Here is a 144,179-nt window from a genome sequence, read left to right as displayed (position 1 = left end):
ACAATTATGGACGGGCTGCCGAGTGCCGACACAGAGGTAGCCACAGCCGTGAACTACCGCACTGTACTGTGTCTGCTGCTAATATATAGACTGGTTGATAAAGAGATAGTATACTCGTAACTAGTATGTATGTATAAAGAAAGAAAAAAAAACCACGGTTAGGTGGTATATACAATTATGGACGGGCTGCCGAGTGCCGACACAGAGGTAGCCACAGCCGTGAACTACCGCACTGTACTGTGTCTGCTGCTAATATAGACTGGTTGATAAAGAGATAGTATACTACTAATATTATATACTGGTGGTCAGGTCACTGGTCACTAGTCACACTGGCAGTGGCACTCCTGCAGCAAAAGTGTGCACTGTTTAATTTTAATATAATATTATGTACTCCTGGCTCCTGCTATAACCTATAACTGGCACTGCAGTAGTGCTCCCCAGTCTCCCCCACAATTATAAGCTGTGTGAGCTGAGCAGTCAGACAGATATATAATATATATAGATGATGCAGCACACTGGCCTGAGCCTGAGCAGTGCACACAGATATGGTATGTGACTGACTGAGTCACTGTGTGTATCGCTTTTTTCAGGCAGAGAACGGATATATTAAATAAACTGCACTGTGTGTCTGGTGGTCACTCACTATATAATATATTATGTACTCCTGGCTCCTGCTATAACCTATAACTGGCACTGCAGTAGTGCTCCCCAGTCTCCCCCACAATTATAAGCTGTGTGAGCTGAGCAGTCAGACAGATATATATAATATTATATATAGATAATAGATGATGCAGCACACTGGCCTGAGCCTGAGCAGTGCACACAGATATGGTATGTGACTGAGTCACTGTGTGCTGTGTATCGCTTTTTTCAGGCAGAGAACGGATTATATTATGTACTCCTGGCTCCTGCTATAACCTATAACTGGCACTGCAGTAGTGCTCCCCAGTCTCCCCCACAATTATAAGCTGTGTGAGCTGAGCAGTCAGACAGATATATATAATATTATATATAGATAATAGATGATGCAGCACACTGGCCTGAGCCTGAGCAGTGCACACAGATATGGTATGTGACTGAGTCACTGTGTGCTGTGTATCGCTTTTTTCAGGCAGAGAACGGATTATAAATAAAAGTGGTGGTCACTGGTCACTATCAGCAAAACTCTGCACTGTACACTACTGAGTACTCCTAATGCTCCCCAAAATTAGTAAATCAAGTGTCTCTCTAATCTATTCTAATTCTAAACGGAGAGGACGCCAGCCACGTCCTCTCCCTATCAATCTCAATGCACGTGTGAAAATGGCGGCGACGCGCGGCTCCTTATATAGAATCCGAGTCTCGCGATAGAATCCGAGCCTCGCGAGAATCCGACAGCGTCATGATGACGTTCGGGCGCGCTCGGGTTAACCGAGCAAGGCGGGAAGATCCGAGTCGCTCGGACCCGTGAAAAAAAACATGAAGTTCTGGCGGGTTCGGATTCAGAGAAACCGAACCCGCTCATCTCTAATAATAATTATTGCAAATACACATACCAGCAGGCATTGCACCTGTTTTTGCCAATAAAAAATAAAAAGCTACAGCCAAGGCAAGATGGAAAATGCAGTTTCTAAACACAAACACACCTTAAGGGTGCATAGGCCTGCAATACATGACCAACAATTTTTGCATCCTTTAACCTTTAAAAAAAACAACATTATCATTTTGAGGACATTTTACAATATTTAACAAATATCCAACTCACCATCCTGCGTGGGTCGGTCCGAATCCCGGACATGAGTTGCAGACACCACTTCTGCAGGAATCAGTGCCCGCACAGGCTCCTCCCACTCCCGATAGGTTGCCCGGAAAGGGGGGCCACCTCCGGTTTTGCGGGCAGATTTTGCCTCTTTGGCCATCTTGGCCTTGACACGCCGCTTTATGTCATAGAACCTCTTGCGACACGTGTCCTCAGTCCGCCTCACCACACCCTCACTATTGACGGCAACTATTACTTGCCCCCACAGGACAGACTTCCTGCGGGAGGACACCTTGCCAGCATCCTGACCAAACAATTGGCGATGGTGCTTCATCAGCTCACGCACCAACGCCATGTTTTCAGCATAGCTGAACTTAATATTCCTGCCAGTCTTGGTAGTGGTGCGTGGCTGCGGAGCCACAACACCATCACTATCACTGGAGAATGCAGCAACAGGCACCCCCTCCTCCTCCTCCTCACTAACCTCCTCCCTCTCACTAACCCCCTCCACCTCACTAACAGCCTCCACCTCACTAACAGCCTCCACCTCACTACCAGCCTCCACCTCACTAACCTCCGCCACCACACTGACCTCTGAGTCTGACATGAGGACAAACGACACAAAACACAGAAAAATCAATACAAAAAACACACTCCTCCACTACTACTACTACTACACACCACACAGCCAACACACACGCTCACTCACTCACTCACAAACAATGACAAAAGACTATAAAAAAAAACAAGGACAAAAAAGTTGACAAACTGTGAAAAAACAATACTACAAATATGACAAGACTACTTACACACACAGTACAGCACTCAACAATCACAAAACTCCTCTCCAAATCCACCAAAAACACCACCAAACTCACCAACTCCAAATACACCTTCCTCTCTCCTCTCCACTAGCTAAACCCACGAGGTGCGGTGTGTTTGGGGCGGTTTTATAGTAATATGCACAGACACTCCTCCTTCACGAATACAACCAATCACGGACGCGTGACAAAAACGAAACTTAGGACTAAAAACGCGGCCGCAATATCAAAATCACTGCCGTAACAGACATGTGACGCAGTCGTAAAAAAAACCCACAAACACGGCCGCAAAACAACAAAATCGGCCGCATTCTACAGCTGAAAACCACGAATGACATCGACATCGGAACAAAAGAAAAACCCGAATACGACAGCTTAGTAAATTAGTCGTAATCAATTCAAAAAGTTGCAGTTTTACACTTTCGATGTCATTCGTGATTGAACTTTGACCTGAAACGGGAAAATACGAATCTTAGTAAATTTACCCCATAGAGTACGGGGGGGGGGGGGGGGGATGGGAAGGGAAGGAATGGTAACTCGTAGGAGGGTGGTCAAAAAAAAAAAAAAAAAAATATTAAAAAATTTTAAATAAATTTGACTATAAAAATATTAGTCCTTATTGGCAAATAGTCCAATTGATCAGCTCAGTGCTGTGGTGTGACAATGATGAAGTCCAAAGTCAATAAGTGGCAATTAGTCAATATTCCCTACTTATATCCTTTTAGTATATTGATATGTGGTTGCGGACATGCAGAAATAGTTTTCAGGTAAAAGACTTACCCTTTTAGTGGTGTGCAATGTTATATTGTATGCTCCACAGGTAGTTGGTCCTTGCTGAGAGGGATGTTTTGCTGGCAAAACTGAGTGTCCAGGGATCATGCAGGTGTCCTGGGTACCCAATCTTCTCTTCACTACGTATTTTGCCTATGGCTTCTTCAGGGTCTTTATAGAACCCTGAAGAAGCCATAGATGAAACATTGTGGCAGCCATTTTGAATACAGAAACTTAAATAAGCCTAAAAATAGCTCCTAGAAAACTTAACTGTTCTTTAATTACTTTGTTTTTCTGTTTAATTTGAATTAAAGTTGAACTGTCCTGTTTTTTGTTACAAAGGTATTTTTGAAACAGATGAGACATCGGATGAACAAAATAAAATAGGCATAACCTTGAGGAAATAAATAAGTTAAAGGCTCTCTATATATACTACAGGCTTTGATGAAATGGAGCACCACAAACATAGTGAACTTAGTAGAAACTGTTTATTTTATGTGGAATTCGTGCAGTTTTAAGATTAAAATGCCTATTATTCTACTGTCTCTGAAATATATATCCTCAAAAGAGTCATATATCTGTCAAACATTGCAATCCGGTTTGGTCTTATGTACTAAAAATAAAGCAAGAAACAGAATAATTTCACATTTTTAATATATCTGAGCACTTCGGGAAGAATGCAGGTTTGTAGATTGAATAAATGCTCAAACTACACACATAAAGAAATTTACGACAGAATAGATATTGACATTTGTGTTTTAATATATCTTTTTGAAAAGGCCTTGAGTGTTGTGCTTTCTTCATTGGAAATTTACTGTCTTTCAAATTACTTTTCATCGCTGTTTTGTGAACAAATTGCTCACTCGAGTAGCAATTTTTGGTTTAAAAATAATAATAAAAAAAAAAAGAATTGTATTGTTGTATATTACAGATGCCCTTCAAGTGTTAAGCAGCTTACACCTACTCTCCTCCCATACTCCTCAGGACGGTCTCTCTGTATGAGTGCTATAAAAAGATACATTAAATATATTCACGTTGGCAGTGGCAAACAGTAATTACCAGGTACAGCAAGAAACAAATGAGATAAATAAACACTGTGTTAAAAATGTTTTGTTCTAAGTTATTGCTGTTTATATACCACAATGCTAGAGGCTGCAGAAGGAATATTCATTTTAGTTCACTCTGCTATTTTAAGAATGAGCAGCGTGCATCATATTACTGAACATCAGCTGCTCATGAAACGCATAGCCCATCATTTTCACCAGCAGTGGAGATGATGAGTAGTGTATTCTATTTCTAGTGACAATTATTGTCTACTTTTGCATGTGATAATCTGAGGGACTGATTCAGAGCTATGCTTGATTTCAGTTTGCATACAGCGCTTGCAAGTTTTCTTTGAGCATCAGGGCCGGATTAAGGCTGCAGTGGGCCCAGGGGCAACGAAGTTGTGGGGGCCCCCACTAATTAAAGTGATGGCAAATCATGAGCACTCCCCGTGTACCATTCCGAAAACCAAAAACTGTCAAATTTGGCTCAGTTTCTGACAAAAGCACTCGGATCGGCGGCTATTCTACCAATCCATGTGCTTTCCGACAAGTCGAATTTCCCGACTTGTCGGAAAACTGAGGGGGGGATTGAATAGGTAGGAACCCCTTCCAACCTTAAAAAGTTGAAAACTGACGTCTTTTTGACAAGACGGCAGTTTCGACTGTAAATGAATATACCCCTATGTTTATGAGTATGTTTAATTCATTCTGTACCTGGATTTATTTGCAATCATCGCTCCTGACCCTTTTTACTCTTCCAGTGTATGCGTTCAGTGGGTCTAATTCAGACCTGATCGCCAGGCTGCTTTTTCTCCCAGCCTGCGATCAGATCTGAACTGCGCATGCACTGCAATGCACAAGCACGATGGACCGCAGCATCGGGGATTGCGATCAGCGACGGGATGGTCCAAAAATTCAGAACACACCGGCTATCGCAAGGAGATTGACAGGAAGAGGGCAAATGTGGGTGGCAACTGACCGTTTTCCGCAGTCGTGTCCAAGCGTTGGAAGGGAGGGTGTCTGACGTCAAATCCGGTCCCGGACAGGCTGAAGTGATCGTAGCGGCTGAGTAAGTTCTGGGCTGAGCAGAGACTGCACAAAATCAGTTTGTGCAGCTCTGCTACATTTGTGAGCGCACACTTGCACAGCTAAAATACACTATCTGATCGCAGGGCTACAAAAATCGATGTCCAGTGACAGGGCCGGTTCTGGCGCTCTGTGCACCCCGGGCGGCAATAGGGGGCGTGGCTTTGTACAGGGGGCGTGGTCATATACGCCCCTTGTACAGACTGAAATGATGTAGCGTCTAGTTCCCTTCGTAGAGAGGACCTTTGCTGTGCGGTGTGCGATGACGTCATCGCGCACCACACAGTAAAGGACCTCTCCACGAAGGGAAACTAGACGCGTACGCGTCTAGTTTCCCTTCACAGCGGCAGCGGGGGGGGGGGGGGCAGCGGCCAGCGGCAGCAGGGGGGCAGCGGGGGGCACACAGCAGCAGCGGATCTTGCCCTGGTGCGGCGCCCTCAGGATGGCACCCTGCGCCCTCCGGAAGGCGACGCCCCAGGAAAAAGTCCTGCTTGCCAGTGATCAGGTCTGAATTAGGCCCTGTGTCGGTTTGTGATTTGCACAAATGTTTAACTATGCCTCAATGCTGATTCCCCTGACCTCTTGTTTTTCATGCTGCCTGCATCTCTAGCTGGGATTTTGTTCCTTGACTCTTGATATTACCTGACTGTGGACTGTGAATCTGCACCCATGTTCTGGATCTTATATTTGAGATGCTCAGAAAATAATCCAACTGGATTGAAATTTGATTGAATTTCACTAGGCCTATAAATCTTCAATAATCTGAGGGGTATTCCGTGCATACATCATATAAATGACACTTTCATAAGTAAACCATACTATAAATAAAGACTCCAAGACATGGATTTGGCAGTAAAAAATTGTTAAACTACTGTATTTATCTAAGACATATTGAGAATATTAGGCTGCAAAGCCTCTGGCTGCAAAGTCGCTTATCTGTGAAGTATGTTAGTGTAAAGTATGAGGGTAATATTAATATGTACATCGGAGATATTTGGAGATGCATCAGCTGATGTGACCCCTATCTTCTCTTTGTCTTCCTCAGGTAACTGCAACTTTATCTCCGACTCCTGCAACAATCTCCCACGCCTGCAACTTTTACATGCATTTATGAAATCTCTTAGGTTACTGCAACTTTATCTCTCACTCCTGCAACAAACTCTCACTCCTGCAACTTTTACATGCATATATGAAATGTCTTAGGTAACTCCGACTGCTGCCCTCTCCTATGGAGTCCTCTCCTTCACCCACCCGGTCAGACATGATGACCACCAGCAGGGCCGTAACTAAGGGGGGCTAGGGGGTCACGCGCCCCGGGCGCTGGAATGTGGGGGCGCTAGGGAGGCTGTTTCTGCAGCCAAAATCTCTGGTTGCCGCGGAGGTGAGGGAGAGAGGATGGAGACAGTAGTCTGGCCGGCGCGGTTGAGCAGAGCCGAGCCTGGGACTGATGAGAGCACACTGGCTGGCGGCTGCAGTCAGTCAGTGACAGTGAATGAGTCACTGTCACTGACGCTGCAGCATTCCGCACTGGACTATGCAGGCTCCTCTGACAGGGGAGCTTTCACGGAGACAGCATGTCTCCAGCAGCCCTGAGCCCACAGCCCTCCCCCATGCCTGGGAACAGGGGGAGGCACACAACGCAGCAGCGTGGACTGTGAACGAGGGGCAGCTGTGACAGAGAGAGATTTATTATGAGGTATGTTTCTCTACCTGGCAGACAGCTCCCCCTCTACAATGTGCATGTGTTTGTGTGTGTGTCATTGTTCCTCTGGTCCCTATACAGTGTGTGTGTGTGTGTGTGTGTGTGTGTGTGTGTGTGTGTGTGTCAGTGTTCCTGTGGTCCCTATACAGTGTGTGTGTGTTAGTGTGCGTCTGATCCCTATACAGTGTGTGTGTGTGTGTGTGTGTGTGTGTGCGTGTGTCAGTGTTCCTGTGGTCCCCATACAGTGTGTGTGTGTGTGTGTTGTGTCAGTGTGTATCTGGTCCCTACACATTTTGTGTGTGTCAGTGTACATCTTGTCCCTATACAGTGTGTGTCAGTGTGCGTCTAGTCCCTATACAGTGTGTGTGTGTGTGTGTGTGTGTGTTGTGTGTGTGTGTGTGTGTGTGTGTCAGTGTGCATCTTGTCCCTATACAGTGTGTCAGTGTGCATCTGGTCCCTATACAGTGTGTGTGTGTGTGTGTGTGTGTGTGTGTGTGTGTGTGTACATCTGGTCCCTATATATTTTGTGTGTGTGTCAGTGTACATCTGGTCCCTATACCGTGTGTGTGTCAATGTGGTCATATACAATCTGTTTTTGTGTCAGGGTGCCCCTGGTCTGTGTGTTGGTGTCAGAGTTCCCCTGGGACCTGCACCATATGTGTGATAGTGTGCCCCCTATATAATCTATCTAATGTGTATACGCAGCTCCTCTGTGGTGTAACGTGCATAAGCGGCTGTAGTGTGGCAGAGGCTCCTCTGTGGTGTAACGTGTGGGATTTTATATATATATATATATATATATATATATAGAGTCACAGATGGTGGCACTCGCAGGACTTATTTCCAAGAATAAACGACACAGCGGTCAGGAATATTCAATCAACGTTTCGTTAATTTAATAACGTCATCAGGATACAAATAAAGCATAAGACAAACAATATATAGCCACTTACCCCACCTCGTGTGTCCCTGTATGCGCAGTCAGCGGCGGGTCCTGCGACAACACCCACCGGCGCTACGCACTTCCTGTGCGCCCGGCCGCGTCTGGCGGTTGCTAGGGAACGAAAAAACAACAACAACAGTGACAGTATGAGTGAATGTCATGCATCGGAGCTCTAACTTGTACTTCTCCCCTCCTAATGTTAAATAACTAGCATGATATACAGTAGTCCAGATGTGGAAAAGTGTCCGTAACTAAACTACAAGAATTAAATCTGAAAACAAGGATATGCAATCACAATACAATTAAGTACATCTAGTAACACGCAGCAACGTTGGTAAAACAAGCTATTTCTGAGTATTACAGAATGATGCACACTGTTATAATAATATGAAGTCGAAGATGTAATAATTTACAGAAAGCAATTCAAAGGGAGGTGCTCGTTGAGGCCTTTAGGAGTAATCGTACTTAAACGAAAAATCCAGCGGGCCTCTTTCTGCAGCAGAGCCCTGCCCCTATCCCCCCCACGAAGGTTCTTGGGGACAGTGTCAATGATTTTATATCTCAGGGTTGCGAGACCATGATTAGATGCCTTGAAGTGTCTCGCTACAGGCTGGTTCAACCCACTTTTACCACCCTCCAGTGCCTGTCGAATGGCAGACCTATGCAACGCCATGCGTTCTTTAAATTGTCTTGTGGTTTTCCCCACATATAGGAGACCACACGGGCAGCGAATGATGTATATAACAAAAGTACTGCTACAAGACAAAATATGGCGTATGGCGATACGTTCCCCTGAATGCGGATGGGCGAACGAGTCCCCATACTCCATAAAACTGCAGGTGGTGCAGCCCGTGCAGCGGTAACACCCTGGTTTCCTAGACAGAAAGGTATGTGGGCCACCCATTGGTATGGATGAAACATCATTTTTCACTAGCCAGTCTTTAAAGTTTCTATTTCTTGTGTAACTTGGTAACAATCTGGTTTTGCTCAGCATCTTCAGATCCGGATCCGAAGTTACAATTGGCCACAGGTTTTTAGCGGCCTTCGTAATCAATGGACTGGCAGTGTTGTATTGCTGGACAAATGGGATAATGTCCATACCGGTGGCTTTCTTCTTAGACTTCGTTGAAATCAGGGTGTGTGGTCGTGGAATTTCCAGGACCCTCTTCTTGGCCTCTAATAAATCATCGAGATTGAGCAAAACCAGATTGTTACCAAGTTACACAAGAAATAGAAACTTTAAAGACTGGCTAGTGAAAAATGATGTTTCATCCATACCAATGGGTGGCCCACATACCTTTCTGTCTAGGAAACCAGGGTGTTACCGCTGCACGGGCTGCACCACCTGCAGTTTTATGGAGTATGGGGACTCGTTCGCCCATCCGCATTCAGGGGAACGTATCGCCATACGCCATATTTTGTCTTGTAGCAGTACTTTTGTTATATACATCATTCGCTGCCCGTGTGGTCTCCTATATGTGGGGAAAACCACAAGACAATTTAAAGAACGCATGGCGTTGCATAGGTCTGCCATTCGACAGGCACTGGAGGGTGGTAAAAGTGGGTTGAACCAGCCTGTAGCGAGACACTTCAAGGCATCTAATCATGGTCTCGCAACCCTGAGATATAAAATCACTGACACTGTCCCCAAGAACCTTCTTGGGGGGGATAGGGGCAGGGCTCTGCTGCAGAAAGAGGCCCGCTGGATTTTTCGTTTAAGTACGATTACTCCTAAAGGCCTCAACGAGCACCTCCCTTTGAATTGCTTTCTGTAAATTATTACATCTTCGACTTCATATTATTATAACAGTGTGCATCATTCTGTAATACTCAGAAATAGCTTGTTTTACCCACGTTGCCCCGTGTTACTAGATGTACTTAATTGTATTGTGATTGCATATCCTTGTTTTCAGATTTAATTCTTGTAGTTTAGTTACGGACACTTTTCCACATCTGGACTACTGTATATCATGCTAGTTATTTAACATTAGGAGGGGAGAAGTACAAGTTAGAGCTCCGATGCATGACATTCACTCATACTGTCACTGTTGTTGTTGTTTTTTCGTTCCCTAGCAACCGCCAGACGCGGCCGGGCGCACAGGAAGTGCGTAGCGCCGGTGGGTGTTGTCGCAGGACCCGCCGCTGACGGCGCATACAGGGACACACGAGGTGGGGTAAGTGGCTATATATTGTTTGTCTTATGCTTTATTTGTATCCTGAATACGTTATTAAATTAACGAAACGTTGATTGAATATTCCTGACCGCTGTGTCGTTTATTCTTGGAAATAAGTCCTGCGAGTGCCACCATCTGTGACTCTGTATTTGGTTGCCAAACCATTCTGGAAGGCACCCAGGCATATTCATATCTAAGGAGAGAGTGCCGGCCGTTTGCTACATATATATATATATATATATATAAAATTGTATTTTAATTATACTTTTTTTTTACTTTGCGGGGGGGCGCAAATTTACTATCTTGCCCCGGGTGAGAGCAACCCTAGTTTCGGCCCTGCCACCAGGGTGGAGGTGTGGGCATCATTCTATCCCCAAACTGCACCTTTTGTGTCATTCCAGCTGAGCCCTCCCTCACCTTCTCCACCTCTGAGGTACACACTATCCGCCTCTTCTACCCCATTCACCTCCTTGTGGCAGTTATCTACCGCCCCCCTGGCCGCTCTTCATCTTTCCTTGACAACTTTGCTGCCCACTCTCTCTCCTCCGACCTCCCCTCTATCATACTCGGTGACTTTAACATCCCTATTGACATCACTAATGCTGCTTCCACTAATCATCTTGCCCTTTCCATCTCCTTTGGACTTTCTCAATGTACCTCCACCCCTACACACAATCTCAGCCACTCCCTCGACCTTGTCTTAACCCACCGTTGTGATCTCTCTGATTTCTCAAATTTTTCCTTCCCTCTCTCTGACCACAATCTGCTTTCTTTCACCCTCTCATCTTCCCTTCTCCTCTCCACGCCCAGACCCACCATCGCCAGACGCAATCTCGGGTCTCTCGACCCCGCTATCCAATCCTCTCTCTCTCTCTCGAGACATTCCTCTCTCCTCTTTCTACTATGACTTGTCCCAAACAGGCAGCATCCTTCTATAACTCTTCCCTAACCGCTGCTCTGTGGTCCCCCTCTCCTCTGTCCTCCTCCGCCACTCCAAGCCCCAACCCTGGCACACCAAACTAACACGATTCTTGCAAAAATGTTCATGCGCCGTTGAACGCTCCTGGAGTAAATCTCACTCTCTGGTGGACTTCCTCCATTTCAAATTTATTCTCTCCTCTTACAGCTCTGCTCTTTCCCTCGCCAAGCAATCCTTTTTCCAAGTACTCATCTCTTCTCAGTCCTCCAGTCCACGCCATCTCTTTGAAACTTTCAACACACTCCTTCGCTGCCCTCCTCCTCCACTCCCATCCTCCCTCACTGCCACTGACTTTGCCTCCTTCTTCATATCCAAAATTGAGGATATTCGACACGACATCTCCTCCCATCACCCCTCTGCTGACCCCTGCCCCATCATCCTTCCCCTCCATCTATCATCTTCCACTACAGATAAGGAAGTGAACTCCCTCATCTTATCCCACCCCCTTCAACCTTCCCCCTGGACTACCTTGCCTCCCGTCTTCTCCAATCCCTCTCCCCCACTGCCTGCTCCCACCTTGCACACCTATTTAACCTATCGCTCTATACCGGCATCTTTCCTTCACCATTCAAACATGCTCTAGTCTAACCTATTCTAAAAAACAACAACTTTGACCCTTCATCACCCACTATCTACTGCCCAACCTCTCTTCTCCCACTCTCCTCCAAACTACTTGAATGACTGGTCTACAGCTGTCTCACAAGCTACCTCTCTGACAACTCCATCCTTGATCCACTACAATCTGGCTTTTGCCCACTCTACTCCATTGAGACTGCCCTGGTGAAATTCACCAATGACCTGCTTTCAGCTAAATCCAGGGGCCACTTCTCTCTGCTCATCCTTCTGGACTTCTCTGATGCCTTTGACACAGTGTATCACCCTCTGCCCCTCCGCACACTCCAAAACATTGGCCTCTCTAGCACTGTCCTTGACTGGTTTGCCTCTTATCTCACTAACCGTTCCTTCTCTGTGTCTGCCTCCAGCACCACCTCACACCCTTCCTGTTGGTGTCCCCCAGGGTTCTGTCCTAGGCCCCCTTCTGTTCTCCGTGTACACCTCTTCCCTGAGTGTGCTCATTAACTCCTTTGGCCTTTAATAGCACCTCTATGATGATGACACACAACTCTACCACTGCTCTCCTGATCTGTCCCCCTCTGTCCTCTCTCAAGTTTCCAGCTGCCTCTCCGCCATCTCCTCCTGGATGTCTGAACGCTCTCTGAAGCTCAACATGGACAAAACTGAACTCATTTTCTTTCCCCCAGCCAAAGTAACACCCCCTATCAATATCTCTATCACTGTTGACAACACCATCATCTCCCCCGTTCCCCAACTCCGCTGCTTGGGTGTCGCTCTTGACTCCTCCCTCTCCTTTGCACCCCACATCCAAGCTCTGGCACAACCCTATCGGTTCCAGCTATGCAACATTGCTCGCATCAGGCCATTTCTCTCCCAGAATGCAAATAAACTTTTCATCCACTCACTGGACTCGACTACTGCAATGTTCTCCTCACTGGCCTCACTTGCTCCCATATTGCTCCCCTCCAAACTGTCCTCAACTACGCAGCTAGGCTTATCTTCCTCTCCCGCCGCACCACATCTTCCACTCCCCTTCGACAAAATCTGCACTGGCTACCATTCCCCTACAGAATCCTCTTCAAATTCCTCACCCTCACATACCAGGCCATCTCTAATTCCACTACTCCCTAAATCTCCAACCTCCTCTCCCTTCATACTCCCTCCCGCCCTGACAATGCTAAATTCCTTTGTCGTATAAACAACCCTTAATGAAGTCTAAGAACACTGTACGCTGCTTACTTAAGAAATACCGTAAGGGTACGCTATTTGCGTAACGATCGCTCCGCCGTAGGCGAGACGCTCAAGCGTCACGTTCGCTCACGGCCCAGTGATCACAGGACACGTTATAGGTTATGACTAGAGTAATGATTCGCTATGGCGTAGCATACGCTCGAGACCACGAGGAGGTCACCAGCGGCGCAGACGCTCACAACGCTATACCTTAATGTTTAAACCTTATACCAATGAAATACACTGAATAACTTAATGTGAATAAAGGGTGTAAGTGCAACCTTGTGTAACCTGACTAACTACAAAGCTGCTTGAGCGTCACCGACGCTCAAGTGAACACTTAACACTATAGAAAATACACAGATACCTGTTTAGGGTCCAAAGCCTATTAACTGTATTATATCTAATATACTTGTAAAAAGGGGATAACAGTACAAATGATACACTACAATATAACAGAGACTTCCTAACCAAAATACAATACTATCTAATACAATTCAATACTAGTCTAGGGGAGATGTGAGAGAAAGAGAAGGAAGGGAGAGAGAGAGAGAGAGACAGAGAGACGGAGAGAGAGATTGGCTCACAGTAAGACAATGATTACGGAGAGAAAACTTACGCACAAAGGGAAACGATCGCATGCGCCTGGACATCCAGCACCCGATTTTCAGCAATGAGAACCGTTGAAGAGTGAGAGCTGGATGTGGTCGGCCTGCCTATTTATGCCCCACACACAATGCAATCTCATAGTCCCTACAATCCCATTGTCCATTGGACGTCGGAATTCGGCCCCGTATCATAACAAAAGGTCATAGGGTGATTCATACAGGTGGGCTGTGACGATTTCAAACAGCTCAGGTGGGTGGGAAACTAGGTTTCCCGCCGCATACCTGAGTATGAGTAAATAATAGAAATGGACATAAACTTCTTATGTCCATAACTATTCGCACGAGCGATTAATACGCTCCAAACCAACACCGGAATATTGCTAATTAAATACTCTTCCGATGGGTACCAAACACTGCTGTATGATTCCTATCAGACCCTTCGTACAATACAAAGAGGGATTCCTCAGCTCAGGGACATTCTATATTAACCAAACTTTCAGAATCTATCAAAGGGATCATGATCTATAAACTACATTAATTGTGACAATATGTAACGAATGAGTCGCACGCTACGACTACATAAACTCTACCGTAAATACGCATACCGCGCCTGCGAGTGCACGCTATTGCGGGTATGCGCCTTCACGGGAGAGCGTACGCATGCGCAGCGCGGACCAGTGTGCGGTGCAAATATGGCAACGTGCATAGAGATATTTTTCTGACTTTGACAGCCCCCTACAGTCGTCCAGTGACCATCACCTCTCCCCTACCCTGGTCACTGCTTCCCATGCGTTAGTTCAAGATTTTGCCCGTGCTGCCCCCCTTCAGTGGAACGTGCTCCCCCGCTCCATTAGACTCTCCCTGACCTTGCAAAGCTTCAAACAGGCACTGAAAATCCTCCTATTCATCAAAGCGTACCCTTTCGATGCATAACTTTGTCCTGAGGCTGCTCCTCCATCCCCCTGCCTCATGCCTTGAACATCTATGCTTTGCTTACATACTGCCATCAGGCTACCTCCCTCTTACCTGCACCTCATGTCATCTGTCTGTCACCTCTTCCCACTAGATTATTAGCACTTCAGAGCAGGGCCCTCTTTCCTCTTGTTGTCAAAGCCCTCTTCTCGACACATTTCACTCACAGCTCTCTCCTACTCAGCGACCATCTTTACCTGCTTTTTCTACTACTGGTAAAGGCTCATCTCTATCTATGGCCGCCAGCACCAAGTAGTGCGATGACTACTCCCTCGCTACTTACATCTTAGCTGTATTATGTTTTGAGAATTGTGGTGCTCTTTGTTACCTGTACTCTATGTTTGTTATTTATTTACTGTAAAGCTAAGTTTTGTCTCCCTGTACTGTCCTTTGTACAGTGCTGCAAAACACTTGTGGCGACTTATAAATAAAATGTAGTAATAATAATAATATTTAAAATGTTTAAATAAACTAGAGCACAGGTTCTCAAACTTGGTCCACAGGACCCCACGCGATCCATGTTTTGCAGGTCACCTGTAGATTTTTAAAATGTGACAGTTGGTGATATAAAGTGCAGCTGCTGGGTGACATGGAAAACGTGAACCGTGTGGGGTCCTGAGGACTGAGTTTGGAACCACTGAACTAGAGTATGGTTGCAAAGATAGGATGACTAAAATCAGTACACTCCAACAATGCACTAAATATCTAACAACATGCAATACTGACTGATACCACCAAAAGGTACACACAAACTAAAAATCTCAACAGCTACTCAAAATAGGTATACACTCAACCTTCTAACATGACTACCCACCTGGTAGGGTGATAACTCAGCCCCTATCAGGGTGGTACAAACAAACAAGTCAATTAAGTTAAGGGCACCCATAACTGATAAAATTAATCAACTTAACCAAATTTGTACCCAAAACGGCAAACTTCAATTAATTTCTGCCAAAGTGAAAGTCTTTCTACAGAACCCTGGTCCCACTACCATACAGCTACAGATGTGTCTTCAAACATCTTTTCTGCAATCACCCCAAACAGCCCCTCTTGGCATGCCAGGTCACATGAGAATCTTCGAGTGTCAGGTGTCTTTTTTGCCGACAATGCTTCGTATTCGCAGCAACTAGGGCGCACGAGGAGACTGTGGTAATATATGACACTTGTATATCTGTGTGCGACTGAGTCTCTGAATTTGTACACAAAGTGCTAAAATGTAGCAGACACAGCATTTTTTGTTCTGCTCTGCTCCGTATACAGACTCAGTCACACAAAATTTACAAGTGTCATATTTCAAATTAATCAACACAGTCTTCTCATGCGTCCTAGCCTCATTGTGTTGCGAATAAGACACATTTTCAGTGAAAAAGGGTGCCTAACGATAGCAGAGTTGCAAGGTACCAGTTGGGTCACTCACGCCAGTCATCGCGCGCTGCATAATGTATTGAGACTAGATGTACGAGGACACATCTGTATTACAGCACCAAAGCAAAAACCTGAAACAGATCCTCGACAAAAAGCAAAAGTCCCTCTTCAGACAAATAGACCCCATTGTACCTATACAAATAAGCACATCGATGACTTATTCTAGAACATAGGTCTGCAAACTCAGTCCTCATTACCCCACACAGTTCATGTTTTCAGGTCTCCTCACAGAATCACAAGTGAAATAATTAACTCCACCCGCGGACCTTTTAAAATGTGTCTGTGAGTAATTAATACATCTGTGCACCTGCTGGGTTACCTGCAAAACATGCACTGTGTGGGGTAATGAGTATCGAGTTTGCAGACCTATGTTCTAGAATGTCCAACCACACTACCACCAATGGACAATACAAATTTCACCTTCTTCCTGGATTCATCAATTACCTTGTGATCATAGCTACCATGCCAAATAAGCCTCAGCATGATAAATGACCAAATGATTTTACAGGAGGGCCGAGCTGATAAAATACTGGCAAAATATCATGCACTTAGGAGGTCCTCAATTCTGTGGAGGATAAACCAGGAAACACAAGTAATAACTCAACAAGAGATAAAACTAAATCCTGATGATGGACTGTCAAATTGCATTTTATATATCTGATTTACCGAGTTAAATCCATCAGTTCAGGCAAAAAGGCTAATCCCTTATGACCCCCATTGTCATAAACAATGAGTAGCTAATCCCTGAGTAGTGAAAACAAGACACCAGACAGCGAAAAACAAAACAATAAGATCCATGAAAAAACACAACAGCAGTAACCAATGATCAATTGAAAGGCCGAATGTAGATTTAGATTTGGGTGGGGTGTGCTCAAACTGTAATCTAAACTGCAGTGTAAACATAGAAAAGGCAGTATTTAGTTTACCCTGCACAGAAACAATATAACCCACTTAAATCTAACTCTCTCTGCACGTTACGTCTGCCTTTCATCAGTGCAACATGATTTTGCCCAGTTGTTTTATAATTTGCTTTACTTACAAACATGAATCTGATCCTTTGTACATTATTCATGGAGACATCTGATTGTTCTTACTGTACATCTAAAAGTAAGGGTGCAAAATGATAATACTTTACAGAGGTGCACTCAGGTGGGACTTCCTGTTGCCCATAACCTCTCCCTTTAACACCCCACCCCACCCTACCCCCAAAGGTGACCCAAACAGACAAGCAGGTTTGCAGATTTTTGCAATTTGCTCCAGTTACAGGGCAAATACAGTATGATACTGTTTGGCATCCATGAGTATGAACAAGGATGGCAACTTGAAGTCATTGATTCTTGTTGAATGATTTCAGAATCGCAGACACAGCTGACAACATTGCTGTCATTAAGTACACCCTTAGCTGCTGATTGAGTGATTTGCAGCAGTTTTACAGAATGGAGTGAAGCGTTCTGACAAGTATGCTTGAGCTTGTATACAGTCATTCACACATGTCTGCATCTGTCCAGCTGAGCAATTGTCCACTAACAGTGATCGTTAAACAATAATGTCCTCTTGCTACATTTGATTTCAGGCTTATTATGGAGAAATATGTTGCACCTCATTCCTTAAACTGTTCTTTTTTCTCTTTTGCAAACTAATAAATTGAGCCTTAATGGACTGTGATTGTGGATGGTGTCTGATCTGTTGTATTACCCTGCATGTATAGTATGTGTCCTCTCAGTATATTATACATGGTGTAATTATCATCATGTGATGTGTTTATCACAAGACAACTTTCATTCCATTGACTAAAAACAAAACATTCCACTAAGGCTTTTTTGTAACAATTTAATATATAAGCAACAAAAATCAAGCTCACTTCTGAATTTCAGTGTAATAACAACACTGTCCAGTGCTTGCAAAATTGGTCATATTTTTCACCTGAATTGTAAAAATTGAGGGGGGTTGAGTGATAATCTGTTAAATGATATTTGTGTAGTACGGGCAGTATGGATGGTGTACTGGTTAGCATTACCGCCTAACTGTGTGGAGTTTGTATATTCTCCCGGTACTTGCCGGGTACTCCGGTTTCCTCCCACAATCCAAAAATATACTGGTAGGTTAATTGGCTCCCAACTAAATTAACCCTAGCATGAATGTGTCTGTGTGTACATGTGATAGGGAATATGGATTGTAAGCTCCACTGGGGCAGGGACTGATGTGAAAGGGCAAAAAATTATCCGTAAAGCGCTGCGGAATATGTGTGCGCTATATAAATAAAATGTAATAATAATAATAATAGTTCAAAAAATATCCTTATTGCAAGGTCTGGTTTGGCATTGTCCTAATCAATAATACTGACAATTGTCTTTGTTATCTGTAAATTAATCAACACAGATGTATAAATAAATGTTTTGTTTCTTTGCGCAGGATGTACAAAGAAGGCAGAATGCATTCTGCAACAATTCACATTGATACTAATCGCATACAGTATGTACTAACATATGCAATTAATATCACAACGCGATAAAAGTTGCCCTTTGTGAAGCCTATGCCACTGGATGAGAGGGTGTGCGTGGGTCTCCTCTACCTCCTAGCCCTGGGCGGTGATGTCTGCAGGGACAGAAGAACAGCTGGCTGTGTTGCGGGAGGACAGGGGGTCTGGGATCCGGGAGTGCGCTGGGACGCTGCAGCACACGGATGAGGGGGGCCGGAGTGAGCGGTGTTGTGCAGCTAGGCAGCGGTATGCAGAAAAAATCCAATAGGCTTCTGTGGCATTACCCTCCGCATATTAAGAGGGCGGCCGGACCTTGCTACATAAGCCTTTTAGGAGCACCTACCCTTCGCCACCTTGACTGCTCACATCTACTGTATAGTATGTCCAGACACAGACCAAGAACATGCATGCAATGCCGCACATACCTTTATCAGTTGGTCAGATAGGGAGTACTTTAAGGGGGTCATTCCGAGTTGTTCGCTAGCTGTTTTTGGTCACAGCGCAGCGTTCAGGCAAAAAAGCGGCACTTCAGCGCATGCGTATGCGGCGCAATGTGCACGCGCAATGTACTTTCACAACAGCCTAAGTAGTTTCACACAGGCTCTAGCGAAGCTTTTCAGTCGCACTGCTGGCCGCAGAGTGATTGACATAAGGTGGGCGTTTCTGGGTGTGAACTGACCGTTTTCAGGGAGTGATCGTAAAAATGCAGGCATGGCTGGAAAAATGAAGGTGTAGCTGGCCGAACTCAGGGCGTGTTTGTGACGTCAAAACAGGAACTGAATGGTCTGAAGTGATCGCAAGCGCTGAGTAGGTCTGGAGCTACTTTGAAACTGCTCAAAATATTTTGCAGCCGCTCTGCGGTCCTTTCGTTCGCACTTCTGCTAAGCTAAGATACACTCCCAGAGGGCGGTGGCTTAGCGTTTGCACGGCTGCTAAAAACAGCTAGCGAGCAAACAATTCAGAATGACCACCTAAGTGTTTTAAATCAAGATGTATGTCTCTTGATTGGCCTGGAGGAGCTCTCTTGCATGCAATGGATGTGCTATGTGATGTTATTGGTCTGTGTGCTGACGCACTCCCGGATCCCCAGACCCCTTTCTCCTCCACAACATAGCCAGCCATAAGAAAATGGGTTGCCATTGGAGGAAGATTTCAAGTTTGTGGGCCAGAATAATACACACTGCAGAGGCTGAAGGTGTGAAATCACAAGAATAATAGTGTCTGATTTTGTACAGGCTGCAAAAATAAGTGTCTGATAAATATTTTGTAAATGATTCTATTCATGCTTACACTTCTCTTCTTGTCTCACACAAATATGAAAGTGAAGAACATCCGTCCTATACACATTTGAGGGCCTTGTTGCCAAAATATGCCTATATGCAACATGTTAAAGCCAAATGTCAAATCAAGTTAAATAGAAAATGGGTGCAAATTCTAGTAACACATGCAACATCCATATTTATCTCCTATATAATAGCCCAGATCTGTGACTTTGTGACTCATTTGCTAACGCTGGGCAGAGTCACAACACTGGTCGGAGTTAGTCAAATGAGTCACAGATCTGGCCAAATCTATAGGAGACTAGGAGCAGAAGCAGATAGTATGGGCATGGCACAGGTAGGGGTGCATATCTCCCAGCTTTCTTCAGGAAGATAGAGGGACACACACGTGGCGAAAAGGGGGTGTGGTCAACAAAAAGGGGGCATGGCTTCACGGGAGGGCCCCCATTTTTATCAGTGAGGGGGCATGCCCAGCGCTCTGTGAGCTGCTGGCATGCCCCCAGGGGCTGATTATGAGTCCGGGGGGCCCAGGGCACTTGAGACAGGGGAGCCCTATCTCATTGCTGTGCCTGCTGTGGGGTTGGGGGCGTGGCCTAATCGCGGGATGCGAGGCCACGCCCCCTTATACAAATTCCAGGATTTTTTTTTTATGGAATATTGGCCCCTCAGCTAGGGCTAAATCCAGAGGAGGTTGTCGCTCCCCCCCTACACACTAGAGATGTGCACCAGAAATTTTTTGGGTTTTGTGTTTTGGTTTTGGGTTCGGTTCCGCGGCCGTGTTTTGGGTTCGAACGCGTTTTGGCAAATCCTCACCGAATTTTTTTTGTCGGATTCGGGTGTGTTTTGGATTCGGGTGTTTTTTTAAAAAAACCCTAAAAAACAGCTTAAATCATAGAATTTGGGGGTCATTTTGATCCCAAAGTATTATTAACCTCAATAACCATAATTTCCACTCATTGTCAGTCTATTCTGAACACCTCACAATATTATTTTTAGTCCTAAAATTTGCACCGAGGTCGCTGGATGACTAAGCTCAGCGACCCAAGTGGCCGACACAAACACCTGGCCCATCTAGGAGTGGCACTGCAGTGTCACGCAGGATGGCCCTTCCAAAAAACACTCCCCAAACAGCACATGACGCAAAGAAAAAAAGAGGCGCAATGAGGTAGCTGTGTGACTAAGCTCAGCGACCCAAGTGGCCGACACAAACACCTGGCCCATCTAGGAGTGGCACTGCAGTGTCAGGCAGGATGGCCCTTCCAAAAAATACTCCCCAAACAGCACATGACGCAAAGAAGAAAAAAAAGAGGCGCAATGAGGTAGCTGTGTGACTAAGCTCAGCGACCCTAGTGGCCGACACAAACACCTTGCCCATCTAGGAGTGGCACTGCAGTGTCAGGCAGGATGGCCCTTCCAAAAAACACTCCCCAAACAGCACATGACGCAAAGAAAAAAAGAGGCGCAATGAGGTAGCTGTGTGAGTAAGCTCAGCGACCCTAGTGGCCGACACAAACACCTGGCCCATCTAGGAGTGGCACTGCAGTGTCACGCAGGATGGCCCTTCAAAAAAACACTCCCCAAACAGCACATGACGCAAAGAAAAAAAGAGGCGCAATGAGGTAGCTGTGTGACTAAGCTCAGCGACCCAAGTGGCCGACACAAACACCTGGCCCATCTAGGAGTGGCACTGCAGTGTCAGGCAGGATGGCCCTTCCAAAAAATACTCCCCAAACAGCACATGACGCAAAGAAGAAAAAAAGAGGCGCAATGAGGTAGCTGTGTGAGTAAGCTCAGCTACCCTAGTGGCCGACACAAACACCTGGCCCATCTAGGAGTGGCACTGCAGTGTCACGCAGGATGGCCCTTCAAAAAAACACTCCCCAAACAGCACATGATGCAAAGAAAAAAAGAGGCGCAATGAGGTAGCTGTGTGACTAAGCTCAGCGACCCAAGTGGCCGACACAAACACCTGGCCCATCTAGGAGTGGCACTGCAGTGTCAGGCAGGATGGCCCTTCCAAAAAATACTCCCCAAACAGCACATGACGCAAAGAAGAAAAAAAGAGGCGCAATGAGGTAGCTGTGTGACTAAGCTCAGCGACCCTAGTGGCCGACACAAACACCTGGCCCATCTAGGAGTGGCACTGCAGTGTCAGGCAGGATGGCCCTTCCAAAAAACACTCCCCAAACAGCACATGACGCAAAGAAAAAAAGAGGTGCAATGAGGTAGCTGTGTGAGTAAGCTCAGTGACCCTAGTGGCCGACACAAACACCTGGCCCATCTAGGAGTGGCACTGCAGTGTCACGCAGGATGGCCCTTCAAAAAAACACTCCCCAAACAGCACATGACGCAAAGAAAAAAAGAGGCGCAATGAGGTAGCTGTGTGAGTAAGCTAAGCGACCCTAGTGGCCGACACAAACACCTGGCCCATCTAGGAGTGGCACTGCAGTGTCACGTAGGATGGCCCTTCAAAAAAACACTCCCCAAACAGCACATGACGCAAAGAAAAAAAGAGGCGCAATGAGGTAGCTGTGTGACTAAGCTCAGCGACCCAAGTGGCCGACACAAACACCTGGCCCATCTAGGAGTGTCACTGCAGTGTCACGCAGGATGGCCCTTCAAAAAAACACTCCCCAAACAGCACATGACGCAAAGAAAAAAAGAGGCGCAATGAGGTAGCTGTGTGAGTAAGCTAAGCGACCCTAGTGGCCGACACAAACACCTGGCCCATCTAGGAGTGGCACTGCAGTGTCACGTAGGATGGCCCTTCAAAAAAACACTCCCCAAACAGCACATGACGCAAAGAAAAAAAGAGGCGCAATGAGGTAGCTGTGTGACTAAGCTCAGCGACCCAAGTGGCCGACACAAACACCTGGCCCATCTAGGAGTGGCACTGCAGTGTCACGCAGGCTGGCCCTTCCAAAAAACACTCCCCAAACAGCACATGACGCAAAGAAAAATGAAAGTAAAAAGAGGTGCAAGATGGAATTGTCCTTGGGCCCTCCCACCCACCCTTATGTTGTATAAACAGGACATGCACACTTTAACCAACCCATCATTTCAGTGACAGGGTCTGCAACACGACTGTGACTGAAATGACGGGTTGGTTTGGACCCCCACCAAAAAAGAAGCAATTAATCTCTCCTTGCACAAACTGGCTCTACAGAGGCAAGATGTCCACCTCATCATCATCCTCCGATTCATCACCGTGTACATCCCCCTCCTCACAGATTATCAATTCGTCCCCACTGGAATCCACCATCACAGCTCCCTGTGTACTTTGTGGAGGCAATTGCTGCTGGTGAATGTCTCCATGGAGGAATTGATTATAATTCATTTTAATGACATCATCTTCTCCACATTTTCTGGAAGTAACCTCGTACGCCGATTGCTGACAAGGTGAGCGGCGGCACTAAACACTCTTTCGGAGTACACACTTGTGGGAGGGCAACTTAGGTAGAATAAAGCCAGTTTGTGCAAGGGCCTCCAAATTGCCTCTTTTTCCTGCCAGTATACGTACGGACTGTCTGACGTGCCTACTTGGATGCGGTCACTCATATAATCCTCCACCATTCTTTCAATGGGGAGAGAATCATATGCAGTGACTGTAGACGACATGTCCGTAATCGTTGGCAGGTCCTTCAGTCCGGACCAGATGTCAGCATCAGCAGTCGCTCCAGACTGCCCTGCATCACCGCCAGCGGGTGGGCTCGGAATTCTGAGCCTTTTCCTCGCACCCCCAGTTGCGGGAGAATGTGAAGGAGGAGATGTTGACAGGTCGCGTTCCGCTTGACTTGACAATTTTCTCACCAGAAGTTCTTTGAACCCCTGCAGACTTGTGTCTGCCGGAAAGAGAGATCCAAGGTAGGTTTTAAATCTAGGATCGAGCACGGTGGCCAAAATGTAGTGCTCTGATTTCAACAGATTGACCACCCGTGAATCCTTGTTAAGCGAATTAAGGGCTCCATCCACAAGTCCCACATGCCTAGCGGAATCGCTCTGTGTTAGCTCCTCCTTCAATGTCTCCAGCTTCTTCTGCAAAAGCCTGATGAGGGGAATGACCTGACTCAGGCTGGCAGTGTCTGAACTGACTTCACGTGTGGCAAGTTCAAAAGGTTGCAGAACCTTGCACAACGTTGAAATCATTCTCCACTGCGCTTGAGACAGGTGCATTCCACCTCCTATATCGTGCTCAGTTGTATAGGCTTGAATGGCCTTTTGCTGCTCCTCCAACCTCTGAAGCATATAGAGGGTTGAATTCCACCTCGTTACCACTTCTTGCTTCAGATGATGGCAGGGCAGGTTCAGGCGTTTTTGGTGTTGCTCCAGTCTTCTGTACGTGGTGCCTGTACGCCGAAAGTGGCCCGCAATTCTTCTGGCCACCGACAGCATCTCTTGCACGCCCCTCTCGTTTTTTAAATAATTCTGCACCACCAAATTCAAGGTATGTGCAAAACATGGGACGTGCTGGAATTTGCCCATATTTAATGCACACACAATATTGCTGGCGTTGTCCGATGCCACAAATCCACAGGAGAGTCCAATTGGGGTAAGCCATTCTGCGATGATCTTCCTCAGTTGCCATAAGAGGTTTTTAGCTGTGTGCGTATTCTGGAAAGCGGTGATACAAAGCGTAGCCTGCCTAGGAAAGAGTTGGCGTTTGCGAGATGCTGCTACTGGTGCCGCCGCTGCTGCTCTTGCGGCGGGAGTCCATACATCTACCCAGTGGGCTGTCACAGTCATATAGTCCTCAGTCTGCCCTGCTCCACTTGTCCACATGTCCGTGGTTAAGTGGACATTGGGTACAACTGCATTTTTTAGGACACTGGTGAGTCTTTTTCTGAGGTCTGTGTACATTTTCGGTATCGCCTGCCTAGAGAAATGGAACCTAGATGGTATTTGGTACCGGGGACACAGTACCTCAAACAAGTCTATAGTTGGCTCTGCAGTAATGATGGATACCGGAACCACGTTTCTCACCGCCCAGGATGCCAAGGCCTCAGTTATCCGCTTTGCAGCAGGATGACTGCTGTGATATGTCATCTTCCTCGCAAAGGACTGTTGGACAGTCAATTGCTTGGTGGAAGTAGTAAAAGTGGTCTTACGACTTCCCCTCTGGGATGACCATCGACTCCCAGCAGCAACAACAGCAGCGCCAGCAGCAGTAGGCGTTACACGCAAGGATGCATCGGAGGAATCCCAGGCAGGAGAGGACTCGTCAGAATTGCCAGTGACATGGCCTGCAGGACTATTGGCATTCCTGGGGAAGGAGGAAATTGACACTGAGGGAGTTGGTGGGGTGGTTTGCGTGAGCTTGGTTACAAGAGGAAGGGATTTACTGGTCAGTGGACTGCTTCCGCTATCGCCCAAAGTTTTTGAACTTGTCACTGACTTATGATGAATGCGCTGCAGGTGACGTATAAGGGAGGATGTTCCGAGGTGGTTAACGTCCTTACCCCTACTTATTACAGCTTGACAAAGGCAACACACGGCTTGACAAATGTTGTCCGCATTTCTGTTGAAATACTTCCACACCGAAGAGCTGATCTTTTTGGTATTTTCACCAGGCATGTCAATGGCCATATTCCTCCCACGGACAACAGGTGTCTCCCCGGGTGCCTGACTTAAACAAACCACCTCACCATCAGAATCCTCCTGGTCAATTTCCTCCCCAGCGCCAGCAACACCCATATCCTCCTCATCCTGGTGTACTTCAACAGTGACATCTTCAATCTGACTATTAGGAACTGGACTGCGGGTGCTCCTTCCAGCACTTGCAGGGGGCGTGCAAATGTTGGAAGGCGCATGCTCTTCACGTCCAGTGTTGGGAAGGTCAGGCATCGCAACCGACACAATTGGACTCTCCTTGTGGATTTGTGATTTGGAAGAACGCACAGTTCTTTGCTGTGCTTTTGCCAGCTTAAGTCTTTTCATTTTTCTAGCGAGAGGCTGAGTGCTTCCATCCTCATGTGAAGCTGAACCACTAGCCATGAACATAGGCCAGGGCCTCAGCCGTTCCTTGCCACTCCGTGTGGTAAATGGCATATTGGCAAGTTTACGCTTCTCCTCCGACGATTTTATTTTAGATTTTTGAGTCCTTTTTTTAATGATATTTGGTGTTTTGGATTTTACATGCTCTGTACTATGACATTGGGCATCAGCCTTGGCAGACGACGTTGATGGCATTTCATCGTCTCGGCCATGACTAGTGGCAACAGCTTCAGCACGAGGTGGAAGTCGATCTTGATCTTTCCCTATTTATGGAACCTCAACATTTTTGTTCTCCATATTTTAATAGGCACAACTAAAAGGCACCTCAGGTAAACAATGGAGATGGATGGATACTAGTATACTTATGGATGACGAGTGATTGCTGACACAGAGGTAGCTACAGCCGTGGACTACCGTACTGCGTCTGCTAGGATAGACTGGATGATAATTATATAAAAAATATATATATATATATCACTACTGCAGGACAGGTATATATTATATAATGACGGACCTGCTGGACACTGTCAGCAGCAGACTCCTAAACTACTAGTATGAAGAAGATAGAAAAAAAAAACCACCACAGGTAGGTATACAATTATGGACGAGCACTGCCGACACAGAGGTAGCTACAGCCGTGGACTACCGTACTGCCTCTGCTAGTATAGACTGGATGATAATGATATAAAAAATATATATATATCACTACTGCAGGACAGGTATATATTATATAATGACGGACCTGCTGAACACTGTCAGCAGCAGACTCCTAAACTACTAGTATGAAGAAGATAGAAAAAAAAAACCCCACCACAGGTAGGTATACAATTATGGACGAGCACTGCCGACACAGAGGTAGCTACAGCCGTGGACTACCGTACTGCGTCTGCTAGTATAGACTGGATGATAATGATATAAAGAATATATATATATCACTACTGCAGGACAGGTATATATTATATAATGACGGACCTGCTGGACACTGTCAGCAGCAGACTCCTAAACTACTAGTATGAAGAAGATAGAAAAAAAAAACCCCACCACAGGTAGGTATACAATTATGGACGAGCACTGCCGACACAGAGGTAGCTACAGCCGTGGACTACCGTACTGCATCTGCTAGTATAGACTGGATGATAATGATATAAAAAATATATATATATCACTACTGCAGGACAGGTATATATTATATAATGACGGACCTGCTGGACACTGTCAGCAGCAGACTCCTAAACTACTAGTATGAAGAAGATAGAAAAAAAAACCCACCACAGGTAGGTATACAATTATGGACAAGCACTGCCGACACAGAGGTAGCTACAGCCGTGGACTACCGTACTGCGTCTGCTAGTATAGACTGGATGATAATGATATAAAAAATATATATATATCACTACTGCAGGACAGGTATATATTATATAATGACGGACCTGCTGGACACTGTCAGCAGCAGACTCCTAAACTACTAGTATGAAGAAGATAGAAGAAAAAAAAACCACCACAGGTAGGTATACAATTATGGACGAGCACTGCCGACACAGAGGTAGCTACAGCCGTGGACTACCGTACTGCGTCTGCTAGTATAGACTGGATGATAATGATATAAAAAATATATATATATCACTACTGCAGGTATATATTATAATATAATGAATGACGGACCTGCTGGACACTGTCTGTCAGCAGAATGCGTTTATAGAATAAAAAAAAAAAACACCACACGAGTGTTTAACTTTTTCAGGCAGACAATATACTGGTGGTCACTGGTCAGTCACACTGGCAGCAAAAGTGTGCACTGTTATGTACTCCTGCTATAACTGCTCCCAATTCTCCCCCACAATTAAGCTGTGTGAGCAGTGAGCACTCAGCACAGTCAGATATACATAGATGATATTATCATGCAGCACACTGAGGCTGAGCACAGATATGGTATGTGACTGTGTATCGTTTTTTTTCAGGCAGAGAACGGATTTTAAATAATAAATAAAACTGGTGGTCACTAGTATAACTATCAGCAAAACTCTGCACTCTCTGAGTACTCCTAATGCTCCCCAAAATTACTAAAATTAAATTACTAGTAAATCAAGTGTCTCACTCTCTATCTAAACGGAGAGGATGCCAGCCACGTCCTCTCCCTATCAATCTCAATGCACGTGTGAAAATGGCGGCGACGCGCGGCTCCTTATATAGAATCCGAGTCTCGCGATAGAATACGAGCCTCGCGAGAATCCGACAGCGGGATGATGACGTTCGGGCGCGCTCGGGTTAGCCGAGCAAGGCGGGAAGATTCGAGTCTGCCTCGGACCCGTGTAAAAAGGCTGAAGTTCGGGGGGGTTCGGATTCCGGGGAACCGAACCCGCTCATCTCTACTACACACCCGCACAGGCAGAAGAAAGCAGGGAGACTGCTGCCTCCCTGCAACACCACAGACCTGCCAATACGCAGCAGCGTGTGCTGACTGTAGCACAATGCTGCCGCTGTTGCTGGCAGGACGGGGGAGCTTCTGAGATGGGACAGAGCTACTCCAGCCAGGGGCCCCCTAAAACTGTGGGGCCAATGGTACGTACCCCCTGCCCCCCCCTTAATCCGGCTCTGCTGCTGGAACCCCCCCTTAATCCGTACCCCCTGATGCCCCCTCTCCCTCTGTCTCCACTATTCACCGCTGCTCTGCTAAGCAGAACAGCGAGTACAGGAGCTTTCCAACTGCCCCCCCCCCACCGTGGGACACTGCGACTCACGGGTGGGACAGCGGGACAGACCCCTAAAAATGGGACTGTCCCGCGAAAATCGGGACAGTTGGGAGGTATGGGGGTGTGTGAGGGGGTATGCCGTACAGACAGACGGGCACCGGCTCACTGTGTGCTTGACCCCCCACATCAGCATACTCAGCAGGGGCTCTCTGGCGTGGAGGAGCGTCACTTTCTGGCACACTCCACGCTTCTTAGCTGCAGTTTTGTGGGGCACCTGCCGCTGTGCAGGTTCCGTACTGCCTCTGTTATCTCCAGCCCCGGCAACCCCACCGCTAGCTGCAGCGCTGCCACCCGCAGTGAGGTGCGCCCAGCTCCTTCACACACTTTAGCCGGTGGATAGCGTTGTAGAAGTCTGAGCTGCTTGCAGGCTCCGACCCCCTCCTTCCTCCAGCCGCAGCGTCTCCTGGGAGATAACCAGTCACTCCCAGTCTCCCCTTACCACAGTGCCCAGCAGCCGCGAGGTCCACGCCGCGTGCATGCTATGACCCCTCCTCCCTCCAGCCGCAGCGTCTCCTGGGGGCTAACCAGTCACTCCCAGTCTCCCCTTACCACAGTGCCCAGCAGCTGCACGAGGTCTGCGGTGTGTGACTGAGGAGGGGGGGAGGGATGCGGACGGGCAGAGGAAGCAGGACTCCAGCCTAAGAGAGTCAGCCATGCCAAGTCTCCACCAGCAGCAGAACCCAACAGCTGGAGTGGAACAGCAGCAGCCAGCAGCAGTGACTCCGGTAAGACACATCTGTCTGTCACCACTGTTTTGTCTCTAATACCAATCTTTCCCGTGCCCTGTGTTCTGTCATGTCCCTGTCACCCCTGGCCTTGCCCTGTCACCCTTATCCTGGCCCTTTCACCCATAGCCTGGCCCTTTCACCCTTATCCTGGCCCTGTCACCCTTATGCTGGCCCTGTTACCCCTATCCTGGCCCTGTCACCCCTGTGCTTGTCCTGTCAACCCTATACTGGCCCTGTCACCCCTATCCTGTCCCTGTCATTTCTGTCCTGGCCCTGTCGCCCCTGTCCTGGCCCCGTCACCCCTGTCCTGGCCCCGTCACCCCTGTTCTGACCCTGTCACCCCTGACCTGGCCCCGTCACCCCTTTTATAACCCTGTCACCCCTGTCCTGGCCCTGTTACTGCATACCCTCCAACTACCTTTTTGGCAGGTACAGTACCCGCAGCGCCTCCAGATCCCTCCCCAATGCACCACACCTCCGCACCTTCCCCTCCACCACATGCGGCACTCCACCCCTCCACCACACGCTGTGCCTCCAGACCCCCTACACCATCCACAGCTCACACTCCTCTGCCCCTTCACCACCCACAGCACCTCCAAACCCCCTACACCATCCACCCCCCATATATGTCTCCCCCCACACCTGCCCCCCTCCACCCGCAGCATCTGCAGACACCCTCCTCCATCCACGGTCCCCCCTTCACCCACCCCTCCCATGGCCCCCCCGCACCTGCCCCTCCACCACCTGCAGCACCTCCAGACCTCCTTCCCCATCCTCCGCACCACCCGTACCTGCCCCTCCCCTACCCACGGCGCCTGTGGACCCCTACCCCACCCCCGGCACCCCCGCCCCTTCCCATCCCACAGCACCTCCGGAACCCTTCACCCATCTGCAACATCCCCACACCTGCCCCTCTCCCACCCGTGGCACCCCTGCCCCTCCCACACCTGCAGTGCCTCCGGACCCCTCCCCCATCTGCAGCCCCCAATCCACTGCCCCTCCCCCACCCGTAGCACCTCCCGACCCTTCCCCATCCGTGTCCCCCGCTTCCGCCCCCCTCCACCCGCAACATCTACAGACACCCTCCCCCATCCGCAGTCCCCCCGCACCCGCTACATTCTGTACATCGTGCCCTGCAGGTGCTGTTCACTCCATCGCAAGGGGCTGCGCCTCCTTCACCATCGCATGCCCTTTCATTGTGCAATATTTAACCACTAACAAAGGGATGCAGGTAATACTCCATATAATACAAATATTGAACCCCAGAAAGGCATGCAAGGGTTAAGGGGGCGTAGCCCCTTGCGACGGTGTGAAGAACGCCCGTAGGGCGCGATGAAGCACCTAGTATTAATATATAAACCAAATGAATGTTTAGAAACAAAAATGTATTATGAGTATGTTCACTAAAACAAATGTCCTTTCTATTCACGCATATCCTAAAAACAAATAGCAAAGAAATAGAAAGTTGGGACAATAATTTGACAATAGAATATCCTTATTTAAATTTTTAGTCGAAAGTAGATTTGTTTCTGTACTCCTGGCTCTGAGAGGCTAATTCACTAGGAGAATGGAAGTGCAGAGACAGGTGGGTAAAGCCTCTGTTGCCCGACTTCCTGAGGACAGATTTGGGGACAAGGTCTGGGTCCATGGTAACTACCTTTTGAGAAAAGCTGCATAGGTCATCAAATCCCCTTTGTAAAGCTGTTCATGATTGCCTGATGCTCCTTTATCTTCTGGAGGGCACAGTTGATGTTTTCCATGTTAGTATTGATGTTTTCCAGCTTCTCCTATAAAGTATATAGCGTGTGTTATCTCTTGTTACCTCCAGGAATTACGTATACAGCTAGAGATTAGTGATGAGCACCGGAAATTTTTCGGGTTTTGTGTTTTGGTTTTGGGTTCGGTTCCGCGGCCGTGTTTTGGGTTCGAACGCATTTTGGCAAAACCTCACCGAATTTTTTTTGTCGGATTCGGGTGTGTTTTGGATTCGGGTTTTTTTTTCAAAAAACCCTAAAAAACAGCTTAAATCATAGAATTTGGGGGTCATTTTGATCCCAAAGTATTATTAAATTCAATAACCATAATTTCCACTAATTTTCAGTCTATTCTGAACACCTCACACCTCACAATATTATTTTTAGTCCTAAAATTTGCACGAGGTCGCTGGATGGCTAAGCTAAGCGACCCAAGTGGCCGACACAAACACCTGGCCCATCTAGGAGTGGCACTGCAGTGTCACGCAGGATGGCCCTTCCAAAAAACACTCCCCAAACAGCACATGACGCAAAGAAAAAAAGAGGCGCAATGAGGTAGCTGTGTGAGTAAGCTAAGCGACCCTAGTGGCCGACACAAACACCTGGCCCATCTAGGAGTGGCACTGCAGTGTCACGCAGGATGGCCCTTCCAAAACACACTCCCCAAACAGCACATGATGCAAAGAAAAAAAGAGGCGCAATGAGGTAGCTGTGTGAGTAAGCTAAGCGACCCTAGTGGCCGACACAAACACCTGGCCCATCTAGGAGTGGCACTGCAGTGTCACGCAGGATGGCCCTTCCAAAAAACACTCCCCAAACAGCACATGACGCAAAGAAAAAAAGAGGCGCAATGAGGTAGCTGTGTGAGTAAGCTAAGCGACCCTAGTGGCCGACACAAACACCTGGCCCATCTAGGAGTGGCACTGCAGTGTCACGCAGGATGGCCCTTCCAAAAAACACCCCCCAAACAGCACATGACGCAAAGAAAAATGAAAGAAAAAAGAGGTGCAAGATGGAATTGTCCTTGGGCCCTCCCACCCACCCTTATGTTGTATAAACAGGACATGCACACTTTAACCAACCCATCATTTCAGTGACAGGGTCTGCCACACTACTGTGACTAAAATGACGGGTTGGTTTGGACCCCCACCAAAAAAGAAGCAATTAATCTCTCCTTGCACAAACTGGCTCTACAGAGGCAAGATGTCCACCTCATCATCATCCTCCGATATATCACCGTGTACATCCCCCTCCTCACAGATTATCAATTCGTCCCCACTGGAATCCACCATCTCAGCTCCCTGTGTACTTTGTGGAGGCAATTGCTGCTGGTGAATGTCTCCACGGAGGAATTGATTATAATTCATTTTAATGAACATCATCTTCTCCACATTTTCTGGATGTAACCTCGTACGCCGATTGCTGACAAGGTGAGCGGCGGCACTAAACACTCTTTCGGAGTACACACTTGTGGGAGGGCAACTTAGGTAGAATAAAGCCAGTTTGTGCAAGGGCCTCCAAATTGCCTCTTTTTCCTGCCAGTATAAGTACGGACTGTCTGACGTGCCTACTTGGATGCGGTCACTCATATAATCCTCCACCATTCTTTCAATGGGGAGAGAATCATATGCAGTGACAGTAGACGACATGTCCGTAATCGTTGTCAGGTCCTTCAGTCCGGACCAGATGTCAGCATCAGCAGTCGCTCCAGACTGCCCTGCATCACCGCCAGCGGGTGGGCTCGGAATTCTGAGCCTTTTCCTCGCACCCCCAGTTGCGGGAGAATGTGAAGGAGGAGATGTTGACAGGTCGCGTTCCGCTTGACTTGACAATTTTGTCACCAGCAGTTCTTTGAACCCCAGCAGACTTGTGTCTGCCGGAAAAAGAGATCCAAGGTAGGTTTTAAATCTAGGATCGAGCACGGTGGCCAAAATGTAGTGCTCTGATTTCAACAGATTGACCACCCGTGAATCCTTGTTAAGCGAATCGCTCTGTGTTAGCTCCTCCTTCAATGTCTCCAGCTTCTTCTGCAAAAGCCTGATGAGGGGAATGACCTGACTCAGGCTGGCAGTGTCTGAACTGACTTCACGTGTGGCAAGTTCAAAAGGTTGCAGAACCTTGCACAACGTTGAAATCATTCTCCACTGCGCTTGAGACAGGTGCATTCCACCTCCTATATCGTGCTCAGTTGTATAGGCTTGAATGGCCTTTTGCTGCTCCTCCAACCTCTGAAGCATATAGAGGGTTGAATTCCACCTCATTACCACTTCTTGCTTCAGATGATGGCAGGGCAGGGTCAGGCGTTTTTGGTGGTGCTCCAGTCTTCTGTACGTGGTGCCTGTACGCCGAAAGTGTCCCGCAATTCTTCGGGCCACCGACAGCATCTCTTGCACGCCCCTCTCGTTTTTTAAATAATTCTGCACCACCAAATTCAAGGTATGTGCAAAACATGGGACGTGCTGGAATTTGCCCAGATTTAATGCACACACAATATTGCTGGCGTTGTCCGATGCCACAAATCCACAGCAGAGTCCAATTGGGGTAAGCCATTCTGCGATGATCTTCCTCAGTTGCCGTAAGAGGTTTTTAGCTGTGTGCGTATTCTGGAAAGCGGTGATACAAAGCGTAGCCTGCCTAGGAAAGAGTTGGTGTTTGCGAGATGCTGCTACTGGTGCCGCCGCTGCTGTTCTTGCGGCGGGAGTCCATACATCTACCCAGTGGGCTGTCACAGTCATATAGTCCTGAGCCTGCCCTGCTCCACTTGTCCACATGTCCGTGGTTAAGTGGACATTGGGTACAACTGCATTTTTTAGGACATTGGTGAGTCTTTTTCTGAGGTCTGTGTACATTTTCGGTATCGCCTGCCTAGAGAAATGGAACCTAGATGGTATTTGGTACCGGGGACACAGTACCTCCAACAAGTCTCTAGTTGGCTCTGCAGTAATGATGGATACCGGAACCACGTTTCTCACCGCCCAGGATGCCAAGGCCTCAGTTATCCGCTTTGCAGTAGGATGACTGCTGTGATATTTCATCTTCCTCGCAAAGGACTGTTGGACAGTCAATTGCTTGGTGGAAGTAGTAAAAGTGGTCTTACGAGTACGACTTCCCCTCTGGGATGACCATCGACTCCCAGCAGCAACAACAGCAGCGCCAGCAGCAGTAGGCGTTACACGCAAGGATGCATCGGAGGAATCCCAGGCAGGAGAGGACTCGTCAGAATTGCCAGTGACATGGCCTGCAGGACTATTGGCATTCCTAGGGAAGGAGGAAATTGACACTGAGGGAGTTGGTGGGGTGGTTTGCGTGAGCTTGGTTACAAGAGGAAGGGATTTACTGGTCAGTGGACTGCTTCCGCTGTCGTCCAAAGTTTTTGAACTTGTCACTGACTTATGATGAATGCGCTGCAGGTGACGTATAAGGGAGGATGTTCCGAGGTGGTTAACGTCCTTACCCCTACTTATTACAGCTTGACAAAGGCAACACACGGCTTGACAAATGTTGTCCGCATTTCTGTTGAAATACTTCCACACCGAAGAGCTGATTTTTTTGGTATTTTCACCAGGCATGTCAATGGCCCTATTCCTCCCATGGACAACAGGTGTCTCCCCGGGTGCCTGACTTAAACAAACCACCTCACCATCAGAATCATCCTGGTCAATTTCCTCCCCAGCGCCAGCAACACCCATATCCTCCTCATCCTGGTGTACTTCAACACTGACATCTTCAATCTGACTATCAGGAACTGGACTGCGGGTGCTCCTTCCAGCACTTGCAGGGGGCGTGCAAATGGTGGAAGGCGCATGCTCTTCACGTCCAGTGTTGGGAAGGTCAGGCATCGCAAACGACACAATTGGACTCTCCTTGTGGATTTGTGATTTCGAAGAACGCACAGTTCTTTGATGTGCTTTTGCCAGCTTGAGTCTTTTCATTTTTCTAGCGAGAGGCTGAGTGCTTCCATCCTCATGTGAAGCTGAACCACTAGCCATGAACATAGGCCAGGGCCTCAGCCATTCCTTGCCACTCCGTGTGGTAAATGGCATATTGGCAAGTTTACGCTTCTCCTCTGACAATTTTATTTTAGATTTTTGAGTCCTTTTTTTACTGATATTTGGTGTTTTGGATTTTACATGCTCTGTACTATGACATTGGGCATCGGCCTTGGCAGACGACGTTGCTGGCATTTCATCGTCTCGGCCATGACTAGTGGCAGCAGCTTCAGCACGAGGTGGAAGTCGATCTTGATCTTTCCCTATTTTTGGAACCTCAACATTTTTGTTCTCCATATTTTAATAGGCACAATTAAAAGGCACCTCAGGTAAACAATGGAGATGGATGGATACTAGTATACTTATAGATGGACGAGCGACTGCCGACACAGAGGTAGCTACAGCCGTGGACTACCGTACTGCGTCTGCTGCTAATATAGACTGGATGATAATGATATAAAAAATATATATATATATCACTACTGCAGCCGGACAGGTATATATTATATAATGACGGACCTGCTGGACACTGTCAGCACTGCAGACTCCTAAAGTAAGCTACTAGTATCAAGAAGATAGAAAAAAAAAAAACACCACAGGTAGGTGGTATACAATTATGGCTGGACGAGCGACTGCCGACACAGAGGTAGCTACAGCCGTGGACTACCGTACTGCGTCTGCTGCTAATATAGACTGGATGATAATGATATAAAAAATATATATATATCACTACTGCAGCCGGACAGGTATATATTATATAATGACGGACCTGCTGGACACTGTCAGCTCAGCACTGCAGACTCCTAAAGTAAGCTACTAGTATCAAGAAGATAGAAAAAAAAAAAACACCACAGGTAGGTGGTATACAATTATGGATGGACGAGCGACTGCCGACACATAGGTAGCTACAGCCGTGGACTACCGTACTGCGTCTGCTGCTAATATAGACTGGATGATAATGAGATATAAAATATATATATATATCACTACTGCAGCCGGACAGGTATATATTATATAATGACGGACCTGCTGGACACTGTCAGCTCAGCACTGCAGACTCCTAAAGTAAGCTACTAGTAGTATCAAGAAGATAGAAAAAAAAAAAAAAACACCACAGGTAGGTGGTATACAATTATGGATGGACGAGCGACTGCCGACACAGAGGTAGCTACAGCCGTGGACTACCGTACTGCGTCTGCTGCTAATATAGACTGGATGATAATGATATAAAAAATATATATATATATATCACTACTGCAGCCGGACAGGTATATATTATATAATGACGGACCTGCTGGACACTGTCAGTTCAGCACTGCAGACTCCTAAAGTAAGCTACTAGTTTTAAGAATATAGAAAAAAAAAATCCACCACGGGTAGGTGGTATACAATTATCGATGGACGAGCGACTGCCGACACAGAGGTAGCTACAGCCGTGGACTACCGTACTGCGTCTGCTGCTAATATAGACTGGATGATAATGAGATATAATATATATATATATCACTACTGCAGCCGGACAGGTATATATTATATAATGACGGACCTGCTGGACACTGTCAGCTCAGCACTGCAGACTCCTAAAGTAAGCTACTAGTATCATGAAGATAGAAGAAAAAAAAAACACCACGGGTAGGTGGTATACAATTATGGATGGACGAGCGACTGCCGACACAGAGGTAGCTACAGCCGTGGACTACCGTACTGCATCTGCTGCTAATATAGACTGGATGATAATGATATAAAATATATATATATATATATCACTACTGCAGCCGGACAGGTATATATTATATAATGACGGACCTGCTGGACACTGTCAGCTCAGCACTGCAGACTCCTAAAGTAAGCTACTAGTATCAAGAAGATAGAAAAAAAAAAAAACACCACGGGTAGGTGGTATACAATTATGGATGGACGAGCGACTGCCGACACAGGGGTAGCTACAGCCGTGGACTACCATACTGCGTCTGCTGCTAATATAGACTGGATCATAATGAGATATAAAATATATATATATCACTACTGCAGCCGGACAGGTATATATTATATAATGACGGACCTGCTGGACACTGTCAGCTCAGCACTGCAGACTCCTAAAGTAAGCTACTAGTAGTATCAAGAAGATAGAAAAAAAAAACACCACAGGTAGGTGGTATACAATTATGGATGGACGAGCGACTGCCGACACAGAAGTAGCTACAGCCGTGGACTACCGTACTGCGTCTGCTGCTAATATAGACTGGATGATAATGATATAAAAAATATATATATATCACTACTGCAGCCGGACAGGTATATATTATATAATGACGGACCTGCTGGACACTGTCAGCTCAGCACTGCAGACTCCTAAAGTAAGCTACTAGTATCAAGAAGATAGAAAGAAAAAAAACACCACAGGTAGGTGGTATACTATTATGGATGGACGAGCGACTGCCGACACAGAGGTAGCTACAGCCGTGGACTACCGTACTGCGTCTGCTGCTAATATAGACTGGATGATAATGAGATATAAAATATATATATATCACTACTGCAGCCGGACAGGTATATATTATATAATGACGGACCTGCTGGACACTGTCAGCTCAGCACTGCAGACTCCTAAAGTAAGCTACTAGTATCAAGAAGATAGAAGAAAAAAAAAACACCACGGGTAGGTGGTATACAATTATGGATGGACGAGCGACTGCCGACACAGAGGTAGCTACAGCCGTGGACTACCGTACTGCGTCTGCTGCTAATATAGACTGGATGATAATGATATAAAAAATATATATATATATCACTACTGCAGCCGGACAGGTATATATTATATAATGACGGACCTGCTGGACACTGTCAGCTCAGCACTGCAGACTCCTAAAGTAAGCTACTAGTATCAAGAAGATAGAAAAAAAAAAAAACACCACGGGTAGGTGGTATACAATTATGGATGGACGAGCGACTGCCGACACAGAGGTAGCTACAGCCGTGGACTACCGTACTGCGTCTGCTGCAGGCTTAATATAGACTGGATGATAATGATATAAAAAATATATATATATATATCACTACTGCAGCCGGACAGGTATATATTATATAATGACGGACCTGCTGGACACTGTCAGCAGAATGCGTTTATAGAATAAAAACACCACACGACGAGTGTTTAACTTTTTCAGGCAGACAATCACAATATACTGGTGGTCAGTGGTCACTGGTCAGTCACACTGGCAGTGGCACTCTGGCAGCAAAAGTGTGCACTGTTAAAATATGTACTCCTGCTATAACTGCTCCCCAGTCTCCCCCACAATTAAGCTGTGTGAGCAGTGAGCACTCAGCACAGTCAGATATACAGTATTACATAGATGATGCAGCACACTGAGGCTGAGCACAGATATGGTATGTGACTGTGTCACACTGTGTATCGTTTTTTTTCAGGCAGAGAACGGATTAATTAAACTGGTGGTCACTGGTCACACTATCAGCAAGTAGTACTCCTAATATGCTCCCCAAAATTAGTAAATCAAGTGTCTCTACTACTCTCTAGTCTACTCTAAATGGAGACGCCAGCCACGTCCTCTCCCTATCAATCTCAATGCACGTGTGAAAATGGCGGCGACGCGCGGCTCCTTATATAGAATCCGAGTCTCGCGATAGAATCCGAGCCTCGCGAGAATCCGACAGCGGGATGATGACGTTCGGGCGCGCTCGGGTTAACCGAGCAAGGCGGGAAGATCCGAGTCTGCCTCGGACCCGTGTAAAAAGCGTCAAGTTCGGGGGGGTTCGGTTTCCGAGAAACCGAACCCGCTCATCACTACTAGAGATGTTGCCAGAACAGTAGATAGTGAGGAGGAAGCTCTTGTTCTACAGACACCAGTTGTATTACAGTATGTACTTAATGTTGCTAGGCTGCTTTTCTACAGTATGCTGAGTGCTTCATCCACATTTAAGAGAAGAAAAATTATGTAAAAGTGTCACATGTCTCTCTAAAGCATTCTTTCCTCAGTCCAATATTTTTACTTCCTTGATTACATTACAGTTAGAGATGAGCGGGTTCGGTTTCTCTGAATCCGAACCCGCCAGAACTTCATGTTTTTTTTCACGGGTCCGAGCGACTCGGATCTTCCCGCCTTGCTCGGTTAACCCGAGCGCGCCCGAACGTCATCATGACGCTGTCGGATTCTCGCGAGGCTCGGATTCTATCGCGAGACTCGGATTCTATATAAGGAGCCGCGCGTCGCCGCCATTTTCACACGTGCATTGAGATTGATAGGGAGAGGACGTGGCTGGCGTCCTCTCCATTTAGATTATAAGAGACTGAGAGAGATTTACTGGAGCTGACTAGGAGGAGTACTGTTACTGTAGAAGTGTAGAGACTGAGTGGAGAGAGTTTACTAGTGAGGACAGTGCAGTTTACTTTATAATCCGTTCTCTGCCTGAAAAAAGCGATACACAGCACACAGTGACTCAGTCACATACCATATCTGTGTGCACTGCTCAGGCTCAGGCCAGTGTGCTGCATCATCTATTATCTATATATAATATTATATATATCTGTCTGACTGCTCAGCTCACACAGCTTATAATTGTGGGGGAGACTGGGGAGCACTACTGCAGTGCCAGTTATAGGTTATAGCAGGAGCCAGGAGTACATAATATATTATATAGTGAGTAACCACCAGACACACAGTGCAGTTTATTTAATATATCCGTTCTCTGCCTGAAAAAAGCGATACACACAGTGACTCAGTCAGTCACATACCATATCTGTGTGCACTGCTCAGGCTCAGGCCAGTGTGCTGCATCATCTATTATCTATATATAATATTATATATATCTGTCTGACTGCTCAGCTCACACAGCTTATAATTGTGGGGGAGACTGGGGAGCACTACTGCAGTGCCAGTTATAGGTTATAGCAGGAGCCAGGAGTACATAATATATTATATAGTGAGTGACCACCAGACACACAGTGCAGTTTATTTAATATATCCGTTCTCTGCCTGAAAAAAGCGATACACACAGTGACTCAGTCAGTCACATACCATATCTGTGTGCACTGCTCAGGCTCAGGCCAGTGTGCTGCATCATCTATTATCTATATATAATATTATATATATCTGTCTGACTGCTCAGCTCACACAGCTTATAATTGTGGGGGAGACTGGGGAGCACTACTGCAGTGCCAGTTATAGGTTATAGCAGGAGCCAGGAGTACATAATATATTATATAGTGAGTGACCACCAGACACACAGTGCAGTTTATTTAATATATCCGTTCTCTGCCTGAAAAAAGCGATACACACAGTGACTCAGTCAGTCACATACCATATCTGTGTGCACTGCTCAGGCTCAGGCCAGTGTGCTGCATCATCTATATATATTATATATCTGTCTGACTGCTCAGCTCACACAGCTTATAATTGTGGGGGAGACTGGGGAGCACTACTGCAGTGCCAGTTATAGGTCATAGCAGGAGCCAGGAGTACATATTATATTAAAATTAAACAGTGCACACTTTTGCTGCAGGAGTGCCACTGCCAGTGTGACTGACCAGTGACCTGACCACACTGACCACCAGTATAGTTAGTAGTATACTTATATTGTGATTGCCTGAAAAAGTTAAACACTCGTCGTGTGACTTCACTTGTGTGTTTTTTTTTTTTTATTCTATAAAAATAAAACTCATTCTGCTGACAGACAGTGTCCAGCAGGTCCGTCATTATATAATATATAATATATACCTGTCCGGCTGCAGTAGTGATATATATATATTTTTTATATCATTTATCATCCAGTCGCAGCAGACACAGTACGGTAGTTCATGGCTGTGGCTACCTCTGTGTCTCTGCACTCGGCAGGCAGTCCGTCCATAATTGTAATACCACCTAACCGTGGATTTTTTTCATTCTTCTTTATACATACATAGTTACATAGACATCTTCTCTTTATCAACCAGTCTATATTAGCTGCAGACACAGTACAGTACGGTAGTTCACGGCTGTGGCTACCTCTGTGTCTGCACTCGGCAGGCAGTCCGTCCATAATTGTATACCACCTAACCGTGGATTTTTTTCAGTCTTCTTTATACATACATAGTTACATAGACATCTTCTCTTTATCAACCAGTCTATATTAGCTGCAGACACAGTACAGTACGGTAGTTCAGGCCTGTGGCTACCTCTGTGTCTGCAGTCGGCAGGCAGTCCATAATTGTATACTAGTATCCATCTCCATTGTTTACCTGAGGTGCCTTTTAGTTGTGCCTATTAAAATATGGAGAACAAAAATGTTGAGGTTCCAAAATTAGGGAAAGATCAAGATCCACTTCCACCTCGTGCTGAAGCTGCTGCCACTAGTCATGGCCGAGACGATGAAATGCCAGCAACGTCGTCTGCCAAGGCCGATGCCCAATGTCATAGTACAGAGCATGTCAAATCCAAAACACCAAATATCAGAAAAAAAAGGACTCCAAAACCTAAAATAAAATTGTCGGAGGAGAAGCGTAAACTTGCCAATATGCCATTTACCACACGGAGTGGCAAGGAACGGCTGAGGCCCTGGCCTATGTTCATGGCTAGTGGTTCAGCTTCACATGAGGATGGAAGCACTCAGCCTCTCGCTAGAAAAATGAAAAGACTCAAGCTGGCAAAAGCAGCACAGCAAAGAACTGTGCATTCTTCGAAATCCCAAATCCACAAGGAGAGTCCAATTGTGTCGGTTGCGATGCCTGACCTTCCCAACACTGGACGTGAAGAGCATGCGCCTTCCACCATTTGCACGCCCCCTGCAAGTGCTGGAAGGAGCACCCGCAGTCCAGTTCCTGATAGTCAGATTGAAGATGTCAGTGTTGAAGTACACCAGGATGAGGAGGATATGGGTGTTGCTGGCGCTGGGGAGGAAATTGACCAGGAGGATTCTGATGGTGAGGTGGTTTGTTTAAGTCAGGCACCCGGGGAGACACCTGTTGTCCGTGGGAGGAATATGGCCGTTGACATGCCAGGTGAAAATACCAAAAAAATCAGCTCTTCGGTGTGGAGGTATTTCACCAGAAATGCGGACAACAGGTGTCAAGCCGTGTGTTCCCTTTGTCAAGCTGTAATAAGTAGGGGTAAGGACATTAACCACCTCGGAACATCCTCCCTTATACGCGTCACCTGCAGCGCATTCATAATAAGTCAGTGACAAGTTCAAAAACTTTGGGTGACAGCGGAAGCAGTCCACTGACCAGTAAATCCCTTCCTCTTGTAACCAAGCTCACGCAAACCACCCCACCAACTCCCTCAGTGTCAATTTCCTCCTTCCCCAGGAATGCCAATAGTCCTGCAGGCCATGTCACTGGCAATTCTGACGAGTCCTCTCCTGCCTGGGATTCCTCCGATGCATCCTTGCGTGTAACGCCTACTGCTGCTGGCGCTGCTGTTGTTGCCGCTGGGAGTCGATGGTCATCCCAGAGGGGAAGTTCGTAAGCCCACTTGTACTACTTCCAGTAAGCAATTGACTGTTCAACAGTCCTTTGCGAGGAAGATGAAATATCACAGCAGTCATCCTACTGCAAAGCGGATAACTGAGGCCTTGACAACTATGTTGGTGTTAGACGTGCGTCCGGTATCCGCCGTTAGTTCACAGGGAACTAGACAATTTATTGAGGCAGTGTGCCCCCGTTACCAAATACCATCTAGGTTCCACTTCTCTAGGCAGGCGATACCGAGAATGTACACGGACGTCAGAAAAAGACTCACCAGTGTCCTAAAAAATGCAGTTGTACCCAATGTCCACTTAACCACGGACATGTGGACAAGTGGAGCAGGGCAGGGTCAGGACTATATGACTGTGACAGCCCACTGGGTAGATGTATGGACTCCCGCCGCAAGAACAGCAGCGGCGGCACCAGTAGCAGCATCTCGCAAACGCCAACTCTTTCCTAGGCAGGCTACGCTTTGTATCACCGCTTTCCAGAATACGCACACAGCTGAAAACTTCTTACGGCAACTGAGGAAGATCATCGCGGAATGGCTTACCCCAATTGGACTCTCCTGTGGATTTGTGGCATCGGACAACGCCAGCAATATTGTGTGTGCATTAAATATGGGCAAATTCCAGCACGTCCCATGTTTTGCAACATACCTTGAATTGGTGGTGCAGAATTTTTTAAAAAACGACAGGGGCGTGCAAGAGATGCTGTCGGTGGCCAGAAGAATTGCGGGACACTTTCGGCGTACAGGCACCACGTACAGAAGACTGGAGCACCACACAAAAAACTACTGAACCTGCCCCTGCCATCATCTGAAGCAAGAAGTGGTAACGAGGTGGAATTCAACCCTCTATATGCTTCAGAGGTTGGAGGAGCAGCAAAAGGCCATTCAAGCCTATACAATTGAGCACGATATAGGAGGTGGAATGCACCTGTCTCAAGTGCAGTGGAGAATGATTTCAACGTTGTGCAAGGTTCTGATGCCCTTTGAACTTGCCACACGTGAAGTCAGTTCAGACACTGCCAGCCTGAGTCAGGTCATTCCCCTCATCAGGCTTTTGCAGAAGAAGCTGGAGGCATTGAAGAAGGAGCTAAAAGGGAGCGATTCCGCTAGGCATGTGGGACTTGTGGATGCAGCCCTTAATTCGCTTAACAAGGATTCACGGGTGGTCAATCTGTTGAAATCAGAGCACTACATTTTGGCCACCGGTGCTCGATCCTAGATTTAAAGCCTACCTTGGATCTCTCTTTCCGGCAGACACAAGTCTGCTGGGGTTGAAAGACCTGCTGGTGACAAAATTGTCAAGTCAAGCGGAACGCGACCTGTCAACATCTCCTCCTTCACATTCTCCCGCAACTGGGGGTGCGAGGAAAAGGCTCAGAATTCCGAGCCCACCCGCTGGCGGTGATGCAGGGCAGTCTGGAGCGACTGCTGATGCTGACATCTGGTCCGGACTGAAGGACCCTGACAACGATTACGGACATGTCGTCTACTGTCACTGCATATGATTCTCTCAACATTGATAGAATGGTGGAGGATTATATGAGTGACCGCATCCAAGTAGGCACGTCACACAGTCCGTACTTATACTGGCAGGAAAAAGAGGCAATTTGGAGGCCCTTGCACAAACTGGCTTTATTCTACCTAAGTTGCCCTCCCACAAGTGTGTACTCCGAAAGAGTGTTTAGTGCCGCCGCTCACCTTGTCAGCAATCGGCGTACGAGGTTACATCCAGAAAATGTGGAGAAGATGATGTTCATTAAAATGAATTATAATCAATTCCTCCGCGGAGACATTGACCAGCAGCAATTGCCTCCACAAAGTACACAGGGAGCTGAGATGGTGGATTCCAGTGGGGACGAATTGATAATCTGTGAGGAGGGGGATGTACACGGTGATATATCGGAGGGTGAAGATGAGGTGGACATCTTGCCTCTGTAGAGCCAGTTTGTGCAAGGAGAGATTAATTGCTTCTTTTTTGGGGGGGGTCCAAACCAACCCGTCATATCAGTCACAGTCGTGTGGCAGACCCTGTCACTGAAATGATGGGTTGGTTAAAGTGTGCATGTCCTGTTTTGTTTATACAACATAAGGGTGGGTGGGAGGGCCCAAGGACAATTCCATCTTGCACCTCTTTTTTCTTTTCTTTTTCTTTGCATCATGTGCTGATTGGGGAGGGTTTTTTGGAAGGGACATCCTGCGTGACACTGCAGTGCCACTCCTAGATGGGCCCGGTGTTTGTGTCGGCCACTAGGGTCGCTAATCTTACTCACACAGTCAGCTACCTCATTGCGCCTCTTTTTTTCTTTGCGTCATGTGCTGTTTGGGGAGGGTTTTTTGGAAGGGACATCCTGCGTGACACTGCAGTGCCACTCCTAGATGGGCCCGGTGTTTGTGTCGGCCACTAGGGTCGCTTATCTTACTCACACAGCTACCTCATTGCGCCTCTTTTTTTCTTTGCGTCATGTGCTGTTTGGGGAGGGTTTTTTGGAAGGGACATCCTGCGTGACACTGCAGTGCCACTCCTAGATGGGCCCGGTGTTTGTGTCGGCCACTAGGGTCGCTAATCTTACTCACACAGCTACCTCATTGCGCCTCTTTTTTTCTTTGCGTCATGTGCTGTTTGGGGAGGGTTTTTTGGAAGGGACATCCTGCGTGACACTGCAGTGCCACTCCTAGATGGGCCCGGTGTTTGTGTCGGCCACTAGGGTCGCTAATCTTACTCACACAGCTACCTCATTGCGCCTCTTTTTTTCTTTGCTTCATGTGCTGTTTGGGGAGGGTTTTTTGGAAGGGACATCCTGTGTGACACTGCAGTGCCACTCCTAGATGGGCCCGGTGTTTGTGTCGGCCACTAGGGTCGCTTATCTTACTCACACAGCGACCTCGGTGCAAATTTTAGGACTAAAAATAATATTGTGAGGTGTGAGGTATTCAGAATAGACTGAAAATGAGTGTAAATCATGGTTTTTGAGGTTAATAATACTTTGGGATCAAAATGACCCCCAAATTCTATGATTTAAGCTGTTTTTTAGTGTTTTTTTAAAAAAACACCCGAATCCAAAACATACCCGAATCCGACAAAAAAAATTCGGTGAGGTTTTGCCAAAACGCGTTCGAACCCAAAACACGGCCGCGGAACCGAACCCAAAACCAAAACACAAAACCCGAAAAATTTCAGGCGCTCATCTCTAATTACAGTATCATGTTTTTGTTTATTGCAAGGAAAATGTTATTTGTATGAACATTGGCCCTCATTCTGAGTTGTTCGCTTGCAAGCTGCTTTTAGCAGCATTGCACACGCTAAGCCGCCGCCTACTGGGAGTGAATCTTAGCTTAGCAAAATTGCGAACGAATGATTCTCAAAATTGCGAATAGAAATTTCTAAGCAGTTTCTGAGTAGCTCAACACTTACTCTGCCACTGCGATCAGTTCAGTCAGTTTCGTTCCTGGTTTGACGTCACAAACACACCCAGCGTTCGTCCAGACACTCCCCCGTTTCTCCAGCCATTCCCGCGTTTTTCCCAGAAACGGCAGCGTTTTTTTACACACACCCATAAAACGGCCAGTTTCCGCCCAGAAACACCCACTTCCTGTCAATCACACAACGATCACCAGAACGAAGTAAAAACCTTGTAATGCCGTGAGTAAAATACCAAACTTCTTAGCAAATTTACTTGGCGCAGTCGCAGTGCAAACATTGCGCATGCACAGTTTGCGGAAAATCGCTGCGATGCGATGAAAAGAATGAGCGAACAACTCGGAATGAGGCTTTTTCGAAGGGATGGAGGCTGCGCTCACATTGAAAGGGGTACCAAAATGTGCTGCTAAACCTGAAGGCGTCCTACCTCCTATAGTGGAATAATAATCGGAAAGGTTAGCGCGCTGATTGGTTAGGAAAGGTGAATATAATGGAGTGTTATGAATGTAGTGAAATCTGTAGGTATGTGGCTGTACTTTGTGTTTAGCCGTGAAAGTGTATGTGAGGTAATGATCACTCTGGGAGGATGGGTAATATATATTTTATTCGTGTATATGATACCCAAAAGGCAATGTGTCAGTTGTCCTTTATTAGCAACCTCTTTGAGGTGTATAATGATTCCTTATGTTAGTTGTTCACCGCTGTCAGGTGTGTCCTGCAGACTACCCTTTGCAAGGTATACCTTCCTAATGGTATACAGGTTGGACTCCAGCTCAGGTAAATGTCGGGTGTACCCTGCGGGTCACCTTTACCATAGGGGTGGTGAGTGCCTATGTCCCCTCTGAGACTGGGTGTCAGATGGTGCTGATAATGTATGATCAGTGCGGCGTCCCGCCTGTCATCATTTCTCTACGTGTAGTGCTGAGGTATGGGGCCATGGGCTACGTGTCTTTAGACTTACCGCCGGGGGCGGGTGCTTGCCTGCCGCCTGTGAGCCGCGTCTCCTCTTCTCCGACCTCAGGCTACCAGTCCTCGGTGTCCTCTGCTTCCTTCGGTCCACGCGCTGTCCAGCGGCCGCCGGTCTCCTCCGTCTCCTCCTCGCCTGTGTCTCGTCCTGTTACTTCCGGGTTTGCGCGTCACGTTCCGTGTCACGTGAGCGCTATGTTTCTATGCAGTGAAAAAGTGCTGTGTTCCCTTCTCCGGCCGGAGAGGGGAGTCTGTGGAGTCTGTGAATGAATCAATGAGTCCCAACGCGTTTCAGCATGAATGCCTTTGTCTAGGGTTACATGCATGAGCTCCTACAGCCATTATATGCTTTAATGGCTGTGGTGATTGGTCAGTTCTGATTTTCCTTATTGCCACCCTCCAATGTGATTGGAGGTGGCTCTAAATCCGCTTGTCAATCACTTACATCGAGTCCATTATGTCCATCTGTGTGTGCTGCCTCTTATTAGTCCTGCAGACCTCAGTATTATTAGATGATTAAATGATTTGTTGTTGATTTTGGTTTTACTGTCACTACCCATAATTCTTCAGATTGGCTGTGAAAATGCAGGATTGAGTGTAACCAGCTGATTGTGCCTATGATCGGCAGTTTGTGAATGACTGCTGTTATTATGGATGGTGCTGATTGTTGCTTGGAGATGAGCCTATGGTACAATACAGCAGGGGATAGATGCGGATGAGGCTGTATTGTCAATAAAGGGGGGGGGGATGATTAGATGAGTGATTGATTTGTAGGACCCGCATGGACCTGAATGTCATAATTGGGAATGGGGGGGGCAATTGTTGATATGTGGGGGGATATACTATCCCGACGAATTTCTTGTTCCTATCTAACTAATCTGATTGAGGGGCTGTAATAACGGGAATGGGGGGGGGGGGGGAGATATAATGTCTAATTGGGGGGATGTCCTCTCCCGGCGAATGTATTTTTCTATCTATTTAAAACGGCAGTTACAGTCATTACTGAATGAAGGCCTATCGCTAGGGATCATTAACAAGAAAGAATTTGACTTTCTCACCCCATCAAATCCTGTGATACCAGTATTTTATTACCTCCCGAAGATACATAAAGACTTGGAACACCCACCAGGGAGACCCATAATTTCAGGGATCAATTCACTTACATCTAATCTCTCCAGATACATAGACTCCTTTCTCCAACAATATGTAGTCAAACAGAAATCCCATTTAAGAGACACTACTCACATACTTCAACTATTACAGGACATTACATGGACAGAGGATATGATTTTAGTGACTAGCGATGTAACATCCCTGTACACAATCATAGAACATAAACAAGGGACTGATAGCGCAAGACACTTTCTCTCACAAGACAACACACTACAACCTCTACAGACAGATTTCATAATAAAGGCCATCACATTCATACTGGAACATAATTACACGTGGTTTGACAACGAGTACTACAAACAGCGGACAGGGACAGCTATGGGGACCAGGTTCGCCCCGAGTTACGCTAACCTGTTCATGAGCAAGTGGGAGGAGGATTACATCTGGATGGGGCACGACTTCGGAGCGAACCTGGTCCTTTGGCACAGATACATAGATGATATCATATTCATATGGAAGGGGACAGAGAACGAATTGCAGACATTTCTACGATACATTAGTGACAATGACAGGAATTTACAGTTCACAACACAATACAGCAAAGAACAAGTAGTATTCCTAGATTTAGATATCCACATTGTGAACAATAAGATTCAAACGCGCACGCATCACAAACAGGTGGACGTTAATAGTTACATTCTATCGACCAGCAGCCATCACCCTAACTGGCTTCAAAGCATTCCGACAGGGCAATTCACACGACTTAGAAGAAATTGCACACAGATAGAAGACTACCACCAACAAGGACAAGAATTGGAACAGAGATTCATAGATAGAAGATATGACAAAGACATTGTACATAAAGCATACAAGAAACTGGAGGACACAGATAGACAGGATTTACTGAAATACAAGGAGAGGAATGAGAAACAACGTAACAATGACATTTACTTTGTAACACAATACAACACTGGAGCAGGCAGGATGAAACAGAGCATAATGAAACATTGGGCTATTTTAAAGCAGGATGAGACACTAGCAAAAATATTACCCCCACAACCAAAAGTGGTGTACAGAAAGGCCCCAGATCTAAGGGAGAAACTAGTACACAATCACATCCCACCGTCAAGAATACAGCAGACCACATTAGATGGCACCAGGAGAAGACGGTGATTCCACCATTGTGGGTCATGTTTAGGGTGCAGAACAACAAATTCCAGAACAACACAGAACACCACAGAGTTTTGCTCGAACACTACTGGACAAAAATATGAAATTAGGGAAGAACTCACATGTCACACAAAAGGGGTGATATACCTCATCACATGCCCGTGTGGACTCCAATATGTTGGACGTACCATCAGAACACTGAAGATTAGGATCTCTGAACATATACAGAACATTAAGAAGGGATACGAGAAACACAGTGTATCACAACATTTTAAGGAGACTCACATGCAGGACCCGTCCAAAATACAATTCATGGCCATAAAACAGGTAACCAATAACTGGCGAGGGGGAGATTACCTGAAAAAAATCAACAGGGAAGAATTAAGATGGATCTTCAATTTGAAGACCCTCACACCTAGGGGACTCAACATAGACTACAACATTGTCGCAGCTCTTTAAATAGATATAAAAATACATTCGCCGGGAGAGTACATCCCCCCAATTAGACATTATATCTCCCCCCCCCCCATTCCCGTTATTACAGCCCCTCAATCAGATTAGTTAGATAGGAACAAGAAATTCGTCGGGATAGTATATCCCCCCACATATCAACAATTCCCCCCCCCCATTCCCAATTATGACATTCAGGTCCATGCGGGTCCTACAAATCAATCACTCATCTAATCATCCCCCCCCTTTATTGACAATACAGCCTCATCCGCATCTATCCCCTGCTGTATTGTACCATAGGCTCATCTCCAAGCAACAATCAGCACCATCCATAATAACAGCAGTCATTCACAAACTGCCGATCATAGGCACAATCAGCTGGTTACACTCAATCCTGCATTTTCACAGCCAATCTGAAGAATTATGGGTAGTGACAGTAAAACCAAAATCAACAACAAATCATTTAATCATCTAATAATACTGAGGTCTGCAGGACTAATAAGAGGCAGCACACACAGATGGACATAATGGACACGATGTAAGTGATTGACAAGCGGATTTAGAGCCACCTCCAATCACATTGGAGGGTGGCAATAAGGAAAATCAGAACTGACCAATCACCACAGCCATTAAAGCATATAATGGCTGTAGGAGCTCATGCATGTAACCCTAGACAAAGGCATTCGTGCTGAAACGCGTTGGGACTCATTGATTCATTCACAGACTCCACAGACTCCCCTCTCCGGCCGGAGAAGGGAACACGGCACTTTTTCACTGCATAGAAACATAGCGCTCACGTGACACGGAACGTGACGCGCAAACCCGGAAGTAACAGGACGAGACACAGACGAGGAGGAGACGGAGGAGACCGGCGGCCGCTGGACAGCGCGTGGACCGAAGGAAGCAGAGGACACCGAGGACTGGTAGCCTGAGGTCGGGGAAGAGGAGACGCGGCTCACAGGCGGCAGGCAAGCACCCGCCCCCGGCGGTAAGTCTAAAGACACGTAGCCCACGGCCCCATACCTCAGCACTACACGTAGAGAAATGATGACAGGCGGGACGCCGCACTGATCATACATTATCAGCACCATCTGACACCCAGTCTCAGAGGGGACATAGGCACTCACCACCCCTATGGTAAAGGTGACCCGCAGGGTACACCCGACATTTACCTGAGCTGGAGTCCAACCTGTATACCATTAGGAAGGTATACCTTGCAAAGGGTAGTCTGCAGGACACACCTGACAGCGGTGAACAACTAACATAAGGAATCATTATACACCTCAAAGAGGTTGCTAATAAAGGACAACTGACACATTGCCTTTTGGGTATCATATACACGAATAAAATATATATTACCCATCCTCCCAGAGTGATCATTACCTCACATACACTTTCACGGCTAAACACAAAGTACAGCCACATACCTACAGATTTCACTACATTCATAACACTCCATTATATTCACCTTTCCTAACCAATCAGCGCGCTAACCTTTCCGATTATAACTCGGAATGAGGGCCATTATTATACTGATATAAGAGTTAATATGGACATTCAATGAGTAAATGTTTCAGAAAATTGCCCAACACTAGATTTTTGTAATTTCATAGTTTTTGGGAGTGGTGATGATTACCAGAGTTTGGCTGGTGAGAAAATTCAGGATAGCCTTCATTACTGTATATGTGATCAAATATTCAACCTCCCGGTGATCAGTACAGGTTAATGTTGTCTGCTTAAGAGTTGTCCAATCCAAAGGACAGGGCCAACCACCAATCTCCTTGGCAGGACAGTGGTGCTCTCATAGTTTGTCTTTCTGTTTACTTGATATGCTTCCACCTACCAACACCTATGTCTATACTAATATAACAAAGATAACCCTATTTTTGTTGAAGACAACTTTAGTGTCACACATACTGTATTGAACATACTGTAATACGTTTTATTAGTTGAAAAAAAAGATGGCTATATATAACTCTACTTGACCTCATTGATGTTATGGGAGATATGGTCTTCTGTGTTGACCTGATGGACAATGCACTCCCATATTCTATGTTTGTCTAAGGAAATGTTTCCATCCTAAACTGCATCAGCACCTCAACTTCTTTAAAACTGTATGTGGACTGTCCGTGCTTTGTGAAAACCTGGCTGGGCCAACAGCCTGATCTTATCTTCAGTCTTGGACATTTAGGTTTGATCTTCAGTCTTGGACATTTGTTATTTTAGTAATAATCTTGTGCTCCATAATTTGGTTCAAATTTACTTAACATGTTGGTACTTAGCATGTTGGAATACACTTTTTTTATTGCTTGTATGGATATATGATTTCTATTGTACTTTATGGGAATTTTCACTTAAGAGTGCATAAAAACATTGGCTAGCGCTATCTTACCAAATCTAGTACCAGTGTGTTATTCACACTGGGTGTATGCAGTTTACTCTGGTGGGCTCAGTCCGTTCTGGTCCCACATTTTCTTTTACACTGCTGAAGATTTAAAGTAGCAGGTGCCAGGTGGTGATGTCATCCTGGAGCCAAATTTTACTAAACCCCAATGCCATAATCACCATGCTTACTCTGAGAACTGATCTGAATATTAAGTTGTGTGTTCATATCTCCAGTATTTCATTATTTGTGTACAGAGCCCTGATCCATTTTGTCTCTGAATCTTTGCCTCTCACTCACTTTTACCTGTCCTGTATCCTTACCTGTGACACTGACCTTGCTGTTTCTGTACCAGTGTCTGTGCCTCTTACCTCTGGCTCCTTCTCTTGGATCAAGTTTATTTACCAAGCTCATACTACACCTTCATATCCCAGCTGGTTATGTTAATGATGTAGTTAAATAGCTTCATCTTGCAGGCGTCTGGTTGTGAAGCTTATACTACCTTGCAATGGTTCTTGGTGAAGACCAGGAACTCTGTTAAACTATGTCGCTTGATGGTCCCAACAACTAACTGGCTGCAAACAGCCTACTACAACATCTACAAAGTCAGAGAGGCTTTGCAGAATTCCTTATGAGACATATCTCACTATGCATGCATTACTGCTGGTTGTGCATGTGTATATTGCCTGGACACTGCCTAACACTGCTGACAATGGTGAGAAAGCTTCCACATAGATTCATAAATTGGCAGTTAAAACCATCCCAGCAATATGCGATATGGAATGTCATTGCGCATGGGGATATCACAAATTTTAATAAATATACCCCAAAATGTTGCTGGTTATTTCTGCCACCCAGTGTGCAAAAATGTCTATCTATCTGAATAAATCTGTGACGTTTGAAGAATACTTATATTAATGATCACCACTGTTTATCTATAGTGTATGATAAAAAACAAAACAAATCTCCATTGTAAACAAGGCAGACTTCTCCAGAGAAATTCCCAGTGCAGAATGAGTTGATTTCAATGAGCCTGCCTACTTGATCAATGGAAATTGAAAAAAAAGGAGGGGGCTCCACATTAGATCACTCCCCTACCGCCCAATCAAGACACAGGTAGACTGAAAGGAAAGTGTGGGGAGAACAAAGGGAGTTATTCTGACCTGATCACTCGCGCAGTTCTTTGCAGCGCAGCGATCAGGTCAGAGCTGCACATGCGCCGGCGCCGCAGTGTGCCAGCGCATGGCTGACAGCCGCCAGCTGTCATTGACTAGCGATTGCCTCTGCCTGATTGACAGGCAGAGGCGGTCGCTGGGTGAGAGGGGGCGGCACGGCGCCGTTTGGCCACTATTTTGCGGGTGAGGTCCGGCCAATGCAGGCGTGGCTGGACCGTGCGGGGGGCAGGTCGCAGCAGCTGCGTGACGTCACACACAGCCGCAGCGACCTGGGCAGCGACGAGTAGCTCCCGGACAGCATGCAAAAGCTGTTTTGGCCGGTAGTTACTCCTGAAGTGCAAAAGCATCACCGATGTGCGATGCTTTTGTACTTCTGCGACGGAGCAGGGACTGACATGCGGGGCGGGCTAGCCCTGGCTGGGCGTCCCCCCGCATGTCTGTGTTCCTGATCGTAGCTGTGCTAAATTTATCACAGGTACGATCAAGTCGGAATCACCTCCAAAGTGTTTTAGTACTTAAACATCAAAATGAACCAACTTCCAACATGGATTTGCTGGACCCCACAAAGGAGGATATCCTTAATTATATGGGTTGGTGCTGCTCCCCAGTCAAAATTACAGACTGATGCCACTGGAGAAAAAGAAGACACTTTTAAAACACTTTTAAAACACACAGATATACGAGAACTTGGTTGGGGATGCGGTCAATATCCCGCTGGACGGGATCCCGGCGGTCGAAATCCCGACGCCGCAATCCCGACCGCCGCAATCCCGACATATTCTCCCTCCGTGGGTGTCCACAACACCCATAGAGGGAGGATAAAATAGTGTGCCGAGCGTAGCGAGGCACCGTGCCCGCAGCGCGGCGAGCGAACCCGCAAGGGGCTGCGCTCCGCTCGCCACCCATGTCGGGATTCCGGCATCGGTATTTCGACCGCCGGAATCGTCCAGCGGGATTTAGTACTGATCCCCTTGGTTGTACATGTGTATATGTGTGTTTTAATTTTAACAAGCAGTCTCATCAAGACTTCTCTCTTACCCTTTGTAACATATACCTAATAAAAGTTACATTTTACTTACTAATTAGACAAATATATTAATTTAAAGAGTGCACCCAATAAAGAGTCTTCTTTTTCTCCAGTGGCAGCACTATATAATAAATGGGAAGCGAATCAGGAATCCTCTCTCATCGCTGACAGATTCTTAGTTTTTCAATTTACAAAGGGATATGTTGCACCAGCTGCTTGCCAATTGAATATGCCATGGGGTAAGCAGCAATGTGCAGTAATCCGCAGTAGGTAACTGTGAGATATCTACAGTATTTCAAGTGACAAAACGAAAGCAAATTGCTGCTAAAGATCACTATACATTTGCACTTACTTACTTAACAATCCCCAGTGTTTAATCATTACTTCTTCACACAACAATGAATACTGCTAATATTTTTCTTTAGCTTTTGAAAGTAAGGAGCCAGAAGGAATGTTTCAGTATAATTCCATTCTTCAGTGGTTAAAATGAGGATTTGTAGCCAGACCTCTAGGGAAAGACTATACATGTTTTATTTGTACAACTCTGCAATAAGCATTGTTTTCATAAAAGGGTATCTGCCAAACCACACGCTGGGTTTGTTCCTTCAAATCTGTTGGGATAGCAGTTCTTTGAGATTGCTTCTCCCAAGTGGAATTGGTTGTTTGAAATATTCCAAAGGGAACAGCTACATCATAAGTGTTAGTTTAATGTATGTCTCTATTAATGACAACATATCTTTAAATACTATTGGTCAAACTTACAATTTAATTATATGTTCAGATAGATATACACAGTGTACATATATATATATATATATATATATATATATAAATGTATATATACGTATATCTACGAACATTTTCTCTCCCCTCCCGATAGATATATATATATATACAGGTTGAGTATCCCTTATCCAAAATGCTTGGGACCAGAGGTATTTTGGATATCGGATTTTTCAGTATTTTGGAATAATTGCATACCATAATGAGATATCAAGGTGATGGGACCCAAATCTAAGCACAGAATGCATTTGTGTCTCATATATACCTTATACACACAGCCTGAAGGTCATTTTGTCCAATATTTTTAATAACTTTGTGCATTAAACAAAGTGTGTGTACATTCACACAATTCATTTATGTTTCATATACACCTTATACACACAGCCTGAAGGTCATTTAATACAATATTTTTAATAACTTTGTGTTTTAAACAAAGTTTGAGTACATTGAGCCATCAAAAAACAAAGATTTCACTATGTCACTCTCACTCAAAAAAGTCCGTATTTCGGAATATTCCGTATTTCGGAATATTTGGATATGGGATACTCAACCTGTATATATATATATATACTGTATATATATATATATATATATATAAAAACAAATATAGAAAACCACAGCACTCGCCACCCCAGAAGCGGGGTGCAGTGTCTGCACTCACCACTCATAGGGTGGGGTGCATGCAGCCCATGCACGGAAGCCTGCAAACCGCTCGCCAAGGTACCCCACCTTCATGCAGGTCCTACACTATCACAAAGCCTTATAAATTAAAACCTGGCAACTGTATCACACATAATATAACTGCAAATATGCCCACTAGGTTTAATGTATGCCTGCCAATGGGTACCTTGGCGAGCGGTTTGCAGGCATCCGTGCATGGGCCAATTCACTATCTAAACCCCCATCATTTATTTATTGATGTTGTGAGGACAAGTGAGCTTGCTATGGTGAGTGCTGAATTTTATATATATATATATATATATATATATATATGTATATCTCCAACAGCTGTCCGGCACTCGTAGACGGGAGTAAGTACGTGCTGGGGTGCCCTCCTTGTGGGGTATAATCCACTATGCAGAGAAGAGGGTAGATCGGGCGGCACTCACCAGACTCCAAACAAAAGGTTTTTAAATGCGTGTCATATTTATTGACATCTGACCAACATGTTTCAGAGGATAACCCTGAGGACGGAGGTTATTCTCCGAAACATGTTGGTCAGATGTCAATAAATATGACATGCATTTAAACCTTTCGTTTGGAGTCTGCTGAGTGCCGCCCGATCTACCCTCTTCTATATATTTATATCTATATCTACAATCATCTTCTCTCCCTCCCTGCAGACATGTAAAAGCATTGCATGGCGGTGATGCTTTCACATGGTTCGAGTAGTCCTCTGCCTACATAGCCTAGATGAGAAAGCAGACAACTACCCACCATATTTTGGGTCGCAATGGCTGCATGTGACACCAAGCAGCCGCCGTGACTCACCCTTAGCAACGGTCTGGACACGCCTGCGTTGTCCGGACTGCGCCCCTTAAACAGAGCGTTGACACCCACAAAACCCAAAGCACCCCTTAAACAGAGTGTTGATGCCCGGTTCCTGTCCCCCTCCATGTCTTAAACTGCGTCCACCCCCTCCAGGTCTTAAACTAGCGTACGTGCATGTGCACATGTGGAAAAATATCTTCATAACAATTTATGCACACATGCCACAGGGTCTGAATTAGGCCCAGTGTTTGTACATAGGCCCTCATTCCGAGTTCTTCACACGCAAGCTGCTTTTAGCAGTTTTGCACACTCTAAGCCGCCGCCTACTGGGAGTGAATCTTAGCTTATCAAAATTGCAAACGAAAGATTCTCAAAATTTCGAAAAGACTTCTCTGTGCAGTTTCTGAGTAGCTTGAGACTTACTCTTCCACTGCGATCAGTTCAGTGCTTGTCGTTCCTGGTTTGACGTCAAACACACCCAGCGTTCGCCCAGACACTCCTCCGTTTCTCCAGCCACTCCCGCGTTTTTCCCAGAAACGGTAGCGTTTTTTCACACACACCCATAAAACGTCCAGTTTCCGCCCAGAAACACCCACTTCCTGTCAATCACATTACGATCACCAGAACGAAGAAAAAACCTTGTAATGCCGTGAGTAAAATTCCTAACTGCATAGCAAATTTACTTGGCGCAGTCGCAGTGCGAACATTCCGCATGCGCAATAAGCGGAAAATCGCTGCGATGCGAAGAAAATTACAGAGCGAACAACTCGGAATGACCACCATAGTAATTTTTTTTATGAACTATGGAGAATTAAAAAAAATATATCAAAATTTTCGTCTGTTTGTTCCAGCATTACGTAAAAACTATTGGATGAATGTGGATCCCCTTTTTACTTTTGTATACAGAGGCAAAACTGTGGGAGGCAACGAAGTCAGCTGCCGCCGAGCTCCTGCTCTGTAGGATGGGACCCCTCCTCCCGTGACACCATTCAATCAATTAAATTACTTGACAGCCGCTGCTATCTTTTCTGTGGCCGACTCCTCTCCCTCACTAGTCCATGCACCTAGCAAATTACGCCCTCTTTATTATAGATGCACATTTTAAAAGTGTCATACTCTGGATTAGAAACCACAGCCTATTACACTGGAAGCAGGCAAGCAGGCACCTTACAGATGGATCTATTTGCTCCTGTATAGGAAGCATGAGAATTCTAACTATGTGAAGATACTTCTCTGACAATTACACGTAACTTTATATAGTTAGAATTCTCATGTGTCCTAATCAGGAGAAATTGCTCCATCAGTAAGAAGCCTGCTTCCAGTGTAATAGGTCATGGGTTCTAATCTTGGGTATGACACTTGTGATTGACTGAGCAGATCTATGTAGTGTGTGGCTGCACACTACATAGATCTCCCTAGTTACAATAGTTTTCAATTGACAATTGTAGCTTCATATAATTGAAGGATTGCTATGCAGGAGCATATAGCTTGATAAGTAAGGTGTCTGTCTTCAGTGTTAACAGGTCATGGGTTCTAATCCTGTATATAACTGATAAGAAATGTGTGTTTTAAAGTAAATGACAATGAAATGTAAATATATGTATATATATATACATTTTATGTATATATATATATATATATATATATATTAGTGATGAGCGGGTTCGGTTTCCGAGAAACCGAACCCCCCCGAACTTCACCCTTTTTACACGGGTCCGAGCCATACTCGGATTCTCCCGTATGGCTCGGTTAACCCCAGCGCGCCCGAACGTCATCATCCCGCTGTCGGATTCTCGCGAGATTCGGATTCTATATAAGCAGCCGCGCGTCGCCGCCATTTTCACACGTGCATTGAGATTGATAGGGAGAGGACGTGGCTGGCGTCCTCTCCGTTTATAATTGTAGAAGAGACAGTTGATTGCTTGTTTTATTACTAATTGTGGGGAGCATTGGGGAGCAGCTGTTAGGACTCGGAGTAGAGTGCAGAGTTTTGCTGATAGTGACCACCAGTTTTTTTTTATCCGTTCTCTGCCTGAAAAAAACGCTCCATACCATATCTGTGCTCAGTGTGCTGCATGATATATCTGTGCTGAGTGCTCACACTGCTTAATTGTGGGGACTGGGGAGCAGCTATAGCAGGAGTACAGTGCAGAGTTTTGCTGACAGTGACCACCAGTATACGTTTGTCTGCCTGAAAAACACTCCTGTGGTGGCTTTTTTTTATACTAGTTTAGCAGTCTGCTGACAGTGTCCACCAGGTCCATTTATTATACTGTATATAGCAGTACGGTAGGCCACTGCTGTACCTACCTCTGTGTCGTCACTCGTCGTCCATAAGTATACTATCCATCCATCTACATTGTATACCTGTGGTGCCTTTTTTTCTTTATACTAGTTTAGCAGTTTGCTGACAGTGTCCACCAGGTCCATTTATTATACTGTATATAGCAGTACGGTAGGCCACTGCTGTACCTACCTCTGTGTCGTCACTCGTCGTCCATAAGTATACTATCCATCCATCTACATTGTATACTTGTGGTGCCTTTTTTTCTTTATACTAGTAGTACTAGTTTAGCAGTTTGCTGACAGTGTCCACCAGGTCCATTATACTGTATATAGCAGTACGGTAGGCCACTGCTGTACCTACCTCTGTGTCGTCAGTCACTCGTCATCCATTAATAATAATAAGTATACTATCCATCCATCTACATTGTATACCTGTGGTGGCTTTTTTTCTTTATACTAGTTTAGCAGTTTGCTGACAGTGTCCACCAGGTCCATTTATTATACTGTATATAGCAGTACGGTAGGCCACTGCTGTACCTACCTCTGTGTCGTCACTCGTCGCCCATAAGTATACTATCCATCCATCTACATTGTATACCTGTGGTGGCTTTTTTTCTTTATACTAGTAGTACTAGTTTAGCAGTCTGCTGACAGTGTCCAGCAGGTCCATTATACTGTATATAGCAGTACGGTAGGCCACTGCTGTACCTACCTCTGTGTCGTCAGTCACTCGTCATCCATTAATAATAATAAGTATACTATCCATCCATCTACATTGTATACCTGTGGTGGCTTTTTTTCTTTATACTAGTTTAGAAGTTTGCTGACAGTGTCCACCAGGTCCATTTATTATACTGTATATAGCAGTACGGTAGGCCTCTGCTGTACCTACCTCTGTGTCGTCACTCGTCGTCCATAAGTATACTATCCATCCATCTACATTGTATACCTGTGGTGCCTTTTTTTCTTTATACTAGTTTAGCAGTTTGCTGACAGTGTCCACCAGGTCCATTTATTATACTGTATATAGCAGTACGGTAGGCCACTGCTGTACCTACCTCTGTGTCGTCACTCGTCGTCCATAAGTATACTATCCATCCATCTACATTGTATACCTGTGGTGGCTTTTTTTCTTTATACTAGTAGTACTAGTTTAGCAGTCTGCTGACAGTGTCCACCAGGTCCATTATACTGTATATAGCAGTACGGTAGGCCACTGCTGTACCTACCTCTGTGTCGTCACTCGTCGTCCATAAGTATACTATCCATCCATCTACATTGTATACCTGTGGTGGCTTTTTTTTTTATACTAGTAGTACTAGTTCAGCAGTCTGCTGACAGTGTCCACCTGGTCCATTATACTGTATATAGCAGTACGGTAAGCCACTGCTGTACCTACCTCTGTGTCGTCAGTCACTCGTCATCCATTAATAATAAGTATACTATCCATCCATCTACATTGTATACCTGTTGTGGCTTTTTTTCTTTATACTAGTGTAGCAGTTTGCTGACAGTGTCCACCAGGTCCATTATACTATATATAGCAGTACGGTAGGCCACTGCTGTACCTACCTCTGTGTCGTCACTCGTCGTCCATAAGTATACTATCCATCCATCTACATTGTATACCTGTGGTGCCTTTTAGTTGTGCGCATTAAAATATGGAGAACAAAAATGTGGAGGTTAATAAAATAGGGAAAGATCAAGATCCACTTCCACCTCGTGCTGAAGCTGCTGCCACTAGTCATGGCCGAGATGATGAAATGCCATCAACGTCGTCTGCCAAGGCCGATGCCCAATGTCATAGTACAGAGCATGTAAAATCCAAAACACAAAAGATCAGTAAAATGACCCAAAAATCAAAATTAAAAGCGTCTGAGGAGAAGCGTAAACTTGCCAATATGCCATTTACGACACGGAGTGGCAAGGAACGGCTGAGGCCCTGGCCTATGTTCATGGCTAGTGGTTCAGCTTCACATGAGGATGGAAGCACTCATCCTCTCGCTAGAAAAAAGAAAAGACTTAAGCTGGCAAAAGCACAGCAAAGAACTGTGCGTTCTTTGAAATCACAAATCCCCAAGGAGAGTCCAATTGTGTCGGTTGCGATGCCTGACCTTCCCAACACTGGACGGGAAGAGCTTGCACCTTCCACCATTTGCACGCCCCTGCAAGTGCTGGAAGGAGCACCCGCAGTCCAGTTCCTGATAGTCAAATTGAAGATGTCAGTGTTGAAGTACACCAGGATGAGGATATGGGTGTTGCTGGCGCTGGGGAGGAAATTGACAAGGAGGATTCTGATGGTGAGGTGGTTTGTTTAAGTCAGGCACCCGGGGAGACGCCTGTTGTCCGTGGGAGGAATATGGCCATTGACATGCCTGGTCAAAATACAAAAAAAAACAGCTCTTCGGTGTGGAATTATTTCAACACAAATGCGGACAACAGGTGTCAAGCCGTGTGTTACCTTTGTCAAGCTGTAATAAGTAGGGGTAAGGATGTTAACCACCTCGGAACATCCTCCCTTATACGTCACCTGCAGCGCATTCATCATAAGTCAGTGACAAGTTCAAAAACTTTGGGTGACAGCGGAAGCAGTCCACTGACCACTAAATACCTTCCTCTTGTAACCAAGCTCCTGCAAACCACACCACCAACTCCCTCAGTGTCAATTTCCTCCTTACCAAGGAAAGCCAATAGTCCTGCAGGCCATGTCACTGGCAAGTCTGACGAGTCCTCTCCTGCCTGGGATTCCTCCGATGCATCCTTGAGTGTAACGCCTACTGCTGCTGGTGCTGCTGTTGTTGCTGCTGGGAGTCGATCGTCATCCCAGAGGGGAAGTCGGAAGACCACTTGTACTACTTCCAGTAAGCAATTGACTGTCCAACAGTCCTTTGCGAGGAAGATGAAATATCACAGCAGTCATCCTGCTGCAAAGCGGATAACTGAGGCCTTGGCAGCCTGGGCGGTGAGAAACGTGGTTCCGGTATCCACCGTTAATTCAGAGCCAACTATAGACTTGATTGAGGTACTGTGTCCCCGGTACCAAATACCATCTAGGTTCCATTTCTCTAGGCAGGCGATACCGAAAATGTACACAGACCTCAGAAAAAGACTCACCAGTGTCCTAAAAAATGCAGTTGTACCCAATGTCCACTTAACCACGGACATGTGGACAAGTGGAGCAGGGCAGACTCAGGACTATATGACTGTGACAGCCCACTGGGTAGATGTATTGCCTCCCGCTGCAAGAACAGCAGCGGCGGCACCAGTAGCAGCATCTCGCAAATGCCAACTCATTCCTAGGCAGGCTACTCTTTGTAACACCGCTTTCCAGAATACGCACACAGCTGAAAACCTCTTACGGCAACTGAGGAAGATCATCGCAGAATGGCTTACCCCAATTGGACTCTCCTGGGGATTTGTGACATCGGACAACGCCAGCAATATTGTGCGTGCATTACATCTGGGCAAATTCCAGCACGTCCCATGTTTTGCACATACCTTGAATTTGGTTGTGCAGAATTATTTAAAAAACGACAGGGGCGTGCAAGAGATGCTTTCGGTGGCCCGAAGAATTGCGGGCCACTTTCGGCGTTCAGGCACCGCGTACAGAAGACTGGAGCACCACCAAAAATACCTGAACCTGCCCTGCCATCATCTGAAGCAAGAGGTGGTAACGAGGTGGAATTCAACCCTCTATATGCTTCAGAGGATGGAGGAGCAGCAAAAGGCCATTCAAGCCTATACATCTGGCCACGATATAGGCAAAGGAGGTGGAATGCACCTGTCTAAAGCGCAGTGGAGAATGATTTCAACGTTGTGCAAGGTTCTGCAACCCTTTGAACTTGCCACACGTGAAGTCAGTTCAGACACTGCCAGCCTGAGTCAGGTCATTCCCCTCATCAGGCTTTTGCAGAAGAAGCTGGAGACATTGAAGGAGCAGCTAAAACAGAGCGATTCCGCTAGGCATGTGGGACTTGTGGATGGAGCCCTTCATTCGCTTAACCAGGATTCACGGGTGGTCAATCTGTTGAAATCAGAGCACTACATTTTGGCCACCGTGCTCGATCCTAGATTTAAAACCTACGTTGTATCTCTCTTTCCGGCAGACACAAGTCTGCAGGGGTTCAAAGACCTGCTGGTGAGAAAATTGTCAAGTCAAGCGGAACGTGACCCGTCAACAGCTCCTCCTTCACATTCTCCTGCAACTGGGGGTGCGAGGAAAAGGCTAAGAATTCCGAGCCCACCCGCTGGCGGTGATGCAGGGCAGTCTGGAGCGAGTGCTGACATCTGGTCCGGACTGAAGGACATGGCAACGATTACTGACATGTCGTCTACTGTCACTGCATATGATTCTCTCACCATTGAAAGAATGGTGGAGGATTATGTGAGTGACCGCATCCAAAAGAGGCAATTTGAAGGCCCTTGCAGAAACTGGCTTTATTCTACCTAAGTTGCCCTCCCTCCAGTGTGTACTCCGAAAGAGTGTTTAGTGCAGCCGCTCACCTTGTCAGCAATCGGCGTACGAGGTTACTTCCAGAAAATGTGGAGAAGATGATGTTCATTAAAATGAATTATAATCAATTCCTCCGTGGAGACATTCACCAGCAGCAATTGCCTCCAGAAAGTACACGGGGACCTGAGATGGTGGATTCCAGTGGGGACGAATTAATAATCTGTGAGGAGGGGGATGCACACAGTGAAAGGGGTGATGAATCGGAGGATGAGGAGGAGGTGGACATCTTGCCTCTGTTTGTGCAAGGAGAGATTGATTGCTTCTTTTTTGGTGGGGGCCCAAACCAACCAGTCATTTCAGTCACAGTCGTTTGGCAGACCCTGTCACTGAAATGATGGGTTCGTTAAAGTGTGCATGTCCTGTTTATACAACATAAGGGTGGGTGGGAGGGCCCAAGGACAATTCCATCTTGCACCTCTTTTTTCTTTCATTTTTTCTTTGCATCATGTGCTGTTTGGGGAGTATTTTTTTGAAGGGCCATCCTGCATGACACTGCAGTGCCACTCCTAGATGGGCCAGATGTTTGTGTCGGCCACTTGGGTCGCTTATCTTAGTCACACAGCTACCTCATTGCGCCTCTTTTTTTCTTTGCATCATGTGCTGTTTGGGGAGTATTTTTTTGAAGGGCCATCCTGCGTGACACTGCAGTGCCACTCCTAGATGGGCCAGGTGTTTGTGTCGGCCACTTGTGTCGCTTAGCTTAGTCACACAACGACCTTGGTGCGCCTCTTTTTTTCTTTGCATCATGTGCTGTTTGGGGAGTATTTTTTTGAAGTGCCATCCCGTCTGACACTGCAGTTCCACTCCTAGATGGGCCAGGTGTTTGTGTCGGCCACTTGGGTCGCTTAGCTTAGTCACACAGCTACCTCATTGCGCCTCTTTTTTTTTTGCATCATGTGCTGTTTGGGGACAATTTTTTTGAAGGGCCATCCTGTCTGACACTGCAGTGCCACTCCTAGATGGGCCAGGTGTTTGTGTCGGCCACTTGGGTCGCTTAGCTTAGCCATCCAGCGATCTCGGTGCAAATTTTAGGACTAAAAATAATATTGTGAGATGTGAGGTGTTCAGAATAGACTGAAAATGAGTGGAAATTATGGTTATTGAGGTTAATAATACTTTGGGATCAAAATGACCCCCAAATTCTATGATTTAAGCTGTTTTTGAGGGTTGTTTAAAAAAAACACCCTAATCCAAAACACACCCAAATCCGACAAAAATTTTTCGGTGAGGTTTTGCCAAAACGCTTCCGAATCCAAAACACGGCCGCGGAACCGAACCCAAAACCAAAACACAAAACCCGAAAAATTTCCGGTGCACATCAGTAATATATATATATATATATATATATATATAGTAGTGGGAGTATGGCGCCACAGGTGTATGTGAGTACATTAAATATTAGAGTTATTAAATACTACAATACAGACACTCCTTTAATAATATAAGGTGTCAGCTAACCCCTAAATATTCGGCAGGGATAAGTTGCCTTTAAATTTAGATATGGGTAGAGAGGGATAGGGGTAACAACGACCGACAGTGTCTGGTTAATTATATAAATATGAAGAATCTACAGGATACGTGTTATGAAAAAGATAACAATATATTTATTTATACAGATTAAAAAAATAATTAAAAATTAGGGTGGGCTATAATATGGAGGATATAAGATGTTACTAAAACTAGATAAAATAAAGCTAGAACACTAAACTATATAAATTCAGTAAAAGCAATTACATGAAAAACTTTTAAGATAAGAAAGTGCTGCTTATCTTAAAAACGGAGAGTCAATTGAGGTACACCCAACACGTTTCGTCCATCAGACTTCATCAAGGGGCAAAGGACTACTGAGCAGAATCTCTTTTTATAGCAGATGTAATTAAGGGTGAGTAATTGTGACATCACTTCCTGTTAGCGCTACATATTACTGGTATTACAACAAACTTTGATATAAACATATGTAAGGAGTAGAGGGTACAACAACAGTCCCAAATGACTTAATATTGTGCAAAAACGAGTTTTAGAACTTTTGCTGAGATCAAAAACAGTCCGGGGGCGCATCCGGCATCACTTCACATCTTCGTAGTGCGCATGCGCACCTCGCCGCACTTCCGGTGAACGGATCTGGATTCAGACGCTAGTCTGCCCCACTTCCGGCCAGGTCATTGCATCAGATATGCCACACTTCCTGCCACGGCGGGGCTCAGCAGTTCTCGATCAGTTATAGGTCAGGGTGGGCTGTCAATCACTGTGGCGGCCATATTTATGGAGCCTCATAATCACGGACATGTCTGAGATATTTTAAAGTGCAGGAGCAGCTCACAGAAATAAGCAAATAAAAATACATGTATTAGTGTGTTGTTTAGATTCTTTTGGACGTAATTGATGCTTCATACTAGTGAGACTCTTTAAATTAGGAGAAACTACTATTAATCTTAGTAATTAAAGTGGGAGCAAGAATTTTTTTTTTTTTAAAGATATATTAGCATTATGCTGAGTCCTACAAACGTATGTAATAATAATTAAATGAACGAGGTAATTTGCATGAATTAGGAGATGAACTATTCAATACTAGACTATTTCTATCAGTGCTATTAGCTACCATGTATATAATGTTTTGTAAGGGTATTCGATCCAAATAACCGTAATAATGCACAAGGAAATATATTACACTATGGGGCATTTTGTGAGAGTTCATTATCAGCCACCATTAAGGCATAGGGTAAGATGATGAAAAAGATAGGAAAGGGATAGTGGATGGAAAGTGTGTATTTAGTATTAATTATAAAGGGATATCACATCAATTAATATGTACATATGTGCTAAAAATGTTAATACCTATTAAAGAATATAAATATATAAATATAGTATATATATAAATAGTAAGTGACTGTAAAAAATAATGATAGTCATCATATTCTAAAATTAGTGCTGTGTATAAAAGTAGTGCTCATGTGTATGACTGATAGCATAATATTATTTATTAATAACTTTAATTTAATTATACAATGATATACGATCTGTGTGATGATGGAATATCCGTGTGTCAATATTCAATATAATAATACTGGTATGAGCCCACCAAGGCCCACTCTATACAGTACCCAATCTTCACAAGTGGTTACCCACTTGGTACTGGTTGGGCCCTACACTACTTAGCTACCAAGATCGAGCGGAATTGGGCGTCAACCAGTGTGGTATGACTGTATCTTGTGGTGGAATGACTCAATCACACAGTAATCAAATTTTATTAAGAACATTGACATGCTAAATCATACATAGTGTTTTAAAAAATAAGTTATATAATAGGGTGCTAAGTGCTTATAAGGTAAGAAAGGAAAAATAGTAAAGGAACCGGAGATACTTGATCGAAGATACTTCTTTCACAGGAACGGTGCAATTTCATATCCTTCGTTAAAACCCATTGGGTGTGTGGTTTTTAGTTGAAAGATCCAGTACATCTCTTTTTGGGAGAGCTTCTTCGCCAGATCTCCACCCCTTTGGCTGCTGGTCACATGTTCTATGGCCTTAAAGGACATCTCTTCTGGATTTGAGTTATGTTCGAGCTTGAAATGTCTGTACAGTAAATGAGTCTCTAGTTTGTTTTTAATACTGCGTACGTGCTCTTGTATTCTAATTTTCAGAGTTCTTTTTGTTTTCCCCACATACATTTTATGACACGTGCATTCTAACAGATAGATAACTGATGTGATGTTACAGTTCATGAACTCTTTAATTGTGAATTCCTGGGTGCCGTCGGTGTTACTAAAAGTTTTCCTGTTGGGGTTGAGAATTTACAGATGTTACAGTGTCCGCATTTATATGCTCCAATGCATTTCGGGTGAGAGTGATGGTTGTCTTCGGGTGGTAATTCCCGTAACATTCTGGGTGCGAGAATGTCTTTTAGGTTTCTTGATTTCCGAAATATAAGCTCTGGTTGGGTTGGAAGGATCTCTTTAAGAATCGGGTCCATAAGAAGTATGTCCCAATGGGTTCTTAATGAAGTCCTGATGGCATGCTCATGGCTGCTGTAAGAAGTTATAAAGGAGACGGATTCATTCTTTTCTGTCTTATCCTTATATGTTAGCAGATTGTCCCTCTCCAGATTTCTTGTACTCACAATGGCTTCATCCAATATGGCTTTAGGGTACCTCTTTTCTTCGAACTTTTTATTCTATACGTTTCTAGTTGTTCTTCACAGTCTTCCGTTTTATTGAACTTTCTCCTAATTCTATGAAATTGGGAGTATGGAATGTTGTTCTTCCATTGTTTTGAGTGACTACTCTTGTAGTGGAGATAACTGTTCTTGTCAACGTCCTTAATATAAATTTTTAGGGCGACCGCCCCTTCCTCTCCAGTTAGAAAAAGGTCCAGGAATTCAATCGAGCTTTTGTTTATGTTGCAGGTAAAAGACAAATTAAAATCATTGGTTTGTAAAAGTTTAAAAAAATCCATAAATGACTCAACACTTCCGTCTCATATAATCAAGATGTCATCAATATATCTTTTGTACATGACAACAAATTCCTCGAAGTATTGTGTGGTATAGATGTGCTTCTCCTCCCATTGTCCCATAAATAAATTAGCGAAACTGGGTGCGAAAATTGTACCCATAGCGGTGCCACAACGTTGCAGATAAAATTTATCTAAAAATTTAAAATAGTTCCGGCTTCAAATAAATTTAATTAAATTGCAGATAAAATTCCTATGGGCTTCTGTGAGTGAGTGATCTTTATTCAGATATTCTCTACTTGCTTCAATTCCTTTCTGATGCTCGATGCAAGTGTACAATGATTGAACATCTATGGTTATCCACAAATATGAGTCTTTCCATTCTACCCTCTTCATTTCGTTCAGTACCATAGTGGTGTCTTTGAGAAAGGATGGTAACTTCCTAACATATGGGTTTAAAAATATATCCACATATTTAGATAGATTAGATGTAAGGGAGTCTATCCCTGTGACGATAGGTCTCCCTGGTGGATTAGACAAGCACTTGTGAATTTTAGGTAAAAAGTAGAAGTAGAAGATGGGGTAACTGATAAGAAATGTGTGTTTTAAAGTAAATGACAATGAAATGTAAATATATGTGTGTATATATACATTTTATGTATATATATATATATATATATATATATATACTGTTTATATTATATATTATATAACTACGCAGCTGAGTAAGGCACCACAGCTAGGAGAAAGACAGCACCAGCAGCTTTTCAAATGTGGCGCCGGCTGCTGCCAGTCATAAACGGGAGCAGAGACCGCTCAGCAGAGAGGCGCTCTGCCAGTGCTGCCACTCTGCTGGCCAGTAGCACAGCCATGGAACTCTGACTTGAGCCAGAGTGGCGCAGCATGGCGCCAGTGGAAGTGAGCTCTACCCTGCTTTGGGAGGAGGGGTAGTGTGGGGGAGTAGCAGGGGACCAATAATGTCAGGGCAGAGGTTAGGACTGGGAGGTAAGATTTTTGCCGGGCTTCAAGAGGCAGGCTGTCTCTGACACCAGTGGCAATGCAGAGGGGGAGGGTCAGAGCACCTGTATCCACACCACTTAGTGATGGCCAGTGGGAGACCTCACAGGCAGTGAAGATGCACAGCTTCACCTGGTCTGGTAAGCAGTATCAACAGACAGTGGGGAATCAATATAGGCAGGTGGGGAGGGGGGGTTGGATGACACAGTGGGTAAGAGAGTACCCATGGGTGGGGGGTATGTGACAGTGGGTGAGAGAGAACCTAGGAGGAGAGGAAGGGGGGACACAGTGGGTGAAAGAAAACCCAGAGGTAGGGGGAGAACACAGAGGTGGTGAAATAAATGATGGAGAGCATAGAAAGGGAAAACTTGCAGAAAGAAGGTAAAGTTAGAAACGCAGAGAAGTAGAAGGAGGCATAGCACGGCAGTAGGGGATACAGGTAGAGACAGAATGGGGCACTGAGAAAGAAAGAGGTACAAAGAAACAGAAGTAGGTACAGATAGAGGCACAAAGAGGCAGAAAAGGGTACACAGTCAGAACACAGCATAGGTTGAAGTACGGAGAGAATGGGACACATGTAGATGCACAGCCAGCCAGACAGAAGGTGATACAGGCCTAGTGGTTAATGGTGGTAAAATGACACTACTGGGGGCATTATGTGTAAGAGGCATACTACTGTGGGCATTATGTGTTAGGGGCATTACTACTGTGGGCATTATGTATAAGCAGCACTACTACTGTGGGAATTATGTATATAAGGGGCACTTCTGTGGGTATTATGTGTAAAGGGCATTACTACTCTGGGCTTTATGTGTTAGGGGCATTACTACTGTGGGTATTATGTGTAAGAGGCATTACTACTGTGGGCTTTATGTGTTAGGGGCATTACTACTGTTGGCATTATGTGTAAGGGGCACTGCAACTGTGGGCATTATGTGTAAGGGGCACTACAACTGTGGGCATTATGTGTTAGGGGCATTACTGCTGTGGGCATTATGTATAAGCAGCACTACCACTGTGGGCATTGTGTTAGGGGCATTACTACTGTGGGCATTATGTATAAGCAGCACTACCACTGTGGGCATTATGTGTATAAGGGGCACTTCTGTGGGTATTATGTGTAAGGAGCATTACTACTGTATGCACTATGTGCATAAGTGGCACTACTACTGTGGGCATTGTGTGTAAGGAGCACTACTACTTGGGCTTTATGTGTATGGGCCCTACTACTGTGGGCATTATGTATAGGGGCACTACTGTGTGTCATAACGTGCATAAGGGGCACTGCTATGTGTTGGAATGTGAATAAGGAACACTAATACTGTATGTCATAATACATGGATCAGGAGCACTACATGTGGTGTATTGTGAATAAGATTGTGCTACTGTGTGGCGTAATTTGAATTGGGGATACTATTGTGTGTCCACACCCCTGCCTTGTGAGACCACACACCCTTTTTTTTCTGCACAAGCAGTCCCTTTATAAAGTTTATCCCATCAAGGGGCACCAAAATCTCTATTCGCTTGCCAAAAAAATTAAGCTTGGGCCGGCCCTGTATGTATATTCACCTTGACAAAGGGGTGCATCTGACCCCGAAACGTTGGTTTATTTGCTGAATATATTGTTTGCACCTTAAAGTCTCCGAGTGCCGCCTCTTCTTTACCGTTTATATATACATACATATATACATACATATATATATATATATATATATATATATATATATACTATATAGTACATACATATATTTAACTTTATATGGGGGCAACAATATTTACCTTGCCTCCGGGCAACTAGGATGAACTTACGCCACTGATTGCATAGCTTACTGACATAGAAAGAAACTGAGTATGTTCTTGATGTGACATCAGGGAGAGGAGCAATGAAGTAAAAGCTATGGCTGACACTTGGTGCACTGAAAGTTGGTGTCCGATCATACTTCTGCAAACTTGTCTCTGCCCAGGTTATGCAACGGAACTCGACTTAAAGTGACCGCTCGGCAGAGAAGTCTAATTAAGGCAGATATTGTAAGGGGATTTAATTCAAGCGCCTGCAGTTTCCTGTAAGCGTCTGCTTCACTATTAGACATTCTTGCACACTGCGGTCATCAGCAAATTTGATATACTGTTTTTAACTTATCGAATAACTTCTTCAGAAACATATCAGCATACAAAAAATATGATAACTGCTATCTGAGTAATCAAAACTATTTTACCAACCAATGAGAATTAGTAGTTCTAATGGGATGGTGTCGGATCCCGGCACATAGGATGAAAGAGGTCAGAATACCGACATCGGAATGCCGATGTGCAGGATCCTGACACCTGGAAGGTAAGTATGCTGACCTTCCTGTTCTCCTCCCTAACCCTCCTTTCCAGCAGCTTGATCCTAACCCCCCCACAGCCTAGCCCTAATCCTCCCCAGTGGCGCTCAAACCTAACCCCCCTACCCAAAGCCTAAACCTAACCCTCCCATCCCTGCAGCCTAACCTTCCCCGGGGTGCATAATCCTAATCCACCCTCGCCACAGGCTAAACCTAACCTCTCCACCCCCCCGCCCGTAGCCTAACTCTAACACTCCACCAGCAGCCTAAACCTACCACCCCTTCCCCAGAGGCCAGTTCCTAAGGAGCCCCTGCATACTTAGGGTAAAGGAGGCAAAACTTTTTTTAGGTATATAAGCGAAAGTAGAAAAACAAAAGGCAGAATTATAAAACTAAAGACAGATACTGGGAGTCTTGTTGAGGGAGTCAATGTAATAGCAAATCATCTTAATAATAATTTTTTGCTCAGTATTCACTACTGAAAGAAAGGGGAAGGGGCCGTAGTAAAGTTGCAGGGATATTCAAGAAAATGAAACAAGTACATTTTTACAGAGGAGAAGGTCCTAACAGACCTCTCAAAGCTGAAAGTGGACAAATCTAAGGGGCCAGATGGGATACATCCAAGGATACTAAAATAACTTAAAGAGGTGCTGGTAGCACCATTGACAGAATTATTCAACCAGTCATTAGCTACAGGAGAAATTCCAGAGGACTGGAAAAGAGCGAATGTAGTCCCACTGCACAAAAGTGGAAGCAAGGAAGAGGCAAACAACTACATACCAGTGAGTCTTACATCAGTAGTAGGGAAATTGATGGAAACACTCTCAAAAGAAAGAATTGTAGATTATCTTAAATCCAGCAATTTACAGGATCCCAAACAGCATGGGTTCACTGGGGGAGATCATGTCAAACAAATCTTATTGACTTTTTTGACTGTGTGACTAAAATGATGGATAAAGGTGGAGCCATGGATATATCTTATCTAGACTTTAGTAAGACTTTTAACACTGTTCAACATCGCAGACTGGTAAATAAACTTGGAAGCTTGGGTTTAGATACTAGGATTATTGAACGGATAAGATCTTGTTTGCCGGATAAAAAACAGAGAGTTGTGGTAAATGGAGTGCATTCACAGGAGGGAAATGTTACAAGTGGAGTACCCCAGGGATCTGTACTTGGACCAGTGCTTTCTAATATCTCTATTGGTGACATTGCAAATATCATTAAAGGGAAAGTATGCCTTTTTGCAGATGACACAAAGGTATGCAACAGGGTAGACACACCAGGTGGGATAAAACAAATGACTGAGGCTTTAGGTAGACTAGAAGAATGGTCAAGAGTGTGGCAATTACAGTTTAATGCCCAAAAATGTAAAATCATGCACTTGGGTCTCAAAAATCCAAAGGCTAAATATAGTATTAATGGCACTATACTGGAAACTACTGAGGATGAAAGGGATCTAGGAGTCACTATTTCAGGTGACTTAAAGGCAGGTAAGCAATGTAACAAAGCAACGAGGAAGGCTACTCAGATGCTTGGCTGTATTGGGAGAGGAATCAGCAGCAGAAAGAAAGAAGTAATAATGCCACTGTATAGGTCATTGGTACGGCCTCATCTAGAATACTGTGTTCAATTCTGGAGGCCATATCTTCAAAAGTATATTAATACATTAGAGACTGTGCAAAGAAGGGCAACTAAAATGGCCTACATCACAAAACATACCCAGAAAGACTAAAAAATCTCAATATTTATAGTTTGGAGCAGAGAAGAGAAAGGGAGGACATGATAGAAACTTTCAAATATATCAAGGGTTTTAACAAAGTCCAGGAGGGGAACATTCTCCAAATGTAGAGAAGCAAAAGGACATGAGGACATGCACTGAGACTGGAGGGGGGGAGGTTCAGGAGAAATATGAGGAAAATTACTTCACAGAAAAGGTAATGGACAAGTGGAATAGCCTCCCATCAGAGGTGGTGGAGGCTAAGACAGTAGAGCAATTTAAACATGCATGGAATAGACATAAGGATATCCTTACAAAGAAATGAGGATCAAATAAGTTTTGAGATAAAAATATGGTAAAAACAAAGGGCAGACTAGATGGACCAAGTGGTTCTAATCTGCCGTCAATTCTATGTTTCTATGTAACTTACGTACGCCATGCCAGCAGTCGGGATTCTGGTGACAGCATTTTGAGCCATGTTGGGATCCCGGCATTGGCATTTAAACCGATGATGGGATTCCTGTATTGGCAAAGTATCCACAATACCGGTATGCTGATCGGATCCCATTCTAATCACCATACACTATACAGTAATAATATATTTTAACCTGTAGGCTTTGTACACACTGGTGTTAGGGGGTTATATAGCGTAGTGTTGGGTGTGTGTGTATTTGCACATCTTAATTTAGCACTTTATGAACAGAAAGACACATCAAACTGCTAATGCATCAGTATTTAATGTTGGGCACATCTCTCATTGGGGGTCATTCCGAGTTGTTCGTTCGTTGCCGATGCGCATGGTTCGCAGGCGCATGCGGTCAGTATTTTAACACAAAACTTAGTAGATTTACTCACGCCCGAATTAAGATTTTTCATCGTTGAAGTGATCGTAGTGTGATTGACAGGAAGTGGGTGTTTCTGGGCAGAAACTGGCCGTTTTCTGGGAGTGTGCGGAAAAACGCAGGCGTGTCAGGGAAAAATGTGGGAGTGTCTGGCCGAACGCTGGGCGTGTGTGTGACGTCAAACCAGGAACGAAACTGACTGAACTGATCGCTATGTGTGAGTAAGTCTCGAGCTACTCAGAAACTTCTAAGAAATTTCTATTCGCAATTCTGCTAATCTTTCGTTCGCAATTCTGCTAAGCTAAAATACACTCCCAGAGGGCGGTAGAGATGAGCGCCTGAAATTTTTCGGGTTTTGTGTTTTGGTTTTGGGTTCGGTTCCGCGGCCGTGTTTTGGGTTCGAACGCGTTTTGGCAAAACCTCACCGAATTATTTTTGTCGGATTCGGGTGTGTTTTGGATTCGGGTGTTTTTTTCAAAAAACCCTAAAAAACAGCTTAAATCATAGAATTTGGGGGTAATTTTGATCCCAAAGTATTATTAACCTCAAAAAACATAATTTACACTCATTTTCAGCCTATTCTGAACACATCACACCTCACAATATTATTTTTAGTCCTAAAATTTGCACCGAGGTCGCTGTGTGAGTAAGATAAGCGACCCTAGTGGCCGACACAAACACCGGGCCCATCTAGGAGTGGCACTGCAGTGTCACGCAGGATGTCCCTTCCAAAAAACCCTCCCCAAACAGCACATGACGCAAAGAAAAAAAGAGGCGCAATGAGGTAGCTGACTGTGTGAGAAAGATAAGCGACCCTAGTGGCCGACACAAACACCGGGCCCATCTAGGAGTGGCACTGCAGTGTCACGCAGGATGTCCCTTCCAAAAAACCCTCCCCAAACAGCACATGACGCAAAGAAAAAAAGAGGCGCAATGAGGTAGCTGTGTGAGAAAGATAAGCGACCCTAGTGGCCGACACAAACACCGGGCCCATCTAGGAGTGGCACTGCAGTGTCACGCAGGATGTCCCTTCCAAAAAACCCTCCCCAAACAGCACATGACGCAAAGAAAAAAAGAGGCGCAATGAGGTAGCTGTGTGAGTAAGATTAGCGACCCTAGTGGCCGACACAAACACCGGGCCCATCTAGGAGTGGCACTGCAGTGTCACGCAGGATGGCCCTTCCAAAAAACCCTCCCCAAACAGCACATGACGCAAAGAAAAAAAGAGGCGCAATGAGGTAGCTGACTGTGTGAGTAAGATTAGCGACCCTAGTGGCCGACACAAACACCGGGCACATCTAGGAGTGGCACTGCAGTGTCACGCAGGATGTCCCTTCCAAAAAACCCTCCCCAAACAGCACATGACGCAAAGAAAAAAAGAGGCGCAATGAGGTAGCTGTGTGAGTAAGATTAGCGACCCTAGTGGCCGACACAAACACCGGGCCCATCTAGGAGTGGCACTGCAGTGTCACGCAGGATGTCCCTTCCAAAAAACCCTCCCCAATCAGCACATGATGCAAAGAAAAAGAAAAGAAAAAAGAGGTGCAAGATGGAATTATCCTTGGGCCCTCCCACCCACCCTTATGTTGTATAAACAAAACAGGACATGCACACTTTAACCAACCCATCATTTCAGTGACAGGGTCTGCCACACGACTGTGACTGATATGACGGGTTGGTTTGGACCCCCCCCAAAAAAGAAGCAATTAATCTCTCCTTGCACAAACTGGCTCTACAGAGGCAAGATGTCCACCTCATCTTCACCCTCCGATATATCACCGTGTACATCCCCCTCCTCACAGATTATCAATTCGTCCCCACTGGAATCCACCATCTCAGCTCCCTGTGTACTTTGTGGAGGCAATTGCTGCTGGTCAATGTCTCCGCGGAGGAATTGATTATAATTCATTTTAATGAACATCATCTTCTCCACATTTTCTGGATGTAACCTCGTACGCCGATTGCTGACAAGGTGAGCGGCGGCACTAAACACTCTTTCGGAGTACACACTTGTGGGAGGGCAACTTAGGTAGAATAAAGCCAGTTTGTGCAAGGGCCTCCAAATTGCCTCTTTTTCCTGCCAGTATAAGTACGGACTGTGTGACGTGCCTACTTGGATGCGGTCACTCATATAATCCTCCACCATTCTATCAATGTTGAGAGAATCATATGCAGTGACAGTAGACGACATGTCCGTAATCGTTGTCAGGTCCTTCAGTCCGGACCAGATGTCAGCATCAGCAGTCGCTCCAGACTGCCCTGCATCACCGCCAGCGGGTGGGCTCGGAATTCTGAGCCTTTTCCTCGCACCCCCAGTTGCGGGAGAATGTGAAGGAGGAGATGTTGACAGGTCGCGTTCCGCTTGACTTGACAATTTTGTCACCAGCAGGTCTTTCAACCCCAGCAGACCTGTGTCTGCCGGAAAGAGAGATCCAAGGTAGGCTTTAAATCTAGGATCGAGCACGGTGGCCAAAATGTAGTGCTCTAATTTCAACAGATTGACCACCCGTGAATCCTTGTTAAGCGAATTAAGGGCTGCATCCACAAGTCCCACATGCCTAGCGGAATCGCTCCGTGTTAGCTCCTTCTTCAATGCCTCCAGCTTCTTCTGCAAAAGCCTGATGAGGGGAATGACCTGACTCAGGCTGGCAGTGTCTGAACTGACTTCACGTGTGGCAAGTTCAAAGGGCATCAGAACCTTGCACAACGTTGAAATCATTCTCCACTGCACTTGAGACAGGTGCATTCCATCTCCTATATCGTGCTCAATTGTATAGGCTTGAATGGCCTTTTGCTGCTCCTCCAACCTCTGAAGCATATAGAGGGTTGAATTCCACCTCGTTACCACTTCTTGCTTCAGATGATGGCAGGGCAGGTTCAGTAGTTTTTGGTGGTGCTCCAGTCTTCTGTACGTGGTGCCTGTACGCCGAAAGTGTCCCGCAATTTTTCTGGCCACCGACAGCATCTCTTGCACGCCCCTGTCGTTTTTTAAAAAATTCTGCACCACCAAATTCAAGGTATGTGCAAAACATGGGACGTGCTGGAATTTGCCCATATTTAATGCACACACAATATTGCTGGCGTTGTCCGATGCCACAAATCCACAGGAGAGTCCAATTGGGGTAAGCCATTCCGCGATGATCTTCCTCAGTTGCCGTAAGAGGTTTTCAGCTGTGTGCGTATTCTGGAAAGCGGTGATACAAAGCGTAGCCTGCCTAGGAAAGAGTTGGCGTTTGCGAGATGCTGCTACTGGTGCCGCCGCTGCTGTTCTTGCGGCGGGAGTCCATACATCTACCCAGTGGGCTGTCACAGTCATATAGTCCTGACCCTGCCCTGCTCCACTTGTCCACATGTCCGTGGTTAAGTGGACATTGGGTACAACTGCATTTTTTAGGACACTGGTGAGTCTTTTTCTGACGTCCGTGTACATTCTCGGTATCGCCTGCCTAGAGAAGTGGAACCTAGATGGTATTTGGTAACGGGGGCACACTGCCTCAATAAATTGTCTAGTTCCCTGTGAACTAACGGCGGATACCGGACGCACGTCTAACACCAACATAGTTGTCAAGGACTCAGTTATCCGCTTTGCAGTAGGATGACTGCTGTGATATTTCATCTTCCTCGCAAAGGACTGTTGAACAGTCAATTGCTTACTGGAAGTAGTACAAGTGGGCTTACGACTTCCCCTCTGGGATGACCATCGACTCCCAGCGGCAACAACAGCAGCGCCAGCAGCAGTAGGCGTTACACGCAAGGATGCATCGGAGGAATCCCAGGCAGGAAAGGACTCGTCAGACTTGCCAGTGACATGGCCTGCAGGACTATTGGCATTCCTGGGGAAGGAGGAAATTGACACTGAGGGAGTTGGTGGGGTGGTTTGCGTGAGCTTGGTTACAAGAGGAAGGGATTTACTGGTCAGTGGACTGCTTCCGCTGTCACCCAAAGTTTTTGAACTTGTCACTGACTTATTATGAATGCGCTGCAGGTGACGTATAAGGGAGGATGTTCCGAGGTGGTTAACGTCCTTACCCCTACTTATTACAGCTTGACAAAGGGAACACACGGCTTGACACCTGTTGTCCGCATTTCTGGTGAAATACCTCCACACCGAAGAGCTGATTTTTTTGGTATTTTCACCTGGCATGTCAACGGCCATATTCCTCCCACGGACAACAGGTGTCTCCCCGGGTGCCTGACTTAAACAAACCACCTCACCATCAGAATCCTCCTGGTCAATTTCCTCCCCAGCGCCAGCAACACCCATATCCTCCTCATCCTGGTGTACTTCAACACTGACATCTTCAATCTGACTATCAGGAACTGGACTGCGGGTGCTCCTTCCAGCACTTGCAGGGGGCATGCAAATAGTGGAAGGCGCATGCTCTTCACGTCCAGTGTTGGGAAGGTCAGGCATCGCAAACGACACAATTGGACTCTCCTTGTGGATTTGGGATTTCAAAGAACGCACAGTTCTTTGCGGTGCTTTTGCCAGCTTGAGTCTTTTCAGTTTTCTAGCGAGAGGCTGAGTGCTTCCATCCTCATGTGAAGCTGAACCACTAGCCATGAACATAGGCGAGGGCCTCAGCCGTTCCTTGCCACTCCGTGTGGTAAATGGCATATTGGCAAGTTTACGCTTCTCCTCCGACAATTTTATTTTAGGTTTTGGAGTCCTTTTTTTTCTGATATTTGGTGTTTTGGATTTGACATGCTCTGTACTATGACATTGGGCATCGGCCTTGGCAGACGACGTTGCTGGCATTTCATCGTCTCGGCCATGACTAGTGGCAGCAGCTTCAGCACGAGGTGGAAGTGGATCTTGATCTTTCCCTAATTTTGGAACCTCAACTTTTTTGTTCTCCATATTTTATAGGCAGAACTAAAAGGCACCTCAGGTAAACAATGGAGATGGATGGATTGGATAGTTTACTAGTATACAATTATGGACGGACTGCCACGGTTAGGTGGTATAAAAAAACCACGGTTAGGTGGTATATATTATAATAATAATACAATTATGGATGGACGGACTGCCTGCCGACTGCCGACACAGAGGTAGCCACAGCCGTGAACTACCGCACTGTACACTGGTTGATAAAGAGATAGTAGTATACTCGTAACAACTAGTATGACACTATGACGACGGTATAAAGAATGAAAAAAAAACCACGGTTAGGTGGTATATATTATAATAATAATACAATTATGGATGGACGGACTGCCTGCCGACTGCCGACACAGAGGTAGCCACAGCCGTGAACTACCGCACTGTACACTGGTTGATAAAGAGATAGTAGTATACTCGTAACAACTAGTATGACACTATGACGACGGTATAAAGAATGGAAAAAAAACCACGGTTAGGTGGTATATATTATAATAATAATACAATTATGGATGGACGGACTGCCTGCCGACTGCCGACACAGAGGTAGCCACAGCCGTGAACTACCGCACTGTACACTGGTTGATAAAGAGATAGTAGTATACTCGTAACAACTAGTATGACACTATGACGACGGTATAAAGAATGAAAAAAAAACCACGGTTAGGTGGTATATATTATAATAATAATACAATTATGGATGGACGGACTGCCTGACGACTGCCGACACAGAGGTAGCCACAGCCGTGAACTACCGCACTGTACACTGGTTGATAAAGAGATAGTAGTATACTCGTAACAACTAGTATGACACTATGACGACGGTATAAAGAATGGAAAAAAAACCACGGTTAGGTGGTATATATTATAATAATAATACAATTATGGATGGACGGACTGCCTGCCGACTGCCGACACAGAGGTAGCCACAGCCGTGAACTACCGCACTGTACACTGGTTGATAAAGAGATAGTAGTATACTCGTAACAACTAGTATGACACTATGACGACGGTATAAAGAATGGAAAAAAAACCACGGTTAGGTGGTATATATTATAATAATAATACAATTATGGATGGACGGACTGCCTGCCGACTGCCGACACAGAGGTAGCCACAGCCGTGAACTACCGCACTGTACACTGGTTGATAAAGAGATAGTAGTATACTCGTAACAACTAGTATGACACTATGACGACGGTATAAAGAATGGAAAAAAAACCACGGTTAGGTGGTATATATTATAATAATAATACAATTATGGATGGACGGACTGCCTGCCGACTGCCGACACAGAGGTAGCCACAGCCGTGAACTACCGCACTGTACACTGGTTGATAAAGAGATAGTAGTATACTCGTAACAACTAGTATGACACTATGACGACGGTATAAAGAATGAAAAAAAAACCACGGTTAGGTGGTATATATTATAATAATAATACAATTATGGATGGACGGACTGCCTGCCGACTGCCGACACAGAGGTAGCCACAGCCGTGAACTACCGCACTGTACACTGGTTGATAAAGAGATAGTAGTATACTCGTAACAACTAGTATGACACTATGACGGTATAAAGAATGAAAAAAAAACCACGGTTAGGTGGTATATATTATAATAATAATACAATTATGGATGGACGGACTGCCTGCCGACTGCCGACACAGAGGTAGCCACAGCCGTGAACTACCGCACTGTACACTGGTTGATAAAGAGATAGTAGTATACTCGTAACAACTAGTATGACACTATGACGACGGTATAAAGAATGGAAAAAAAACCACGGTTAGGTGGTATATATTATAATAATAATACAATTATGGATGGACGGACTGCCTGCCGACTGCCGACACAGAGGTAGCCACAGCCGTGAACTACCGCACTGTACACTGGTTGATAAAGAGATAGTAGTATACTCGTAACAACTAGTATGACACTATGACGGTATAAAGAAAGAAAAAAAAATACCACGGTTAGGTGGTATATATTGTAATACAATTATGGATGGACGGACTGCCTGCCGAGTTCCGACTGCCGACACAGAGGTAGCCACAGCCCTGAACTACCGCACTGTACTGTGTCTGCTGCTAATATAGACTGGTTGATAAAGAGATAGTATACAATACATACAACAATATACTACTATACTGGTGGTCAGGCACTGGTCACCACTAGTCACACTGGCAGTGGCACTCCTGCAGCAAAAGTGTGCACTGTTTAATTTTAAATTAATATAATATTATGTACTCCTGGGGGCTCCTGCTATAACAACCTGCAGTGCTCCCCAGTCTCCCCCACAATTATTATAAGCTTTGCCTTTTATACATTGATGTGCAGCACACTGGGCTGAGCTGAGTGCACACAGACTGAGTCACACTGTGTGACTGGCTGCTGCTGTGTATCGTTTTTTTTCAGGCAGAGAACGGATATAGCAGAGAACGGATATATATTAAAATAAATAAAAGTTAACTAACAACAACTGCACTGGTCACTGTGGTAAACTCTGTCTGACTCTGCACAATCTCTCTCTCTCTTCTAATCTAATTTCTAATGGAGAGGACGCCAGCCACGTCCTCTCCCTATCAATCTCAATGCACGTGTGAAAATGGCGGCGACGCGCGGCTCCTTATATAGAATCCGAGTCTCGCGAGAATCCGACAGCGTCATGATGACGTTCGGGCGCGCTCGGGTTAACCGAGCAAGGCGGGAAGATCCGAGTCGCTCGGACCCGTGAAAAAAAACATGAAGTTCGGGCGGGTTCGGATTCAGAGGAACCGAACCCGCTCATCTCTAGAGGGCGGCGGTCTAGCGTGTGCAATGCTGCTAAAAGCAGCTAGCGAGCAAACAACTCGGAATCACCCCCATTGTTCTGTCCATAGGCAGATCTAATGCAAGCGTAGTACAGAAATAACCATGCATATGCACATTATAACACGTCTCTTTTAGATGAATTTTATTTTCGCTATCTATGAGATACTGTACATTGCTTACTAAGCACAATGTTCCATTTACACAAGACAGATTATATAAATTTATGGTGCATTAAGTGTACAATAGAGTCACGTATACTGTATATGACTATGAAGACAAATATTTGTGCATAGAAGAAGGGCAGCCACTAAATCATCCTCCAAATGTGCAGACTGAAAGTGCACTGTGTGTGCAGTGGTAATGATAGTCAGTAAAATCATGCAAGCCATAAGGACTGAAATGTCACTCTTTACGGCAAATGTTTAAATTTCAACATGTCTGCAATACCTAGAGACATTCAACACACATGTAAAATACACTATTTTATATCATGGGGTTTTCTGGGAATGCTCATTTATGGCGAGATACAGAATTGGTTGCAAAATAGGCACAAATTACTTAAAAAATTCTGCATATAAAATTCAATAATTTTGCACCAATGCTGAGCCCTTCACATTCCATGATGAGTGCAGATCTGCATGAGATACATATAGGCATAAATTGTGTTATCATCATCATCATCATCATCATCATCATCATCATCATCATCATTATTGTGTACAGATGCATTCTTTCACACACCTGGCATCTTTACACCACACAGAGCAACTAAGACATGCGGGGGGACGCCTAGCACAGGGCAAGTCCCTCCCACGTGCCGGATATTGCCCGCCCCCCTTCCCCAAATTATGCAAGCTCTCGCATATTTAGGGTAGCTAAGGCAGACGGCAACCTGCCTTCTTTTGGGTCACAGCAGCTGCATGTGATGTCACGCAGCCACCGCGGCCCGCCCTGCAAATGGTCTAAACATGCCTGCGTTGTCCGGACTGCGGCTCCCAATGCCGCAACACCGCCCACAAAACGCTGACGCGCCGCCCCTCGAACTTCAATCAGACAGAGGCGTTTGCACATGTGAGATGCCGCTGTATCTGACTGTGTGCGTGCACGCAGTGCGGCTTCTGTACATGTGCACACTGCACAGGGCATCAGTATGCGAACGCTGTCAGAGCAGCGTTCTGTGATGAATTAGGATCACAGTCACATCGCAGACACAGTGAAAAGCCAATTACAATGTACCAGAAATGCTGGCCTGCAATTTTACCTGCACATGAATTGGTTTTACACATGTACAAAATTGCAGATGAAGCACAACGGAACTTGGCATTGGAAAAAGCTGCATCCGCTGCTTCAGAGCACTACGTATATAGTGCCTAATTCAGATCTGTTCGCTAGGCTGCGTTTTCGTACAGTGGGCGATCAGGTCTAAACTGCGCATGCGTATGCACAGCAATGCGCAGGCGCCTTCTCATGGGTACAAAGCAGATCACCACTCAGCGATGGGTTTGTACGAAGAATCCATTCGCACGGGCGATCGCAAGGAGATTGACAGGAAGAAGCCCTTTGTGGGTGTCAACTGCCCATTTTCTGGGAGTGGTTGGAAAAACACAGGCATGTCCAAGCGTTTGCAGGGAAGTATCCTGACGTCAATTCCGGTCCCGGACAGGCTGAAGTGATTGCAGCGGTTGCGTAAGTTCTGGGCTACTCAGAGACTGCAAAAAATCTGTTTGTACAGCTCTGCTACATGTGCATTCGCACGCTTGCAAAGCGTAAATACACTCCCCTATGGGCGGCGATATGCGAACGCAGGACTGCAAAAAAAACCTTAGCGAGCGAATAGGTCTGAATTGGGCCCATAGATTCAAAGTTAGTCGCACACAGATATACAAATGTCACACATCAAATTGATCAGTGTACTCTAGTAGAGTTGTTTTGTAGCTTCCAGTTGTTTATTTATCTGGATAAGATGCACATTTTGAGCAAGAAAGATGCTAGGCCTGGCAGAGTCACTGGGGACCTGGGGTGCTGATAGCAGCTGTTTGGCGCGACTGAAGCCACAGTGTATGAGAATACATCTGTAATTTATCCTAATGAAATAGTATCTGGGACACGAGGACTATGAAATGATGGATAGATACATTTTCATGTGGACCAACACTCCCACAAAGGAAGGCACAAAATAACTCCATGAGAGCAGTTCCAAAAATCCCAGAACAACAAAGAATAATGAAATAATGAAAACTCTGAAATGTATGGAACCTTTTTTAATTTTCTGTAATGACCTTTAATGTTTACAGTCTGTGAGGATTCAGTATGATTCACCGTCGGACAGGATGCTGGCTCTCAATATCCCAACAGTGGCATCCCGTCCGCCAGAATGCCGGCAGTGGGGCATGCACAAAGAATCCCCTTGCGGGCTCGATGACTTGCTGCACTTGCCACAGGATCTATTCCCACTCTTTGGATGTCGTGGACACCCACGAATGGGAATAGTCCTATTGCACCGAGATTCCGGCTGGCGGCATTGCCACCAGTCGGGATTCTGGCGTCGGTATTCTGACAGCTGTAAAATTAAACATTTCCTGTCTATAATATACAGTATAGCATCCTACAAGTTCATTGAGCTACAAATTGTGTCATAAAGTCTGCTCCAACTGTATTTTACAAATGAAGTATTATAATTAAGCATAATTTGTAATGCTATAATGTCCTTGTCATATTAAGATCTGTACTGGCTGTACTAATCTATTACAGTTTAAATGTAGCTTCATGTATATACTGTACAGCATAAATGCATTTTCCCAAAAGTAAAAAATACTGAAGTCACAATTGAGCACAGTGTAAACACAGCAATATTCCTATCAATTCTTTTAAAATTCAAAACACATTTCAGATTTAAAAACACAATTACTCGGATGGTCTACTGATTTCAAAGTCACCTCAAAAATAAACAAGGCTTTCAAATCTGTCACTATTCTTGTTTGAAATGCTAAGTCAGTGACAAAGTATAATAAGATAAAGCATATTAGCTGTGGAAATGCAAGCCTCTAGAACTTTGTCAACCTTTCAAAATGTGTATATTAAAGGACATTTGTGACAGAAACATTTTTATATTATTCCAACTGTTACATTTAGTAAGTTGAATGTTTAATACTTTCCATAGCTTTGCTGTTTTGTATAAACTTTAAAATTTCCAGTTTTAGCCAAACATATAAAGATTAAGCTCAAAGATATTAATTGTGTGGAGTGCTTTTTTAAAGATTTTTTTTGGAACTTATGTTTAAATTAGTTATACTGTGGTGTTATTATTATTATTATTATTATTATTATTATTAATCGTCGTCGTCGTCGTCATCATCATCATCATCATCATCATCATCATCATCATCATCATTTCTATGGGAATATAGGAATAGTGGTAGATCATGCCTTGTGAAAACAAGAAAATGATGTTTATCACCTTACAGTATTAGACAGTTATAATGGAAGATTGGTTTCTCACTCCTACCAAATGAGAAATAGACCTACAGATGGTCTAAGAGGGAGCCACCGGTTTTAGAATTTGTAATTTCAAGTTACATTGTCTTTGTAGGTTACTGTATATATTTGAAATTGTTATTTTTCAATTGTTCCTCTATTAACAGGCCACTCTTTTTTAATAAGTCCCAGTGCTCAACAGGGAAAAGCATGGGGATCCAATGGGTTCTGAAGTACCACAACCCTACCTACTGCAAATCAACAGTGAAAGTCAAAGGTGAACTACTAGTGATGATGAAAGATTGCTGTCGGCATAATCATTCAACAAGGTCCAACTGCAGGAGTTTACATTTAAATTCTACACATTGAACCCTACACTATCAATCACATGACTTCTGCAGCTGGTAGCTTGAATTTTTCCTGGAATTTGGCATCCCAAATATGGAGCATTGTCAACTGCAACAATGGAATTCATAGAATTAAAAAGCATGAACTTCTAACCTTGACATCCAAATTGATTTCCATCACTTTTCATATATACATATTTATTTATTTATTTATATATTTGTTTGTTTAACACCTCCTTCAAAATGAGGGTGTGTGGCACGGCGAAAGTTAGTCACTATTGGGGATACGGGTGAGCTCTGAAGCTCTCTCCTACTGACAATTACTGGTCTAAGGGAAAGATGATCAAGTCTTGGAGAGAGATAACACACAGAAGTTGCCCGTAGTACAAATCAATGTATCTTATTTCATAGACTGTGCTAGGTAAATGACAGAAACTGATTGGATGCTTTTGAAAACTTCTCATTTTTTTCTTTTTCCAAGACTTGATACATCTTCCCCTTAGTAAGTGGCAGTTAGAAGAGAGGAGTCTCAGACCTGAGGAACTGGTAAAGAGATCCTGTGGTGGTTTGGGAACAGGATGCTGGTTAGAATACCAACTCTGGCATCTCATCTGCCATAATCCTGACAGTGGCGCTCAACTAAAATAACCCAAACCCTTCCCCTATCTCTAACCGTTCCCCTAACCTAGCCCTCTCTCCCCGAAGCCTAACCCTAAACCTCCCTTCCCACAGCCTAACCATAATCCTCCCTTCTGACAACCTAAACCAAATCCCCCCCACAGCCTAACCTTACAATTCCCATGCAGCCTAACCCTAACCACCCCTCCCCCCAATGCGGCATAACCCTAACCCTCCCCGTCATACTTACTTTTGCAATTCTGGCAGTCGGGATTCCGGCATCTGCATTCTGGCAGGTATCTGGGGATTCTGGCACCAGTATACTGACTACCAGCATCCTGTAACTACATCCCCCCGAAGTCCCCCAGCAAGGAAGAAAGATGAGGCCATGGGAGGAGCCATAATGCCCTTCTAATTCCCATGAAATATATTGTAAAAAAAAAACAGAGCAGTGAGAGGAACTATAATGGAAGAGAGAGACTGTAGAGGGCTAAGATCCCAGAAGAAAATACAGGGTAAGTATAACCCTATTTAGTATAGCCACCAGCAGTCATTAAAGCGTGGGTTACTGTGATGTAATGTGGATACAGAAGGTTATGTGAGTGCAAGTCTATGTGTGTGAGGGGGCTACTAGGGTCTCGGTAGTGCACGGTATGTCTGAAATATTGTATGTACTAAGAGACAAACCTGGTGAGAAGAGCCACCTTAATGTTGTTCAGTGAGGTTGTGAGAGGACCACATTTGAAGACTGATATCACTTATGAAGGGTGGAGAGGTAGCTGAAGTTAAACTGTGGAGTAGTGTAAGAGCTGCTTTGGAAGAACATTGCAGTAGAAATGAAAAGATGTACATAGTTATATACACGTAATCTAAGTCATGTGCTGGAGTGGAAGAATAGGAATCATCCTGGAACATGGGTTCCAGGATGATTTTGTTGCACTGCTGTATTTCTTGACAAAGGCCCAGCAAGGGTCCGAAATGTCAACTATGTACCAGCCCATCGGCTAGATTATTGCTGCTATGGTCGATTAAAAACACCTTGTATTTGGATTAAGTGGTGAGTGCCTATACCTTGTGAATATTATTGTTTGGTCCAGTTGCCATTATGGAGCACCGCCTGTTGGGACATTTAAGCTGTGAGTGTGGTCTCAATCTCTCTCTCTCTCTCTCTCTCTCTATATATATATATATATATATATATATATATATATATATTGGTACATCCAACGCATTTCGTCCATCAGACTTCATCAAGACCCTTGATGAAGTCTGATGGACGAAACGCATTGGAGGTACCTCAATTGATCCTCCATTTTTAAGATAAGCATCATTTTCTTATTCTATTAGTTTGTTGCTTTTAGCTTTTTGTTGTGCATTTTTCTAGCTTTACTTCGATGTAGTTTTAGTAACATTTTATGCCTGTAATGTTTTAGCCGCTATTTTTAAAAATATTTTGTACAAATAAATAAATTTTTACTTTTTATAAATATGTATCCTGCTAAATTCATCACATTTATTTTAATCTATTAGACACTGTTGGTCGCTAGTACCCCTATCCCTTTTCCTATCTTTAATTGCAAGGCAGCTTATCCCTGCCCAACTTTTTAGGGGTTAGCTGACACCTTACATTTTTAAAGGATTGTCTATAGCTTGGTTTTTTAACCTTAAATATGTATTCTATTCACATACACCTGTGGAGCCGTACTACCACTATTCCTCTCTATATATTTATATATATATATATATATATATATATAAAAGGAAAAAAGGCGGCACTCAGAGATGGCTTGAAGGTAAAAAACTTTGTTTTTTAATTTCTCATGCAGCCGACGTTTCGGGGCTAAACATGCCCCTTTTTCAAGGTGAGGTACAAGTGATATCAACAACACACACAGAATAAACTTACCTAAATAGAGGAAAGAACAGCCCACCATCCCGCATGTCCAGAAACGCGTCCATCCAGGTGCGCAGAGTCATGCCGTCAGAGCTGCCGGGGAGACCCATTGCTATGGTAGCAGTGGACACTCTCTCGGCACCCAATCGGCATATTCTACACTGCATCTAGAGGGGGGCATGTAACACCACGCTTTAGGAATAAGATTAGGAATACAAAGAAAGAATAATAAAGAATAATAAAGATGTAGAGCATCCATAAAGAGAGTGCTAGAATGAAAAAACACCTAATAGTGCACTCTAATAGAAAACATATCAGTTAAATTAATTCCCCCAAAAAACACTGGGTGAGGCAAAATTCCAATGGTAATCCTGTTGAAAGTTGTACTAAAATGGAACGCTTACTAATAAAGCTAAATGAACCCACAAGTCTGCACTCGATAGACAGGGTGTGTTAAGGGCTATGGCAAGACTAGGAGGAAGACCTACAAGATCAATACAAGACTGGAGCTAATGGCACTATTTTGAAAATCAAAACTACAAAATACAGCCATAAACTTGTATATTCCCCTTGTTTAAAAGTAATATAGTGCTACTATATGAGACTAGATAGGAGGATATAGTGTTATCAATGGTATGGAATGATGTAAAGGCTCATAACCAAAAATACTCCACATAAGCTTCTCATTCATGCCTAGAGGATGGATAGTGTTAAGGGAGTATATCCACTTTGCCCCCTCTCAATGTCGCTGGAATATGGTCAATCACCATATGTTTCAAGTCTCGAATTGTTTGACCAAACTCCATAAAGTGACGAGCCACTGGTTGTTCAGATGTTGATCCCGAGATGGCTGACTTGATGGCAGATCTATGAAGGGCCATCCTTTCCCTTACAGTTCTTGTAGTTTTACCTACATAATATAGATTCCAAAGACATTGAATTAAATAAATAACGTAGCTGGAAGTGCAGTATAGTACGTGTTTGATGGTTATATATCTATCCTGATGCGGATGCTTGAATACAGAACCAGCTAACATGTGCTTACAAGTGATGCGACCGAGGCTCTTGTAGCACCCTGCCTTTTTGCCAAGAAAAGACGTTGGTTTGTCTTTATGGTTGGACCAGCCTGTGATGTCTGTTCGTACAATCATATCTCTGATATTTTGTTCCCGTTGATAGTAGGTCATCGGTTGCTTATTCTTAAAATATGTAAGGTTTTCATCTGTCAAAATGATCATCCACAACGCCTTAGAGGCTCGTGTAAGAACCGGGCTGGATGTATAATATGTTGTAGTCCAAGGGATCACTTCATCATGTTTCTTCAATCTAGGTTGTAACAGAGAATCCTGAGGGATCCCCAAGACTGCAGCCTTCTGTTTTTTAAGCCTCTTGCAAAAAACTTTTGGATCACTGCATCCAGTTCTTTGTCCAGAGTGGAATGGTTGCTGTTGATCCTTGATACCCTAAGCATCTGCAATTTAGGTAGACTTTCTTTTAAGGCCTTGGGGTGATGACTGTTAACCCTCAAGAGGGTGTTTTCGTCCGTTGGTTTTCAGTACACTTCTGTGGATATTCTGTTTCCCTCTATGTTGATCTTGACATACAGGTAATTCTAAGACTCAGTACGGTACTGGAACGTGATTTTAATTGGTGATGACCTGTTGTTCATGGATTCACAAAGCTTAATCAAACATTCCTCTTATCCTGTACATAGGATAAACAGGTCATCTACAGTATGTCTCTTGTATATAGAGCTATACTGCTCCTGATGGATATATCCTGAAAGAACATCAACTTTTCTTCTCTTAGCATGAATACATTAGCGAAGGAAGGAGCCACATTACTTCCCATTGCACACCCTGTCTGCTGTAGGTAAAACCTACCATAAATTAAGAAATAATTCTGCTTGAGGGTTAGCTCTAGTAAGTTCATAAATAGCTCAAGATCAAAGTCTTGCAAATTTTCAGCCAATAGGAATTCCCTCATTGCGTCTAATCACTCTTGATGAGGAATGCTGGTATAAAGGCTACAGATGTCCATGGTGCAAATAATGGTACCTGGTGGCACAGTTCCAAACTCTTTAAGACGAATAAGAAAGCTGGTGGTATCCTTGATAAGTGTATTTTGTTTTAAGACCTATGGTTGGAGAAGGCCATCTAAGAATTGCGAGATAGGTTGATATAAGGATTGGCGGGCAGAAATGATCAGTCTCCCAGGTGGCCTCGTTAATTTCTTATGAATCTTAGGGGCCGAATATAGGATGGGTGCCACCGGGAACTCCTGTTGTAACGCTTTGTATAATTTTTCTGAAATTAGTCCATCATTTTTGGCACCCACTATTTAAGTATCCAGCTCACTCTTATAAGTAGTGCCCGGGTCTTTGTCCAAAGGAACATAAACTTTCAGATCTGATAGTTGTTCCAAGAGATCAGACCAATAAGTGCTAAGGTCCATAATTACAATGCCACCCCCCTTATCAGCAGGGCGTATAATGATATCCTTATACGAGCCCAGATCCCTTAGAGCTGACCTTTCTGTTTTGGATAAATTATGTTGAATTCCTTTCCCGGCTGCTGAATATTTGACCACTGATTGGTCTAACAAATGAATAAATAATTTAATCGATGGATTATGTGATTGTCAGATTGAAGTGAGGAGACGGGGAGCGCTGCGGTGGGCTACGGGGATGTGAGTAATACTTGTATTACCTCCCCCGAAGTCGCAGACATCACTCCCTCTGCCAGCTCCGGCAGCCGCTGGAAGCTCCCCCGCCGGCCGACTCACGCTGCTCCCCCCGCCGGCGCCTCACGATGCTCCCCCCGCCGCTGCGGTCAGTGCAGCAGCGGAAGGACAGGACTCAGGGAATGGCCAAATCCGACAGTCGGATTTAGCCACTCTTTGAATAGGGGTTGTCGGGTCCATTCCGACAACTGCATGTCAGAATGGACCCGACTCTTATTGAATATACCCCGTAGACGATCTGTTTATCCTATGGACAGGAGAAGAGGAATGGTTGATTAAGCTTTGTGAATCCATCAACAACAGGTCATCACCAATTAAAATCACGTTCCAGTACTCTACTGAGTCTTTGAATTACCTGGATGTCAAGAGCTACATAGAGGGAAACAGAATATCCACAGAAGTGTACTCCAAACCAACGGACAAACACACCCTCTTGAGGGCTAACAGTCAACACCCCAAGGACTTAAAAGCAAGTCTCCCTAAATAGCAGATGATTAGGGTAGCAAAAATCAACAGCAACCATTCCTTAACTGGATGCAGTGATCCAAAAATTTGTTGCAAGAGGATATGGCCCTCATTTCAAGTTGTTCGCTCGCTAGCTGCTTTTAGCAGCAGTGCAAACGCTAAGCCGCCGCCCTCTGGGAGTGTATCTTAGCTTAGCAGAAGTGCGAACGAAAGGATTGCAGTGCTGCTAAAAAAAAAGATTGTGCAGTTTCTGAGTAGCTCGAGACTTACTCCTAGAGAGCGATCACTTCAGACTGTTTAGTTTCTGTTTTGATGTCACAAACACGCCCTGCGTTCAGCCAGCCACGCCTATGTTTCCCCAGCCACTCCTGCGTTTTTATCCGACACGCCTGTGTTTTTACACACACTCCCCGAAAACGGTCAGTTACCACCCAGAAACACCCACTTCCTGTCAATCACTCTGCGGCCAGCAGTACGACTGAAAAGCGTCGCCAGACCTTGTGTGAAACTGTATCGGCTTTTGTGAAAGTACATTGTGCGTGCGCACTGCGCCCCATACGCATGCGCAGAAGTGCAGCTTTTTTAACCTAATCGCTGCGCGGCGAACGAAAGCAGCTAGCGATCAACTCGGAATGACCACCTATGATCCCACAACACGTAAAAAACAGAAGGCTTCAGTCTTGGGGATCCCTCTGGATTTTCTGTTACAACCTAGATTGAAGAAACATGATGAAGTGATCCCTTGGACTACAACATATAATACATCCACCTCGGTTCTTACAGGAGCCTCTAAGGCGTTTTGGATGATCATTTCGACAGATGAAAACCTTACATATTTTAAGAATAAGCAACCGATGACCTGCTATCGACGGGGACGAAATATCAGAGATATGATTGTACGAACAGACATCACAGGCTGGTCCAACCATAGAGACAAACCAACATCTTTTCTTGGCAAAAAGGCAGGGTGCTACAAGAGCCTCGGTTGCACCACTTGTAAGCACATGTTAACTGGTTCTGTATTCAAGCATCCGCATCAGTATATAGATATATAACCATCAAACACATACTATCCTGCACTACCAGCTACGTTATTTATTTAATTCAATGTCCTTGCAATCTATATTATGTAGGTAAAACTATAAGAACTGTAAGGGAAAAGATGGCCCTACATAGATCTGCCATCAAGGCAGCCCTCTCGGGATCAACATTTGAACAACCGGTGGCTCGTTACTTTATGGAGTTTGGTCATACAATTCGAGACTTGAAACATATGGTGATTGAACATATTCCAGCAACATTGAGAGGGGGCAAAGTGGATATACTCTCTTAACACTATCCATCCTCTAGGCATGAATGAGAAGCTTATGTGGAGTATTTTTGGTTATGAGCCTTTACATCATTCCATACCATTGATAACACTATATCCTCCTATCTAGTCTCATATAGTAGCACTATATTACTTTTAAACAAGGGGAATATACAAGTTTATGGCTGTATTTTGTAGTTTTGTTTTTCAAAATAGTGCCATTAGCTCCAGTCTTGTATTGATCTTGTAGGTCTTCCTCCTAGTCTTGCCATAGCCCTTAACATACCCTGTCTATCGAGGGCAGACCCGTAAGTTCATTTAGCTTTATTAGTAAGCTTTCCGTTTTAGTATAACTTTCAACAGGATTACCATTAGACTTTTGCCTCACCCAGAGGACTTTTTGGGTATTATTTTAACTGATATGTTTTCTATTAGAGCGCACTATCAGGTGTTTTTTCGTTATAGCACTCTCTTTATGGATGCTCTACATCTTTATTGTTCTTTATTCTTCTTTCTTTTTATTCCTAATCTTATTCCTAATGCGTGGTGTTACTTGCCCCCCTCCAGATGCAGTTTAGAATATGATGATCAGGTGCCGAGAGAGCGTCCGCCGCTACCATAGCAACGGGTCTCCCCGGCGGCTCTGATGACATCACTCTGCGCACCTGGACGGACGCGGGTGGATGTGCTTTTGGACACTGTTTAGGTAAGTCTGGCCCTCATTCCGAATTGTTCGCTCGCTAGCTGCTTTTATCAGCATTGCAAACGCTAGGCCGCCGCCCTCTGGGAGTGTATCTTAGCTTAGCAGAAAAGCGAACAAAAGATTAGCAGAACTGCTACTAAATAATTCCCTGCAGTTTCTGAGTAGCTCCAGACCTACTCCTAGATTGCGATCACCTCGGTCTGTTTAGTTCCTGGTTTAACGTCACAAACACGCCCTGCATTCGGCCAGCCACTCCCCCGTTTCTCAAGCCACTCCTGCGTTTTTACCTGGCACGCCTTCGTTTTTTAGCACACTCCCTGAAAATGCCCTGTTGCCGCCCAGAAACACCCACTTCCTGTCAATCACACTACGATCACTCGAGCGTTGAAAAAACGTTGCTCAAGCTTGTGTAAATCTACAAAGTTTTGTGTTAAATAACTAAGCACATGCGCACTGCGTACCATGCACATGCGCATTTTCTACCTAATCGCTCCGTTGCGAAAAATGGCAAAGAGCGAACAACTCGGAATGACCACCTTTATTCTATGTGTGTTGTTGATATCACTTGTACCTCACCTTGACAAAGGGGCATGTTTAGCCCCGAAACGTTGGCTGCATGAGAAATTAAAGAACAACGTTTTTTACCTTCAAGCTGTCTCCGAATGTCGCCTTTTTTCCTTTTACATGTGTGCACATCATTGGAAGGCACTGGAGCACCAAGTACCATACCAGGGAGTGCCAGTTCACCAACCATATATATATATATAGATGGTTGAGGCACTCCAAAAAGCTTAACTGTGAATGATGCCGGTGCCCCTGTAGAGCATAGCGACAATACAAGAGAAAGACGTGGCACTCAAGGCAAACTTCAATAATCACAGACACATCAGCGGTTAATAGCAGAGCAACGTTTCAGTGGCACCCCACTGTCGTCAGGCTTTAAATATAAATATTAAATAAAGCCTGACGACAGTGGGGTGCCACTGAAACGTTGCTCTGCTATTAACCGCTGATGTGTCTGTGATTATTGAAGTTTGCCGTGAGTGCCACGTCTTTCTCTTGTATATATATATATATACACATTTTTTTCAGAACACTCCATATATACACACACACACACACACACACACACACACACACACACACACACATATATATAAAATGTACATACATATATGGGGGGCACTAATATTTATCTTGCCTCTGGGCAACTGGGACAAACTTATGCCACTGTTTGGAACCAACATAAAAAACACATTTCTCAAACAATATAATATATAAGATCACATATGTGACAGTCAGACACATCAATGCTTAATTATAGGGAATAAAGTACTCCGTAATATCAGAAACATGTAGAAAGTTCACTCATACAGTATGATGCTAATTTGAGGTTGTTGGAAGTGTTATGTTCAGTAATGCACGTGCATTAAAAATAGAGATGTGCACTGGACATTTTTGGGGTTTTGTGTTTTGGTTTTGGATTCGGACGCGTTTTGGCAAAACCTCCCTGAATTTTTTTTGTCAGATTCGGGTGTGTTTTGGATTCGGTGGTTTTTTTTTTTAAAAACAACCTCAAAAACAGCTTAAATCATAGAATTTGGGGGTCATTTTGATCCCATAGTATTATTAACCTCAATAACCATAATTTCCACTCATTTCCAGTCTATTCTGAACACCTCACACCTCACAATATTATTTTTAGTCCAAAAATTTGCACTGAGGTCGCTGGATGACTAAGCTAAGTGACCCAAGTGGGTGGCACAAACACCTGGCCCATCTAGGAGTGGCACTGTAGTGTCAGACAGGATGGCACTTAAAAAAATTGGCCCCAAACAGCACATGATGCAAAGAAAAGAGAAAAAGAGGTGCACTGTGGTCGCTGGATGGCTAAGCTAAGCGACACAAACACCTCAATATCACTGGAATTGTTCGTTCTAATCAATGGTATTATTGGTCCAAATCACTGGAAGAAAATTACAAAATCACTGGAATTATTCGTTCTAATCAATGGTTTTATTGTTCCAAATCACTGGAAGAAAAGGACAAAATCACTGGAATTATTTGTTCTAATCAATGGTATTATTGGTCCAAATCACTGGAAGAAAATGACAAAATCACTGGAATTATTTGGCAAGATCACTGTAATTAATAATTATAAATCACTGATATTAATTGGTAAAATCTCGCTATCGCCTGACTAGTGAAGTGGAATCTAGTTGGGATTTTGTACCGGGGACACAATAACTTCATCAATTGTCTAAATCCCACTGCACTAATGGCGGAAAACGGGCACACGTCTAACAGCGCACTGATTATACTGAGAACTGATTATACTGATCACTGATGATACTACGGAGAACTGACACTGAGCAGCGAGAACAGCACTGGACTATTGTACTGTAGTATACTAGTCACCACAATGCAGCACTGACACTGAGCACAGATAACAAGCACTGATCAGGATACTAGAAGTGACACAGAGCTGCAAGATACAGCAATGGCCTACTGTACTTTACTACTATATACTGGTGGTCTGGTCACCACAATGCTGCACACTGAGCACAGATATTACAAGGTGTATCTCACACATCGCTCAGTACAGATTACAGGATGTATAATCACCAGGTGTATCACATGCCGCACAGTACAGTATACAGGGTGTATAATCCCCAGGTGTATCTCACACATCGCTCAGTACAGTATATAGGGTGTATAATCCCCAGGTGTATCTCACACATCGCTCAGTACAGTATATAGTGTGTATAATCCCCAGGTGTATCTCACACATCGCTCAGTACAGTATATAGGGTGTATAATCATCACCAGGTGTATCTCACACATCACTCAGTACAGTATATAGGGTGTATAATCATCACCAGGTGTATCACACGCCGCACAGTACAGTATACAGGGTGAATAATCATCACCAGGTGTATCACACGCCACACAGTACAGTATACCGGGTGTATAATCCCCAGGTGTATCTCACACATCGCTCAGTACATATTACAGCATGTATAAAATCACCAGGTGTATAACACATGTTGCACAGTACAGTATACATACTGGTCACTACAATGCAGCAGATATTGAGCACTGATCAGGATACTAGAAGTGACACAGAACTGCAAGATACAGCAATGGCCTACTGTACTGTACTATATGTATACTGCTGGTCACCAAAATGCTGCACTGTCCTACTATATACTGCTCACAACAATGCAGTACAGATATGGATAGTATACTTGACACAGCTGCAAGATACAGCAATGGCCTACTGTACTGTACTACTGTATATGTATACTGCTGGTCACCAAAATGCTGCACTGTCCTACTATATACTGCTCACAATAATGCAGCACAGAGATAGTATACTTGACACAGAGCTGCAAGATACAGCAATGGCCTACTGTACTGTACTATATATATACTGCTGGTCACCAAAATGCTGCACTGTCCTACTATATACTGCTCACAATAATGCAGCACAGAGATAGTATGCTTGACACAGAGCTGCAAGATACAGCAATGGCCTACTGTACTGTACTGTACTATATGTTAACTGCTTGTCACCAACATGCTGCACTGTCCTACTATATACAGCTCAAAATAATGCAGCACACAGATAGTATACTTGACACAGAGCTGCAAGATACAGCAATGGCCTACTGTACTGTACTATATGTATACTGCTGGTCACCAAAATGCTGCACTGTCCTACTATATACTGCTCACAACAATGCAGCACAGATATGGATAGTATACGTGACACAGAACTGCAAGATACAGCAATGGCCTACTGTACTGTACTACTGTATATGTATACAGCTGGCCACCAAAATGCTGCACTGTCCTACTATATACTGCTCACAATAATGCAGCACAGAGATAGTATACTTGACACAGAGCTGCAAGATACAGCAATGGCCTACTGTACTGTACTATATGTATACTGCTGGTCACCAAAATGCTGCACTGTCCTACTATATACTGCTCACAATAATGCAGCACAGAGATAGTATACCTGACACAGAGCTGCAAGATACAGCAATGGCCTTCTGTACTGTACTATAGGGGTAATTCTGAGTTGATCGCAGCAGCAAGTTTGTTAGCAATTGGGCAAAACCATGTGCACTGGAGGGGGGCAGATATAACATTTGCAGAGAGAGTTAGATTTGGGTGGGTTATTTTGTTTCTGTGCAGGGTAAATACTGGCTGCTTTATTTTTACACTGCAATTTAGATTTCAGTTTCAACACACCACACCCAAATCTAACTCTCTCTGCACATGTTATATCTGTCCCCCCTGCAGTGCACATGGTTTTGACCAACTGCTAACAAATTTGCTGCTGCGATCAACTCAGAATTAGGGCCTATATGTATACTGCTGGTCACGAAAATGCTGCACTGTCTTACTATATACTTCTCACAATAATGCAGCACAGAGATACTATACTTGACACAGAGCTGCAAGATACAGCAATGAACAAAGAAAAAACGGCTGCGCTGTGTGTCAGGAGATGATGTATATGAAGAGAGCCAACATGTAAACAATTATCAATATTTAATACAATTCATATAATTATAAAACCAATAAATAGACTTGTGTGCATCAATCACATAGAATTAAAACACAACTCAAAAACTCAGGGATAAAGTAACTCTGTAAGAGCGTTTATATGCAGACTTAGGACCCGATTTTTTCAAGTGTCCATTATCCATGGGCTAAGTAGCCATATCACAAGTTAGTTGCCAATAAATGGACACAGAGAGTTCCAGATATACTGTGTGCTTGCAGAAGTTAGGAGTAATCGGTATAAGGTTTTTACCTCTCCAGTGGGCTGGGTGAAAGTCGGGCGTCCCCGACTATCCGTCCTGCAGTGCCCACATCCACACGGCGGCGGGGAGGAATAGAGATCTCTGGAAGGAATAATTGGCTGTAGAGACACGATATCCAGCGGTCGGTCTCAGAGTGTTTTGCAGCCGAAACAAGATGCGTTCCTAGTCCGTGCAAGCAATACCTGTGGCTACCTGAGTGAGGTGTGTAGAGGGCGGGGTCTGACGCGTTTCGTCACATACCATGTGACTTTTTCAAAGATGTTGAAAAAGTCACATGGTATGTGACGAAACGCGTCAGACCCCGCCCTCTACACACCTCACTTCCAGAGATCTCTATTCCTCCCCGCCGCCGTGTGGATGTGGGCACTGCAGGACGGATAGTCGGGGATGCCCGACTTTCACCCAGCCCACTGGAGAGGTAAAAACCTTATACCGATTACTCCTAACTTCTGCAAGCACACAGTATATCTGGAACTCTCTGTGTCCATTTATTGGCAACTAACTTGTGATATGGCTACTTAGCCCATGGATAATGGACACTTGAAAAAATCGGGTCCTAAGTCTGCATATAAACGCTCTTACAGAGTTACTTTATCCCTGAGTTTTTGAGTTGTGTTTTAATTCTATGTGATTGATGCACACAAGTCTATTTATTGGTTTTATAATTATATGAATTGTATTAAATATTGATAATTGTTTACATGTTGGCTCTCTTCATATACATCATCTCCTGACACACAGCGCAGCCGTTTTTTCTTTGTTTATTGTTTCTCTTGCACACTCCACATAGTGTTCTCGGCGTGCGCAGTTTCTCAGGAGGTGTACCTAATTAGGAATGTTTTAACTATTCATCTGCCATATCCTACAGGCGCTGTTTAGCAGTTAAGTGTGTTGTTTTGTGGTTCTTAAGATACAGCAATGGCCTACTGTACTGTACTATATGTATACTGCTGGTCACCAAAATGCTGCACTGTCCTACTATATACTGCTCACAATAATGCAGCACAGAGATAGTATACTTGACACAGAGCTGCAAGATACAGCAATGGCCTGCTGTACTGTACTACTATAATTATATACTGGTGGTCCCCACAATGCAGCACACTGAGCACAGATATTTGCAGCACTCTGAGCACAGATATGGAGCGTTTTCAGGCAGAGAACGTAATTATTTTCAGCACATGGAGCACAGATATTTGCAGCACACTGAGCACAGATATTTGCAGCACACTGAGCACAGATACGGAGCTTTTCAGGGAGACAACGCAGCCACGTCCTCTCCGTTCAATCTCCAATGCACGAGTGAAAATGGTGGCAACGCGCAGCTCTTTATATAGAATACGAATCTCGCAAGAATCCGACAGCGGGATGATGACGTTCGGCCTCGTTCGAGTTAACCGAGCAAGGCGGGAAGATCCAAGGCTGCCTCGGAACCGTGTAAAATAGGTGAAGTTCGGGGGGGGGTTCAGATCTCGGAGAACCGTACCTACTCATCTCTAATTAAAAAGTCTGTTAATTGTAGCACACCATTGCAATTATGTGTCCAGTTTATATTTACCACTCCTGTGGTTGTGAAAATCTGTGTTAAGCAGACAAAACTACAATAATATTTCTCGGTTCTCCTGGAGTGCTGATACAGTGGGCAGATAGGATGGTGAGTGCTATGTACATGGGCCCTCATTCCGAGTTGTACGCTCGCTTGCTGCTTTTAGCAGCATTGCACGCGCTAAGCCACCGCCCTCTGGGAGTGTATCTTAGCTTAGCAGAATTGCGAATGAAAGATTAGCAGAATTGCGCATAGAAAATTCTTTGCAGTTTCTGAGTAGCTCCAGACTTACTCAGCCATTGCGATCAGTTCAGTCAGTTTCGTTCCTGGTTTGACGTCACAAACACACCCAGCGTTCGCCCAGACACTCCCCCATTTCTTCAGACACTCCCGCGTTTTTCACAGAAACGCCTGCGTTTTTCCGCACACACCCATAAAATGGCCAGTTTCCGCCCAGAAACACCCACTTCCTGTCAATCACACTCCGAACACCAGAACGATGAAAAATCTTCGTTAGGCCGTGAGTAAAATACCAAACTTTTGTGATAATTTACTTGGCGCAGGCGCACTGCGAACATTGCGCATGCGCAGTTTGTGACTAATCGCTCCGTAGCGAAAAAAATGACGAGCGAGCAACTCGGAATGACCCCCATGATGCGTTCTATATAACCAAGTGCTGGCTTTCACTGTGCACCTGCTTACTGGTCCTGTCCCATGCTGTGGGATGGAGACTTATGAATATTCCTTGCAGGAAAGTGCACCTATATGATAATGACTTGTGTAACGTCATCAGAGTAGTCACTGATGAATTTCTCCATCTCAAGATGGGCTTTTTCACAAGTATCTGTGATTTACTTAGAGTCCTTTATATATGGCTCCAAATGAATCAACATTTAGATCAGCTATACTTAATTAGTGGTTCACACGGTTGTATAAAAACAATCTGTTTGCAGAGTTGTCCAAAATCACAGATATTTAACAATTAAATGTTATATCTATGCTAGCTGAATACCCGTGCTTCGCTACGGAATTTACAAAATAAAGCCAATCTTTGTCAGGCTACACCTCTGGGCTTCCCGGAGTGATGCTATAAAAATGCTGGTGCTGAGGAGAATAATACGCCTCCTTCTCTGACCCATCCCACCTCTGATGCTGCTCTGCTCAGTGCTGTAAATACTGGGACGACAGGTCAAGCTCCGCCCGCTGTATGTTAAATATGTAAGGTTTGCAGGCTGACTCTATGTCAAAGGGCCCTAAGTCTCCTTGCTTAGCTTTAAAACTAAAGTATGCCTCTGCCCCCCCCCCCCCGTGTGTGCCTCTGCCCCTACCCGTGTGTGCATCTGCCTTTACCTGTGGGTGCCTTTGCGCCTACCCATGTGTGCCTCTGTCCCTACCTGTGTGTGCCTCTGCCCCTACCCGTGTGTGCCTCTATCCTTACCTGTGGGTGCCTCTGCGCCTACCCATGTGTGCCTCTGCCCCTACCCGTGTGTACCTCTATCCTTACCTGTGGGTGCCTCTGCCCCTACCCATGTGTGCCTCTGCCCCTACCCGTGTGTACCTCTATCCTTACCTGTGGGTGCCTCTGCCCCTACCCATGTGTGTCTCTGCCCCTACCCATTGGTGCCTCTGCCCTTACACGTGGGTGCCTCTTCCCCTACCCATGTGTGCATCTATCCTTACCTGTGGGTGCCTCTGCCCCTACCCATGTGTGCCTCTGCCCCTACCCGTGTGTGCCTCTGCCCCTACCTATGTGTGTCTCTATCCATACCTGTGGGTGCCTCTGCCCCTACCCTCTGCCCCTACATGAGTGTGCCTCTGCCCCTACCTGTGGGTGCCTCTGCCCCAACCCATGTGTGCCTCTGCCCCTACCCATTGGTGCCTCTGCCCTTACACGTGGGTGCCTCTTTCCCTACCCGTGTGTGCATCTATCCTTACCTGTGGGTGCCTCTGCCCCTACCCATGTGTGCCTCTGCCCCTACCCGTGGGTGCCTCTGCCCTTTCCCATGGGTACCTCTGCCTCTACCCATGTGCACCTCTGCCCCTACCATAGGCATGCGCAGCTAATTTTATTAGGGGGTGCACCACAGAAGGGGTGTGTCTAGCACTAGTTTACATTCTCTTAGTAAAATCACATAGCTTAATCTAAGTTCTCCCTAGTTTCTAATAATAATGTAGATATAATACACCCAGAGAATAAAATGAAATATAAATGGTGTGACCACTGGCCTGTACTCACTGTCCGCTATGCATAACCCTGCGTTAGCTGCCGCTACACCCTATCGCGGCTTACACTTCCCCATCCTATCACTGACCCAGTGGCAGAACTAGAGAGTGGTGGGCCTAGGTGCATATGCACCCACACCCCTTGCACCCCCAAGCACCTACACCATCATTTTGAGTGTGACATTCTGAAAAGTATGTGAGATTTCGGGGGCCAAACATTTGAGTTTTAATACAACACAAGTACAGTTTAAAATATACACATGTGCCATTAGAGACACATCTGCCTCTTTCTATGCCATCAGACCCCTCCTCAACAGGACACCAGCATTTGTCACACATGTCCCCATACTAAGAAGCTACTGACAGTAGTGCCCCTTATTCACATTACGCCATACAGTATGAGCCAAAATTCACATTACGCCACACGGCATGAGACGAAATCCACATTGTGCCACACAGTATGATTCAAATTCACATTACACCACACAGTATGAGGCGAAAATCATATTATGTCACATGGTATGAGCCAAAATTCACATTATGCCACACGGTATGAGCCAAAATTCACATAATGTCAAATGGTGTGTGCAAAAATTCACATTATTCCACACGGTATGCACCAAATTCTTATTATGCCACACTGTGTGAGCCGAAAATCACATTATTCCACACAGTATGAGCCAAAATTCACATTATGACACACAGTATGAGCCGAAATTCACATTATGTCATGCGGTATGAGCCAAATTCACATTATGCCCAGAGCCAGCCCTAATCAATTTGATGCCCTAGGCAGATTTTGGCTGGTGCCCCCAGCACCGCCACTACAGATGTAGCCAGCCTCATAGTTGCTGCGTTGCATGCCCACGGGCATACGCATCGCGGCAAGCCTCACTGAACGTCCTGTTGCAGCCAGTGTTCACTCCATAGAAGTCTATGGCATGGCATGAATATGCACACGTGCATCACAGACTAAGGGGGACATTTACTAAGCAGTGATAAGATCGGAGAAGTGAGCCAGTGGAGAAGTTGCCCATGGCAACCAATCAGCACTGAAGTAACATATATAATTTGCATAGTATAAAATTATACAGAGCTGCTGATTGGTTGATGGGGCAACTTCTCCACTGGCTCACTTCTCCGCTCTTATCACTGCTTAGTAAATGTTCCCCTTAGTCACACTAGTCACACCATCCATGTCACAATGATGGATGAGTGTGGCAACATCTGTAGTTCCGCCTCTGACCCAGCACAGCGCCCATCACCAAGTATGACCATGAAGCCTTATCCCACTGGAGTACACAGTGGTAGAAGTAAATGACTGCAGCTCAGGTGGCACCTCGACCACCGAGAGAGAAAGGGGAGAGAGAGAAATCCCCCCTCCCACACCCCTTCCCCCCCCGGAAGAGGGGGGGAAGGAGAGAGGGACAGAAAAGGAGGGAGAAAGGGAGGGGGTAAGATACGGAGAAGGAGAGACACAGAGGGGCAAATGTTAAGTTCCCTGTTATGTATAAAGAAGGGATCGCAGCAGGTATCGGAGATACCTGCTTCGATCCCTCCATTTCCGTCTGCAGCCGCATCCCCCATAGGTTTCTAGGGTGGATGCAATGCTGGCCAATGTATCAATATCGATGTTGTTCCCCACAGCTACTGCAATATTTGACTGCGATACCCCATTGTAGCCTATGGGCTACAGATTGGGTAAAGTAGATCCGGCTGGGTTCCCCCGAGAACCTTCTGCCAGAAATGCCTCAGTGCATCGTGGTCACCTGAAGGGATTGCATATTGCAATACAATCCTGGGTGGTAAGATCTAGCCCAGATCTCATTCAATATGTAATCCATGATAAATGGACCCCATAGAGAGAGAGGGAGGGAGAGAGAGAGGAGAAAGACTTATAGGGGAGGGGGGGGGTTGGGGGGTTGGAGGGAGAGTGGGGAGAGAGAGCCAAGGGGGAGGGAGAGAGAGGGAAAGATAGGGAGAGAGAGGGGGATGAGAGAGGTGGAGGGAAAGATAGGGAGAGAGAGAGATTTCATGAGAATGGAAATATAGTAAATATACACTGACACCACGCTGTCTCTGTGTCAGTTGTCTCATGGGTGGGGAGGATGCCTGCAGCTGCTGTGTGGAGTAAGCAGTGCTGCGGTTTGTGCCCAGTTGCCTCCTCCTGCGGCTCTTCTGCCATGCTGCAGTTCTAGTCACACCTGTTCCAGACAGGAACAGTGTTCCTCCTGCTCCTCATGGATCACGAAGGGAAGGCAGGGTTGCACATAGATCGCGGGGCCCAGGGAAAGCTGGGGGTGTGGCCTAATAGCGGACACCCTTGGCCATGTCCACTTTTAGAAATAAAACTCAGAATTAGCAGGAAGTTCCCGGCCAGGGCCTGGAGAGGAGGAGCACGGGACCTCAATCAGTGCAGAAAATCGCTGCTGCTCCAGGTAAGCTGAGCCAGCCCTATGCTTGGCAATTGCTCAGTATACTGCATTTCATCTTGCACTGGCTGCTGCCCGCCGCATCGGAGGGGGCAGTCACACAGCCAGGAATGAGAAGCAAGCGGCGATCACCACTCCACTGTGTGCAGCAGGCGTGGCGTGTGTGGGGTGCCGCACATTAGGGGTGCCTGTGAGCACCAGGCACCCCCATGCATACACCTATGGCCCCTACCCATGGGTGCCTCTGCCCTCACATGTGGGTGCCTCTGCCCCTACCCATGTGTGCCTCTGTGTACATTGCTCCAGGCATTCCAGAGTTATGCCGAGAATTATGGATTTTTACATGTCACCCCCTTCCCACCCCTAGGGGTGCTAGGGGTGGCTTACACCCACATATTTTTCCATATTGTAAGTCATATGTGTAGCAAGTTTGGTGTAAATTGCTCCAGGCATTCCAGAGTTATGCCAGAACATACATACATACATACATACATACATACATACATACATACATACATCCGATTTTATATATATGTATAGATATTATCCTTATATTTTTTTACAAGGAAACTTGTTGTCTCACAATTATCCACTATGAATATTAATTTAATAATAAACATTAATATGTGTAAATAAGTTAAAATATCCTACACTGTATATATTCGTGGAGCAGAATTAGTAAGGCAACGTTTTTCCAATAAATAATAATGTTTATAGAGATCAGTGGATCTCTTGTGCACTCACACATAGGCTAGCATTGGCATGGGAAAGTGACGTGACCAGGGCCTGCTCTGTCATTAGGCAGCTACCTTGAGCCAAGGATCTTGGGAGGATACCGCTGAGTCTACATATGTCTCTAAAAGAAATATCCTTGTTGTACTTAATACAAGTGGTGACTGTGGAACTTATAAGTCACACTTTCATATGATGGGCTGAGAAGTGGGTATTAGTGGACGTTGGGCATGTGTGACCGGCGGACAACAGCAATGGTGGGATCCCGGCTATCGGATGGCCGGTGGGGGGGGGGGGGGCGGGGGAGGGAGCGGAACTAAGCCCCTTGCAGGTTCGGTGGCTCACTGTACTCGTCACAGGTTATATTCCCACTCCATGGATGTCGTGGACACCTGACCACTGGTTACATAAACGTAACCTAATGGTGGTAGTTGGAGGCAGTAGACTAAAGTTTTGTCTAAGGTGCCGAAAAACCTTGCAGCGGCCCTGGACGTGACACACATAAACACACATTCAAAAGCTTTAGGAAAAGAATGATGCCTACAGTATATTAAAAGTCGATGAAGCATCTGAGGCTAGAAGCGAGCTGCCTACTAACAGTCACTGTGAATCTGGAATGGCTGGTCCATTAGCTTTCAGCTATCTATAGATTGAAAGGTAACATTGTTATAGTAATATAAAGTTTCTACTTGAGCACAAACATGCAATGTTACAAGGTGGCATTTCATATTGGATTCATTTGTATTGTAGACATAGCAATCCTTTAAATTGTTATCTTGTTTATGTCCTGCATTTGCGAGGGACAAATCGAAATGATGAGTCCTGTGTTATGGCTTCTTTGATATACAGTATAACCGGTGGCAAAGAGGGCCCGGTCATCATCTCCTGTGGCTTTAGCATCATAGTCACAGACATATACTGGAGCTTGGCCATAGGCAGCATGAATATAACTTGCAATCGTTATCAGCAAGTCGAAGTGTAATTCATTTTATTTTGTTTCCCTGTTGCCTCCTGTTACTTCTTAAAAAATTCTTGTACACTGAAGAAGGATAATCGTAATACAATGTAACAATCCCAAGCTGTTTCCAGCACAAGTAATATTTTAGACACAAAAAACAAACACTCTTTGAAAAAAAAAAAAAATCTATGCAAAAATTATAAAACTGAGAAATTTCTATAAATTAACCTCAGAGCAAGTTTCAAAGGCTTCAGTTTATGTTTTTCTTTAAAGGCACACTAAGCCGATTTTGTAATTCTTTTTCTTATCATTTATTTAATTGCACCACAAAGAAATATGTTGATACATATAGGCAGTTAATACAACTTGTGTCAGTACTTTGCTCATACTTTATAGTGTTAATTATAAGCATTTTGACATTAGTAAAACACTTTAAAATTGTTTCTTGTGTCACAATATCCAACAGAGCTGTCATTTCAGCTCTTGAGGATATTTTCTCCCATCTACAAATGTTTACAGTGGGTATATGCACTGTGGAAGCCATAGTGATCGTCAGACAATACTTAAAGCACTAATGTCAAATGTGTTTGCATTTAAAATGTTTTTGAACTAATTTTAATAGACACAGCAGAGAGCACAAATGGGTACCACACCTAAAACTGCCATTATGAAACATCTACACTCAGGAGTGTATTCAGGGGTGTGTGTTGAGTACAAGGTTACCACTATGGACTCACTGTAGGGTACCGGCAGTGTAGATCATGGTGGGGGAAGATGTGGCTTTAACTTCGTACTGTAGACTTGGAAAAGTGACCTATAGTATTCAGTGCAGTGTATTTGGTCTGGGGGGGTAATTCAGAGTTGATTGCAGCAGCAAATTTGTTAGCAGTTGGACAAAACCATGGGGGTCATTCCGAGTTGATCGCAGCCAGCAACTTTTTGCTGCTGCTGCGATCAACTTATCCCCGCCTATGGGGGAGTGTATTTTAGCATAGCAGGGCTTGTGCAGCCCTGCTATGCTTAAAAATGTTCCTGCAAAACAAGACCAGCCCTACAGCTACTTACCCAGTGCGACGGATCCAGCGATGAAGGTCTCAGTACTGACGTCAGACATCCGCCCTCCGTTTGCCTGGTCACACCTGCGTTCTTCTTACCACTCCGCGAAAATGGCCTCCAATGGTGAGTATCTGCCCCGGACCATCTCTCCGCTGTCAATCTCCGCTGCGTCTTTTCTTCATGTCTTTTCTTCATGCCAGGCGCTCCGTTGCCTGGTGACGCCTGTCGCCAGAAAACGGTGCGCAATGCGCACGCCACGCATGCTCAGTTCTGACCCGTTCGCACCGCAGCGAACAACCGCTGCATGCGAACGGGTCAGAGTGACCCCCAATGTGCACTGTAGGTGGGACAGATATAACATTTGCAGAGTGAGTTAGATTTGGGTGGGTTATTTTGTTTCTGTGCAGGGTAAATACTGGCTGCTTTATTTTTACACTGCAATTTAGATTTCAGTTTGAACACACCCCATTCAAATCTAACTCTCTCTGCACATGTTACATCTGCCCACCCCTGCAGTGAACATGGTTTTGCCCAAATGCTAACAAATTTGCTGCTGCGATCATCTGTGAATTAGGCCATGGGTGTGGTGTGTTCTGCTATGAATGATTGTATTCACAAAAGCTATGTGTAGCCTAGGTAAAGCCCCCAAGAAGCACTTGCATCAGTGCCCAAAATTACTTTTAGCGATCCTGTCTTATCTTTCTGGATACAATTTTTTTGTTGTGTATTGTTTACAAAATATTTCTATCTCCACCTATAGCCATTCACTTTTATCACTAAAAACAGAAATTCATTTCTAGATGCAATACCATCAGGAAAACTGTTGGGTCCTGGTACATTTTTAGGTGACATGGACAATGTGCATGGGTGCAGCTAAGTCTAACTTTCAATATTGGGCCCTAGTGTCTTTGAAGAGAGTGTGTCCATACCACATTTAGGGCAGGGCGGGAACACAACCTTGGAAGGTCCTGGTCCCCTCCCCATCTCAACAATCCTGATTAGGGGCTGTAGGATCTCTAGTGACCACACATGGTTAACTGCTATGTATAAACAAACTTACATTAAAATCCCTCACTCAAATACCTTTACTGGAAACAGACAATATTCTCACATGCACCTATAAAGTAGAACTATAAAGATATTGAGTTTTGGTCATTTTCCTCTCCGACCATGGCAGTTTTGAATTGCATGTAACTACTACTGTAAGTGCACTTCATTCACACTCGCATTTTGCATTACTCACTCACCAATTAAACTTTTTAACCTTATGGTAAAAACTGCATAAACCTTCTATCGGATGAGATGTGTCATGTGTGCATGGTGCTCTGTGGAAAGGCTTGTCTTTTTTAAGTGCTGCTTGGATTTCTAAGTGAGCTGGAAGCCGAGTGAAAAGGAGGTGCAGTGAGCTGGAACAACTGCAACTGCTAAGTGGAGTATAGGTGCCGCAGGAGAGAGTACTACGGCTGCATAAAAGTGAAGGACCAAGACCCGCACAAAGATAGATAAGTATAAGCCAGCTTAATTATTGTATAAGTGAGATTGCTTGTCTTCTACTTTTTATTTTTGCTGCTTTTTCTTTGAGAGTAACAGGGAGTTAGACCTTACAAACAATATGGGAGGGGCTGTGATTGGGGACCTCACTCAGTGCATGTCGTGCAAGATGTATGCAAACCTGGAGCTACCGGCCCAGTGTGATTACATCTGCACGAGGTGTGTGCGAACTGTTGCCCTGGAAGCCCAGGTAACTGATCTAGAGCAAACCGTTACGCGACTGAGGGAGATTCACAATCTCGAGCGTAGTTTAGACAGAACGGTGGAGGAGTTGCGGGAGGGGTCACTGGTAGAAGAGGATGATGGTCAGGTAGCCAGTTGGGTCACAGTTAGAAGGAAGAAAAGAGGGGGAGGCTCGACATCTCCGAACTATCAAACCCGAACAAATTTGCCCGATTGGACGAGGAATCGGAGGATGATAGTGAAGAAATGACGGTGCTGGAGGAGACTGCTCCCTCTAGCATCCCTCTAGCATCCTGAGGAGCGGTCCCTCTGGCGCGGTTGGGATAAAAGATAGAGAGGTACCTAGTCAGATGGTGGTGGTAGGGGATTCTATCATCAGGAAGGCAGATAGGGCAATCTGCTACCGGGACCGTGATCGCCGTACAGTCTGTTGTCTCCCAGGTGCTCGGGTACGGCACATCGTGGACCGGGTAGATAGATTGTTGGGAGGGGCTGGGAAAGACCCGGCGGTCTTGGTGCACATTGGCACCAATGACAAAGTTAGCGGAAGGTGGGATGTCCTTAAGAAAGACTATAGGGACTTAGGAAAGAAACTGAAGGCAAGGACATCTAAGGTAATATTCTCGGAATTATTACCCGTGCCACGCGCTAGTCCAGGGAGGCAGAGGGAGATTAGGGAGGTAAATGTGTGGCTTAGGGATTGGTGCAGGAAAGAGGGGTTTGTGTTCCTGGAACACTGGGCGGACTTCTCAGTCAGGCGCCATCTCTTTTGTCGTGACGGATTGCACCTGAATGAGGAGGGGGCAGCGGTGCTGGGGGGAAGGATGGTTAGAAGGTTGGAGGAGATTTTAAACTAGGAGCCTGGGGGGAGGGTTTAGCTAGAAACTACGGGTCATGCAGTGAGAATAGTGGGGATGGCGGTAGTAAACAAAATGGGGGAGAAGTTGGGGGGAGGGTAAGAGCAGGCAGTAAGGTTACTAACATGGGTACTAAAAGGGATTTTACCAAAGCACTAACCAATGACGATTACAGGTCATCATTGCTACATAAGGTGAAAGATGTCCCTAACGCAAGGGAAAATACTTATCTTAGTTGTATGTATGTAAACGCCAGAAGCATTACTGGTAAAAAGGGTGAACTAGAAATACTTGCAGCAAGCAAACAGTATGATATTATAGGCATTACTGAAACTTGGTGGGATGAATCTCATGATTGGACAGTCAATCTGGAGGGCTATACACTGTTTAGGAGAGACAGACTAAATAAAAAGGGTGGAGGGGTGTGTCTTTACGTAAAGCCGTTTTTAAAACCTGATATACGGGAAGATATTCAGGAGGGGACTGTAGACACTGTCGAGACATTATGGGTAGAAATTGCATGCGGGGAAAAAGGAATAAAAAAGTTAGTATTGGGTGTATGCTATAGGCCGCCTGGTATCAACGCATCTGATGAGGAATTGTTACTAAAGCAAATTGAAAGAGCAGCAGGAGTAGGAGACATAGTAGTGATGGGAGATTTTAACTATCCAGAGATAAACTGGAAAAACGATTCATGTGATACTGCTAGGGGAAATATGTTTTTAAACACACTTAATGATAACTACTTAGTCCAACTAATTGAGGAATCAACTAGGTACAATGCAATCTTAGACCTGGTATTAACAAACAATGGGGATTTGGTATCAGGTATTATAGTAGGGGAACCCATAGGAAACAGCGACCACAATATGGTCACATTCAATATCAGTTTCCATAAACAGCCCTATACTTGCTCAACTAGGACTCTAAACTTTAGCAAAGCAAATTTTGAAAAGATGAGGGTATTTTTCAGGGATATTGAATGGGAAGGTTTGTTTTTAGGAAAAAATACTACGGAGAAATGGGAGGTACTAAAATTCCTGCTAGCTAAAAATACACTCAAATTTATTCCTATGAGTAGCAAAAAAAGAAATAAAAATCATAAACCGATGTGGCTTAACAAAAAGATTAAGGAACTTATGGGCAAGAAAAGGCGAGCATTTAAAAAATACAAATCTGACGGGGAAGCAGAGTCATTTCAGCACTATAAGAAATGTAACAAAATTTGCAAAAAGGAAATAAGAGCGGCTAAAGTAGAAACTGAAAAACTAGTAGCAAAGGAAAGCAAAGCGAATCCCAAAAAATTCTTTAAATACATTAATAGCAAGAGATTAAAGAAGGAGAGTATAGGCTCTTTAAAAGACAAGTTGGGAGTCTTAAGCAAAAAATGATAATGACATAGCGGACACACTAAATGAGTTTTTTTCAACAGTATTCACTAGAGAGGACCCATTTCAGGGACTGACACACAATCTCAATAATGAGAATATCGCACTGATAGGTACTTATTTAAGCGAGGAAGTAGTCTGTGACCGATTAAAACATTTAAAGATTAATAAATCACCAGGGCCCGATGGTATTCACCCAAGGGTTCTAATGGAGCTTCACTCTGAACTGGCAAAACCGCTATCTTTGATCTTTAAGGATTCAGTTATATCAGGTATGGTTCCCAAAGACTGGCGTATAGCGGAAGTAGTGCCTATATTCAAAAAGGGAAGTAAAGCTGAACCAGGTAATTATAGACCAGTTAGTCTTACATCTATAGTGGGGAAAGTATTGGAAGGTATTCTAAGAGATAGTATTCAGAAGTTCCTTGAAGTCAATAAGGTTATTAAAAGGAATCAACATGGGTTTATGAAGGACAGATCCTGTCAAACCAACTTACTTGGCTTTTATGAAACAGTAAGCGCAAACCTAGATCAGGGTAAAGACGTGGATGTAATCTTTTTAGACTTTGCCAAAGCATTCGATACTGTACCACACATGAGACTTATCTACAAGCTACAAGAATCAGGGCTAGGAAGCACAATATGCACTTGGGTCAAAAACTGGTTAGATAATAGGGAGCAGCGCGTTGTGGTTAATGGATCTTTTTCAACTTGGACTGAAGTGCTAAGTGGTGTGCCGCAAGGCTCAGTATTAGGACCGCTATTGTTCAATATTTTCATTAACGACCTAACAGAAGGTCTAGAGAGCATGGTGTCAATTTTTGCAGATGATACCAAAGTGTGTAAAGTTATAAATGCGGAGGGGGATGCTGAGTCGCTTCAGAATGACTTAGTTAAATTAGAAGCTTGGGCAGCCAAATGGAGAATGCGCTTCAACACAGACAAGTGTAAGGTAATGCACTGTGGTAACAAGAACAAAAATTACACCTACCTACTAAATGGGGTAAAATTAGGGGATTCTGTACTGGAAAAGGACTTGGGTGTCCTCATAGATAGCAAGCTAAGCAGTAGTACCCAAAGTAGGACTGCAGCAAAGAAGGCTAATAAGATATTAGCATGCATAAAACGGGGTATTGATGCTAGGGACGAGAGTATTATACTCCCGTTATATAAATCACTAGTGAGGCCACACCTTGAATACTGTGTACAATTCTGGGCACCGTACTACAAAAAGGATATCCTGGAGCTTGAAAAGGTACAGAGGAGGGCGACCAAACTAATTAAGGGCATGGAGACGATGGAATACAAGGAAAGGCTTGAAAGACTAGGCATGTTTACATTGGAAAAGCGGAGACTAAGAGGGGATATGATCAACATCTACAAATATATAAGGGGACAATACACAGAGCTTGCGCGGGACCTGTTTTTGGTTAGATCAACACACAGGACTCGTGGACACTCGCTCAGGTTAGAGGAGAGGAGATTCCGCACAATACGGCGTAAAGGCTTTTTCACGGTAAGGACAATACGTGTTTGGAATTCCCTGCCCGAGGGAGTTGTAATGGCGGAATCTGTCAACACCTTTAAGAATGGGTTAGATAAATTCCTAATGGATAAGGATATCCAGGGGTATGGTGCATAGTCATGCATTATAGTTTCTATAAATAGGGATAAAATGCAACGGCTGACAGCAGCATCAGAAATTTTAGTCAAATCATCATGCATAGGAGACCACAAATAGGTTGAACTCGATTGACAATTGTCTTTTTTCAACCTCAGATACTATGTTACTATGTTACTATGTTACTTAACAATTAAACTAATAATCATAAATAATAAACATTGAGACTAGTGATGAGACATAGATTTTGGCCAAAAAACTGTTAGTATTTTTAGACATTTGTCACTGTAATATCCGTCGTCAAGGGGAAACCCCATGAACATGAATGACTCGAGCTACCTTATCCTTGATTACCTGTGGCAACTCAAAAGTGGATTTTTAATTTAATTCTAAGGGGAACCTGTGTCCACAACACTGCTAACTGGAAATGAAGCCCCAAACTAAAACTATCGAACAAAAACACTACATCCTTCTCGTTCAGGTTCCAGTCCAACCATTTGGACAATGCTGCAAGACGTACAGAATATGATGACTTACTTAGTGCTTGAAGCACATACTACTTTGCAGGACTGCTGCTGGCCACCATGCCAGAAGCAATTGGACAATGAATGAGTTCCACCACAAAGCAGACAAAGGTGTCGTAAATTACACAGTTGCCCCTGTGTGCAGAAGGTGTAATTAAATGAAAAGCATCTGCCACCAGAAGCCTGCAGTACAATCGGCTGAATGGAACTGGAAAACTTTTGCACCTGGAGCTTTGGGTGCATTATGTGAAGGCTGTGTGACTTAAAGCCTCACCTTCACATCCTTGTACTCAAAGTCCATTACCTGTCTATCATCTTTATTATTATGAAATTCTTCATCAAAAGCATGTCAAGCCGTGTTCCTAGAGAATTGCAGCATGCAGTGGAATAGATGTAGGTACCTTATAATGTTTAAGTGTGTCTTTAGGTAGCAAGATGGAAAAAAAAAAAAGCCTTCAGCCAATTGCCATAAGGCTTGAAAGCCTCCAAATTGATTCCACCCTTGTCCCTAGCAGCCTTGAAAGCCTTCTTCACTTTCTCTGAAAGAGTGAACATGTCCATGTAAGCTCATTTGCAGATCTTAGTCCTATAATTCACTCATAAACCTCATAATACAGCCATATTGTTGCAGTGAACAACCCCAGCAGTTGTGTTAGATGCCTCCTCCTCTACAAACTTGCCCTTGTGAATGTGATGTGTCTGCCTAGCACACGTATGCACCTCTAATTTAGTGCAGAAACACACCTGCTTATGAATCCGCAGCAGCAGGCAATGCAGCTGCAAAATAGTAGCAGTCACAGCGGGTGTAGTACGGCTGACTGGCGGTCAGGAGACCGCCGGTCAGCTTACCGACGCCGGGATACCGGCAGCATACCGACGCCAGGATCTTGGCGGGGAGGGGCGAGTGCAGCAACCCCCTTGCGGGCTTTCTGCGCTCGCCACGCTGCGGGCTCGGTGGCGACCTACGGTTGCCACGAGTTCTATTCCCACTCTATGGGTGTCGTGGACACCCACGAGTGGAAATAGTCCCTGTTGGTTGGCATGCCGACCATCGGGATAGCGATCCGTCGGGATGGTGGAGGAGGTCATGTGACTGTCGGTCAGCTGACCGGCGGTCACATGAATACCACCCGTCACAGCACCTAACATGCCTTGTTGACCCAAGTTGGGGGCCAGATTCTGCATCGCCTGTAGAAAATGTTCAGATACAGCAGCATTGATACTAGTGGAAGGAGCAGAGGGAGCTGATGCTACTCCTGGACTTAATGCTGACAAAAGGGGTACAAAGGCAGTATCCATGGTGGTTAGCACAGACATAATAGTTACAGTGTTGCAGCAGTTCAAAGAGACACAGCCACAGTAGGGGATACCAAAGTCTGCGAATGCCTATGGTGCCTGTTAACCTCAGCATGCACAGGAACCCTAGCATCTTGCAAGCAGAAAATGGGCATAAATGTCTCTGTTGTCCACCTGGAGAGTCCCTAAAGACTCCCCTGTGTGTCCAGCAAGATGGCACTTAAGTTTCGACCCTGTTTCATAATCGGCCAAATGGTCACCTATGTTCAGACTCCTGCAGTGCTGTCTGCTGTATATACATTATAGCTGGCAGTGCTGGACAGAGTCTGTCCCCCCCCCCTCCCCCCCCAGCGTGTGCTCTGTCCCTCCTCCCGCTTTCCCGCATTGTATGTTGGGACTTTGGGGGTAATTCCAAGTTGATCGCAGCAGGAAATTTTTTAGCAGTTGGGCAAAACCATGTGCACTGCAGGGGATGCAGATTTAACATGTGCAGAGATAGTTAGATTTGGGTGTGGTGTGTTCAACCTGCAATCTAATTTGCAGTGTAACAATAAAGCAGCCAGTATTTACCCTACACAGAAACACTATAACCCACCCAAATATAACTCTTTATGCAAATGTTATATCTGCCCCCCCCCCCCCTGCAGTGCACATGGTTTTGCCCAACTGCTAAAAAATGTCCTGCTGCGGTCAACTTGGAATTACCCCCTTTATGTTTACAGGAGCCGGCTGGTGCCAGCTGTTGCTCACAACCAGGGATGTTTAATGTAAGTTACAGCATAGCAGATCCAGGGAGGGGTGATGGGAAAGACACACACACACACCCCTCACTGACACTACAACCTGCTCTTACACATGCACACAGGCACTACTCACTGACACTACACCCTACTCTTACACACACAGACACACACACACACACACACACACAGAGACACACACACACACACACTGGGTGTGACCTGGCATTATGTGTATCAAGAAATCTACCTGAAATAATGTGGGCTCTACCTGGCATAATTTGTATTGTATCAGGGGCTCTACCTCACATAATGTGTGCTCTACCTGGCATTATGGGGGCTCTACCTAGTATAATGTGTATCAGGGGCTCTACCTGGCATAATGTGGGCTCTACCTGGCATTATGTGGGCTCTACCAGGTATAATGTGTATCAGGGGCTCTACCTGGCATAATGTGGGCTCTACCTGGCATTATGTGGGCTCTACCAGGTATAATGTGTATCAGGGGCTCTACCTGGCATAATGTGGGCTCTACTTGGCATAATGTGTATCAAGGGCTTTATCTGGCATAATGTGGGCTCTATCTGGTATAATGTGTATAAGGGACTCTACCTGGCATAATGTGGGCTCTACCTGGCATAATGTGGGCTCTACCTGGCATAATGTGTATCAAGGGCTCTATCTGGCATAATGTGGGCTCTATCTGGTATAATGTGTATAAGGGACTCTACCTGGCATAATGTGAGTTCTACCTGGCATAATGTGTATCAGGGGCTCTACCTGGCATAATGTGGATTCTACTTGGCATAATGTGTATCAGGGTCTCTACCTGGCATAATGTGGGCTCTACCTGGCATAATGTGTATCAGGGGCTCTACCTGGCATAATGTGGGCTCTACCTGGCATTATGTGGGCTCTACCAGGTATAATGTGTATCAGGGGCTCTACCTGGCATAATGTGGGCTCTACCTGGCATAATGTGTATCAAGGGCTCTATCTGGCATAATGTGGGCTCTATCTGGCATAATGTGTATAAGGGACTCTACCAGGCATAATGAGAGTTCTACCTGGCATAATGTGTATCAAGGGCTCTACCTGGCATGTGTATCAGGGGCTTTACCTGGCATAATGTGTCTCAGGTGCTCTACTTGGCATAATGTGGACTGTACTTGGCATAATGTGTATCAGGGGCTCTACCTGGCATAATGTGGTTTCTTCCTGGCATAATGTTTCTCAAGGGCTCTATTGGGCATAATGTGGACTGTACTTGGCATAATGTGTATCAGGGGCTCTACCTGGCATAATGTGGATTCTACTTGGCATAATGTGTATCAGGGTCTCTACCTGGCATAATGTGGGCTCTACCTGGCATAATATGTATCAGAGGCTCTACCTTACATAATGTGTGGTCTAACTGGCATTGTGTGGGCTCTACCTGGCATAATGTGGGCTCTATCTGGTATAATGTGTATAAGGGACTCTACCTGGCATAATGTGAGTTCTACCTGGCATAATGTGTATCAGGGGCTCTACCTGGCATAATGTGTATCAGGGGCTCTACCTGGCATAATGTGTCTCAGGTGCTCTACTTGGCATAATGTGGACTGTACTTGGCATAATGTGTATCAGGGGCTCTACCTGGCATAATGTGGATTCTACTTGGCATAATGTGTATCAGGGGCTCTACCTGTCATAATGTGTATAAGGGGCTCTGCTGGTATAATGGGTATCAGGGGCACAACTGGTTATAAGGTTTATCAGGGGCTCAACTGGGTATAAGGTGTATCAGGGGCTCTACAGAAAAACACAGGAAAAGAAATCTCTATTAGCTGGGGCACTCTTATAAAAAATGCATTATATTAATACTTTACTTTTAATATATAGACTTAAAATGTTAGACACAAATAGGCGGACTGCGGGGATGTCAGCTGATACTGTTTCCAAGCATCAACCGATCAACGGCCAGCAAGAGGAACCTCATTGTATATTCCACTAGTCCCCGCAGTACACCTCTTAGATCACCTGAGTTGATTCCTGCTCTGACAGGGTAACCATTGCAGCCATGGGGCAGCAATAAATAGCACACACTAATACATTACTTCACTTCCCTGAGGCAGCCTAGGAGGTGAAACACGTGTTGGAAATGGAATACAACAGCAATGGTGCTTCACACATGATAGCATAGGATTTCCTGGCTACACCATGCTGACCCAGAAAAGTTTGTTTATGTTATGTACTTTTCTATTATCTACAATATTTTTTCTGTTCTCTCATTGGTATATAGTCATTATTATTACTGCTATTGGGCCATTGATACCCAACAGTGGAAGCACTCTGTCTCAACCCCCTCTGAATTTTGCTCTATACACTCTCATTAACCCTTCGCTGCCTCAAGAGGGTTAACAGTAGATGACTCTGCATATTTATGGGGCAATTCTTTCTACCTGCTCCTTCATACTGGAAATACAATACGCTTGATATATACTTGTTCTCTACATAGACACTAATTTAGTGCATTTAAGGTCATCCTGCCATTGGGTCATCCAGAGCACTTACAATAGTTATCGTTGTAAATTTATTTCACTGCAACATATATATATATGGTGCATGACAGTTATGGTTTGAACATTTAATTCTCCTCATATTGTAGTGTATTGACACTTAATGCATATTATTGCATATTGAACATTTCTTCCCCTCTTGTTCTCTATTATTTTCACTGTACTCTCAGTGGTCATTGGTCTTGCAAGTTATGGTTAAGCCACTCTGTGATATGCCCAATCCCATCTGATCTTGGAAGCTTCACAGAAATAAGCACTTTGGTGGTCATTCCAAGTTGATCACTAGGTGCATTAGTTCGCTGTGCAGCGATGAGGCAAAAAAAACGGCACTTCTGCGCATGCGTATGTGGCGCAATGTGCACGTGCAACGTACTATAACAATGAACAATGTAGTTTCACACAGGGTCTAGTGAAGCTTTTCAGTCGCACTGCTGGCCGCAGAGTGATTGACATGAAGTGGGCATTTCTGGGTGTCAACTGACTGTTTTCAGGGAGTGGTCGAAAAAACGCAGGCATGCCAGGAAAAACGCAGATGTGGCTGGGCGAACGCAGGGCGTGTTTGTGATGTCAAACCAGGAACTGAACAGTCTGAAGTCATCGCAAGCGCTGAGTAGGTTTTGAGCTACTCTAAAACTGCACACAAAAACGTTGCCGCCGCTCTGCAATCCTTTCGATTGCACTTCTGCTAAGCTAAAATACACTCCCAGTGGGAGGCGGCATAGCGTTTGCATGGCTGCTAAAAACTGATAGCGAGCGAATAACTCGGAATGACCACCTTTATGAGTACCAAGACAGGAGACTGTCTGGGGAATACTAAGCTTTGTAGGCGTGACCTCTACCAGAAGCAGATACAGTCCATTTAAGCATATATTGCAGTAATTAGTCTTGGCACTAATTAGCTATCCAATTTCTACACGATAAGATGACCAAAAGTAGAAGCCATAATTACACAATATTATGCTTACTTCAAACTGTTTCTCTGCTCGAGATGTTTCATAAAGACTGTATATTGCATAATATGCTGAACTATATAATACTATTAAATTAAATACCATATCTTGGAGAAATTTATAGTCCAAATGGGGTCCCAGCACAGAATATATATAGAGACTGAAATTTGTATGCTTTGTATTGTGTTTTCTTATTTGTGTCTAACATTTTAAGACTATATATAAAAAGTTAAGTATTAATATAATGGATTTTTGATAAGCGTGCCCCATCTAATAGTTTTCTTTTTCTGTGTTTTTTTGACCTGCTACTACCAAAACAATTGGGAGCACCGCCGATACCACAATACTTATGTTAGGTTGCACTCATAAAACATGTGATTTGACTTTTTCTTACTTTAATTATGAACTATATTAGTTTCTAAAATTTGTATTACCCTAAAATTTGGGGAAATCAGTAATCCTCCCACAAAACCTTTTCCTTCTTTTCTGTATCAGGTGCTCTACTTGGCATGTGTATTAGGGGCTCTGCATGGCATAATGTGTATAAGGGACTTTCCCATGGAATAACATGTATAATGGGTACTACTGTGTGGTGTAACGTGAATAACGGACAGTACTGTACCGTGTAATTTGAATAATGGACACTACTGTGCCATGTAATGTGAATTGGTACTGTTCTGTGGCCACGCCTCTTTCCCATAAAACCACACCTCTATATTTTTGCCACGCACCTGCGTCGTGCACTGTCCCTGTTTTTAATATGGTGGGAGAGGGGGTACTAATTATTTTTCTGGCACAGGGGACCAAAATGTGTAGGTACAGCACAAGTTCTTCCTGCTATCTCAAACTAGTACTAAGTGGTAGTAGTAGTAGTAGTAGTAGTAGTAATAATAATAATAATAATAATTACAATAATAATAACAGTAGTAATATAACATTTGACCAACTAATTCCATGCAGCTTATATATGGTTGTACTTTCACTTGTCTTAAGGCATGCACATGCATCGCTTCAGGCATTATTGTACAATTTATTATAAAACACAGCTTACTATACACGGCTACAAACACCACAAATCACTTAAGGAGCATAATTATCACAATCTGCATCTCAGATACAGATGGTATGTGATACATACAACCAAATCTGCAATGCAATAATTGAATACTTTACAAGGATGTATCAATTATCACATGCAAATCCACTTGCCACAAATTTTTTGTGAAAACTCTGAGATTGTGTCCGTGCATGCACTGCCACTGCTGGCTACATCCCGTGACTCCCCCACCCTTCAATTACACTTAGAGATGTGTTCTCATACATGTAGTCTCAATACGCCAAGATGCCTGGCATGAGTAAGCTGCCAGGTTCCGTGCATCTCTGCTAATGTCGGGGGTCTTTTTATGCCGAAAATGCGTCTTCATCATAACACAATGCGCCTCCAATTTAGTGGGAGGGTAGCCAATCATCTGATCCTGTTCTCTGCTATGACCCCCAGTGCCGTAAAGTGAGATGCCGCATCACTTTACTGCACCGGGGGTTACAGCAGGAGCACATTGATCTGATGACCAACTGCTCTCACTGGATCACTGATTACTGGTCCCCAGGTGCAGATAATTCATACTTGCCTGCTCTCCAGTCCCCTGCAACCCCCGGAAGAGTCTGCATCCCTCCTGCAACCCACCCACTTCCTAGTGAATTTAGTCTAAATTATTTTGATAAATATGCCAGGAAAACACATAATATATTTATAAACCAGGAACTTTTGAAACCAAAATAGCAGTTTAGCTAAGACACTTTGAATGAAGTAAGTGATTAGGGACTATTCAGCTTTGTTAGCAAAGCAAAAAAGCACACAACTGGGCAAAACCATGCTGCACTGCAGGTGCGGCAGATGTAAAATATGCAGAGAGATATAGATTTGGGTGGGGACAGGTGTGTTCAATCTGAAATCTAAATTGCAGTGTAAAAATAAAGCTGTCTGACATTTGTGGGCTACATGCAAAAGCAGACAGTATTTACAATGCACAGAAACAATAAAGACCACCCAAATCTAAACGCATGTTACATCTGCCCCACCTGCATGGTTTTGCCCAGTTGTGTACTTTTTTGCTTTGCTAACAAACCTGAATCAGGCACTATGGGGGTAATTCAGACCTGATCGCAGCAACAAATTTGTTAGCAGTTGGGCAAAACCATGTGCACTGCAATGGGGGGGGGGGGGGGGGGGCAGATATAACATTTGCAGAGAGATTTAGATTTGGGTGGGTTATTTTGTTTCTGTGCAGAGTAAATACTGCCTGCTTTATTTCTACACTGCAATTTAGATTTCACACTCCACCCAAATCTAAGTCTCTCTGCACGTTATATCTGCTCACTCTGCCAGGCGCATGGGGCCTAATTCAGACCTGATCACTGCTGTGCGTTTTCGCACAGCAGCCGATCAAGTCTGAATTGCAGCATGCACCGGTGCCGCAGTGTGATGCAAATGCCAGACAGCCAACGGCCATCTCAGCCCTGCGATTGCCTCTGCCTGATTGAGAAGCAGAGGCAGTCGCTGGACGGGAGGGGGCAGGACGGTGGCATTTGGCCGTCGTTTTAGGGGCACGGTCCAGGCAACGCAGGCATGCCCGGACCGTGCGGGGGCAGGCCATAGCGGCTACGTGATGTCAAACGCAGCCGATGCGTTACCCTGCATGTCTGAGTACAGCATGGCTAAGATCAAGTCTGATGTAGACCCATGGTTTTGCCCAACTGCTAACAAATTTGCTGCTACAATCAGATCTGAATTATCCCCTATATTGGAAGAGTACAGAGGTACAGCCTCCTCCACGACAAACCACCATACATAGTCTTAGATATTATTGCACAAAATTGCTAATTCCAACTTCAGCAGCATTTATGCATATTTTTTCTGCCTTGTTACTATCTGACTAACCTGACTTTTTAAACTGATTGCATTGTAAACTGTCCCTGAAAGCAGTCAATAAAGAGACTACGGTTGTAAGGCAGTCTTTCTATGTAGTTAATTTCACACTTATTTGCACTGGAAAATTAAATTTTTACTTATCAACCTGCCAGGTTAAGACCACATGAAACCTTATTCAGCTGTAGAGTGCAATAGATTTTATTTGAATAGGTAAGCAAAAAATAAACTGTGCTAATTTAATATTATCTAATTTGTTGTTGTCAGATATATTTGCTTGCACAGTGAGAAATACGGAGGTCTACCAACTGTTGTTTAACAGATTCTAAGAAGAAACCATAGAAGCAATTTTAAAGGAATAACAACGAATAAAAAAAAATAAAAAAAAAAGAGTCAGAAGTGAAAATCTTTTTTGTAACAATACGTGGTGTGTCACCTTCCTGGAAAAAAAATTATATATAAGTGTAACTGCTTTTTACTTTTGATCTTTTTCATGTACTTCTAGTAATTAGAATAAACAAGTGACAAGCCCTGTGAGGATATGTACAGTATCAAACCTTCTGGAGAGGTGGAGATGGCCACAGCAGCCAATCAGATTCTACCTAGCTTTTTACAGGAATAGTAAACCATACCTGCCTACTCTCCCGGAAAGGCCATGAGGCTTCCGGAGATTGAGTGGCACTTCCGCACCCCCCCCCCAGGAAAAAGGCCGATCCCCCTGTCTGCACCCCCCTCCCTGCACCCCCAGTAGTATCCCAACACACAGGAGAGTTGAGCGGCGCTATGATGCAATTTGCTCTGTATTGCATCATTGTAGCCCCCCATGCTTTACAACGCTGGTAATATGGGCATTGTAAAGTGTGTGTGTGTGGGGGGCGAAGGGGGGGGGGGGAAAGCAGGGCTACAATGTCGTGATCGCATCTCCATGCCACCATACCGCCTCCTCCACGCCCCTCTCCTGTGCGCCTTGGCTGCTCCCTCCCAGAGAGAGCTGCCAAATAGTAGGCAGCTATGTAGTTAACCTGACAAATGCCATCTAGAAGCTGATTCATTGTTATGGACAACTTCACTTGTCTTCTTTAGTCTTCTTCAGAAGGTTTGATACATATCCCCCCCAAAAATAATTAATAGTCATACCATACTTGAGAATACAGCAAGTACACTGACGATAGAAGATGAGAAATTCATTGCAAAGCTTAAAAATGCTTAAATAAAATTCACTGAGGTTCCATAGTCTGGATTTGTATTATACATAAGTTTTTCATTATTTTGATACAATACATTGATACATTGCTTTGAGAATGTTTGTAGAATGCATTTTAATTTAGAAGTTTGCAAAACATAACGATACACTCCTTTACATATTGACAGTTGTTTACATTTTGCAACGTGTCTGTTAAATTGGGAATAATTAACAATACACTGTATGTATTTTTGTCCCATTTTCTCTGCATAAACTAAATTTATAGAACAATTTCTCTTAATGCAGTATGATACTTAAAAGAATAAGGGGTCTATTTATTAACATAATTTTTACTTAATGTGAAAAGGGGTTTTCACACCCTTTTCACATTATTTTAGTATCACCTGAATGTATTAAAGGGCATTTGGAGCAAACTGCTTCAAAACCCTTTCACTTTTTTTTTAGTAACCCACATCGCATTCCCCATACTAACAATGGGAAATGTGATGTGGCCAAATTTTCTAAAAAAAAAAAAGTGAAAAAATACCGCAGTGTGCCCTGTGATGATCTCGCCAGCTCAGGCTGGCGAGTTCACAGGGCAGCATTGCGATAATGTGCCATTTGCCCAGCTTTCTCTGCCCTTGGCAGAGAAAGCTGAGCGGGGACCCGGCAGAGTGTTCAGCTATGTGTGTCCGATGGACACACAAGCTGATCACAGTGTAAAAATAAAAAATAAAAGTAAAAAAAAAACAAACATACTCACCTGTCCAGGGAGCCGGTGTCCGCTGCCCCGGTGAGCGCAACCGGGCACCGGGTCCCCCATATGCTGTGCTGTGACCCCAGTGCAGTAAAGAGACACTGCAAAATAGCAGCACACTTTACAGCACCGTAGGTCACAGCGCAGGAGAAGGACCCAGCGCCCGGCAGGCTCCTGAAGCAGCGCGGACCGGCTTCATTGACAGGTGAGTATATTATTCTTCTGGGAGGGTTCGCGGTGTGCGGGGGTAGTCGCAATGGGGGGTCGACTGGGCGGCGGCAGTAGTGGCGATGTTGGCAGGGGTGGCGCATGCGCAGCAGGGCATCAGGGTATTTTTTACGAAAAATACCCCAATGATGCTGCGAAGAGGCATCGCAGGGACAGAGCTTGACCGCAAGCTCTGTTCCTGCATGCAATAATTAATACATCCCTGTGATGTAATCAATTATCGCAGTGCGAGTTGGGGTGATTTTATCACCTGTCATCCGCATCCTGGATGCGGATGGTGATAAATAAGCCCCTAACTGTTCTGGCTGCTATAAGATGTAGAGAAGGGAAGGTCTGGTCACCTACTAATTTATTGTACTCCTACACTCCCCTCTGTACTGGCCCCTTCCCGTAAAACCTTGCGACATGACATCATGTTTATCTGGCAGGGCCGCGGACTCAAGGGGAGTAGAGAACTGCAACTACACAGGCTGCAGGATGCCTGAGCCGCATTCCTTGGATGCTCCGGCCAGCTGTGCAGGTTCTGGATCAATGGGTAAACCTGGCTAAATCACTATTGGTCGACATTGACATGGTCATCATGGGAAAAAGGTTGACAGTAAAAAGGTCAACATGGGACAAGACGACACATAAAAAGGTCGATATGATTTTTTTATGTTTTTAGTGTTGTTTTTTGACAGCATGACCACATGGTGTAATTTTTTGCATAACATGACCACATCCCCTTGCATGGCTCGCTTCACTCGCCATGCTGCGGGCAAGGTGCCTTGCTGTGCTCGTGGATGGTAAAGTATGAGAAAGTTAAAACTCATGTAAAAAAACATGTTGACCTTTTTATGTGTTGGCCTGTCCCGTGTTTACCTTTTCCTATGTTGACCATGTCCTGGTTGACCAATAATGGTTGACCTATTGACTGTCCACCTAAGTACAGTAGACCTACCATCCGGATACCGCTCTGCATTAGCACTTTTGGGTTCATGGTACAGGCCAGGCACACTGAAGGCCAGATGCAGGTGCTGTGGGGCAGTGCTCACACACCACTAATTACAGCCCTGCCTATCGATGTCTGTAGGCACTACTTTGTGTTGCTACCATCTTTAGTGGATTTTTTTTTTAATGAAAATCTCAGGTATGTGTCTCCTGCTGTGCACAGTGGCGCCGAGTGGTGTGAGGGTACTAATTAACTGGGCCCAGGTATGATGGAGGGCCCAGTGTTGGCTCAGGTCCTTCCCCCCTATACTTGGCAGCAGCTGCTCTACTGCTATTGCTCAGCACACGTTGCTGTGTGCTGGCCTGCACTGTGGCCAGGGAGGCACTTAAAATATAAACTTTTTCTGTATTTTTTTCTATGGGTGCATGGGCACACCTTCTGTGATTAGGCCACGCTCTGAAAAGTACCTGGGCCCAGCCAGGCTCACTGCTGCCCTAGCTGTGCAAAATTATAGTTGTCCATTTTGCACAAAGTCTGATATAAATCAGTGTTAACCTGAATACAGGACACATTATTGTCGGTGACATCAGATTGAGGGCCTAATTCAGATCTGTTCACTCGCTAGCATTTTTCGCTGCACAGCGATCAGGTAACTACTGTGCATGCATATGCACCACAATGCGCAGGCGCGCTGTACGGTCACAAAGCGGATTGTTGTTGTACACTGGTTCTAGTGAAGAAACCATTCGCACAGCCGTTCGCAAGGAGATTGGCAGGAAGAGGGCATTTGTGGGTGGCAACTGACCGTTTTCTGGGAGTGGTTGGAAAAACGCAGGCGTATCAAAGCGTTTTCAGGGAGGGTGTCTGACGTCAATTACGGTCTCAAATAGGCTGAAGTGATCGCAGAGTCTGAGTAAGGTCAGAGCTACTCAGAAACTGCACAAGCTGTTTTTGTACAGGGCGGCTACACACGCGTTCGCACACTTGCAAAGCTAAAATACACTCCCCTATAGGCAGCGTCTATCTGTTCGCAGCACTGCAAAAAATAGCTAGCGAGCGAACAGATCTGAATTAGGCCCTTAACCACTTGCCAGATGCAGCACATTTCTGTATCTGTGAGGAAATATTTTTGCATCACCTTTTAATAACAAAAGATACGGTCAATGACCAGAAACAGAATGATTTGGATCCTGTCCTTCCTATTGTCAGCACACTGAGTGTAGTTTATGAATGACATTCAATAATGAGCAGCAGAAACGCCATATACGGTATATCTTGGTTCTGCCATGATTTACACAAAGTGCATAGGTGGTGTTTGCAGAGTATAAGAGGATTATGGAAAAGGCACATTAGTGGGCATACTTGGCTGGAACAGTGCATGAACCAGAACCTTGTAAATGGGATATAGGGGTGAAAGGGTGATTTTTTCCAGTGGATTTCTTGCTGTGCAAAAAAGCACAAAACCATTTTTCATTTCCACACAGCAAAAGTATTTATATTTTTGTGAACTCGGAGTTGGTGTTCTTCAACAATCAGACAATATTTCTATTTTAAGACATAAATGAAATTGAACCAAACAGTATTTTTGTTAAGTTCTTGGCCCGGCGTTCTGGCCCTGAAGAGATGTGCGTCGGGCACTTTTCGTGTTTTGTGTTATGGTTTTGGATCTGGATCCCTGCTCGTGTTTTGGATCTGGATAGGTTTTGGAAAAACCACCCTTTTGGGTTTTGGTTTTGGTTTTGGATCTGGATGATTTTTGAAAAAAACATTAAAATAGCTAAAATAACAGAATTTGGGAGTAATTTTGACCCTAATTTATTATTAACCTCAAAAATATTAATTTCCACTCATTTCCAGTCTATTCTGAACACCTCACACCTCACAAATTTGTTTTTAGGCATAAAAGTTGCACCAAGGTAACTGTATGACTAAGCTAAGCGACACAAGTGTACGGCACAAACACCTGGCCCATCTAGGAGTGGCACTGCAGTGTCAGACAGGATGGCACTTAAAAAAAACTAGGACACAAACAGAACATCATACAAAGTAGTAAAAGAGGTGCAATGAGATAGCTGTATGACTAAGCTAAGCAACACAACTGTGCGGCACAAAGACCTGGCCCATCTAGGAGTGGCACTGCAGTGGCAGACAGGATGGCACTAAAAAAAAATAGTCCCCAAAGAGCACATAATACAAAGAAGTAAAAGAGGTGCAATGAGGTAGCTGTATGACTAAGCTAATCAACACAAGTGTGTTGTACAAACACCTGGCACATCTAGGAGTGGCACTGCAGTGGCAGACAGGATGGCACTTAAAAATTACTAGGCCCCAAACAGCACATCATGCAAAGAAGTAAAAGAGGTGCAATGAGGTAGCTGTATGACTATGCTAAGCGACACAAGTGTGCGGCACAAACACCTGACCCATATAGGAGTGGCACTGCAGTGGCAAACAGGATGGCACTTAAAAAAAATAGTCCCCAAAGAGCACATAATACAAAGAAGTAAAAGAGGTGCAATGAGGTAGCTGTATGACTAAGCTAATCGACACAAGTGTGTTGCACAAACACCTGGCACATCTAGGAGTGGCACTGCAGTGGCAGACAGGATGGCACTTAAAAAAAACTAGACCCCAAACAGCACATCTTGCAAAAAAGTAAAAGAGGTGCAATGAGGTAGCTGTATGACTAAGCTAAGCGACACAAATGTGCGGCACAAACACCTGGCCCATCTAGGGTTGGCACTGCAGTCCCACTGCACTAATGGTGTTGTTAGGGCCTCAGTAATCCGCTTTGCAACAGAGTAACTCCTGTCATATTTCATCTTCCTTGCAAAGGACTGTTGGACAGTCAATTGCTTAGTTGAAGTAGTACAAGTGGTCTTCCGATTTCCCCTCTGGGATGACGATCGACTCCCAGCAGCAACAACAGCAGTTACAGCAGCAGCAGTAGGAGGAAGTAGTTCTTGTTCTTTCCCTATTTTATCCTCCAAATTTTTGTTCTACATTATTTTTCTGGAGTTATATAACATAATGCAGCAAATGAGAGCGTACCTCTACACCACACAGAGCAAACCCTGTAAAAAATGTTTGGATTATTTAGATGAAATATTAATAACACTTTTATTTGGAGTAAATAATATACAGTACAGGACAGCAGCACTGAACTTATATGGCAGCACCACTGGACTGGACTTATACGGCAGTACCACTGGACTTATACAGCAGTACCACTGGACTGGATTTATACAGCAGTATCACTGGACTTATATGGCAGTAGCCCTGGACTTATACGGCAGTATCACTGGACATATATGGCAGTATCCCTGGACATATACGGCGTATCACAGGACTGGATTTACACAGCAGTACCACTGGACATATACGGCAATATCACTGGAATTATATGGCAGTACCACTGGACTTATATGGCAGTATCACTGGACTAATATGGCAGTATAATTGGACAGATATACGACAGTATCACTGGACTAAATTTATATGCCTGTACCACTGGATTTATATGGCAGTACCACTGGATACATATGTGAGTATCACTGGAATTATATGGCAGTACCACTGGACATATACGGCAGTATCAATGGAATTATATGGCAGTGCCACTGGACTTATGCGGCAGTATCACTGGACTTATACGGCAGTATAATTGGACATATATACAGCAGTATCACTGGACTGGAGTTATATGCCAGTACCACTGGATTTATATGGCAATACCACTGGATATAAATATCAGGATCACTGGAATTATATGGCAGTACCACTGGACTGGATTTATACAACAGTACCACTTGACATATACGACAGTATCACTGTACATCTATGGCAGTATCAATGGACTGGATTTATATGGCAGTACCACTGGATTTATATGGCATTACCACTGGACTTATACGGCAGTACCACTGGACATATATGGCAGTATCACTGGAATTATATGGCAGTACCACTGGACTTATACGGCAGTACCACTGGACATATATGGCAGTATCACTGGAATTATATGGCAGTACCACTGGACTTATACGGCAGTGTCACTGGACATATACGGCAGTATAACTGGACTGGATTTATACAGCAGTACCACTGGATTTATACGGTAGTACCAATGGACATATACGGCAATATCACTGGAATTATATGGCAGTACCACTGGACTTATACAGCAGTACCACTGGAATTATATGGCAGTACCACTGGACTTATACGGCAGTATCACTGGAATGGATTTGTACGGCAGTATCACTGGATTTATACAGCAGTACCACTGGACATGTACGGCAATATTACTGGAATTGTATGGCAGTGCCACTGGTCTTATATGGCAGTATCACTGGACATATACGGCAGTATAACTTGACTGGATTTATACAGCAGTATCACTGGATTTATATGGTAGTACCAATGGACATATACGGCAATATCACTGGAATTATATGGCAGTACCACTGGACTTATACGGCAGTACCACTGGAATTATATGGCAGTACCACTGGACTTATACGGCAGTATCACTGGACATATACGGCAGTATCACTGGACTGGATTTATACTGCAGTATCACTGGATTTATACGGCAGTACCACTGGACATGTACGGCAATATTACTGGAATTGTATGGCAGTGCCACTGGACTTATATGGCAGTATCACTGGACATATACGGCAGTTTCACTGGACTGGATTTATGTGGCAGTACCACTGGATTTATACGACAGTACCACTGGACATATACGACAGTATCACTGAAAATATATGGCAGTACCACTGGACTTATACGGCAGTATCACTGGACATATATAGGGCAGTATCACTAGACTAGATTTTTACGGCAGTACCACTGGATTTATACAGCCATACCACTGGACATATACGGCATTATCACTGGAATTATATGGCAGTTCCACTGGACTGGATTTATACAGCAGTACCACTGAACATATACGGCAGTATCACTGGACATATACGCCAGTATCACTGGACTGGATTTATACGGCAGTACAACTGGACTTATACGGCAGTACCATTGGACATATACGTCAGTATCACTGAAATTATATGGCAGTACCACTGGACATATATTTGTTAGTATTACTAGAATTATATGGCAGTACCACTTGTCTTATACGGCAACACAGGAACACCACCACTGGACTGATGCAGGACAACACAGCATCACTGCAATGGACTGGACTTATACAGCAGCACTGGACATATGGCAGCAGAGGACACCACCACTGTGACTGGACTGATGCAGCACAACACACCACTACTGGACTAATGCAGCACAACACAGCACCACTGGACTGGACTAATACAGCAGCACTGTATATATGGCAGCAGAGGACACCACCACTGTGACTGGACTGATGCAGCACAACACACCACTACTGGACTAATGCAGCACAACACAGCACCACTGGACTGGACTAATACAGCAGCACTGTATATATGGCAGCAGAGGACACCACCACTGTGACTGGACTGATGCAGCACAAGACACCACCACTGGAGTGATGCAGCACAACACAGCACCTGAATTACACACATAAGACAGAGCAGGTTTCCCGTACAGACACTGACAGACACCGAGGAGAGAGGCACGTCCTCTCGCTACATTCTCTAGGACTAGAGTGAAAATGGCGGCAACACATGGCTCCTTATATGGAATCCAAAACCCGCAAGAATCTGACAGCGGGATGATGACGTGTTGCCTCATCTGATTTCTGAGTCTGGTGGGAATTCCTGAGTCGAGCTCGTATCCGGGCTTGTGACGTGAAGTTCGGAAGGGTTCGGTTCTCAGGGAACCGAACCCACTCATATCTAGCTCTGATGCACAGTGCTGCCACCTGGGCTCCCTCTCAATGCGCAAATGGACCACTGTGACCTCTGCCTCCTGTCTGCAGCTCTCCAACTAGGGCAACCAGCACCCAGAATGGAAAGCTGTGGCAGTGTGGGGGCCGCAGAGGGAGCAGAAGCTGAAGCTAGATCTGCAAGGGGGTGGTGTAAGCAGGTATGTGTGTCTATGGGACAGTGTGTGTGTGTGGCTATGGGTCAGTGTCTGTGTGTGTATGTGTGTGTGGATATGGGTGCATGTGTGTGTGTGTGTGTGTGTGTGTGTGTGTGTGTGTGTGTGTGTATGGTTATGGGTTGTGTGTGTGACTATGGAACATTGTACTGTTTGAATGGCTATGGAGCAGTGTGTGTGTGGCAGTGTGTATGTGACATTGGAGCTGACAGTGTAAGGGCAGTACACACCAACATGGCACTGGCCACACCCACACAATACTGGTCACACCCATATGACTGCCATATGACAATGGCCACACCCACACAGCACTGGTCACACATCCTGCTCTTCTCACAACAGCCCCAGGCCCATGTGGCCTTTAATTGTGCCCTTTATGAGCCACCCCCCCCCCCCCACCTATGCAAGTTTCCATCCATCTTCATGCAGAAGACCAGGCCGCCCACTGGATTGAAATGTAGTCAGCGTGGATGTATGGATAAAGTGTGGGGCATGACTATACTCAGGTATCACCTGCATCTACATTTACTAATAGAGGGAGGAGGAGGCAGACCTGCTGGAGGAGAGAGGGACACATCCCCTTATCTCACTACTGACTCCTCCTCACTGGGATGGTCCTACTAGATTATATTGTTTGTTTTCTGGGTCACTACTATGGCATAATGTGAATAAGGGGCATTACTGAGTGGCATAATGTGAATATCGAGTACCACTGTGTATTATATATGAATTATGGGCCGTGTTTTGTGGCATAATGAGAATTGTGTGCACTACTATGTGGCGTAATATGAATTGTGGGCACTACTATGTGGGTAATGTGAATAAGGGGCATTACTGAGTGGCATAATGTGAATAACGAGTACCACTGTGTATTATATATGAATTATGGGCCGTGTTGTGTGGCATAATGAGAATTGTGTGCACTACTATGTGGCGTAATATGAATTGTGGGCACTACTATGTGGGTAATGTGAATTGTTGGCACTACTGTGTGGTGTAATTTGAATTGTGGGCACTACTGTGTAGTGTAATGTGAATAAGAGGTACTACTGTGTGGCATAATGTGAACGAAGGGCACTACTGTGTAGCATAATGTGAATAAGGGGCACTACTGTGTGGTGTAATGTGAACAAGAGGTACTTCTGTGTGGCATAATGTGTATAAGGTGTACTGCTGTGTGACACAATATGAATAAGGGGTACTAATGTGTGGCATAGCATGAATAAGGGGCACTACTATGTATGTGGGAAATACTGTCTTGTACATTCGCAAAAGCTCCGACCCACCAAGGTCAATGAGTGAACAACGCTGCACCTCCATAAGGGCTAGGAGCATTTTAGCATGTTAGAATTGGGCAGGGTGCATCGCCCCGCTGAAATAACTTAGGGGCAACGCTATCGATTTATTCTTATCTTTAGTGTGCATGGGGGGCCCAATGCATATTGTTGCAGTCTAGAACACCATTTGCTAGTTCTGCCACTGACACCATGGCACGTCCATGACACTCCCACATCACATGGTAGCCACCAATATATGCCCATTACACAGAAAGAGGTATCCGTCAAAGGATAGGTCCAGCTATTTGCACTTTCAATCTCTGTCGGTGTGTGGATGTATGGTATGAGTGATGTACGGTCTGCGATTGCTTTCTGCAGCTATTTGCAAGATCCACCAGCATTTGGACATCTGGCCAACTCAGACTCAATTCCGTAAGATCTATAAAATAAAACATAACTAATGTAAAAAAATCTATGCTCTAATATCCTACCAGAAGAAAGCCACATACATTACAGTATGTAGTGGAATAAATATTATAAAGGGTATTTGTACAAACTAAAAGACACAAAACATGATTTGCACATGACCAAAATGTAAAACAATTTATCTGAAGGGTGCAAAACCTCACATACAGTATATGAAGGGGTTAAGCTAAAATGCAGCTATTGTTCTTGGTTGCACAAACAGAGAATTCTTCATATTCAACCTGCCATTATCACGAAAATGGTTCATTTTACAGCAGAATCAATTCTTACTCCCTTGTTTTCTTGTAGCAGAAAGTGTAAATGTGTTCTGACAAAACCACCAGTAATACTAATTGCTGGATCATGCATCAGAGAGAGAGAGAGAGAGAGAGAGAGAGAGAGAGAGAGAGAGGCTGTGGGACCAAAAACCTATAAAACAATTGCCCAAGTATATCATATTAATCTGCCGTCTGCTGTAATCAGAATCTGAAAGCATTTGCTCTGCCAGAGCCCGGCCAGGGAAAGCAGTGGTGCAGGCAGAGAAGGTGGCAGAAGGTAAAAGGAAGACCAGAATATTTTCTCCAGACCCACCACAACGACCCATGAGCTCAGCAACCTGCTCCACCTCTTCTTTTGCAGGCAGAATCATCTTTGCTTATTTGTCGTCCTACAGAAATGAAAGAAGATGATTCTCCCAGGACTGGAAGTTGTAGCCCATAATGCTTTCTTTTCCATGGAGTATCACTACTTTGCTAATCTGTATAATATGACATTATTTATTATATTATTCCATATTCAGTAACACGGAAAGGCTGCAACGTATCTGTTAAGAACAAAATGATCTGCTTGAGTCAGATGTCTGGGGTTGCATCTCACACAAAGACACACAGGGGGTCATTCCGACCCGTTTGCACGCAGCGGTTTGTTGCTGCGGTGCGAACGGGTCTGGAATGCACATATGCGGCGGCCGCACTGTGCACGCGTGTCGTTGCCTGGCGACGGGGGGTCGCCAGGTTACATTGCGTCCTACGAACAAAGAGGTCGCAGAGCCGACCGTAAGAAGATTGACAGAAAGAAGGCATTCCTGGGCGTCACCAGACCGTTTGGAGCCATTTTCGAGGAGTGGTGAGGAAAACGCAGGTGTGTCCAGGAGAACGGAGAGCTGATGTCTGACGTCAAAGCCGGCCCAGCATCGCTGAGATCTTCGCACAGGGTAAGTATGTCCAGGGCTACTCTTGTTTTGCTTGAATTTTTTTTTAGCTTAGCAGGGCTGCACAAGCGATCGCAGCCCTGCTAAGCTAAAATACACTCCTCCATAGGCGTGGACTAGCTGATCGCAGCAGCAGCAAAAAGTTGCTGGCTGATATTAACTCGAAATGACCACCACAACAAAACCTTACTTGACTATGGCAGACTGTCACACGCCAGGGGCAGCGGCCGCCGCGCTTACCCCTGCGTGGCTGCTGGTCCGTTTGGCGGTCCTCGGGTCCCGGCATCTGGCTGGTACGGCTCCCGGCGGTTCCCCGGAGCGTGGGCGCCGCCATGACTGCCGGCGTCACGTGGGCGGGGAGCAGGTGATGTCACGAACCCGCTTCACCAATCCAATAGAGGCGGGAGATTCAAAACCGGACGCCGGGCAGAGCCTCGGCGCCTGAGTATCGTCTCTTTTCTGAAGTGGATGCCAGAGCTCCCGTACGCAGTGTGTTTCCCAGCAGCTATACTCCAGTGCATCTAGCATTCAGGGTGCCTTCCTGCAGCACAGTCTCCAGTAATCCGAGCAACTAGTGTGTTCCTCTGCAGTGCAGTTGCCAGCGCTCCCTGGATTCAGCAAGGCCTGCGGGCCGAACCAACTTTAGTGTTTCCAGCATTCAGTGTCATTCACCATCGCTCACAAGTTCCTCATTCATCAGTGTCCTTAAACATCGCTCACCAATTCTTCAGTGTCTTTCACCATCGCTCACAAGTTCTTCATTCATCTGTGTCTTTTAAACATCGCTCACCAATTCTTCAGTGTCATTCACCATCGCTCACAAGTTCTTCATTCATCAGTGCCTTTTAACATCGCTCACGGGGGGTAATTCCAAGTTGATCGCAGCAGGAATTTAGTTAGCAACTGGGCAAAACCATGTGCACTGCAGGGGAGGCAGATTTAACATGTGCAGAGAGAGTTAGATTTGGGTGGGGTGTGTTCAATCTGCAATCTAATTTGCAGTGTAAAAATAAAGCAGCCAGGATTTACCCTGCACAGAAATAAAATAACCCACCCAAATCTAACTCTCTCTGCACATGTTAAATCTGCCTCCCCTGCAGTGCACATGTTTTTGCCCAATTGCTAACTAAATTCCTGCTGCGATCAACTTGGAATTACCCCCACAAATTCTTCAGTGTCTTTCATCATCGCTCACAAGTTCTTCATTCATCAGTGTCTTTAAACATCGCTCACAAATTCTTCAGTGTCATTCACCATCGCTCACAAGTTCTTCATTCATCAGTGCCTTTTAACAGCGCTCACAAATTCTTCAGTGTCTTTCATCATCGCTCACAAGTTCTTCATTCATCAGTGTCTTTAAACATCGCTCACAAATTCTTCAGTGTGTTTCATCATCGCTCACAAGTTCCTTCATTCATCAGCGTCTTTAAAACATCGCTCATAAATTCTTCAGTGTCATCTACCATCGCTCACAAGTTCTTCATTCATCAGTGTCTCTAAACATCGCTCACAAATTCTTCATTCATCAGTTGAACATTGCTCATGAATTCTCCAGTAACTTTTTGACATTTCCCACAAGTTCACTTCCTTTCATGTGCCGCTGTATTGCTCCCTTCCCTTAATAAAGTTCCTCAGCATTCTTTCACTAAGCCTAACTATCAGAGTCTTGTATGAGGAAATCCTATATCCGACCATCCCTGCTCCGACCCACCTGTGGTTCCTTTTCCCGACCATCGGAGGAACCCCCGAGTCCACAACATCCCCAACCCAGGTCAGTGACAGTATACTCAGGCCTCATGGACCCGGGGGATCGGAACCCAGAGGCAAGCGCCATCCAGGATCTGGTTTCCTGAGTTCAAAGTCAGGAGACGGCACAAAGCCAAGTGATGCAGTATCTCCAGGAGTTATCTGGTCGGCTGGATCAAATTCAGGCTTCTCTGGCTTCAGTAGTTCTGGCTCCAGATCCAGTACCCGCTCCTGTGGTTGTCCCAAGTAATGTTCTATCCCTGTATGGAACCAGGTCACGCCTTCAGCTTCCCATTCCTTCTCGCTATAATGGGAATCCAAAGAATTGCCGTGGTTTTCTCAACCAATGCGAGGTACATTTTGAAATTCTCTCACACAACTTCCCCACAGATCGGTCCAAGGTGGCGTACATTATTTCCTTGCTTGAAGGTTCAGCGTTGGATTGGGTGTCTCCGTTATGGGAGCGTTCTGACCCATTGGTTTCCAGTTACACCAATTTCATCACGTCATTTCGTAGGATCTTCGATGAGCCCGGCAGAACGACCGCTGCTTCTTCGGATTTGCTCCGAGTCCGACAAAGGCTCCCATTCAGTGGGACAGTATGTGATTAATTTCCAAACCATAGCCTCGGAACTGCGCTGGAATAATGATGCTCTCCGGGCCGCTTTCTGGAATGGTCTCTCCGACCGTCTAAAGGACGAACTGATCACTAGGGACTTGCTAGATTCCTAAGAAGAGTTGATCTCACTTTGTGTAAAGGTGGATCTTCGTATGCAGGAATGAGGTTGTGAACGTAGTCGGACAGAACGATCCAGATTCCGGTCTCTCCCGACAAAGCAAACGATCACCCCAAGTCCAGACGAACCTATGCAAATTAATCGATCTCGGCTGTCCTCGGAAGAACGACAGCGCCGTCGTGAGGGTAGACTCTGCCTCTACTGTGGAGCTGCGGATCACTTTCTCAAGCTTTGTAAGTCCCGTCCAGGAAACGGGCAGTCCTAGCTTGTTCCGGAGGAGTCGAGTTAGGGGTTACATCTAAACCTTCTCCGACAGTGGACTGTTCACTCTCCGTGTCTCTGTTTTCTGGGTCTATAGCCAAACCTGTTAAGGCCCTGCTGGACTCCGGAGCTGCAGGGAATTTTGTTTCTCTTTCTTGCGTCCAAAAACTGGGTTTACAGTTACAATCCGTCGAACGACCTATTACGCTGACTGCCATCAATGGTACCCAAATTTCTAATGGTCTTATTTCAAGTCGCACAGTGCCAATCAAACTGCAGGTTGGAGCTCTACATCAAGAACATCTGGAGCTCCTAGTGATTCGGGAGATGCCTCACGATCTGGTTCTTGGTCTTCCTTGGCTTAAAGTACACAACCCTCACGTCGACTGGAAGTCATCACAAATAGTATCTTGGAGTTCATTCTGTCATTCTAATTGTCTCACTCATGTCTACCCGCTCCTTGTATCTTCCAAGTCGGATGAGGAGCTCATTCCGGAGGCCTATCGGGAGTTTGCAGACGTGTTTTCGGAACAGGCGGCCGATCAGTTACCACCCCATAGACCCTGGGACTGTCCCATTGAGCTCATCCCAGGGAAGATGCCACCCCGGGGGTGCATTTATCCTTTGTCATTGCCTGAGACCCAAGCCATGTCGGACTATATCAAGTCTAATCTGCAGAAAGGATTCATTCACCCCTCTACTTCCCCAGCGGGAGCAGGCTTCTTTTTTGTGAAGAAGAAGGACGGAGGATTGAGACCATGCATTGACTACCGCGGCTTAAATTAGATCACCATTAAGAACAAATATCCTTTGCCGGTCATCACGGAACTATTTGATAGGGTTCGCGGAGCCCATGTCTTCACGAAGCTCGACTTAAGGGGAGCTTATAATTTGATTCGTATTCGACATGGGTACGAATGGAAGACGGCCTTCAATACCAGGGACGGGCATTACGAATATCTGGTAATGCCATTTGGGCTCAGTAATGCCCCTGCCGTCTTCCAAGGTTTTGTGAATGAAATCTTCCGAGATATGTTATACCTAAGTGTAGTGGTATACTTGGATGACATTTTGATATTTTCTAAGGATCTCATGGAGCATAGAATTCAAGTCAAGGAGGTACTTCTCCGTCTACGAGGGAATCATCTCTACGGTAAGATCTCCAAATGTACCTTTGAGGTTCCTTCAATTCCATTTCTTGGTTATGTCATCTCAAGTACGGAACTTCACATGGATCCGGAAAAACTCACTGCTTTTCGGGACTGGACTCAGCCTCTTTCTTTGAAAGCGGTACAAAGATATCTGGGTTTTGCGAACTACTACCGGAAATTCATAAAGGGATTTTCTACCATTGTGGCACCTATTACTGCTCTAACCAAAAAGGTGTCTGACCCAGGTCACTGGTCTTCTGAAGCTGTAGCAGCGTTCGCCCAGTTGAAAGCAGCCTTTGTGTCCGCTCCGGTACTCCAGCAACCGAATTTTTCAAAACCATTCTTCATGGAGGTCGATGCTTCCTTGGTCGGCATCGGTGCCGTGCTTTCACAGTACTCCTCTGATGGGAAGTTACATCCATGTGGTTTCCATTCTCGCAAGTTCTCTTCTGCTGAACGAAACTACACCATCGGAGACCAGGAACTCTTGGCAATAAAATCTGCCCTGGAAGAATGGAGATATCTATTGGAAGGTGCTAAACACCTAATTACGATTTATACCGATCACAAGAACTTGCTGTATCTCAAGACAGCCCAGTGCTTGAATCCCTGTCAAGCTAAATGGGCGCTCTTCTTCACTCGATTCTCGTTTGTCATTAAGTACCGGTCCGGGACGCTTAACACCAAAGCTGATGCTTTATCTCGTTCCTTGACGGCTTCAGATGAGGAGAACTGTGTTGGAAAGGCTTTGATTCTCAGTCCAGTTTCTATTTCAGCAGCTCCCACCGCTTTGGGTCCTCCTCCTGGAAGAATGTCTGTACCAGCTGAATTTCGACCGAAGTTGTTGCAGTGGGCTCATACCTCCAAGTTTTCCGGTCATCCTGGAGTTCAAAAAATGTGAGAGTTTCTACGAAGGTCATACTGGTGGGACACTATGAAGAAGGACATACAAGATTATGTCAACTCATATCCTCAATGTGCTCAGCACAAAATTCTTCATCTGCCTTCTGCAGGGTTGCTTCATCCACTGTCCATTCCTAAGAGGCCTTGGACCCATATCTCTATGGACTTTGTCACCGAACTGCCCCTCTCCAAGGGTCACAATACTGTGTGTGGGTGATTATTGACCGCTTTTCTAAAATGGCACATTTTGTTCCTTTGACCGGGTTACCGCCAGCTCCCAAATTGGCTTTATTATTTATCCGTGAACACTTCCGCCTGCATGGGTTACCTCAGGAAATAGTCTCTGATCGGGGGGTGCAGTTCACTGCAAGATTCTGGAGGGCTCTCTGTTCAGCCTTACAAATAAAACGTAGGTTTTCATCTGCCTACCATCCTCAGACCAATGGGCAAACTGAACGCGTTAATCAAGATTTAGAGACTTTTCTCCGCGTTTATCTCTCTCCTTCGCAAGATGATTGGGTGGAACTGTTGCCCTGGGCCGAGTTTGCCCATAATCATTTGTACCACTCTTCCACTGGTGAGTCCCGATTCTTCATTAATTTTGGATTCCATCCTCAAGTTCCAAAATTAACCGTCTCTCCTCCAGAAGATGTTCCTGCTGCAGCTTCTACTCTTCGGCACTTCAGTCAAATCTGGAGTAGGGTTCATGTTAACCTCAAGAAAATCTCCAGCCTCTACAAATTCTTTGCGGATAGGAAGCGACAGGCAGCTCCCCAATACAAAGTTGGTGATAGAGTATGGCTCTCTACCCGCAATCTCCGTTTAAGAGTGCCCGCTATGAAGTTTGCCACGAGGTTCATTGGTCCTTATCCCGTGTTGCAAGTCCTGAACCTGGTTGTCTGCAAATTGGGTTTGCCTTCCCACTTTCGGGCACCAAATTCCTTCCATGTTTCTCTTCTTCGTCCCCTTATTTTAAATCGGTTCCATTCAGAGTCACCTAGGCCAACCTCTGTAGAGACTGAAGCCGGAACGGAATTTGAAATTAAAGCTATTCTTGACTCTCGTCATCTTCACAAGAATCTGCAGTACTTGGTGGAATGGAAGGGTTATGGCCCTGAAGAGAGGAGCTGGGTCAAAGCTACTGATGTTACGGCCCCCCGACTGGTGCGAATCTTCAATTCCAGACATCCAACAAAGCCCGGGAAGTGTCCAGGGGCCACTCCTGGAGGAGGGGGTACCATCACACGCCAGGGGCAGCGGCCGCCGCGCTTACCCCTGCATGGCTGCTGGTCCGTTTGGTGGTCCTCGTCTCCGGCGGTCCTCGGGTCCCGGCGTCTGGCTGGTGCGGCTCCTGGCGGTTCCCCGGAGCGTGGGCGCCGCCATGACAGCCGGCATCACGTGGGCGGGGAGCAGGTGATGTCACGAACCCGCTTCACCTATCCAATAGAGGCGGGAGATTCAAAACCGTACGCCGGGAAGAGCCTCGGCGCCTGAGTATCGTCTCTTTTCTGAAGTGGATGCCAGAGCTCCTGTACGCAGTGTGTTTCCCAGCAGCTATACTCCAGTGCATCTAGCATTCAGGGTGCCTTCCTGCAGCACAGTCTCCAGTAATCCGAGCAACTAGTGTGTTCCTCTGCAGTGCAGTTGCCAGCGCTCCCTGGATTCAGCAAGGCCTGCGGGCCGAACCAACTTTAGTGTTTCCAGCGTTCAGTGTCATTCACCATCGCTCACAAGTTCCTCATTCATCAGTGTCCATAAACATCGCTCACCAATTCTTGAGTGTCTTTCACCATCGCTCACAAGTTCTTCATTCATCTGTGTCTTTTAAACATCGCTCACAAATTCTTCAGTGTCATTCACAATCGCTCACAAGTTCTTCATTCATCAGTGCCTTTTAACATCGCTCACAAATTCTTCAGTGTCTTTCATCATCGCTCACAAGTTCTTCATTCATCAGTGTCTTTAAACATCGCTCACAAATTCTTCAGTGTCTTTCATCATCGCTCACAAGTTCCTTCATTCATCAGTGTCTTTAAAACATCGCTCACAAATTCTTCAGTGTCATCTACCATCGCTCACAAGTTTTTCATTCATCAGTGTCTCTAAACATCGCTCACAAATTCTTCATTCATCAGTTGAACATTGCTCACAAATTCTCCAGTAACTTTTTGACATTGCCCACAAGTTCACTTCCTTTCATGTGCCGCTGTATTGCTCCCTTCCCTTAATAAAGTTCCTCAGCATTCTTTCACCAAGCCTAACTATCAGAGTCTTGTATGAGGAAATCCTATATCTGACCATCCCTGCTCCGACCCACCTGTGGTTCCTTTTCCCGACCATCGGAGGAACCCCCGAGTCCACAACATCCCCAACCCAGGTCAGTGACACAGACACAAAGGCAAAAGGGCTTGCAGTCTTTATCCATCACAGATTACAGTACCTTTCATACCCTTAGTACTGTACACTGTAGATCATAAAATGATTAGTGAGCCAAACAGCAGATTCTTTCTACTTGAAGCATCTCCAGCTGGCAGATAAATAATTACAGCTAATGTCTGTTATCAAAACATAGGAGCATTTTTTTTTTTTTTTGCAGTCCTTCTTTTCTATTATAGAATAAATTTGAATAGAAGTTGCACCCAACTACTGCTTCTCTTCCTAAAACCACTACCGGCTTCACAAAGGACATGGGAGACTATAGGGGGCCTATTCATAACTAGGACCCAAAGATTCCGTATTGCTCCAGTTTTGGCACAGCTGCTCTGAAAAGCAGCTGTCCCATAATCACAAAAATACACTGTCACTGTTGATAAGTAGTGGCAAAAGTTTACACTGTAGTTCGCGAGGGCAGGAGATGGAAGAAGGATCTGAATGGATCAACTGAAGATGAATGGAGGGGGCCGACTGCACATCAGTGCACTAATGATGAATGGTCAAGTTAAATAAAACATGAGGAAACTAGTGTTGTGCATGTACAATGGACCTGATCACATACATCAATTAATAGGCCCCTAAGTAACTTACTGTAGGTATAATCAAGGTTGTCCTAACAGCATAGTAGACCCTGGGCAAAACAATGCATTGAGGCCCCTATATGCCCATTCACTGAAGCCAATTAAAAAATTCAAAACATGCCCCTCCTGCGGCCCTGTACCATCTCTCCACATGCTTCCTTAAAGTGAATAGCTGTCAGCACTCTGATTGGTGGATAGCTCCAGCCTTCCACCAATCAGCATTCTGACAGCCATTCATTGTCTGGCTGTAGGCTTGGAGACAGGTAGAGAATACTGCCTCACCGTTCTGATTGTGTTACCACCACACGCCCCTGCTTGAAGGCCCTTAGAAATGTGCCTATACGTTAAGATGGCCCTGGGTATAAGACACTATACATATTACTTGATTACTGATTGAATGTTATTTGAGATATTGGAATTCAGATGTGTCCCCACACAACTATCCTCAAATTGTGCCACATAGCCCTATTTGGGGTGCAATGAAAAATGTGACTAGCCACACCTTGGGGTAAATTTAGGTGGGAGATTTTTTTTTAGAACTGGCGATGTTGCCCATAACAACCAGATTCTATTATCTTCTAGAAGCAGCTATAGAAATGTTAAGTAGAATCTGATTGGTTGCTATGAGCAACATCACCAGTTCTAAAAAAAACTCCCACCTTAGTAAGTTTACCCAATGCATAATTTTTACTTAATATTTGCTAAATATTATATCTCTGTCGTATAGCAACTGTGAAGGTGTACATACCCAGAACAACAAAAGTGAATTTCTCTACTGATAGAAGTACCAAAAAGATGCTAATCTATAAAAGTCAAGAATACAGAGACCAATCTGAATGAGCCGCACCATGCATCCTGCCACACAATACTGTGCAAATCTACGTTGCCATGACTGGACAGAAAAGTGCAAATTCTATGGGGGAGATGTACTAAGCAGCGATAAAAGTGGAGAAGTGAGCCAGTGGAAAAGTTGACCACACTGTACAATAAGACTGCTGACTTTGTGACTGTTGATAAGCTGATCACATCCCACAATAGGGATCTGTTCCTCTTCTAGAAAAAACAGTTTCCCGGTTATTTATATCACACACACACACACACACACACACACACACACACACACACACACACCCTTGTAATCAAAATTTGATGAACCTACAGTATAAGTTATGATGGGACAGCAGATATTGGGGTCTATGTACTAAGCCTTGGAAAGAGAGAAAGTGGATGGAGATAAAGTATCAGCTCCTAACTGCCATGTCACAGGCTGGTTTTAAAAAATGACAGTTAGGAGCTAGTTGGCTGGTGCTTTATCTCCGTCCACTTTATCTCCATCCAAAGCTTAGTAAATGGACCCAAAAGAATGATGTACAAATTTAAAATATGAAAGGAATTGAAACTGTTGTGGAGGAGATGTATCATAACTTGGTGAAAGATAGAGTGGACAAAGATAAAGTACCAACCAGTCACCTCCCAAAGCTGGGTACACACTGGAGTGCCGTCGGACCGATTTGGCTTTAAGTAACGGCAATTTACCTACATCGCTGAGTATGTATGGGTGATTGCGCGCTCCCGCGGTGGATAGCGGCGGTCGCTAGGTTTGATGTGCTGCACATCAAACCTAGCATAATGCTAGCAACCTATTTCATGCTAATGAAGGATGGAGCAGTGATTGTTCTGTCCTTATTAACTCGTTCTAGTGTGTACGGGCAATACCCACTCAAGGACATTCGTTCTGATGTCAAAAGGAATGCCCGTCGCTCCAGTGTGTACCCAGCTTAATTGTAAGTTTTCAAACAAAACCTGTAAAATGACAATTGGGATCTAATTGGCTGGTACCTTATTTCTATCCACGCTATTTCTCTCCAAGGTTTGATACATCTCCCCTAGTGTCACTCCCATTTAGCCTTCACCCCAATCGTACAACCATGAGTGCTTACATAGTAACCACAGCCCTGTTTACACTCATGGGGGTAAATTTACTAAGATGGGAGTTCTATTTAAGATGGGATGTTGCCCATAGCAACCAATCAGATTTTACTTCTCATTTATCTAGCACCTTCTAGAATATAATACCTGGAATCTGATTGGTTGCTATGGGCAACATCCCATCTTAAATAGAACTCTCATTTTAGTAAATATACCCCCTGGTAGCATATTCACTTCAGCAAGAAATCCCGCTGGAACATTATGCTATGTGTGGATGTAGACTACGCACTTTCTGGTTTTCTTTAAGTATAACTTTGTTTATTTTTGTTGTACACATTTTGGACACCAATTAATAAATGTAATTGTGCCATGAAATATGTAACGTTATTTTATATGTGTATTATCTTTGTCTACTATTTAAAGCTTAATGTTTATAAACAGCGGCTCAGAAATGTTCTCTATGAAAAAACACCATGAATGCACAATATTCCAATTATCCGCACCTTTGAAAATCAGACCTCAATAAAGACCTTGTTTGTTTATCTTGTTGCCCAAATCATTGACATTTCCATTATTATAGCATTATAACCACAATTTCATTGTCTGTTTTATATGTGAAAGCTGAGTGGTAAAATAACTCTGAACAAACTTCATTTAATGCTAGAACACTTCCATAATTCTACAGCTTTCACTGTTATATAACAGTACTCTGAGCGATGTTACATTTTTTACACTACGTTACATTATTATGCATTAAATTTAGAAACAAAATGCATGATGGCACATGGGATAATTCAAAAAGTGTTCTTGTTTAACAGAAAATTGTAAGTACAGTAACAACATGTATTGTGTATTGTAACAGACTTCTGAAATATACAAGGAAAGATTGCAGATTGAAATGCAAAAAAAGCAAATGTTAGAACTAATGAAGCCCAATAACTCTGTAACTAACATTCATTATAGAAAAACAGTGTCAGACTGAGGCATGAATGGCCCACCAGTGGAATGCAGTTTTAGGGGCCCAGATTTTGATATTTGGCCAGCATGTTGTGGGCCCCTTGAGATATATATATAT

The sequence above is a fragment of the Pseudophryne corroboree genome, chromosome 11 (assembly GCF_028390025.1).
Source record: "Pseudophryne corroboree isolate aPseCor3 chromosome 11, aPseCor3.hap2, whole genome shotgun sequence".
NCBI classification, from domain to species: Eukaryota; Metazoa; Chordata; class Amphibia; order Anura; family Myobatrachidae; genus Pseudophryne; species Pseudophryne corroboree.
The sequence above is the reverse complement of the archived record's forward strand: the minus strand, read 5'-3'. Positions refer to the sequence as shown.